Genomic DNA, 144,179 nt, shown 5'->3' with positions numbered 1-144,179 from the left:
GAAAAGACTCAGGCCCAAACAAGAGTCTCCACACAACCCAGGTGTATCAGACCTCACAAGACCCAGAAGTGCTTACAAGGTCAACAATTAAAACCTGAGCTGCAGAAAAAGCCTTCCCCAGAAAGTCAGCAGGAAAGCAGCAATTCAGCTCAACCATAGGGTTCAAATGCTGGTTCCCACAGGAAATTCCCCCATTTTAGAAGTTAGCAAAGGACAACAAATTAGTTCCAGTGCAGAGTTTAAGTGGTGGGAACAGTGAATAATCCAACATAGAACTGAAAGAAAACACAAAAAACTTACAGATCAGAAACAAAGTTCTGATATTAACCAGTAAAGGTCTAACACCACCAAAGAACACCTATAAAACCTAGAAGGACTGGAAGCCCCTCGGGTTCCCAAACTATGGTGGGAGGAGGGCTGAGGGCCTCAGCCACAGCCCGCTGAAGTCCACACCCAGCCAAGCCACGACCGAACCACTGCCAGAAGTCCCCTGGGCTCGCCTGTCAGAATGAAGGGGTGCCATGGGCCTTGACCACCCCCCTTTCCTTTTCCTTCCACCTTATCCCCCTCCCTTTACCCCTCTCCCCCTCCCCCCAACTGCTCCACAACACATCTTAGAATGTAAAAAAAAAATTATAATAATTTTTTTTAAATAAAATAAAATTGATGTAGACTTATTGGGAAGCTATAGCTTAAACAGCAATTCCATCAGTAGTCAAAATTTCCAATATTGCTGTCAACAATCATTTTTATTGCTAAAACTTTACAATGCAAATATAAGAAAGAATTTTATCACCAAGGGAGCTGTCTGAATAACTTAGGGCTATCAGTGACGAATATGGATAATATTTCACTGAATCATCTCCACTCTAGGAGGTGGGAAGGGATGGGAGGATGTGTAAAACAAGGACTTGAAATGCTTTGATTGAAAATGGTTTCTTGATTTCATTTTTAAATTATTATGACAAATAGTTATCATGTAACAAATTATAGTTATCATTTACAAAAAAATAGGCAAATTGATTTAAAGGGTAAGCTAAACGTTTTGTAGTCTTTGCAATATCTGAAAATCCTAACACTCACCCAATCAGCTTATGTACCTAGAATGACTAGAAACCCCCTTAACAATCTTCTTGGCCTTATCAGTCAAAGAAATAGAAAACAGATTTTCTTCTGTCATGTTTACTCTGGGCCTCTGAGTCTCTTTTGACTCTGTCAAAAGTAAAATTAAGGATAAAGTAATTAGGAAAAAATAACATAAAATTTTTTCCCTTTGTGATTTTCTAACAAGTGACATGGAGCTCCCTGGAGTTTAGACACTATGGGCAGTAGATTCTGTGCCTAACAGATTCTTTATGCCATGAATACAGGCAATGAAGATGGAAGATTTGCTTCTTTTATAACTGAGAAAGAAGTAAAGAGTCTTTTTCTCCCTTCTTTAAATACCTAACTTTTCCTCCCAACTATTCTCCAGATTATGACTACATTTCACTCACTGAACTTACAAGTCAATAAACTTAGAAAATGGATTAATTTATTATGACACAACCCAATTATGTTAATCATAAAATAGCAAAATTTCCCATAAGAAACCCAATGTTTTTCTCACATCTACTTCTGTAGACTACTAAAAATCTCCTTTTTTTACCCAACTATAAAATTGGTTTGAAAATCTGAAAAACTAAATTTTTTTTTCTTTTTTAAAGATGACAGGTAAGGGGATCTCAACCCCTGACTTGGTGTTGTCAGCACCACACTCACCCAGTGAGCGAACCGGCCATCCCTATATGGGATCCGAACCCGTGGCCTTGGTGTTATCAGCACCGCACTCTCCCGAGTGAGCCACAGGCCGGCCTGAAAAACTAAATTTTGCTAAGTACAGATGTTGCTTATTTCTATTTCCTGGGTATTACCCAGAAAGTGTATAAAAGAATAGTTCTAGTTCTTCAGGAAATTCTAGAATACATGCCGGCAAGTCTGCAATCATATAAAGTATGTAGCTTCACTGGCAAAGAAAAATATCCCTTCTTAAAAATGAGTTTTTTAAAAAAAGAGTTCTTTTACAATACACTGTGATTCTACCAAAAAAAAAACACGTTTTTTTCTTTAAAAGAGATAATGTATAGGTATTTCAATTTTCACTATCAAATGCCACAGCTTATGAGATAGTTCAAAATGCTACACAATTACCTGACTTCCACAAATGCTCCCTTGAAATGGAATAAATGCGAGTTGACAGTATTTCCTACTGAGGTGGGATTCTCAGTACCAGAGACAGCAACTGTCAAGTGTGTTTGAGAAGGCAGAGGTGAAATCTGGGGACATGCTGCACTGTGAGAAAATCTTTTTTACTGATGTTGGTAGCCCTGTTTGCTGCTGTGACTTATGAAGCACATACACACTAGAGAAGTGTTACAATTTGTGTGCCATCACAACTACAACAGCACACATGCCTGGCACCGTTCTGAGTGCTTTATGTGTAAGAATTTCTCTCATTTAATCCTAACAAGCCAATGAAGTAGGTATTTGTAAAACTAGGCCTCACAGACCCCTCGAGTCTGTGGCACAGACTGGGTCACAAACCCTCCACACGCAGGTCTCTGAGCTAGGTAATAGGGAAAAAAAGGTCTTGGGAGCCGTGGGTAAAAAATGAATGGGTTTTATTCAGATCTAGGAGCAACTGTCCTAGTAGCTTCTCTGGGAGTTCTGAGAAGCACTGTGGATCAGAGCAGAGCTGTTAGTCTTTTATACTCAAGTCCATAACCGAGGACACCTGGGTGCCCACGCACAATTACATTAAGTAGTAACAAGGAACACCTGAGGATATTTACAGCACATGCTTGGCAAGATTCTGAACATCCGAGGGGCCCTTGACCATTTTCCTATTTTTTCCCAACAATCCACCCCTTCAGGGTCCCTCGCCATACAATCTACATGTTCAGAATCTTCTGCAATGTTCCCCTAGCGAGGATAAATGACCCTTACATTCACATAACCTATTGTCTGTCTGATACGCCTTAAGTCTTGTCCTGTAGTTTTGTTCTTTCAACTATTAGCCACACATGTCCGGTTAGTAGTCATCACTGGTGTGAAGTTCAGTGTATATTCAATAAGTATATTCAATAAGCCAACACATTGGTCACACTAATGTATGTATGTGTCCAGTTGACTCTGGTGCCCGCAGCCAGAACACTATGGGCAAAAAGACAGAAGGGTTATTGGTACCAATAGGAGGAGTTCTTGCCCCTCTGGTAAGATACGTGCCAGTTTGCCATCCTGAGAATGGATGGTTGCAGGAATGGGTATCTCACCTGGCTTATGATACCATACTCTGTCTGCTAACGCCGTTGGATCTGTAGTTCTACATGTAACAGTATAGGGGAACTCGTCATTGTCCATAATGATAATACAAATGTGCCCTTTGGAATAGAGTGTTCATCTGTTCCAGGCCATGTTACCTTTACTCAGGGAGGCTGAGTACTTGTCACCCAAGGTGAAACTTGCAAGTCTTCCTCTAATCCTTTTCCCCAAGGCCCTATTAAACCTACCCAGCGTATATGGGGGGCTTTTATTCTCCAAGGCCATTCCCATTGTATTGTCTGTCCCTCTTGTAAACAGGTTGGGGCTGGTAAGAGGATATGTCCATTCTTGCCATATCCTGGCTTCAAAAGCTTACCTTTACTAGTGATTTGCAGCTGTATAGGTGCTGCAGCCCTATGCAACAGATCTTCCACTGGAGAGGGTCTGCCCTTGCAGGGTCTCTCATTTAGAATTCTGACTGTCGGCCATAATCGTCGTGTCCACCCCTTCAGGGACGGGGGTTGGGCAGATAGACTTAGTCCCTTTTTAAAAAGGCTATTGTACCGTTCAATCATTCCCACTGCCTGGGGATGATGTGGCACATGTAACTCCCACTGACTGGACAACTGGGAGGCCCACCTCTCAACCCCATGTCCAGTAAAGTGGGTTCCACTGTTACTCTCTATAACTACAGGCTGACCGTACATATCTGTAAGGCTATTCAATGCCTTCACAGTGTTTACCTGGTCTGGGGCCTTACAAGGCCATACAAACAGAAGACCCATAGCCATATCAACAGCAGTGAAGATGTATCTGAAATTCTCTGACCTTGGCAGTGGTCTGACAAAGTCCACTTGCCACCGAGTCAGGGGCACCCTTCCTCGAGTTATTTGCCCATCTGCATGGGGCACCTGCCAGGGGTGTGGACTCTCTTGAGCACATACTAGACAAGCATGACAGGCATTCACTACATCGTCCTATTTTATAGGCAGGGCCCATCTTTGAGCTGCCATCCACATGGTTTTGCTGCCAGCATGCTGCATCTGTCGGTGTAACCATTGGGCTACATCACTAGCTGGGGCTCTCTCCAGCCATCTTACCTTAACTAAGGCATCAAGGTTTCATCATTTCCTAGACTGGCTAGGGGGAAATGTCCTGTGACATGAAAAAGGGTTACTTCTTTTTCATGCCCCAATTCCCATAACTCTTGCCACATGGCTTGTCCCCACAGGGGTTGGTGGCCTACCACCCACCGTTGATATTTTCAAGTAGAGATCCAAAGGGTTAAACCTTTGTACACAGCCCAGCTGTCATTACAGATGGTTAATGGGCCAGGCTCATTTTTTATTACCATCCAAACAGCTCTCAATTCAGCCCATTGACTACTTTGCTCTGTGCCATTTTCATACCACATAGTATCTGTTAAGGGCTGGACAGCAACAGCTGCCCACAATGCTGAGAGTCCCATGCTAGAGCCATCTGTATACCAAGCTTGCTCTGATAGGTCCCTGTCCCTCATGAAAAAGTGTAGCCTCCACCTCCATGGGTAAGGGTTGTGTCAAAGTTTCCTCCACAACCTCTACTGGGCCTAGCACAACTTGTAACTCTTTGCACAGAGGATTTATTGACACAGTGCTTCTTTGTTCTATATATGCTCCACATTTAGACAGAGTGAGAGTCTGAGCTATACCTGTTTTAGGGTTGGTTGCTCATGTGTGCAGCCAACATAGTATGGGATATGTTGTCATTACTAGGACTTTGGCAGTTCCACTGATAGCTTCAGTGGCCATCAAGGCAGAATATACAGCTACTAGCTGTTTTTCTATTAGAGAATAGTGTACTTCAGCACCCTTCCAGAGCTGAGACCAGAATCCTACAGGTGTGCAGAATCAGCCTTATCTCTGCCACAAACCCCATCCTCACCCCTCTTGGGTGATATTTACCTCTAATTCAAAAGGCTTAATGGGATCAGCCACTTGTAAAGCCTGTACTTGCTGTATTGCCCTTTTTGTAGCCCAGTAAGCCTGTTCTACTTCCTCAGTACAATCCCAGGGGGCTCCTTTCTTTGTTAATGCATACAGTGGGTGTGCCATTTGAGCCATATGGGGTACAAAAGTTCTTCAATACCCCAAAAGTCCCAAATATGTCTGTAGCTGAGCGAGAGTTGTGGGTCAAAAGTATGCCTGTATCTTATCTATAAGAGCTTCTGGGATGACCCCTGTCTTACCCAACCAGACCACTCCCAGGAATCTGACTGACTGCCCAGGTCCTTGCACTTTGGCTGTGTTCACAACCCTCCCACATTGTTCCAAATGGCTTAACAGCGTTGGAGCTGCCTGGGTTAAACCTGTAAGAGGATCAGAGGCTAACAACCCATCACCAATGTAGTGAAACATTGTAACCATGTTGGGCTTTGTCCACTTGGCTAGGTCCACAGCCACTAAACCATGACAGATGGTTGGGCTATGCAGATAACCTTGGGGGGGGATACTTGAAAGGTCCACTGCCTCCCTTCCCAGGTGAAGGAAAACTGATCTTGGCTATCAGCCAAGACTGGAATAGAGACGAAAGCATTTGCAAGGTCCAATACATTATGATAAGATCCATCAAGTCGTGAACCAAAGGCATGGCTGCATGCAAAGGAGGTACTACTTTGTTTAGTTCTTGATAGTCTACAGTCATTCTTCAGGTACCATCAGGTTTTTTCACTGGCCATACTGGAGCATTAAATGCGCTATGAGCTGGATGAATAATGCCAACTTTTTCTAACTCCAATATAGTGGCACCTATCTCTGCATGTCCTCCGGCTAGGTGATATTGCTTTACATTAACTATATGTCTTGGCTGAGGTAACACTGGTGGGTCATGTTTAGCATATCCCCATAACACAGGCTTTATTGTCCATATTCATAGCCAAAACTCTCCAGCTATTGTTTACAGGAGCAAGACATAAAGTACATCCATACCCAAGATGTACTCAGCTACTGGGGATATATATACAGTATACACATGAGAGGGCAATTGTCCTGTGCTTAATGGCAGTGACACAGCTTTGACTTCAATAGTATGTCCTCCATATCCACCTATATGAACTGTTGTCCCTGGAAACTTATCCGGATTGCCATATGTCAGGCTACATTCTGCGCCTGTATCTACCAATGCCAAAACATGCTGCACATTAGTCCTTGACCAATGTATTGCCAATTCATTGTGAGGCCTCTGGTCCTTGCCTGCTCTCAAAAGATGAGGACCTTGGCCTGCTCCCTAATCAAACTAGAACATTTCATCTGCCTCCTTGGGAGCAATCAAAAAAATCCTTTAAATCCACTGAGCGCACTTTGCTACCTGTTTCCGGACATTTAGTAAAATGCTGTTCAGGGCATAATTGCTGCCACAAGGCAAACAGGACTGCATTTGGCTGCCAGTCAGTTTTCTTGCTATCAACCCCTGCTGCAAGCAAGTCAAGCCACATCTGCTTATGGCTAGTCTTGCTTGGTCCCCTCAGGATAAAATCCTGATCGTTTCTTGGGGGTTGGGTCTTAGCCACCTTCTGGACCTCTTTTGCTTATCTCCTCTCCTTCAACCAGGCTGACTATCATGGTCGTTACCTCATGTATAGGATGACCAATGCATGGGGCCAGTATGGCCATCAGTGACCTAAAGGACATTGATAGGGCATTTTGCAGCACTATGTCTCTCATGCTGCCCGTAAAACTTTCATCATCCAGGCCAGGGGTGTTCACATTAAATATGGACTGCCACATCCCTAGATCCCGAATTATTTGAACCAACTCAGTATATGTCTGCCATTGACTCAATCTTGGGCAGTTCTCCAGCATTTGCCCACATGGTTCGGGCAGCTGCATTCACCCATTCCATTAAGGAGTGATTACCTGGCCCTTGTGCATATCTGTGGCTATTCTGTAGCTGCTGCCTCAGGGATAGGTGCATTGTAATGGAGGCCAATTTTCCCCTCTCCTCATCAGAGCACCTCACAATACCCACCCCTAGGTTCCATAACTGCAGCAGCAAAGCAGCTAGGGGTTCCCCATGTTTCTGCTGGAACTGTCTCCCTAAATCAACTAATTCACCCTGGGTATATGGGACATAGGTAGTGAATTTGGTCACCTGTAGACCTGCTGGTTGTCCACCTGGTCCTATAGGCTGCACGTGTTTCAGTTTCTGCTGCACAACAGGTTGTGCCTGGAGATGCACAGTCTCCAACTCACCACTGGGTTTGTCATTCTTCCTGCTGTGAGAGGCAGGGGTGCCCAGTCGCAGCACATCATTCTCCAAACAAATTATCTGTGCTTCCAACAACTCTGCTTTCTTCTTTAAATCTCGATTAGTTTGTAGCATATTGAGCAGTAGCCAGGCTCCAGTCAGCAGAAAAGTGGCCACTGGGCACCACATACTCAAGGACATCCACATTTCCTCCCCATCCCAAGGGGTTCTCCGAGGCTGCACTGCTTCATGGAATGCCTGGTCTATGCTGACTTGCAGTATAGTAAGTAGCAACAAGATCCCAGTCAACAGGAAAGTGGTCATAGGACACAACATATTCAGGAGTAGCCACATTTCCTCCCTCTCCAAGGGGCTTTTGGCTCCTGTACCTGCTCAAAAATCCTGCCAATTATGCCAGTTGTAAAGCTCGGGCTTACAGACCCCTTGAGTCTGTGGCACAGACTGGGTCACAAACCCTCCACATGGAGGCCTGTGAGCTAGGTAATAGAAAAGAAAGATCCTGGGAGCTGTGGGTAAAAAATAAATGGGTTTTATTCAGATCTAGAAGCAGCTGTCCTAGTGGCTTCTCTGAGAGTTCTGAGAAGCACCGTGGATCAGAGCTGTTAGTCCTTTATACTCAAGTCCATAACCCAGGACACCTGGGTGCCCACGCACAATTACATTAAGTAGTAACAAGGGACACCTGAGGATATTTACAGCACATGCTCAGCAAGGTTCTGAACATCCGAGGGGCCCTTGACCATTTTCCTATTTTTTTTCCCAACAGTACTACTATCATCTGCATTTTACAGATGAGGAAACAGGTTTATGCAAGACAATTGCCCAAGGTCACAAGTGAGTAAAAGGCATACTCAGGGCATCAATTCCAGGTTTGCTTCTCTGATACCCAGATTCCTTACTACTGTGCAGCCCCACATTCTCGAAAACTCAGGTGCAGTGACCTCTGTTACTTCCAAATGCTGGCCTGGAGTGGACCTTTACTCAGGCAGAGCTCATTCCACCCTGCTCCTCTTTCTAGAGACGTGGGATGCAGAAGAGTGAAGTGATGGAGCTGGGACTACATCTCCTGCTTTCTTCTCTGTCAACATTTGCTTGATACCATGTTTCTCTCAGCCTTTTACAAACTTGCTGATTTTATTGGCAGCCACTCTAACTATTGGCAAACTATTGTAACGGGCACTTTACTATTAGGTCAAGGTTGCAAACTAAGGACTTCCTAAGTTCAAGTTCCCTTAAGTCAAGCATTAGTTATCATAGGCATCAGCATCACACCATGACTAAGTAGCTGGCAGACCTTCTGTCTTGGAGAGTGAGACTGCATTATCGACCAGTTTCTCTGTCACTGATATTATTGGATGTAAGATGAATCTAATTATTTGCTATGATGGTCCAAAGCATCTCACAATTTGCTATCACAATTTGGTCATTTTGCTCATCTGAACATGACTTACACAGAAGAAAATATCTTGCCCACACAGCTGTTTCTCTTCTCTCTTTGTGACACAGAAAGTTTCTGGAAATAGGTGCTAAGCCAAACCCACCCTCCTTTCCTGCATTCACTCAACAAATGGCGATAGCCTCTCTGTTGGACTTCAGGCAAGTGCTGGCTTTTTCATAGCTGTAGTTCTCTGCATGGGATTAAATCTTTCAAGGGAGAGAGAGACCGTCAAACAAGCAAGTACAATGAAGTATAACAATGAGAAGGGAAAATTGAAGAGTTTATGTAGAAACAGAAGAGGGGCACCCAGTTCAGAACTGGCGGGCAGGGTGTTGATGAAATCTCCTGAGAGGAAAGATCTGAAACCTGAAGGAAGAATTAGAAATTACTCACAGTAAATGGCCCGAGGAAAAGAGAGGGGACTAGCAGGTAGAGGGAATAGCATGGCAAAGGCTCAGAGGTGAGAGAGAGTGTGATACCTCCTTGGAGCTGGGAGAGGTACCCAGAGCTATTTATATCTGCTGATTAACACAGGGCTGAGGAACCTCCTGTGCAAAAGAATGTATCAATGTCCAACTGGGATTTGAAAATATAGAGAAATAGTAAAAACCAAATTGCAGGAAATGTGGTGGGAGCTCCCAAGAAAATCTATCGCCCCCTCACCAGCTGGGGAAGGCTGAGAAATGTGGGTTACATACGGAAGACATCAGTAGCATGGTTAAATGCGGTAAACCCCTGGCGCACAGAGGGGGTGTGCGCTTGAATCCTACTGCATGTCCCCCGCAGAATAAAGTTCTATAAATAGTTGACCATTCAGTGACTGACTGCATGTCTTTCTATTTAATCTTTCTGGAAGGAAAACCTCCAACCATGAAGGCATGAGAATTATTGCGGCACAGAATGAGGCGTATGTACCTCCAGACGTACTGGAAGAGAAATGTGGTGAACCTTCCTGGGACATCAGTTTTTCTTAAAGGTCTTTTGGACAAAATGAAACATTTGAACTGGTACGTAATTTAAAACATTTTATACTTAGAACAAGGCTGGCCAGTTAGCTCCCTTAGCAGAGTGTGGTGACACCAGTGTTACAGGTTCAGATCGCCATACCGGCCAGCTGCCAGAAAACAAAACAGACATGACTGTACTAAGGAATAACATACTCAAAAGCACATCGAATCTATTCATAGTACATAAGTGATATGTGAAACTTAATATAAAACAAAGATAAAATAAGTGATTTCAAAGAAATTTCAGGATTGCACCAGGACACTTAGAGCCTCTCCTCCCTTCTATCCCGGGGTCTGCATATTCACTGCCTTCAGTCAATAGAGTTATTTGAGTAGAAAAGCCTGAAAAGCATTGGGGGTGGGTATAGTCAGGAGATACAAGTTCCAGTTTTCTACTTAAAAATAACAACCATTTTCTACTTATTAATAATAACAATAGCAAACCAAAATTTGTCAAATGCTCACCAAATACTAAATACTTTTAATGCCTTTTCATTTAAACTCCCTCCCCCGCCGACACATACACACATCTTTTGAAGCCTATATTACTAATGTGTCAATTTACAAATGAGAAACTGAGGCTCATGAGGTGGAGCTGGCTTTCAAACCCAGGCAATCCGGCTTCGAACCCCACGTTGAGCAATAAAAGCACGAGATGTCCGCGAACTATGCTGCCCCCTGCTGGGGAAAATGAGCAGTTGGCCTAACCCCAAGCACCTTTGGACGGCGCCAGTCGAACGGGCAGCCTGGCAAGAAAACTCCGCTCCGAAAGGATGACTTGTATTGGCAATATTTAATGATCCTGGTCGTATTTTCTTAAGGAAAGTGTCAATGTAATACAACCAGAAAGAGGGGAGCAGAGGCAACAAGAAAACAGTTTCAGGGGAAAGCAAAGAAGGAAGAAAAAGGCAGAGACCAATGCAGTCAGAAGAAAGCTGAGTCCTCAGTGCCACTGAGCCCTGGTGTAGATGACATAGTGACCAACTCCCCAGAGCTGCCCCTGAGACCTCACATCTGCTGTTGAATCTGCACGATGAGAAAGAGATCTGCTTCTCCTTTAGGCCTGGCCGGGAGACTCCTGAGATGGTTTCCTGGGTTTTCTCACCCCCCATGTACACTTTCAGCAATCCCCCAGCATCCGAGGTGGTCCGAGGCTCTTTTTCCTCTTCAGCCTGAAAGCCCAACACAATACCAATTTGGTGTAGGACCTTGGGCACATCCCTACCGCCCTTCTTTCTAGGTCTCGGGTTTCTTCTCAGTAAGTCAGGCAGTTGTGGTTCTCAAGCAAGGATGCTACGGCCCCACTGAGGGCAGTTGGAGTGGGGGGTGGAGACAGCATTTTGGATTGTCACAAAGACTTGAAGGAGGGTACTACTGACACCCAGCACCCAGGAGCCAGCGATGCTAAACATTCTGCCGATGCCATTAGTAGCTCTGTTGAGAAACGCTGAATGATAAAGAGTCTATGTGGTATTTCTCCTGAAAAAATTTAAATAAGTCCACCTTAAGTTTTGAAGTTCTGTTAAATGGCTTTCTTGGAGTAAAATGTTAGAATGCTAAAGGGAAGCAATAAATAGCTCATGATTTGTATGGAGCTTTCAGAGAAGGTTTTCAATTCTGGATGATTTTCTAAAGAAGCAGATTTGCTGTGACTGGAGGATTTCTGGCATGTTTCTAATGACTGCGAGCTCTGAAGATCTAAAGCCATGATCACATTAAACACAGATGTCCTGTGAGCCAGAAAGTGTTCTGTTGATAAAATTGTACAGCAGAATTTTTTTGAGTTGTAGAAAAATCAATTTTTTTCTTAAGCCATTGGTACCTGTTTTTATTTGTCTGCTAATTAGTGCCAATGGAATGTTTGGCAAGGTCATATTGGAGCCTCGTAGGCTAAGGGGCCTTTCTGTAAGGCCACCTGCAGTTGCATTTTTTATCCCCTTGGATCATACGAGGGTACTTCAAAAATTCATGGAAATATTCATATTATTTTCTAATTCTATTTTTCCACAAACTTTTTGGAGTACCCTCGTATATGAATCTACAACTTAAATATAGAAATTTCTTACCACTTATGTTATTTTTGTCATATTTGAATACCATGCGTATTATAATTAACTTTATATTTTTATCAACTCACCTTTTAGAAACTTGTTTGCATCCTAAGTAATTTCTGTGAAATGGTTTCATAAACTATTTTTTTTAAAAAAATTTAACTTTCTCTCATATACTTACTACCTTAAATCATCTTCAGTGAGTATAACCATAACCAATAACCTGTAACAATGATACAAAATATTTTTAAAAATCAGTGTCCATATAAATAACAGAAGGATTAAAAGAGATAACAAAAACCCATATTTGTAATATGGGTGCATGCAAGTTTGTGATAGAGTTGACTTAAGCATGAGTACGAATGTGAGTTTGTGTGTATGTGTGTGTGTGTGAAAGAGAGAGCGAGCAATCCACCACATCTAATATTCTTTGTGGCCTTATGTGGCATTCTGGCATTACCTTCCAAATACTCCTTAATAAGTAACTGGTGAAACACCTAGCCACTATACCACAATGAGTTACTATTGCTGTAGCCAAAAGCAAAGAAATTTGACATGTAGGTTAGTATATTCTGGTTTACTTAAGGTTGATACACAATTTCTTTTAGGCTTTGGAAATCACTGAAACATAGCTCTTGGATCCTTTGGCAGAGACAAGGGATAATTATAATGCGTGGCCATGGAACTGAAGCTGGGTAGGAGGGAAGTGAGGACATGATGGGGTTGAAGGAGAGTTAAAGGCGGTGGGGTTAATAAATATACTCCCCAGTAAAGTTGAGTACCAGAGGCCTTGCATTTTCCATCCGACCTAAGGGCATGGAGACAGGAAGTCCATGTTCCTTAACACCTCATAGTCAAACTCCTTCATCCACAGATCCACATTACTGGAGACTGGTGTGCATGTGGCCAAAGCCCCGTCCACCAGATAAGTTCATATAAAGGAATGAAAACCTTCTTCTTTGTTCTTTCAAACATATAGGCTTCTCCATCAGCTATGCCTTTTTCTTTGAAATTACTGAGTAATCACAATGATAGCTTCACATGTATAGAGGACCCTCAGTGTGTCAGAATTCTCATTAAGTCTAAAGGAAGGATTCCATTTATAGGAAACTAGTGCCAGTCCGTTGTCAGGTCAACACTGCCCATAGATTTTATCCGTTTACTCTGCATGAGTAGAGAGTCTTACCTGTTTTGTTCAGAGTCCAAGGACCTGAGCTTAGCACATAAAAGACTCTTAATAATCATTTGGTGAATGGATAAATGAACCCTGGCCCTTCCCAGCTTCAGTGAAAAGCTCTCTATGGTAATTGAGGAGACAATAAGGACGTCTTTCTCGAGGAGAGGAAGAGGGACGGGGAGAGGAGGCTTTCCCATGGACTCTGCCACACGGCGGCAGCCAGAGCCAGCCGCACGACATGCAGCGACGACCCCGTGTGGTCAACCTTGCAGCCCATTTCAGAGAACGTGAAAGCGCACCTCTCCTTGGACAGTCTCCCTTGACTGAGAGATAAGCTGCCTGCTGTGGAGTTTGGCCTGACCGTTTTAACGGCCTTTGCAGCTTGAAAGTCATAGTAACGTGTGGTTCGGTCGGTCCTCAGGCCTCTCAGCTCCCCTCCTTCTTGCCGCACTCGCACTCCAGGCTGAGGCTGGCGGCCTGGCTCCTCGGCCTTGTCTTCCAGGAAGCTTCCCTGACTGCTACGGTGCTGTCCAATTTCATCGGTTTTGTTAAATGGACACAGAAGTCCTTTACGTCGATGCTCAGTGCCGTTCAGGGCAGTAGTGCGGGCTGTAGCGATAGAAATAGGTTAAAATGCATCTCTAAACGCGGCTTAACCTCTCCAGCTTTGTAAGATTTCTCCCCTCTGAAAAGTCCCCAAATCACGTCGGACGGATGTCTTGGCGTGACATGAGGTTTAGAAAGCAGGTTTAGCACGTGGAAATCATGGCTATGACCCATTTCGCACAAAACCAACGCTTAGATCTGGTTTGGCATCATCGTGCGGCGTGTGCGCGGCGGGTCCTTACCCAGCCGGACTTCGGCCTCGGAAGGCGCCTGAGGGGACACCGTGTCGCGCCCTCCCTGGCGGGCACCGGGTGAACACCGGCATCATGCACGAACGTCTCCCCGGGGGGGCTTAGCGCTGGGGCCCGGCGGCACGTCCGAGGGGACCCAAACCTGCGGAGACCACCCCCACCCCACGGGCTAAGCCCCGGCCCCGGGAACCACAGACCATCGCGCTGGCCCGGAGCCGGGTGCGCGGGCGCGAGGCGACCCCGGGGTCCCGCGGGGGGCCGTCCTGTCCGCGGCCCGTCCTGCAGGGGGCGCCCTCCCAGGCGGGCGGGCGCTGCGCCCACACCCCGCAGCCCAGCAGCGGCCGTCCAGGGGGATTTGTCAGTGCGCCCTAGATAGGCGCAGGCAGCTGCCATCTGTTATGCGTAGTAACACCACCGCGCCGCTCCCCCTGCCCCGTGAATAAGCCCGCTCTGGTCAGGAAGCTAGGAAGGGATTTTTTTTTTTTTTTTTTTTAATGACTCCCACTCCTTCTTGCAAGCCGGCTTCTCCCATCAGGCATCGGCTGAGTCTTGAGCGCGGAATCCTCCTTCCTCCCCGCCTCCCGAGGGCTCCCGCTGCGGGACGCCCGGTCCACGGTGGGCCTGGCCTGCAGGCAGGTGCTACGGGAAAGCGCGGAGAGAGCTCCTCCTTCCACGGGTTCAGTGGAGAGAAAAATCCTTGATGCGTGCTCCATTTTAATGCATCGCATTTCAGTTCTGCAAATGCGAAGTGTAAATTGGGCAAGAATCTGATTGTGAATCAGACCAGACGTCAGGATTAATTTATCACCATGCTCCAGATACATCAGCTAAAATAATATGAACTTAAAGTAACGGTTCCTCCTGCCTTTATGTTTGCTGGTGATCTGTAAAGAACACATCACTAGAGAAATAAAGGAACTAACATTCCACTCTCTTCTTGTATTGGCAGAGCATGAACATAATTAAACATTCTCAACCAAGTCTCTTCCACCGTTTGAGACTGAATTTGCCCGCTCACATTTTGTATCTGCCTGTGTTGCTGATGAACACTGGAATCGAGAGGAGCTTTTTCATATTTCAGGCATGTGAGATGCCTAAAGTTCTGGTTCCCAAACTGACTGATTATCAGAGTTTTCTAGGGCTTTGCCACTCATGTGGTCCATGGAGTAGCAGTACAAACATCACTTTTGAGATCATTAGAACTGCAGAATCTCAGGCCTCATCCAGATCTATTGAATGGGAATTCAAATTTTTAACAAGATCCTCACATTAAAGTTTGAGAAGAACTGACCTGGTTGTTTAAAACAACAAATACCTTTGCGCAGACACCTGTATGTTTGGTAAGCAGCCCGGGTGATTCTTATAAATTGAGGTAGTCAGATTTGGAGGTCACTGATCTCTAAGCTCTAAGGTTCAGATGACTTTTATGCTCATGACATCGGCCAAATTTATTGAATCAGTTGAACTGTCTTAAAATTTGGAACAGGTGAGTTTATCTGTTTAGTCATCTATGAATTACAGATGCTAGAAAGCTTATTAATTATTCAGTTAAATAACAATACATTTAGTGCTTTGACTAGGGAAGCTCAAAACTAGGAAGGAGGATTTTCTCCTTCTGTAACTGGTTCATTCACTCCCAGACTGAGCATAGGCATGAGAAAATCTTTTGCTTGGCCATCAAAGCCACCCCCCACCCCATTCAAATTGTCTGACTTTATGAATAACAGTACCTTTCATTCAGAAGAATACAAAAGTCCTTTATGTTGATTTTCAGTGCTGTTTAGGGCAGTACTGGAGGACTGTATCCAGTGCTGGACTTCACGATAGAAGAGATCTTGGCAGAGGTTCAAAAGAAATTCATAAAAGTTATTTTATAAATTCAAAGTGAATCTTCAGATTGTGTGACAGTATCTGGAAAATGGTCATCTGTCATAATGTAAACAACATGAGCTGGCTGGTTAGCTCAGTTGATTAGAGGGCGGTGTTATACCACCAGGGTCAGGGGTTTGGATCTCCATAGTGGCCAGCCACCAAAAATAAATAAACAAACAACATGAAATGTGCCTCAATTGCAGCTTGACAGATTTTTACTTGGAGAGAAAAAAACATCGTAGTAATAAGTGAAGGAAGAAGAAAGAGCCTGTCTGGAGCACAGGTTCTCACACTGGTCACACATTACAACCACATGGGGAGATTTTAAAAGTCCCAGTGCCCATTAAGTAGGAGTCTTTGTAGGAGGCACCTAGGTGCCAGTATTTTTTCGAGCGCACCCCAGGAGATTCCAATGCGCAGCTTCAGAGCAGTGTTAAAGTCATTGGCACCATCTGGGGAATATGTTAAAATGCAGATTATGATTCAGCAGGTCTGGGGCGGGGCCAAAGTTTCTGCAATTCTAAGCAGCACCCAGGGCGTGTCAAAGCTCTGGTGCATGGACCAGGCTTTGAGTAGCAAGCGGCTAAACTCGCTTGAGAGAAGAGTTCATGGTCTTATTTTCAGGCCATCTCAAAGTCCCTATGGATTTAAAACATTTGTCAACATGCAGAAGAGATAACTTCAATTGTCACATAAATCAATGAAATTTGTTGAAAGAATGCTTTGGATGAAAACATGTAAAAACAAACTATCTCCTTGAATTGAAAAGTACTTACAGGAGAATTTAAAGGGCAGATAGGTTTGGCTGGTTACTCAATTGGTTAGAACACTGTGATGTAACACCAAGGTCAAGGGTTCGGATCCCTGTACAGGCCAGTTGCAATAAAAAATAAAGGGCACTTTTCTGCTCAATATTGTCATTCCTATTGTCATGTTAGCTTTTCTCAAGATGGCTTTAGTAGGGACAGAGTTGTCATGATTTGTATCTGGAGCAGATGGTCAAGTACAGGGGCAGCTGGGGTGCTGGCACTACTGCATCTATGCAAGTGACATTTGGTCCAAAGCTGAGCCACCTCAGAACCTAGAGTTTCTCTGAGTTCTGGGTATAATGAGAACCAGCCATTTGTCAAGAGATCCCATTCAGCTGTCGACATGATGGGGCAAGTAGGTTGTATCAGTCTGTTTCTATTGCTTATAACAAAATACTCAGGACTGGATAGTTTATAAAGAAAATGAAATTTATTGCTCAGTTTCAGAGGCTGGGAAGTCCAAAGTCCAAGGAATACCTTCGGTGAAGGCTTTTGTCATGGCAACAGTGACCCAGGGGACTCACCTGGCAGAAAATGGCAGAGCAGAGAGAGAGAGACTCTCATGTGCTCTCCTTTTAAAGTTCTCAGAATCACACCCCTGACCAACATTATTAATCTACTCACGACAGCATGGTCCTACAATTTAATCACCTCTTCAAGGCTCCACCTTTCAATTACCATAATAGGATTTCCCACCCTCTTAACACTGCCACAATGGGGATTAAGTTTTGGGGGGACATCAATCCACAGCATAGGTAAAGCAAAATTAAAAATTTTTTAAATGTAAAAATGTCCACAGTAATATTTATAGTTAGCCTAAATGACAGGGCTTTACATGTGCTATCTCATTTAAACCTCCCAACAACCTTATGAGTAATTACTATTAATATCCCTATTTTACAAATAAGACAACAGGGATCAGGGAAGGCAAAACACTTGCTCAAGGCCACACAACCAGAAAATAGCAGAGCCAGGACTGGAACCCATTTCTGTTTGGTTTCAGAATCCCCACACTAGACTCAACCATGTGATAACAAATCTAGCTTGCCATTTGAAATTTTCAATGGACATTTCTGCTGCTATATGCAGTGGTTCATGTTCTCCTTAGGCTTTGGTCTAAATATTTTTCAAAAGCAGCCTTTTAATTTTTTAATTAGCTTGGTTCCCCAAAGATAAAGCTCTTTAAAGGTCAGATGTTAACTTAATCCTCTTTGGGTTATCGTTGAAAAAGATCAGCCGAATTGACCTTGAGGAAACTGCCTCGGAGGCTTAGGGACAGACCGTCTCTTTGATATCAGTGAACACAGACAACTGCTGTCATGGGAAGGGGCATTTTTTTATGCCTTTGATAGCAGGCAGATTTGTTTTTCTTGACAAGACCTGGAGTAAAAAGATTTAATATCCATCTTCAATGTGAATCCAATCGTGCCCCACTGACATTAGATACTCAGCCCCGGGGAGCACCAGGCTGGCCGCCGAGGGGCTGCATTAGGCCGACTCAGTGGCCACGGGAAGAAACAGAGCGTGACAGGAGCCGAATGACAGCCCCAGGAAGGGCGGGCTCCTGAGCCCGAGCCCACTCGCCGAAAGAAGACAGCAAAGGCCCTACGATTCACATAACCCTTTCCTGAGGACAGTCAGGATTTCCAGACTAGAACATTGAGTTTGCCTGAAAAGAACAATAATCTATCAGCTTTGAATCAACATGCTAACAAACAACTTTATACAAGACAAACATAAAAAGGCATTGCGGTCTTGGGCCTGTGCTAGGATAAAGGTGTGGGCATGCTGAAGGCTCCCAGGCAAAATCTAGACGTGAAGGACACTCAGCGCAGTGTCAGCGCCTGACGCCTCCCCATCCACCACTGTTGGCGGTGGAGGACAGCTGTGACCTGCTCCCAGCCAGCCTCCCGTTGGCTGGGCAGATACATGACCCCAGCAGGGCCAATCAAAGTCCTTCCCTGGAATTTTAGAACCTGTAAGGGAACAAAGGAATCTCTGTCTCCCCAGTGGCGGCGGTGGAGGGATTGAGGCTTGCGAGCTGTCAGCAGCCATTTTTCTTGCCATATGGAGGATGCTCACCTGACCAGGGTAGAGATAAGAAAGGACAGGGAGAGGGTGTGGAGAGCACTCAGATGCCTGGCTCCAGATGTTCCTGAAGCCCAGCTGCATTCCTGACCAGCCACAATTTAGTTGTTCAACCTTAGGTATAAATTCCCCCTTTGCCTAACCTAATTTGAATTGAGTTTCTATCACTCAGTGATAGAAAGTTTTGTTGATACACAGCCACACCCATTTGGTTATATATTGTCTATAGCTACTTTTGCACTTAGAACAGCAGAGTTAAGTAGTTGCAACAGACTGTATGGCCTGCAAAGCCTAAAATATTTGCTATTTGGCCCTTTTCAGAAAGTTTGCTGACCCCTGCATAAACCACTGAAAGGAGGAAGAACACAAGAAGAGGAGAGAGATGTTTTCTCCCCTAAAAGGAGATAAAGGCTTGACATACAGCAGGAAGGAAGAAATTTAAGGACTGGTGACTAGAGGTCAGAGCTTTCTGGGCCCTGGAGAAGGGGCACAGAGCCCAGCATCCTGAGATAAGTCCACAGAGGGTGAGAAATAGAAAGCTCAGATCAAGTGGCGGGAATTAGAGAACAGAAGGGACCAGACAGAAGGGTCTGAGAGTAACCTCAATGCAGCGTAGACAGCAGGGGTGCCAGAAGTTTCCTTTCTTCCCTACAAAGGGCTGAAGGTGACCAAAAAGTCTGGCAGACTGGATGAAGTCTGTTACTTATGACATGTCAATGCAATCAACAAATGGGCTGGAACATACATGTCAGAGACCTCAGCTGGACCAAGGATATCAGCAGCAACAGAGCCAACATCCAAATGCCAAAAAGGACAGAGGATGTCACATGTTTCAGATGCCCCACCTTCAATGCCAGGATAATTTTTGGAGTCCCTATTTCACCCTCAGAAGTTGGATTGAGCTGGCTGGTTAGCTCAGTTGGTTAGAGTGCAGCCTTATAACACCAAGGTCATGGGTTTGGACCCCCATACAGGCCAGTGCCCCTCTCCCTTTCCCACTGAAGAAAAAAAGAACTTGGATTACCCCTAGAGACAAGGAAGGGGGAGGTAGGATCATTGACTAAATGGTTTCCAAAAAGTGTAGAGGGGGCTGCTTGAAGGGTTTATGTCCATCTCACTCTTAACTGTATCTTTGGCTTATCCTTTAGAAGTTTTGCCCTAACAAAGAGTCATCAGCAACAAGAACAATAAAAATGACAATACTGGCATCTAATAATTATGCTATTGTCCACACAACTTTCTGCTATAATGGAGATGTTCTATACCTGCACTGACCCACATGGTAGCCACTAGCCACGTGTGGCTACTGAGCACTTGAAGTATGGCCCATAAACTGGGAAATTGAATTTTCAATTTTATCTGATATTCATTAGTTTAAATTATAATTTAAATAGCTACAGTGTGGGTCTGAGGTTAGATTATTTTCCAGGTACAAAATATACTAACAGCACTTCAAACTTAAAAGGAGTCACTGAAGAAGTCTAGTTTAAGGGATACTGGACCTCATGACCTCTGTTTTCTGGCCCCCTCTGTACTGTTTCTGGAGTAAATTCTTGGAGTTCTCGGGCAGGTTCTTGGACATAATACAGATCAGAAAACTTAAGGGATGAAGCAAAACACAGATCATTTGACATGAGGGTCCCTCACAATCTTGTATTTTGATCCTCATAGGCCACCTGGTGCTGCTGTGGGAAGAGAGACATAGATCTGAGATGAAGAAAAACAGATCAAAAAAAGAAACCCAAGGTCAGAAGCAGAAGATGGAGGTGCAAGGTTGGTGTGGAGATTAAAAAGGACATCCTCAGCTGCAGGCTTTTCGGCGGCCCAGCCCTCTCAAATCCCCGCAGCGCCGGCCCCACACGCAGCTGTATTTGGCCCGCCTGCATCCCTTCCCTCCTCCCCTGTTCAAGGCTGTAATTATGGACACCAGGTGCATGGCTTCCACTCCTCTCCTGTGACTTGATCATTCACAGAGCTGCGAATGGTAATTTGCCAACCTCCATCGAAGTTTCTTTTTAAAAGCAGGATATGCTGGGTGTAATGTTACATCACTAAGAAGCCTGAGACAATAGAAAAGGAAATGGAATTTACCCATGGAACAAAAGAGTCTGCAGCTCACTTCTCTTTAGCCCTAGAAAAGAGTGTAGAATTGACTGCAGGACTCTAGGCGGACAGAGGCTGTGCCCGGAACAGGGAAGGGGCTCGCTGCAGGATAAGCCCACGGGGCAGGTGCTTAATAGCTGTAAGTGGGGCATTTGCTCTAATGCCAAATTGAGATTAAGGCAATGAAGCAAAAGGCTGGAGTTTATCCACTCGACAGATTGTAAGTGGGGACCACAGAGTGGTTAAGAGCCTGTACTTAAAGGCAGACTTCCTGGGTTCAAACCCTGGCTTCACCAGTTAGTAATGGCACACCCTTGGGTGGGTCACGTAGCTCAGTTTTTCATCTGGGTAATGGTGGTGAGGATTACCATGCCGACGTTTGAAGATTTAAATGACAGGCTGCATGGGGAGCACTTGGTGTAGTGCCTGGCACAGGGTCAACACACAGTAAATGTCAACCATGTGGTGGCGTTAGTTTTATTTGCTTTACCCAGCCCTGTGTGAAGTGGCTGTGGGAGAGTAGCCATGTTCTTTTGGGCATATCCGTCCAAGCCTGGTATGTTCTATATCGTGAAGAGTTTTACGGGTCTCCTGCTTCTGTGGGCTTCCATGCAAGTCTTTCCTTAGGAAGGTGCACTCAAAAAGACTGCTCTCTCCTTTCATGTCTTTCCCAAGGTCAGGAGACCTCCCATTCTGGATTCAGAGGTCGCAAAGTCCCCTTCAGTGAATTAAAAGAGATAAGGGAGTAATCAGTAAATAACTTTCATCTTGGAAGACAGAGGGCTGAACAAATTACATGTCATGATGCAAGGAGAGGGGGCTCTAAGCTCTGTGTGCCCAGTATGTCTCCTCAGCTTTGGGGTTTCTCAAGGGTGGGATAAGGAGGTGCTGAAGTCAGCCGACGCTGCAAGTCTGAAGGGTCCCTGACCCCTTTGAGACCAATGCATTTTCTAAAGAGCCAATTCCGGAGGATTTAGCAATTCTATTCCAGAAACCAAGCTTCCTTGCCACCCTTCCCCAGCAGTCCCTCTGTGGCCTACATTGCCTCTGAGGGGTTGGTGGGAATACTGGTTTCCTGGCAATATTCCCTTTTCTCTCAGAGAAAGGGCCCCAGTCAAAGTTTTAGGAATGAAGTGGAGTGGTGATGTGGGGCACCTGGGAAGGAGACCTGCAGGAAGATCAGATACCTTCCCTCGGATGACAAGTGTGATGTTCAGGTATAGCTCTCTTCCCTAACTAGCCTATCGGACTTTGGCTTAGCCCATGCAACAGCTGAAAACACCCACCCTCCGTCCATTTTAAAAACAATCACTCATGGTTTACAAACTAGAAATTAAGCCAGATGTAGTCATAGGGACACAATTCATATTCATGTCCCTTGAACTCAACTCTCCTGGCCAGGAGTGAGCAGTTACTGAGCACTGTTGCCTTGAGCTCCTGGTTCCATCAGGGCTGTTGCAGTGTCTCTGGTGGGCCTGCGGATCACGGTGCTAGCTTCTGTGCTCACAAAAGGTGGAGATCCTACCTAAATAGGTGCTTTCTGAGAAGTCACGCCTACATGGTGATTTTGGGGGGTTAAAAGATTAATTGGCCAGTTTGAAATTAAGACCCAAATAAACTTTAGAAGCAGTGTCTGCTATGCTACATAAAATATTCCTTGCTATTCATTCAACTTGACTTACCATGATCTGAGAAGAACCACATGTCTGAGGACAGGGGGTCACCCTGCCTGCAACGCAGTGGGTCGGGCTCCCATGTGAGCCTTCCTCCTGCCCATGGTGATCACGAGGCTGGCTCTATAGGGGCTGAGGACACCCTAGGAAACAAAGCCACCTGCTGTTCAGGAGGAACCACAAGCCAACCATTGCGGTTTATGGCTCTGAAGAAGTTGAAGGTGCCACACTCAGCAAGAGTTCATGTGGATCCACGAGCATCTGAGTGGCGCACCATGAAAGGATGGTGTTGGCTGGCCTGTGGACAAGCCAAAGGATTGGGGGGACTGGAGAACTGAATCCACTCAAAGCTTCCTCAAGTGCTTGCTTCCCAGGAAGAGAGGAGGGGCCCCAGGTGTGCCGCTCACATTAGGCTGGGCAAAATGCTCATCTGGGCTCAGGCAGGCTTGAGGAATAGTTAGGAACTCTTTGGAATGACAATGGCAGCCCCTGTGAACTTTTCGCCCCACCCTGCTCTCTCTCATTTTGCAAAAGCAGCTGCATCACCACAGACTGGCTGTGTCATTCTCCAACCCTTCTTGGTTCAGTATAACTGGGTGGGACATAAGAACATGCCTGGGGGGCTCTGGAATGGGGCTTTATATGTTATCTCCATAGTAACAACTATCACTTATTAAATTCTCATTATGGAGCAGCCCAGAGTTAAGCAATTGATCTGCATGCTTAACTCAGGGCAGGACTAACATTGCGCATGAGCTGGCTCTGCCATTCTCCCACTCCCCTGCTCATTCACTGGCTTGTCTCATAACTGTATAACAACACCTACCATCATTCTTAAGTGACAGGAATTAAGTCTTTTCCATATCTTTATCTCCTACAAAGATTAGCTCAGGAGCATAAAGGCACTGATGAAAATGTTAAAATCCGCCATTTACATAGTGGGTGTAGGATACAGAGCATCCACCACACTCACAGCCTCTTTTGGTGGCCTGGATAGATGATCTTGCTTTATCCCACATGACCTTGCTGCCCCACACCAGAGCTTGTCAGAGGAGTCTAAGGCAGCCGTCTTACAGCTGGCCTGTGGCCTAAGAGGTGGCCGAGAGAGGGAGCTCAGCCCAGCAAGGACTCTTGATAATGATGTTGACTAGTACTATGGTTTGAATGTGTCCCCCTAACGTTCATGTACTGGAAAATGGACCACTGTTGTAACAGTGCTAAGAAGGTGGGAAATCTGATTGTGGTATTTGGAGGGTGGGGCATTTAAGATGTGAGTAAGTTGTAAGGACTGTGCCCTTGTGAACAGACTGGTCCACTCATGGAGTAAATGGCTGTGGTTCTGATGGCTTTACAAGGACAAGTGAGAAGTTTAGCTCCCTCTTGCTCATGCCATTTCTCTCTTGATGTGATACCTTGAGTCACTGTAGCGAGTCACCACAGAAAGAAGAAAGCCCTCATCAGATGTGTGCACTGGACTTCAGACTTCCCAGCCTCCAAAATTTTAAGAAATAGATTTCATTTCTTTATAAATTACCCAGTTTCAGGTATTCTGTTAAAAGCAACAGAATTGGACTAATAGAACTAGCTAGCCAATCAGACCCTCACTCTTGGGAAATTTGGGTTAAAGATCTGTGAAAGGAGCCCATCAGCTTGTGGCAGCAAAGGTAGTAAAAACCTGTTGAGTCACAAATGTGGAATCTTGAAAGTGATCAGCAACGGATGCCCACATGTGAGGGCTGGAGCAATTATATCCTTGAATGACAAGACCTTGGGACTTTGTCTAGCTAAAATTACATGCAATATTTAGAAACATGTTTACTCTCCTACAACCATCATCCAAATGTGTAAATACTATAAAATAGTTTGGAAACATAAACTAAAATGAAAAACAGCCAAACTGCTAGTTCTTAGCTAAGCCCATTGTTCTGAAATTCAAGACAAGACCAGGCTTTCTCCATTGTCTGAAACGTCCTTCTCTGCTCCTCCCCTGCCCCGCACCTTCTTATGATCCCCATTGCTGACTGAGGAATGGGATCTCTGACCACTGTATCTAGACTATAGGCCCCTGCCTTGTTCTCCAGAGGAATGTGGGTGGAAAAATCAAGCTCTATTTGGATAAGTTGTATCTCTAGCTGGACATGGAAGAGCAGTCCCTGGTGGCAGTAATCAGCAAGTGGCCTACTATTAATATGTAGTGTCAGGTAACAGATGCCTTTGAATGTGTTGGTCCTTTTTGTTGATTACCACTGATTTTAATTTTTTCCCAAAGTGCATTGCCTTTTTCTATTCTCACTATATCCACATATATCCGTACAATATGCAAACAGGTTTACATGACAATCATTGTCAACAAATGTGCCATGGTCAATAATAGTGATTTCATTCTAGAAAATAAGTCTTGGTTCAGTTAGTAACATGACCAGCCTGTACAAAATTTCCTTTTCCAAATCACTGCAGATTTTGGCACATCCATCCTAGATGAACTCAAGTGAGGAGAAATAAAATATTTTTATATAAATGTTGCTTGGAAGACACAGTGGTTCCTAAAAGTTCCTGATCACAGGTTGGTGCCTTCTAGAAGGTAGGCTTCAGTAATCCCTGATGGTCCCAGGTGGGCTAGGACTTAAAGGTGTGGTGCTGTCAAGAAACAAGAGGCTTCCGATTCCAGTCAAGATGGAGTATCAGGGACCAGATTTATCCTTCCACATGAAGCAACTAAGAAAACAGACAAAATATTTTAGACAAAGATTCTCAAAAGATTAGACAATCAAGCAGCAGCAAGGCACAGGGATCCCCGAAAGGAAACAGAAGCCTGATGAATGGCCTCTTCCTGTCTGAGGAGAGGCTCCAGGGGATGGCACAGGGAGGGCGACCTAATGGAGCCCAGCGGTTTGTTCAGCAGACAGGATTGGGAGTCCAGGGAAGCCAAGGCATCTAGAAATCTCCAAACAGCATCCCTGAGAGAGCTGGAGAGGAAAAGAGCGTCTCCCTGAGAGGTGGAGATCTGCAGAGGTTCCAGCAAGTCTTCACTGGAGTTTTAATCAGCGTGGGAGGAAACTTCTCAAGGTTCAGATAGAACCACCCAGATAGAATTACCCAGCACTGGATAATATAAATATGCCACAAACTCAGTAGCAAACTTTAAGTGACTTCAGTTTAACTGGGGAATTAAAAAAAAATACCACCCTCTGGTGAATAAAGACCAGTTAATGATAAAACTCTATTTCATGCTGGCTGCCGGGATGACCAAAACCAAAGCCCATATGACATGTATTTTATTTTTTGGTGGCTGGCTGGTATGGGGATCCGAATCCTCGACCTTGGTGTTGCTCTAACTGAGCTAACTGGCCAGCCTGACATGCATTTTATTTACTAGCCTTACTCCAGGCTTAATCTTACTTTTGCTGTCTTTGTCTTCCCTTAATCCAAATTTTCTCTCAAAAAAAAAAAAAAAAAAAAATCACTGGGATTGTATATTTTGAAAACTACCTTTTAGGATCAGGTATAAACAAATAGTAAAATAAGGACTCATGTTTTTAGAAGAAAAATTCTACTGTTGACTATTGGAAAAGCCAGTGAGACAATGATTAGGAATGGAAGTTTGTCTAAACCTTGAAGGATTGATGAAAAATACTAAATTCTATAAGATGTAAAAGAGGGGATATAGTACTTACAGGCAGGGGAAGGCTGATGTAATGTTCTCTCAGACTTAAAGTGCTTTCAACAGTACGTTATCATCGTCCACTCTACACTCTAGGGCACATTGTCCAGACTCTAGGCCAAAGATGGGGTCGGGGAGAGGGAGCCAGGAAACTTGGAATAGATGAAGCTCAAATATGGAGGAGTCAGGATGGGAAGACAGTCTCGAACAAGGAGGGGGGACAAACAGTGGGTTGAGGCTGGCTCAGGCTAGGGCAAGTCAGGGATGGGGTGAGAATATGTTAGGCACATTTGTTAATTTCCAAAAATGTTAAAAATTGGAGAGAAAAGGGAAAGCCCTTCCTTATAGTAGAATATGGAAGGGAATTAGAAAATCAATTGATGCCAAAATTGGTGGGTGAGAGTTTAAAGAGGAATAGGCTATTCACACAGTCTTGAATAATCTCCCCACTAATTACATACTAACTGCAAAGGGAAAAACAATGACTTCCCAGTGGAGAAAACCAGCAGGCATCACCTTAACTGGATGAGCAAAGATAACATCACTAGTAATGGGACAAATAGATATTATGTGCCTCCTAATGTGAGGCACTAAGAAGGACAGGACGTCAGTTCTATGTGGTTCCTGCCAACACTGCATAATCTGAAACTAATAATGAGAAACCACGGGACAGACCCCAATTAAAGGATATTCTTAGAAGAACTGGCCCCTACTCTTCAGAAGTGGCAAAGTCCATAAAGACAAAAAAGGCAGGCTAAGGAACTGTTCCAGAATAAGGAAACTAAAGAGACATACTGATCTGGATTGAACATGATCCTGGGTTGAAACCTGGAGTGGGAAAGAATTGCTGTTATAGACATTTTGAGGTAATTGATGAAATTTCAATATGGACTCTGGATTAGGTAACAGTATTTTATCAATGTTATATTTCCTGATTGTGATAATTATACTGATTATGTAAGAAAACATCCTTGTTCTCAGGAAACATATACTGAAGTATTTACAGGTAAGAAAGCATGTTTCCATCTTTCTCTCAAACGGTTCAGAAAATTATACACACAGACATACACAAACACACACACAAGGGTACTACAAAACGTTCATGGAAAGATTCATATTATCTTTAATTCTATTTTTTCACAAAATCTTTGAAGTACTCACATTTGGAGAGAAGGAGGAAAATAAAACAAACAACAAAATTGGTAATTCAGGTAAATGGTATAGGGACTTCATTTTACTATTCTTTCTTGGGTTTTTTTTTTTTTATATATATATAATATAATGTTACTAAAGTTAAAAGCTGAATGGCCTTTTTACAGTCACAAAATAAGTGTAAATATAAGAAGGTTTACAGTGTCAAGATGGCCACACCAAAAATCATGTACCCTTTAAAAACCACTGAGTGCTGTCCATTGACCTAGCTCAGTTTTTCGCTTGCCCAAGGAAGACTACATGCACCTACAAGTCTTCACTCAAAATACTGAGGTAATCATTTGTGTGTTCTGCTATGACACAGACTATTTTCACAGGGAGAAACAGAGGCAAGGAAGTGTGGATGACCTTCTGTAGAGCACCAGGTCTGGAGGGACCCCCAATTCAGTAAAATTGAAGAATTAAGATTAGAGACACAGCCTTGTCCACCTCATTTAGGCTTTTTTTCAAGCCATTTACTGAGAACCCCCCAAAACTAGCTTTGAGTGGGGCCCAGGAAAAGAGAACACATCCCAAATAGTCCAAACTGAAGTGGCGAACCTTGCCACCTGGACTCAGGACTCAGCAGGCTGATGGGTTTGGGGTATCTTGAGATCCTCAGGGTTTTGAAGCAAGACCAAGCCCTGTTTGACAAATATCTGCTCTCACTTTAAAGCACAAGGAAGGAGATGGGCTAATGCTCTTGGGCTCACCGGTTCTATCATGTATCCATGACCCAGAAACATTTAGCCTTATAGAACAGCAGATTGGCCTATTGAAGATCAGTCCCAGGACCAGCTGGGAGGTAGCACTTTAAGAATATGGGGTCCTACCTTGTAGGATTTTTTTATGTTCTGAACCAGTGATTGAATATGGTGGTCTTTTTTTCCAAAGCCAGATATGAGGGCAAGAAATGGGAGAAATTGGAACCCTCATGTATTGCTGGTAGGAATGTGAAATGGTGCAGTCATTGTGGCAAACAGTGTGGCAGTTTCTCAGTAAGGTGAACACAGAATTACCATATGACCCAGCAATTCCACTCCTAGATATATAGAATTAAAAACAGGAACTCAAACTTATACACCAATGTTCACAGCAACATTATTCAAAATAGCCAAAAGGTGAAAGAAACCCAAATGTGTATTAACAGATAAATGGATAAACAAAATGTAGTAAGAACATACAATGGAATATTATTCTGGCATAGAAAGTAATGAAATTAAGACACATTATGCTAAGTGAAATAAGCCATCCACAAAAGGTCAGCATATGACTCCATTGATACGGAATATTTTGAATAGGCAAAATCACAGAGACAGAAAGTAGAACAGAGACTACCAAGTTCTGAGGGGAGGAGAAAATGGGGAGTTATTGCTTAATGGGCACAGAGTTTCTGCTTGGGATGATGAAAAAGCTCTGTTTAGTGGTGCAGGTTACACAACATTGTAAGTGTACTTACTGGCACTGAATTGTACACTTAAAAATTATTAAAATGATAAATTTTGTTACGTATATTTTACCACAATAAAAGAAAATTGTCAAAAATAAATAAATAAATAAATAAACAAACAAACAAACAAACAAACAAATAAATAAATAAAGCTGGCGAGATCTTCCTTGAGAAGCTAATTTGGGTGGCTACTGTTGATCAAAGATGTTTGGAAAAAGTGTTTTTTCCAGCTTTGACTTTTTTTTTTTTCTGTACAGTTTATTTTAAATTATGGTGGGAGATAAATCTAGTATATTTTAATTAATATTTTTAAACTTTACAATAATCCATGCTACTTACCGATTTTTGTCTTTTCCCTGCATCACAGGAAAACAAGTAGAAAGATGGTCAGCAAATTTGGAGGTTTAAGGTAGTCTAACTTAAAATATAGGCTCTGTGGCAAACATAAAATTCACGTTGGTGGTCCCAGAAGCACCTCAGAAATAAGAAGTCATTATCCAGAGAAGATGAAGCTGAGGTCCATGCATCTGCTGATGCACAGCAGGATGCAGGAAACGGTTTTTAATATGAACTGCCTAAAGTCTCAGAGGCAGGAACTCAAAATCTCAGGTGTAGAGGGCAATGAGAGACCCCTGACAGGACATTTCAGGGCTACTGACAGGAGTTTAATGTTGGTTAATAATTCCAGCCAGCAACACTGGGTAGGACAGCTGAAGCAGCAGTAACATGAAGTATCCAGTAAGTGAGCAGAGCCCACATTATTAGGTTGTGTGTGTGTGTGTGTGTGTGTGGTTTTTTTTCCCCCTCTTGCGGATTATATTCAGAGAATTTCTACTCTAAGAATTACATTCACCTAGAATACAATATTGTTTTTTCTCTCCTGTTCTAGACACAACTGGTGTAGGTTACTGCTTTAGAATGGGAGGAAGGCAAGCACTGTGGGTAGAGGGAAGCTTTCTGATAAAACGAGGGGTCTTGCAATGCTTATGTCCAAACTACCATATTCAGAATGAATGTACTTGTATAATAGCTTTAGCAGCTCAAAAATATGCACATAATAATTATACATTTTAGAAGTCACATCAGAGGGCCGAGCCTGTGGCGCACTCGGGAGGGTGCTGCGCTGGGAGCGTGGCGACGCTCCCAGCGGCCGCGGGTTCGGATCCTATATAGGAATGGCCGGTACACTCACTGGCTGAGTGCCGGTTACGGAAAAAAAAAAAAAAAAAAAAAAAAGTCACATCAGAAATAAATTGTTGATAAGTTGGAGGCTCTGCTTTATAAAGTTTTTTTTTTTTTAGATTATAAAACATATGTTATCCATTGTGAAAAATTTGAAAAATGCGCAAACTGACAACCTACCTACCACTTAAAATGCTTTTAGCTCTACTTCCCCCTTCTGCATTGTTATCTAGCTTTGGCTTGGAGGGTGGTGGTAGAGGGCTGCGGGGACAGCGCTGGAGTGAGAGCAAACAGGAAACCTCAGATAGTGTTTCATGTGGGCCCAGCCTCTCTGCCCCCATGCACTTGTCTGGCAGTGCACAGTTCAAATTAAAACACGTCTCCTGTCACGTGCTGGCCACACGTTAGCCAGGCCAGCTAAATGGTGCTCAGCTATGGTTATAAAGAGCATTTTCTACTGTGGAACCCTTGGGCTGCCAGAACTACAGCGAATCTCTTTACAGTCTATATCTCTTCCACTCCACTCTGGTGGAATCGTTAACAGGTGACTTTTCCTGACTGGGCAATCAGCCAAAATTAAAGACTGCTAGGTCCGGGGTGGCATTGCACTGGGTGGTATATGAGAGGAGGAAAACTCTTCCATGTGTCATTAATATGCTACTGGATTTCAGAGTAAAGCTAATTTGAGATAAGCAATGTCTATTCATAATTGGGGGTGTCTATAAACTTAATGAAAGCACTTTCAAGAAGCAAAGGACATAAAAAGCAGGCTTTTGCTTAGGGATTTACTTTTACCTGAACCTATCTCTCAGACCCCTTGGGGTCTGAGCATAGAAAAGTTTCTAGTAAGAACAACATCCTCACTGGCCTCGTTTTTTTTCCCCTTTGCTCACATTTCCTCCACTTGGAAAACTCTTCCTACTTAGCTCTGCCTATGCAAATCCAACCTCACCTTCAAAGCTGGGTGTCCCACTTCTTCCTCATAGATGCAGGAACACCAGCCTTTTTCTAATAATTATGAACACTCACAAAATGAAACCACTTCATGTGGTCCCAGCCTCTCTGCTACCAGCACTCATCTCAAATAGCACAATTCAAATAAAAGCATGTCCCCTAGCACACTCACATAGCGCCAATCTCATTTTCTGCAGATACGCACACATACAGTCTTCAGTCATCAAATAAATCCTGGGCCCCATAGTAATTAGGGCTGTTCACAAATATTCTGGTTTGTTCTTTCAGGTCCCCTTAAACTAGCATATGACTTACTTTGGCCAATGAAACAATCTGCGTAGGGGGAACAGAGCAAGTGCTTGTAAGACCCTAGGGTTTGAGGCAGGCATATTCTGGGGACAGCCAGAAGACTGGTGTGGCTAAAGCAGAGCGAGGGAGATAAGTCCAAGAGGTCACAGGGACCAGATCATGAGGGGCCTTGTTGACCACTGAAAGGACTTTGGCTTTCTCTGAGTGAAATGGGAGCGATCACAGGAATTTGAACAGAGGAATGGCATGAGGGGGGGCAAGGGTGGATGCAGGGGTTCACTTTGGGGGGGGCACTTCAGTGTGAACCTTCCAACTTAACCTGCACTGCTGAAGGATTTTTAATGCTTCCCAAGTCACACTATCTTGCTGGCAGGCTGAGAACCACTGCTTCAGAGAAGCCAGGGAATGGGTAACAGAAGGAATGTCTGCAATCCTTATCTTAAACCTTATTTTAATTGCTTTCCTAAAGGTGACAGTTGACAATCGCAGTTGCATCATTCCCTCCTTCCTCTCATTCGGCCCTTTTGGAGAAGCTAGTAAAAACATAATGGAGGGAGAAAAAAAGATATGACTAATCTACCAACTAATGATGCATTAGCAACCAATGATTGCTATAAAACATAATTTCCAGTGCCTAAATTATTTCCTTTTGAATTTCATAAAAATAGAATTTTCTGAATTTTTAAAAACTATAATACCTTTTCACTTTAAAACTACCCTCTTTCCCTTAGTTTTTATATCCTTTTCTTCCCCTCCTCCACATTCTTTTCCTTTTCCTCCCTTGCCAAATAGAAAAATACCAACTTCATTAAATGACTTGAGTTAGTCTAAGAAAATTGCAGATTCTAAGGTTAACAAGTACAATCATTTTCACATAAAGTATTTAAATGCTTATAACTGAATAAATGATTTTCAAACAAAAGTGACATTCAGTCCAAGAAACTAAAATATCAAGAAAATTCCAACAGATTTAGAGAACCGACTGTGTGATCTTCAAAAATTACTACTGCGTTCTTCCTTATCCCAAATTATAGAGACTTGCCCTCCAGGAAGTTTCCTTCTTGGAACCCTGCTGCTCTTGGGATGAAGCTTTTACTGAAACTGAGGTCCTGTAAGATGCCAAGTCCATCTGGTCGTGAAGCAGGCAAACCTCTGTGAAGGTGAAGATGAACCAGTAACACTATTGACAAGACACTGTAGAGTTGATCTTGAACGAGGATATTTATACATGTATAAGTAATACACTTAAAAACATATTGTCATTCAATAGTCCTGCCTACATGATACGTTGCCAAAAATCAGGACAGAGCACATGGCAAACACACACTTATAATATGCAAGGATGCAGAATACAATGATTTCAGACTTTTCTAAAAAGTATTTACAGAAGCCCTAAAGCAGAATGTAGTGTGGGAACTACTTGTGCATGTGTATATTTGATGACCTACATATTTAAAATAAAGCCAAAGCGGGGCGCGGGGGGGGGGGGGGGGGGAAGCAAGCCTGATTTCAGATATAAAAGTAAATACTAAGGAAGGATACCAAGTCAACTTCCTTTCTGTGATCTAGGCAGAGAAGCAGTTTCATTGCCCATGTTAAATGCTAAGACCTCTTTTATTAAGGATCACTGCAGCAGAGTGTCTGCTGAAATATATCAAAAAAGGCGGATGGTTATAAAAGTCGAATTTACATCAATTACATGAAGACTTATTTGCTATGCCTAATGACAAGTTTAAAAAGTCACTTCCATATGTGCCTACTATATCCACTCACTAGAAAATTTGTGTTATATTATTAGAAATGTTCTGGAAACTTTTGGTTAAAAAACCTTTTCAGAGATGTTAGCGAGCAGTTAAAAGTTCAATGGCTAAACTAATTGAGAATAACTCTGCTGTTATAAACACACTGTACAGTGAGTGAATCTTTGCAAAAATGTTTGCTTCATTAAGTAGAATCAAATACACACTTGAGATTGTTATATTGAGAATTAAAAAACACCAAACAGTCCCCGAATGGTTTCAGTATGCTAATGTAAGGTGTACACGTAACCCCTTTGACCCAGAACAGTCAGACTCTTCTATCAAACCCTTTGATTTGTAAATAACAGACAATTTTAGTCAGTTGTTAACCAAGACAAAAACAGATAGCAAAATATAACACAAAAAAGATCTTTAGAAAGGGTAGCATGGCCACAGCCTAAGTCAGAGTTCGACTGACACCTAGAACAAAGTTAGAGCTCTCAGACACCTTTAACAAAGACTGCACTTCAAAGAACAATTATTTCCAGAGAATTCTTCAGTGATGTCTCATGGTCATAGACTGAGTTGGATTTATACATCACAACACCCTAATAAAATATCAGAAAAGAACTCTCTACTCACCTCACATAATTATGTAATTCAAAATAAATCCTTAAAATCATTGCACTATCTTATCTTTACTCTTTATTATAATCTTGCTCTAAACATTTAAATTCAATGTCATTTCCTTTCCCGGTAATTGCTTAAATAACATTCCTCATACTGATGTCTAAGCAGCATGATGATCTAAAACTGGAGCATCTGTATAAATTTGACATTATATATTATCAGACTTCACATTTGCAAAATTGTTCAAATATATATAGCTTTTCTATATCCAGTTCTAAGAAGACATGTCTAAAATATGACAGAAGTACCTAACACTGTCTTGCAATCTGATCATTTAACAAACTAATTTCATAAACTATGAACTTGAACTAAAAAGACCCTGCCATTTTGGTAGATCAAAAATGATCAAATATTGGAAATTTCACTGGTTCAAGTTAATTTCTGGAAAAACTTTTGTGTAGCTATAAGGAAAGCCATAGAGGCAGTGCTTTGGTTTGGAAGACCCAAGCCTGTACCTAAACTATGGCAGAGAATGACACACATATAGTATGTTTAGCTAATCCACTATTTAGGTAACAATATTGACATGAAACACACAATTTTATAAAAAGCTTTTAATATACTCTGAATCAGCATATACAGGATATCAGAACAAGTAAATATGAATCTCATGTAACAAGTAAATATGAATCTCATGTAGGCTACAGGCAGCCAGCAGAGGAAAATCTTTTACCAGTATCTGGTAAGTGGTTGGTATTGTTACAATTAAACAAAGTTCTATAGAGGGCATGCAAACCAAATTTTCTAGTGTAGTTCATCAAAGAATATACTTTTCAACTAGAATCCTGTTTGATTTGATGGGATGTTCAGTCTGAGCTGTTAAATGATACACGGAAAAAGAGAAGATTACTCCAACATTAGTTTCTCAGTAATTAAAGGAAAAAATAACCGAAATAAACAATTTAAAAAAAACTAGCTTCAACGTTCAAAAGAACAACTCCAAAAACAAACAAACAAACAAAAAAACCCATAAACAAAACTGCAGGATACACTTTGACAAGTGAAGAGGTACCAGTTATACATAAATCAAGTAAATCTTTATTTGCCTCAAACTTAGTTCTAAGACTTGCTACCTTTAGGTATGATGCCTCAATATTGTTTTCATTATACATTTTACAATAAACAAAATGAGCTCTTGCATTTATATCACCAGTTCAATTCTAAAATCCCTTTAACTTAATTATGGAAGTTAAGACTAGACTTACTTGAACCTGTAAAGTAAGTCACTTTCAGAAATGAATGAATACAAGATAGATGTAATATAACCAATTATCAGAATTAGCCGAGGAAGTAAACATCTCCCTCCCTTCTGCATCCTAAACACACACATGTACTATTAAGTGCTATTATGAAGCAGGCACAACACCACAGACACTAGGTGAGGAAGTCCTTTCCCAGACCACTGCCAGTCCCCAATCTGAACTTTTCAAGGGAAGAAAAATTTTATCATCTATTAGACAGACAAGTGGAGATGCCCTTGCCAAAGAGTAACAACTTCTGGCTTTATTTCTGGAATGTTTTCTTGACAATAACTATCAACCCAAACTTTCTGGCTTTCAGTAATCTTAAAATTAGGAAGGAACAGGTCTAGTTTAAATTGTAACTATCAGATATATCTTAAGCAAATTAACCAAGTTCAGTTGAAAAAAAAATTCTCTTAAGGTCTCCCAATAACTAATTTCAAAAGTTTCAGGTTTTCTGGCAGAACAAAAATGCTGCTTGCAATATCAAACAATCATAAATACACACGCATTATGCAATTGCCTGTTTATTTAGTGGCACCAGTTTTGCAAACTAGAAATTACTTCTACTTTTCATCTCACATATGATCTGAAACCATTCACAGGCAGAATGCAATTTCTTCGATGAACTTGAAAACAAAAAGTACGTTCTTTAAGTTATAACTGAATTCACATATTTTCTTCGGACCAGGAAAGGGTACATAATACAAAATATACATTTATGGAATTTCTTTAAAAGTTTCAATCACACAAACTGCAAAGTGGATGAGTTACTGTGGAGAATTTTGTTACACATTGTGTTTAAGAAAAATATTTCTGCAGTTGTATTAGTCTTACATTTAAAGATTTAAAAAATGAATCTATATATAATGCAACAATGAATCTATATAATGCAACATGCTTTTAACATCTACATGTCTCTCCACTCATGACATTTATACAAATTAAGTGAAATAAATAATTTCAAGAATGAAACCAATCAGCATTGGGGCACATCATTACAAACAAGATATTTTCCTGCAGATATGCTGTTGACTTAGTCAAGGGCTTACCCAGGTAAGACTATGATTTCTATGTTTCAAAATTCTCACAAATGGAAATTAAATGAGCAGTAATTGAACATCCAACTTTGGCAACAAATGCAACAACTTAATACATTTTTTTTCATTGTAGTTATATTTTAGTATAAATCTCATTAATCCTGTACATCGGTGGCTGTCTGTGTTAGATCCTATTTTAACATTCTGTATTAGTAAGTAAATACCTAATTCCTTAGAATCTGAAATGAATTAAACATTTAATGAACTCTAATACCAGGACACTCAAAACCTTAAAACCTGAGTGGGATATGACAGTTAAACATGTTGTTTGTTGACGTTATATCCGCACTGTGGAGGTCAGAAACGTTCCAGACACATTCAATTTCCGTTTTACCTTTTTTATGTTGAATTTCAAAAGTAGTAAATCTTAAACACATTATCCTCCAAAACTAGTCTGAATACCATGTTTTTCACCTTTAATCACTCTTTCCCCCCCAAATACAATCTTTTTTAAAAAAAGATATTTTAAAATCAGATTCTAGCCAGGCCCCTTCCACCTCTAGTTTTTCAAAAGTGTAACAATTCCTTAAAATAGACTCAAGTTATTTTCATGCCCTTGAAATGTTTTTATGGGCTTTGCAGGAAAAGGATGCTGCTGCTGTATTATGCTGTAGTATGGGCTCTTAGCTAAGGGTCCATGAATCACTGCAATACTGTAAACTTTAGGGAGTTATGTACATTATATTCATTTTCCTGGGTGAGGAAGTCCCTAGGATTCATCAGGTCTCAAAGGGCCTGTGACTCCAAAAGGTTAAGAATCATCGCTAAAATGAATTTGTGCCATTCACTGTACCTAATTATTATATTACTAATTTTGTTCTGTAGCTACCCATTCTCTTACACAAATCTAACTTACTTCAGATAGTACCGTACAAATGCAAATGTTACCAAATAGTCTTTTACTGGATCAGGAAGACTATGTAAAAGGAAAGGAAAAACACTAAACAATTTTTCTAAACGTTTAGTTTAATGAGAAAGCCTTTAGGGGCCGGCCCGTGGCTCACTCGGGAGAGTGCGGTGCTGAGAACACCAAGGCCCCGGGTTCGGATCCCATATACGGATGGCCGGTTCGCTCACTGGCTGAGCGTGGTGCTCACAACACCAAGTCAAGGGTTAAGATCCCCTTACCGGTCATCTTTTAAAAAAAAAAAAAAAAGAAAGCCTTTAGTAAAAAAACTGCATTTTGGAGCAATGAGAAGAACTGAAGGGTTGGGCTTTATGGTTAAAAAACACTGCATTTATTTTTCTTAGTTGTTTTTATATTGAAGAATCAGTAACTTTTATCTTTATCTTTCTTGCTGGAAAAATCAGATTATCTGAAGCAGCGAAGGTTGGTTCTTGCTAGTTTACGTGACACAACAGTTCTTAAAAATTTATAGCCAGGTCTAAAATAGACCTTCCTATGGCTTTTAAAAGAATTAAAAGCAATTCTCCCCCGCCCCTCTCACCAGCATTTCCCCACTCCATCTCCCAAATTTTCTTACTGTATTTTCACCCCAGTTTAACATAGTATTGGCCTTGATGAGGTAATGCACTAAGATTTCTTGCTCAAGAAAATGAAATAGGCCTATTTCAGTTTAAAAGAAGAAAGAGAGAACACCAAGAGGGAAGTAGAGAAAATGGGGGCAACATTTCATGTAGGATAAGGAAGAAAAAAATGTCACTTAGTTGTTACATCAACTTAAACAACTTTGTCCCCATCTCACAAAAACTGCAATTTCAATACCATCTGATTTTTTCTAATTAGCATTCCTATCTGCTGGTAATATAAATATACGAACAGTGAGAGCAGAGGCCATCAGCTTAATATATAAAACAGGTAAGAAGAAAAGAATCTGTGTTGAGGTGAACAAAATTAGAAAATGTTCATTTGATGATGAGGTGGAACCAATGTCTCTCATCATTTCTGTAAAGCATTCTGACTACCAGTAATGGCTAACATTTAACTGACACACATTATTTTGACCAACAAAATACAGTATTATACATTTAGAAAATGTATTCTTAAATATTTCAAGCATAATCTGAAGTAATATACAATTTAAAAAATACAAACCAAATCACATGGCACATTATTGAAAGAAATAAAGTAAAATGAGGCTTCTAAAATTTCAAACTATAAAGATGACATCCTAATGCCTAAAGAAAAACTAATTAGAAGATTAGATCACTCAATTAAAAAATGGTGTCATCTCACTAGCTGTATCTATAAGCAAAAGTATAAGAAATTCTTTAAGGTCTCATCAAAGAAAAACCTCCAACGAGAAACATTTATAAACTGAAATATTTACATATCTTTTCTAATACCAAATCCTAATACAATAACTGTATGAGTTTGAACTACAAGTATACACCACGAAATTGAAACAAACTCCACCCCCCCCCAAATTCAACAGTTCTTTCAGAAATCACAAGTTGAATTCCCATATGAATTATCTGTCCAGTAAAGATGGGCAGTGAAATTATTTTCAAATATTAAAACACATAGTAATCATTTGGCTAAAACTGGATATTAACACTGGCAGTGTTATAAGAAAAAAACAAGTTTTACTAAATTAGATAAATTTAGCTAAAGATATTTCACACATATTTAAATGCCTTAAACTCAAACCCTGTATGTATTTGCAGGGTTGTAGAATTCTAAGAAATCCATTACCTATTAATCTGACTTGCTGCTGTGTCAGCAGGAAGAGTAAAGGCCATACTGAATAGACTTAAGCATCAACAATCCAATTTTATTCTTATGCAGAATGAAATATTCTTTTAAATCAGAGTTTTAACTCTGGGGAGAAGAAAAGAAACAGAAGACTGTTTTCAGGTGAATAAAGGAAGTACAAATGAGCTCTTTAGGGTAGGGGCCTGCCTTTTTCAGGAAAGCACCTGGCAGAGAGAAGGTGGGCAATAACTTTTTTTTGATGAGTGATCCAGTTATAATATTAACATACACTAGATTATATATTCTGCCCAAATGTAAACTCCTTGAGGGCAAGGACCTATTCATCTCTTTACAGTCTCAAGGTGCTTAGCCTAGAACAGTGTTTTACAGATAACATTCAAACCATTTTGTGGAAAAGCTGAGTTATTAGCAGGATTAATATATGGCCAAATGGATGATCACTAAAAGTACTGCTATAATTCAGATTATTTAAATTACATAACTGATTTATCCTTTAATCCAAATTTCTTTATTTATAAAGTCAGTATGAAAAATTAAGTGGCTGGAACAGTTGCATAGTACACTAGAAGCGAGTTAATGAAATAACACTAAAAATGTGTTTGACATAGTTATAAAGCTGAATAAGAAAAGTACCTTAGATTTTCTAAACTAAATGCTAATATTGAGAACTGCTTCAGTTATCTGTAAAAGCATATCCCCCTACAAAATAAAAATTAGGAGATCTTGTTAAAACAATGAGAGAGATCAGTAAGCTTTTTTAATGTTAGGGTAACAAGAGCCTGCTATACAAAACTGAATTTCCTATTAAAAGCAGCAAATTGGGTTCATCCTAATAATACATTTAAATGAAAGTATATTTTGAATACTATATTATCATCACACAAAACTTTTTCCTTCCAAAGAAAAAAACACAGAACACATCAAAAGATTTGAAGCATTGCCCTGAGATGCTAATTAACACAAAAAAAGGGAGTAGGGGAGCCGAGAATTTCAGTGGTACAAAAATGAAGTGCACAACAGAGGTGCAAAAGTGCCTTTTTAAAAGTGTGGTTGGTTCCCCACCACCACCATTACCCCCAGGCATCAGTAACGCACAGTCTGCTGTTATAACGTATACTTCCTTCCTGTATTTTTATAATGAAAAATTAATACTAGTTTGGCAGTGCTGACTCATGTGGAAAAGATTTAGTCTTCTTAGCTCACACTTACATATAGCTTTCTCTTACTTCCAAGCCTAATTTCAGTACTAATAATTTTTAACAGAGGAATATTTTAATTTCCTCTTTTTTATTTAGAGACTCTCAAATACAAAAAGGCTCTAAATATGCTGTTTGCGTTTGAAATATAGCTTTTTATCACATATTTACTTGTGATTTAAGTTTTCCATCTCAAAAGATTCCACAGTCCAGTTCAAGGTTTTGAAATTTCTATAACTAAAAACTTCAGTCTACTGAAAAAAATTGAAGAACTGACTTGCTGTAATAGGGATCTAACCTTCAGTGCTAGTATGTCTGGTCATCAATCTACACTAGAAGCACTGGTTTTCATTAAACGCACATTTAGATGCCTGCAAAGCCATAACTTAGAACATTATCATACTTCGCACTTTACCACAGATTTAAACATTAAGCATTTATTGTAAGTTAGGTTTGGAATCGGTTCTGTAATTCCAACTGTTGTAAATTTCTAAATATAAATAGTACTTCAGTTTGTCTTCGTTCATGCTGATTAAGATATAAATTAAATACAATTAAGTTACATTTAATCACCTCACAAATAAGAGGGATAATGAAGAGATTTTGCTGGTATGTTAACTACTTAAATCTGAGACATTTCACATTACTTTTCCCACTACTTCCCTAACTTTACATTAGTTTTAAGGCTATATATACAAATATGTGTATTTCCAATTTAAGGAAAAAACAAATACAACAAAATGGAGCATACTAGCTCTTATATACAAAGTTTGATTTTGTATTCAATGCTGCATTTTAATCTTACATTTTAATAGTTTTCTAGTGGGGAATCTGCCTACTGAATGATTAAATTACATGGTAAAAATACAATATTCAACCTAGAGAGACAAAAACACAGAAGGGCACAGAACAGTAGTCTTTTCAATGTGACAGATTTTAAAACTTACTTTCACATGCTTAATCAGAGGATTTTAAGCCTAAATTAAATTAGATTATTTTTATATCTACAATTCCTTAAGCTTTGAAAGTTATTTTTAAAGACCAACAGCTAAATATTATCGACATGCTATATTTCAAATCACAAATACATCTTAACCACTTGGATTCTAAAGACATGGGCCAATTAAAAATCACAGGCAAACACATACTCACAAACACACATACACCTACCATAGAGTGTTAGATTGTCAAACTTTTGACAATTATTTTAAACAGTAGGCAAATTCAAGCTGATGCACATCTTAATGAAAAATAAGCAGCCCAAAAGAAACCTACTTAAAAAAATAGATTAAGGAATGACAGTGACTTAAATCTTTTAGTCTTTCGAATGGAAGGGAAACAGTTCCATCTATGCCTTGAGTAACAAATAGTATTGTCCAATTAAGAGACTAACATCTTTCCCTATGAGAAACATCTCATTAACAATGGCATGGTGTTTTAAAAGGCCGGGGAAAAAGAGGAATTACACATACATGATTACATTTCTTGTTTGTTAAATCAAGCTTTATTGATAAAATGGAATTCAGAATATCTTACTAGGAACAGCAGCAGGCCCAGCCAATCATGATAGCAAAAATGTGGCAGTCTCCTACTATATGTAGGAAGCTGCTGCTTATCAATTAGTAATTAAATGTAAGGACTTGTAAAAGAGGTGCAAAGAATAAAGGCATTTTAGCCCCAAGACTGATATTCTTATGAATATACTGTATTACCTACAATACTCATGGCAACAAGGAGAGAACATCCTGAAAATTAAATGAAGGGACCAACCAGCTTTATCAATAATGCCAACCCCCTGCCAAGTACATTAAGATAGTTTTCCGTTAAGTCCTCCGATGTTCAGCTTTGTAAGATTTTGAAATTATTCTCCATAGTCATTTACATGTTTCAAAGTTTAGCTGATGTGGCTGCTGCTCTCCCTGTCGCAACCCCAAGTCCAAACACAATGTGACTTGAAAGGGCTGTAGATCTGTTGCATCACACAAGCCAAACATTTCTTGTAACTTTGATAGTGATTTAAAGCAGTTCATAATTAAATATGAGCATTTTGTACAAGGACAATTACACTTTACAAAAAAACAAAATCATACAACAAAAATTGCTGGAGTCTGATTTACAACATGAATTATGGTTTCAAATCACGCTTACATAAATCTCAATTTACAAAAAAAAAAAAAAGATTCAGTTCTGGGCTAGCTGTTGTACTGCTGAAGTTCTCTGGTGTAATCATTCTCACCCATGTCATATCCCCTTCCTTACAGTTGAAAATGGATGTTACAAGGTTCAACAAAGTTGAGCTGTACTCTCCTTTGGAGGTGAAGGTAAACTCCATGGCTAGATGAGCAGTTTTACCACATATCATCAGTTGATGTAGAGTCCTTCATAAAAGGGAACAAATAAAACAAGGAACTAAATTAAAGCTTAGAGGAGCCAAAATATTTTACTTTCTGGATAATGCAGAAAGATAAGATTTTATAAAGTTGAATTTTAGAATATAAATGTTTTTTAAAGTATATAAGAATGTATGTGAGTATAAAATATATCAATATTTAACCTATTCAAAAGTTGTTAATCCTTTGTTTTGTTTTTTGGAAAATATTGAAAATATGGTTCTACTGTGAGGTTGATAAAACTACTAAAAAGAGTTTTTTTCTTTGATAAAATCCAATCTGTCTTTAGAACACCACTTTTATAAACTTTTATTGCATCAGAAGACATTAAGACCTCAAGTAATAGGAGATTTGAGGAAGCTTCATAATGCAATACATAAAATATTTCAAGAGCTGTGCCCAAATGATTTAAATTACCATGTTTTAATAAACATCATACTACAATAGAATTACAACAGGAAACTTAATTGGAGAATATGGTATTCTAATGTCTATTTATATAAACAGAATTGTCTACTTTATTCATGATTGACAAAAGTATTTCCAACCATTAAAACTATTTAATAAACACGGACATTCTGAAGTTCTGTTGCAGCTGCTTACAAAACTCAGAATAATTCAAGATTCTGGTAGTAAGATCTGTACTACCAATTTCAAAAAAAAAAAACACTGAGTGGAGGCAAACCTTCTGAAGTTGATTGCTTGTAGAGGCTTTTTAAAAAACCAGAATAATTCAAAGGGACTTTCTTCTTTTTTGAGAGAGGTGGCCACTCACCATGATTATGTCCTCAATCACTAGAACTGTGGTGCAGGCAGAGATCAGAGCAAGCAGAATTCAGAGCAATCAATCAGGGGTGTGTGTAAGAGAATGGGTGCAGTGAACAGCTCTGCAAAAACAGGTAGGAAGGATATGCATTTAGAGTGGAGGGGAAGGGAAAGCAGAGGGAGCTAAAATGCTACTTACAGTGTCATCATTTTTGTAAGGATTCAGTCTATTGTAAACGGCTTCAATTACATTCCGCCTAAATTTAAAAAAATGCAGAAAATTAATTCTTCAGAAGGCACAACACTGCTTAATAACTCATAGCCAGGTGTTCATTAAAATTTCAAAAAACAGTTCTATTTCTTGCTGTCAATAAGTGAGGCTCACTTTAAGATATCTGGGCCCTAATGTTAAAGTAGAGGTGAATTTTCTCTAAAATGTGACATTCCACCAACACAGTTAATAGAAGACTAAAAGTTAACGGTTTAAAAAAAACACTGGTCTACATGGTCTACTTCTATTTGAACTAGCTTAAGTAGTTATGAGTCAGTGATGGCAATGCCATTCTTAAGATATAATACTTATAAACTAATTAAGAGTTGCACCTTAGTTTTGAAGAAGTAACTTCAACATCTGTTATAGTAAAATAATTCAGATATACTTTAAGTTTCTGCTTTTCTTAATGTCCCCTTTAAAAAACTCTATTAAAACTGAAATGTCAAATGTGACATTTTCATGACAAGTCTAAGAACTAGTTTTAAAAAAATATTTGATTAAAAAATCTGTAGTGGTATTTACTCCCTACTTCTAAAATGGATTTGAATCAACTTTATAGACAGTCATTTCATAGACAGTCATATGGAAGAAAAATTTTCCAAAAAAAAAAAAAAAAGGCTTCAAACAGGAACTTTTACAATCACTACTTAGTGAAATGATTACAAAGAACACAGGTACACTTCAAAACACTGCAAAGAATCAAGAAAATTAGTCAATAATATATCTTCGTAGGTTATTTATATGGATATTGAAGTAAACATGTTTTAAGCCTGGAATTATAAAATTGTTTGAATTCTCCACTTTAGTTTATTAAGAAAAGATGTAAGCTTAACATTTAACACAAATTAGTCCAGGTCTATGAACTAAAGTGTAAAGGAAAAAAGGCAAAAAATGTATCCTCCCATCTTCCCTGACACCCAAAACCAACTAACCAGCAATCAACAACCAAAAACATGGCCCTGATGGAGAAAGAGAATCTTTGGGGTTTAAAGTTATCCAGGGACTGACATCAAATTGTAATATTACTACTAATAATAACACCTAGAATCTTTTAGTGCCATGTAATTTAGTTTAAAAAATTCTTTCACTCTATTATATCATTTCTCCTCTATGAAGAAATCAATGCCACCCAAGCTTTCACTAAAGACAACCCTCAGTGTAATTAGTCACATACAATGATATTCTGTTATCTACTTTAAACATGCGCCGTATATACTAATACTAAAAATCACTGAAATCATAGGTTAAATATTTTGAAACACAGATAAATGCATCACTTTAGAAATCAGGTAAATACACATTTGATCAATGAAAACCTAACATTTTCATATACTGACATAAAGCACAAGAGTGCACAGAATGTTAACTTACTTGCTTGCCAATTCACCCCCTGGCGGGAGGCTGGGGATGTTCTCACTCGCTAATGTGCGCATCACATGGACTAAGTCAGGAACGCCTTCCCCCTGCTTCTTTATGATTTCTGGGAATCAGAAGTACTTTTTTTGTAAGTGTTATCCAAATTTAATTTTTTAAAAAAAGCTGAAACAAAGATAACTTAGGTTTTTAAAGATGAAATGTATCTCATCTGAGATTTTCTAAACTGGTATCATGTAAACAAGATCAGATTAACCTTTGAAAATTTATGACAAAAGGATGCACAAAATCACATAAAAGATTAGCTTCAAAGAATAAAAATAATCAAGACAACTGTAAGAAGAAAAAATATTTCACATTATATTAATGTATTACATAATCAGGGATATGTGTATACAAATGGGAATGTCCTTTCTTAAGATGACAACTAGTTACACTTTTGAGGAGATTAACTCCTCTCTTTGGACTGGAAACATGTTTCCTGAACTTTGCCCTGTAAAATACATTGCACAAATTAAGAAATAAACAATTTCAAGATTTGAAAAAAATAATCTTTAAGTATAGGGAAATTTATTGATTATATACTAAGCCAAACCATTTTTACATATACTTATATTTGCAAAATGATAACTTAAGTAGCATGCACAGATTAGGTTATGTACTTGAACACCACTCAGCTTAATTCTTCTCTAAAGTATCTTGAAACAATATATAGATACATAATACCATTTCCTTTGTTGATCACTTGAACAAAGTCTTAAATGGAAAAGGTCTAAATTTAACGACAAAATTTTTAAAAAGAGAAAGATTTAATAAAGCATACAACTTCATTTAAAATAATTAATTTCAAAACATTCAGTTATTAAATAGGTATAGCGATATGCTTTGCAGTGTTGTCATGCAGATACATATTGTTATTCATATCACAGGTTATAAAAAATTATGAACCTTACAAAGAACTCTAAAACTATTCACTTTAAGTACAAGAAGTCTTCACTTGAAGTTTTAAGCATACTTACTCTATATGGAAATTCAAGCCAAAGGTATTTTAAGTTACATGTTCAAGTTTTGTTCAGTTTTTGTTTTTCAATGTTTATAATAAGAAATGGTATTTTCCTTGTCACCACTGGGGCAAGAAATTATCACTTAGTTCTCAATTTGTAAAAACCTTTGAAAATAACAATGTATATAAAGATCTTCATCCTTTGATCAAGCCTCAAAATATTAATTCATCATTAAAGGCACATATTAAAAGATAGACATTGCTACTCATAATATTTCTTTAAATGGCTCAAATTGTCCTTTCAGAATAAAGGCCAAATTTTCCCATCTATTATTTGTTGCCTTAAAAAATTTTTTTTAAAACCAGTCTTAAATCTGAACAAAAAGCAAGGATCTCAGATTTGGTTTGCCAAGTTCCTTTATTGCCAAGTTCCTTTATAAACATCTAGTATATTTACTCTACATGGTTCTAATGCTGCAAAACTGTTGTACAAAAATAAAGGGATTTGATGTTTACCTAAACTGCACAATTTCACAATCTAGAACTGTAATACACTTAACATACAGTTTCTGCTAAGTCAATACAATTATTTGGATAGATAACTAGATACAATAAAAACGAACACTGATGATAAATTCAATCAATGATGCTTCAGGTCTAAAAAACATTACCTTGAATCATCGGTATTTGATGTATCTTACATCTCCTTTGTTAAAATATAAATTAGGATATTTTAACTGTGAAGAAAATTACAGGAAAACAAATTCTTCTTAAAAAATAATGAAGGCTTTAAAAACAGTTAATATGTCCTATTCCACGTGAGACAACCTCCCTGACCATTAATATACTAGGTCTTGCTTCTTTCTGCTTTTAAAAAAGAAAAAAAAAATTCCTTTAATTGCTCTTAACTATACGTCTTAATTAGAATTGTAAAAAGACTAAATGCTTTCATAAAGAATATATATGTATAGACAACCCGTGTTTCACATACACATTACACACACATTCTGCTCCTCCCCACCATCCTCTACCAAAGTTGGAAGATTCTGTCAGTTATCTCCAAATCAGCAACTTTAAAGCTCAGGTAGTATGTAGCAAAGATTTTAAAAATATATACACATAAATATAATCTTAAATTGGCTTAGAAGGACCACAAACTTAATAGCAGTACAGTTTAAATTGGGAGCTGAATCATCATACCCCCAGAGAGTCAAGTAGAAGGGCACAGATAATAAGAGAAAGGAGAGCTGAAAAGCCTTGGTCCTTTGCTGTGGTGTGGACAGAGAAGCCAAAAATGTTCAAAGCAAATAAGATGAGATTTAGTAGGTCACACAATTTAGTGAAGGCATATATTTAAATAAAGAAAATAAGAAATGGGTACTTGCTACTTGCTTTTGGAAAGTGAATGCAGTATTTTTCATTTATGACGAACAACTTTTACAATGCAAACAGTTACATTCTATGTTTTTAAATAGCAGCAATTTTAGTTAATATAATATTTATTGTCTAGTTGCAGTCTCATTAAAGCTATCTGAATAACGAATACCATATTTAATTTATGACACATAATCTCCAATTGAATGGTACAAGTATAATAGCACTTCAACATATCAAAAATACTGAGTTTTAATGTAAACTTTGTCCAGGTGGCAACTCTCGTTTGATAATAAGTAATATAAAACTTAATGCTGTAACAAAATTATGTAAAGTGGATATTCCATAATTTCAGCAAAAACTTCCTTTAAGGAGTGCACACTAAAGAAAAAAGTAGCAATTCATTTCTAAAAGCTGATCCCATTTCATAGTAAAAATACTAAAGTGCTTGTTCTTATTACTTTAAACCAATAAGAAAACATGTATGCCCAAGTTACTTTAACCTGCCAATACATTAAATATCAACTTATCCCTATACATATTATCTTACGGTTTCATATTTTTCTACTAATCAGCAGGTGGAAACAATGGCTTTGTAGCATTCTAATTTTTTAAAATTTCGTATTATCTATTAATAACTTATATTGAAATGATTAATAAAATATAAAATTCCACAACCCTTGGTAATAGTGAGGAAACAGACTCATTGAATAGTATGTCCAATGAATCAAATACTAAATGGTACAAATACATACTAGATGTATCACTATCAAGTGGGGGAAGGCAATGAAAACAAAACAGCAGCACTCAGTACTAAAATCAAAACCAATCATGATTCTGATATTAGACAATTACTAATATCATACAGTAAAAAGGGAGAAACAAAATTAAAGTGCATATTAGTCTTAATGCAGGCATAGTGAGATGTAATAGTGGTAGCTCATTGCTTGCATGCTATTAGAGGTTTTTTAACGTGCAAATTAATGGCATTACCAGCCCAAAATGCATTTTAACACTATTAAAGTCATGTCAAATTTTTCCGCTTTCAAGAAACTGCATAATCTACTTGCTTACTACATATATGCAGTAAATTGGAATTCTCTGGATACGAAGTAGCAGCTGCATCAAAGATCATTTAAATTTTTTTCAAATATTTAAAGGCATTACACTTGAGAGGTATAAACACCTTTCTAATTGTTTCAAAGTAATATGCAGAATTATGAGAAATATACTCCTGGAATTCCCAACTTATTTTTTTTACCTTATTCAGCAGTTACATTTCTGCCAGGTAGAGAACTGTTATGTCTCTTATTCAGGTCTGTCTTGTTTAGGTTGGACAGTTTAAGACTTAGGCAAGAAGGCTTGAAACAGTTTAAAGCAAATTTTTTAAAACTGTGGCATATGAAAGTTGTTAATAACCAGGCTGTGACCTTCAAGTTATCAAAAAAAATCCCTAGAGATTTTAAATTAATATAACACAGCTTTTCACAGAAAGATGGTATTCAAATTATCACCACCACAAATAATGTCTTTGTAATTAAATAAACCACAAATCAGATTTTCCTGGCATAAAATTACTCAGGCCAGTGAATTCACCAAGAATTTTAGAGCACACATTTTAGTCTTTTAAAACAAAAGTATCCCAAACAGAATGTACAGGGCCATACTAGTTATTATTTCTAACATAACTGGGATAGGACAACTGCATACATCTAAACAGCTACTACAGAAATACCCTTTCCCACTTTTGTACACTAAACATCTAAATGTCAAAGGCATATAAGGATCTAAAAGCTAAAATGTTAAAGTTTGATTGTGCTGAAGGGTTTTCTTTAATAAAACTACTTATTTTTTGTTAAATGATCCACCTTCTACTCTGCATTCCAGGTACTTGTCCAACTCTGCCTCCTTCTTCACTGCTTCTGGAGATACTTTGGGTGCATTTGGAAAACAGATCAAAATCACACTCATGTTGTCTCGACTTCCCTGGGAAGAAAAAAGTTTGAGAAAATATTTTGGTTTTCTTTTTGCTCTTCAAAGCCTTGAGAACCTTTATAGCCATGTCAATTGTAGTTACACTGTTCTAGTGAAAATATATTATTTTTAAGGAGAAAAAAATATATATTCATATATGTGTTTTGTGTGTGTGTGTGGGGGCAACTGCTTCTCTCACCCCCCCATACAGCATATAGAATATATAGTATAACCAACACTCCAGAAGACAGGAAAGAAACATTATAAGTTAAATCCTACTTTAATAATCATTTTAAAAAGTTGTATAAAACAGAAACTATTTCTAAACAGTTACTGGTGGCCAACTTAACTTGAAGTAATACCTAACACAAGTATACATATGCACATGTATTCATTCCATACAAAAGAAAACACTAGCGGTATTCTTTACAAGATTCGGCCTGTAGTTGCATACATACTTGAAAATTTTAGACTTAAAATAAATTAAGGCTGGCTGGTTAGCTCACTTGATTAGAGCATGGAGCTGATAACACTGAGTGAGGTCAAGGGTTCAGATCCCCTTACCAGCCAGCCGTAAGTAACTAAGTAAGTAAGTAAATAAATAAATAAATAGTGGGGCTAATACATTTGCCTCATAAATAGAAGAAGTAGGAATCAGAAGTAAAACTACATATAAAGTTTATAAACAAGCTTTTAACTTTCATAATTTAAAAAACCTGACCACTTTTAGGAAGTATATTCATTTTTAAGACACCTAAGTATTCAAGATGCTGTAATTAAAACAACTGAAATGATGTGGGCCTTCCCTATTAATTACTGGAGTTAACTTTTATATTTCAGGTATTTAATTCAGCTGTATGGAAAAACTGACTATATCATTAACTTAAATAACAAATAATACAAAAAACTTAATATTAAATAGAATCTTGGAGGAAATTTGTATAAAACGTGGCAAATGTTAAGGTATTAGGTAATTTTTAAAAGAGTAAAAAAATAGTTGAATGCAGAAGAGACAAAATGGAATCTGATTCATAATTTACTAATATCTGAATCAGACAATTCTCTCAAGAAAAGTTTTACTTTAGCAAACAAGTATTTAATTCTCAAGTGCCACAGAATAAGCTCAACAAATAGATGCTACTTTCATGCATACTGACACATAACATACTCACCTTAAATTATTGTTCAGTTCTCCCAAAATTTAGAAAGTGACAGTGTGCATTATCAAGTGGTTACCCTATTCATTTTTTTTTAACATATGTGTTGGATGTTACATAAACCTGATTTCTAAGTATGATCAGATTTTAACTAAGATTTTAATTACAGCTGGTAGCATGCATATAAAAGTACAAAGAATACGTTGACTTTCTATTCCTGTGTGTTAAAAGAAAATCAAATATGTACTCTCAGAATAGTTTTATAAAAATCAACATTAGTTTAAAAAAAAATCAAAGAATGAATTAATGTGTTATCACTGACAAAACAGAACAGAGTACGATAGAAAGAACACTGAACCTAAGACAAGGATACATGTCTATGCTTAACTAGGTACTTTATGTACACACACACACACACACACACACACACACACACACTAGCTCATTAATTTAATACTCAAGAGTCCTGTGAATTAGATACTATCATCTCTTTTTTATAGCTGAAAGAGGTTGTTCAAGACTGTATAGTACAAAAGTAACAGAGGTAAGCCTTGATCCAAGGTCTGTCTGAGTCTTAAGTCCACAGAGCCTTGTCTAGCTTTAGCTTTTTCATCTGTAAAATAAAGTGGCTGCGCTAACTCATCTGTTTACACAATCCCATTTGATCTTCCCAACAACCCCATGAGAAAGAGTAGTAATAGTATGTCTTACTCTTTCTACAATTAAAGAAACTGATTTTCCAGAGCGTTTAAATAAGCTTACCTGAAGTCATACACAGTCTCATACCATGTTCTTACTCCATGTCCAATGCTATTTCTATTACATCACACCAAATGACCACTAAAGTCCCTTTGTTAGTGCTACAGATTCATTAAACCATAGACTCAAAGTGCTCCCATTAAATGTACTGAGCTACCACACAGTAAATATTAAAATTCTAAAGTGCTTTTTTCATTTATAGACATCAAAGCCTAACCCTCCCCACACTCTTTTTTAAAACAGCACTCTGATATAATCTTTTTACCTTTGATAATCTTCCACATTATTAAAAAGCTCAAGTAGTCATGTTTACTAAAAGACTAATATTTCAGATTATAAATCTTGCATAGATGGTAACGGGGTAATTTATTTCTAAAAAGTGTTCCTATGATATATTTTCATAATTGGTGAAGAGTATCCTGCAACTGTACCAAAAACTTATTTTTGAGAACTGCAGGTTCTAAGATGATTAAATACTATAGTAATTAATACAACATAGAATTGTTTTATGCTTTAAAAAAAAGTCTAGCTACCTTATACAAACAGGTGTCGACTACTTCATTGCAAACTTTCTCAAGGTCATCAGTGACTTCAAGTCTGGATCTTACAAAATCACAGAGCTCTTCATTTCCCATAACATCCCAGATACCATCACATGCAAGGATAATGAACTGATCATCTTCTTCAGATCTTTCAATATCATGGACTTCAGGCTCTGGTGAGACAAGCTGCTCTGTAGGACCTTTCCCATGGACACATTTGTAATCAAAATCCCCAAGGGCCCTCGATACAGCCAGAGAGCCATTCACACGTTGAATCATTACAGAGCCACCTGCATTCTGAATTCGTTCTTTTTCCAGCGGATTGCTTGGTTTGTGGTCTTGTGTGAAGAAGTGAACTTTCCTGTTCCTACAAAGTAAACCTCTTGAGTCTCCACAGTTAATGAAATAAGTATGTTGGGGAGAAATTAAGACACCCACAGCTGTTGACCCACTTCTATCTGCACCATGTTTCTTCTCTGACATAACTCTCATGTGTTCATCAATCTCCAGAAAACCTGTTCTGATTCCATTCTTTACATTTTCCACAGAAGGTGCTCCTGCAGACCCTTTAAAATCCTGGTTACTGGTGATGTGATCTAACAAATGCTCACAGCAGTATTTGGCAACCTGAGAACCAGCATGCCCATCATACACAGCAAAGAATGACCATGTTTCAAGTCCACTTGGTAAACCAATCACAGCCGTATGTGCATCCTCCATTTCAACGCGCCAACCTTGCATGCTGCTTAGCCCATATCGCAACCCATTACCCTGCCCCTGGGCATTATGCTTTTCCATCTTTGGCTTGTCTAAAAATGCTCCCATTATGTCTTGATCCTCTAGGTCTGCAAAGAAAGAGAAACAAGAAAGTCAATAACCATCTTATAAACAAAATGCACAACCAACAATCTTTTTAAGAGGAAGGAGATACACAGGAAGCTTTAAATAAGAACTCACAACTCATCTGATAAGCAGACACTCATTGTGCTACTGACATGGAATCTGAAGATTTATAAAGAATTAGGGGGAAAGGCTGCACAGCTCAGAATGGACAGCAAGCAGAGAGAACTAAAGCACTGGGATAAAGAAAAGCTGATCTGACACTCTCCCTACCACTTGAGATAGAAAGGAGACCTGGCAGTGGCCATCAACTTACATGAAAAAGGCCAAGCGTTTAAGGGTACTATGAACATGCACAATCTCTTAGGGAATCTCCAATTAAATTTTACGTATATAAATCAAGAAAAGCAAAATGAATTCATAAAACATAAAGCCTATTAATACAAACATCTCAGCTGAACATCCAGGAATTTCCAAAGTTTGATTTCAAACTACCTAATTTTATTCCCACTACTTGAACCCTCTGAAAAAGTAAAAATGGTCTACTTGTAATGCTTCAAATGTGCATGCCCTTTCCTATAAGCCTTTTGCTCGTGTCAGTGTCCTTAACTGAAATCCCTTGTCTCTCCTCTCTAGTAACAGAAAAAAGTATACCTATCCTTCAAAGCCTAGCTCAAATTCTCTCTTCCATGAAGTTTTTCAGTCTCTGATAAAGCCAATCAGTTTTTAGTTACTATAAATGACCCAGCCTCAGTTTTCAAGTTGTAAGCAATTATACATACAAACAGCAAAGCTTATTACATACAAATAGAACAAAAGTAATCTACTGGAATCTATTAATCTAATGGTAATAACATGTACCATTATTATTATATTCTACAACCATTAGGTATAAACAGTAAAGGAGATCAAAGGTTGAGTGACAGCCCTGCTTAAAGATTGAAAACTCAGCTAATCTAATCCTTTCCCAATATTCAAAAGTTAAAATCCCCTAGTCTGAAATGGGCCCACACAAGGCAGGTAGACAGTTGGTCAGGATTTAGGTTGGCCCTTACTTGGGTAACAGCTTAGGAATGTAGAGACTTGAAATCCAATTAATCAAATGGGTCACAACTGAACTAAGGGCAATCTGAAAGGAGGATAGAATGATGAACAGAAATTTAATGGAGGTGAAGAGGAGATGGGTAGTAAGGGGACAAAGGTTGGGAAAAGTACCTAGGTAAATCAGTATGGAGTCTGACACCAGGGGACTGATGATGCTAGTGATGCTAAGCTCAGAGAGGAAACTGGGAGAGAAAGAGGAAGGAAAAAGAACCCCTCAGGAAGGAAATAAAAACATTTGGTTTCCCAGTAACCTTTTCCCCCTTCTTTTTCTTCCTAGGGCCAAACGAATACACAGGCAGAGAAGACTAGCTGATTGGTGTGATATAACAATCTGCTACTCCCCTGCCCCCTATTACAGTTCCACTAATGGAAGGTCAATAATGAAAACTAGCCATCATTCATCCCTTACAATGGTATTGACCAGAATACTTTTCTAACATCAAGCTGATACTCATTAATGCCATGAGTGAGTGTTTTGACTGGAGAAAGGACAATGTAATGAATGACATCTTATTAGCAGGCAATCTTTAATAATTCTAAGTCACTCTGGTGTTTTACAAGCACCACCTCACTTAATCTTCTCGACAATCCTCTAAGGTGGATAATAATATGATCTCCAATTTACAGATGAAGAATCTTAGTCAAGATTAAAGAACCTGGCCGAGGTCACTCAACTGATAAGTTTAAGGAAATCAGGATTCTAATTCAAGTCTGCCCGACTCTAAAGCACCATTAACACTAAGGCAATGGGTCTCAAACATTGTTGTGCAATAGAATTATCTGTGGACCTTTTAAAAAATAAAGATTTCCAAATCAAAATTTCCAGGGTACAGTTAGAACCTAGGCATCTGTATATTTAAAAAGTTTCACTTGTGATTCTGAGGCTCAGCAAGGTTGCAAGTCACTGGAAAACATGAGATGGAATGCCTAAGGTAGAAGATGGGAGAAAAGAGGCAGGTACATAAAGGGCCAAGGAGAAAAAATTAACTCAAGATGTGGTCAATCAAGACCACTATCCTAGACTTGAAGTAACAAGGAGACGATTTTACAGGAGAAAAGACTCCACAATCTTGAGAAAAGAAAAAAAAAAAAAAAAATGAGTGAAACTCACAAACTTAGAAAGAAGATAGCAGGAATGACATACTCTTCTAAGAATTCCCCAACAGCATAAAGTACTAAAGAACAGGAGTTATAGGGCTGGCCTGTTACCGCAGCTGGGAGAGTGTGGTGCTGGTAATGCCAAGGTCAAGAATTTGGATCCCAATACCAGCCAGCCACTAATACCAGCCAGCCACCAAAAGGAAGGGTGGGGGGTGGGTGGAAAAAGAACGTAAGTTCTGAAGTTAGACCATTCAGGGTTTAAAATCTGGCTCTACTACTTAATAACAGTGTGACCTTAATAACTCTCTGACTACTTAACCTTTCTCAGTCTCTTTCCATCTGTATAATAAGAAGGTACTGATCCTACAGGGTTCTTATGAGGATTAAATGAAATAATGTACACAATATACTTAGTATAGTACCTAGCACACTGCAAAGACAATATAATGTAGATATTATTATTAAATAATTATTACCTTATTTTTTCTGCTAGAGGGAGAAGTCAGTTATAATGTTTCCTCCTTGCTACCAGCTTTGATCCTTAAATAAAAAACTTCTGCATGATATACTTTAAAATACCTAATTCATAAATAGCAGAAGGCAAATTTAAAACAAAATGCCATTCCTCATTCATCTGGCAATATCAAGAGTTGGTAAGAATGTGAGGAAATAAGAACTCCCCAATACTGCTGCTGGGAGTATAAACTGGTTCAACCACTCTGAAATGCCACGGGCAACAACTAGTGAAGTTGAAGATGCACATAAGCAACGACTTGGCAATTACACTTCTAATTATATATCCCAGAGCAATGTTTTACAAACGGCGGACACAGGTGATGAAATCAATTTAGTGGGCTGTATGTGACCTGCATTTTAAAAAGATGAAACAGAGTGTGTCCCAGGTGCTAAAGGTAAGTAAATACTGTTTCTCGAAGTTTTTGTTCCAGATATATATTACTGTGGTCACAGTCAAAAAGCTTGAAACACACTGTCTTAAAGAAACTCTCCTATCTGCCCAATGTGAAATATACAACAACCTTTTTAGAGAACTGTAACAGTAAACGCTAGAAACAACCTATATGCTCATTAAAAAGTAGAATGGATTAAAAAATGGAATGCTATTTAGCAAAACAGACCTAATTATATGAACACAGGTATTTCTCAAAAACAACAAAAGGCTATATGATGAATAAATGCAGCAAAACAATCCTAAATACATATTTGGCAAAAGAATACAAACAAGGATAGAATACGTGCCAACTTCAGGGTAAGCTCCATGAGAGCTGGGACTCTTCTTTTATTCACGGGTGTCTGCTCAGCACTTAGAACAGAGCCTAACACATAGCAAAAACCCAATATTTGTTGAATGACTAGTTTCTCTTTGGGGAAAAAAAGAGAGAAGAAAATGGCTTCAAGAAAAGGTCCACAAAAGGGACTCAAGTGAATCTGTAACTAGTATTTCTTGAACTTTGACTAAGTAACAGGGACTTTAGGAACATAATCTCTGCTTTACCTTTCAGTTTTCCTTTGGTTCATCTAAGATAAATCAAATGCCTTCAAAAGTTACTTTTATTAAGAAGTCAAAAGAAAACCAAACCAGTAATCAAAGAAAAGGAAACCAAGAAATTTTTAGAAAGCACACAGGATTGTCTTAAAACTTAACTAGGATTTACCTCTCAATTAGACAGATTAGGAACCTTACTTTCTCCCTCATTTTTGCTATGGCCCACATTCTCACCTCGGAACAACTAGATGAGGTTGGTTATAGGTACAACAATAACATCTAACATTTATGTAAGGATTACTACTAATCAAGCATTGTTATAAAGTTTTATACATGTATTAACTTCTTTAATCTTCACACTAATCCTAAAAGATAGATACTATTATTATCCCTGTTTTACTGATTAAGAAACTGAGCTGCAGTGAGGTTAAGTCATCTGCTGAAGGTCAACAGTAAACTGCCTCATCTCTGTCTCAATTCCCTTGGCTACCGTGGGGGAGAGAAGGGAGGTATTATGCTTACAGCATTTTACAGCTACTAATCTAGCATCCCCCAATTTCCTCATCTATACAATGGGCGTATTTACACTTACCTCTGAATGTCACTGCAAGGTTGCAATGAGGCTTCAAAGTAGCCATACAAAGCATGGCAAAAATGAGGCACTCAGCAGACGGAAACTATTTAACTATTACTATGTTCCTACATACACACCACATCTAGATTCTGACCTCATCTAACAGGGACCTTACTCTCCCTTTCATAAACAAGCCCAGTAGTTATTCTCCAGACATGCATATGAAAGCTGCCAAATAAATAATTCTCTGAAGATAAATAAGGTATACTTACTAAAAACAAATGCCAGGCTTTTGAAAAACATATATTAGAGTGTTAAAATGTAACAAACCACGTCAACCATCTGATAAAATTTTAGGTACAGCTCCATAGCAACTGTAAAAATATAGCCATGGGCAAATTAATAATTTTGTGTTTAGACTTTTACATACTGAAAATAGATGATTGAGAAATCTTACCTCCTTGGGTTCTAAGTAATTTGTAGAGTCCTGGTGAAGCAGACAACTATAAGCTACATAAATACAGCAGCTGGTGATGTAAATATAATACCAGAAAGTATTTACTTATTATAAATACTATGTTTACATAGTCATCTTACATAAGTGGACCACTAAAGAGTATTTTATCTAGTCAAATTATTGAATTGGCATATATTTATAAATAATAAACCCCAGGGGGATTCAAATTGCCCATGAAAGTGTTAGTTTCTGAGAGAAATTTTAGTTCTCCCCTACAGTCTAAAATCTACTATTGGGTCATGCTGGGTCTCATCACAATACTAGTATTACTAGTTTATCTGAACTTTTCAAAACAAAGTACTATGATAATCATAAGACTGAATTCACCTCTGATAAAATCAGAAAATTTGGTGAACATTTTTTGTGTGTTTTAAAACCAAACTAACCACTAAATTGAAAAATTCTAAGGTTGGGCCAGGAACTCGTTCATTAAAGTTCAGCCATTGCCTTTTATTAAACAAAGCTGATCTAATAATCATAGCAGAGTCTTGAACATGGTCATTTGGTTTAATCTGCTCAGAATTATACTGAATAATAATAACTTAAAAAAAAAAAACCTTTATATACTTTACTGATAAGATCCCTAAGCAACATATTAGCAACAAGAGTTACTCAATCACCAATCTGGGCAAAGTCCTTATAAAAATGAACAATAAAACCCTACAAGGTTATTTTTCTGTTTACCAACAGACACACAGTCTAATACAGAACTCTTCCAGCTCCATAAATAGACAAAATAGATACATGTAACAATGTGGAGAAAATTATATCCTCTTACTGATACCAGAATTATTCTTAGGGCAAGCCCTTCTTTTTCTGAGAATTACTACTTTGATCAGATACTTAAGGTAGGGGGTGGTAAGGCTCACAAGATACACTCAAATAGAGATCATTGCTAAATAGACATTCCAAGGAAGGTGGATGCTGGTAAGAAGAGGACCTTTTTTTGAGGAATTTCAAGATAGGTTTGGTTATAAAAATTTGGGAGGAAAATCTAGAGTACATCTGCATAAAAGATAAGAAATCTAAAGGCAGAAGGGAAATCCAGAGAGAAAAAAATACATATAGTAAGAGACACTAGAAGCTCCTTGGGGGAAGAGAGAAAAAAGGAACACTAACAGCACAGGCAATAGTGTATAACATGGCAACATTCAGGTTATTGTCAGTGGGATGTGTAATGTAAACTCTCTACTACTATTAAGTCTTTATATTCTTACATTGCTCACTAATGCTTATATATGAATGGACTTTGTCCTCAAACATTCCAGCTGACTTCTGGAATGCACACTTATTGAATGATAGAATATTAAGCAATATATTGCACAGCTGAGGTTCAGGGAACAAATGCATACTCCTTGCGGCCATACCTCTGTAATATGGATATTTTAGGCTATACAAACTACTTGTAACTTCCTCAACTATGTGACATAATAATAAATTACATTCTGTAACCCAAAGAAGTCATCTCAAAGTTAACTAAGGTAATAAGAAATAAGCACATAAACAAAACTACAGCAAATCTGAAAACAAAACAAAACAAGGCTAATCTTTGGGTAATTTTTCTCCCACCTGGAATGCGAAATTTTTCACTGATCACTGCTTTAAAAAATGATCATGCATATTTATATTTACAAATGATCCTGATTTTGGTACTTGTGAAATTAAGCAGAGTAGAAACAAAGAAATGATCTGTCTAAACCTATTTACAAATGAGAAGGTACAGTAAAACAGAATGATTTTCTCAAGGTTACAAAGCTGGTTCAGCAGTTAAGGCTGAGAAAAAGACCTAAGTTTCTGAATTCGCACTCCAATTCTCCTACACATTATATCCTGTATACTTGCAAATGAGGTAATGGAAATCTAAAAATGCAGGCTTTCTAAAGACAACATACAAAGTAGGGAAGATGGAACAAAGCTGCAACTTCCTTTGGTGCCACATCATCCTCTGCCTACAAGTCTATATAATTTCTTCTCTAAATCTCTAAACTGCCAAAGATAAATGACCTAAAAAAAAGTGTAGGGGGTGAAGTGGGGGAGAATAAGGAAAAAGAAGAAGAGAAAAGAAAGAAATCTAAACTTTTCCTTTCTGTCTGGGATTGAAAACAATAGTACACTAATTATAATTTCTGGCAAAGCCAATTTCAGGTACTTGAGCAGAGAAAAAGAGGATTTTTTCTTTCTTTTTCAAATTCAGAAGTTAAGAAGAAGGAGAATTCAGTATTCATTGGCTCCAAACTGGAAACTACCTGTGAAGATATGAGATGACAATGAATGAACAAAACAATTACAGGTTGTCAATTTTTTTAAAAAAGGCACTGTGAAAATAGGTTCATGGAAATAGAAAACAATTACTGAACTAAAAACTGCAATAGAGACAATGAATAGCAGATTGAATACCACAGAAAAAACAAATCAATAAATAAGTGGATATTTTGAGGAATTCTTTTAGAGCTCATCCTATCTCCATATCTTTCTGTTATAACAGACAACTCCTCCTCTCACTGATGATAAATCCCTCTATTAGAGCTTTGGAGCCCATGCCTCAAAAGAATCTTAGATGACTTACATGTTTTTTCAGGATCCTAACACTATTATCCTCTTTTTTTCCTTTATATCAATCTCTCTCTTTCAATTGGAGAGTGACTTTTAAAGGCACTCAGTGTTACCAATTAAAAATAAGTATTCATGTGACTCTTCCCCTTCTACCTATCTACCTGCCTCTCTCTTCCCTTTCGAGTAAAACTTCTTGAAAAAACTGGTGATACCCCAAAATATTGTCTGGCCATTCCACCAAATCAAGTTCTTCCAAATCACTTAACCCAATGGATATTATTAGACCTCATCTAATTGACTGCTCACAGCACCATTCAACACAACACACCCTGTTGAATCACTCTTGCCATTGGCTTGTCAAGATGCTTCCGGCTTTCCTCCCACCCCTAGCTTTTCCATCCCTGTCTCTTTTGCAGACTCATCCTCATTCCCCAAGCCATTAAATACCGGCATTCCTCAAGGCTTACACCTACGTCCTCTTCTCACTCTACGCTGTCCTCCACCCCAACAAGCACCCTCACATATCTGCAGCTTCTACTAGTGAATGGAACCATCATCCACCAAGGTGAACAGAAACCAAAGACATCTTTGACACCTCTCTCTACCTCATCTCCTATCCATCCGTCCATCATGGAGTCCCATGAATTATACTTCCTAAACATTCTCAATCTGTCCACTTTTTTCTATCATACCCTAGTCTCCAAGCTACCATCATTCTCACTGTAGAATATCAGCTTCCTATTTTGTCCCCTCACATGCATGCTGGCATCTCTTCAATTCATTATTCAAACGGCATCCTAAGTAAAACCTTTCAAAATACAAATTTCACTATAGTGTACTAAAAGTTTTTTAATGGCTTTCCAGTTTGGGGGGATAAAAACCTGTTTAATATGGCTCACACGAAGGCCGTGAGTGGTCAAGACCCTATCTACTTTCTCCAGCCTCATCTTACTTCACACTATCCATCCCCCCACATTCTCTGCTCTAAACATAAGGGCTTTCTTACATAGAACTCGTCATGTTTCCTTCCTCCAAATATATAAACAAATGCTACTTCCTCTACCTGAAAACCTACTCTTTCATCTCTTAGTGTACTTAATTACTACTCATTCTTCAGATCTCAACTCAAGCATCAGTTCTTCATGAGAGCCTCCTTTGAATTCCCTAGGTCAGCTCCTCTAGCACAGGGCATACAGGAGAACATCAATAAATATATGCTGAGTAATGAACTCAAAGAAAAATCAGATTCAAATAACAATTGGTAACAAAGAGAATGCACCCAGAGAGTAAAAATACATATTAAAAAATAAGACTTTCTGAAGGAAAAAACAAAGAAACAATAGAATGAAGTTTTCCTCAGTTGAAGTCTTTTCAAACTTAAAAAGCTCACTGGACAATTGCTAAAAACCCACTCCTAAAGTGGTGACAGTCACCTTTGTACCCCATGAATAGTCATTAAAAAAAACCCACTCCTAGTTACACACAACTAGAAAAATTCAACATAAAATATTCTATAATGTAAGATTCTAGATTCTAGATAGAAAACATGAGTAATCCTCAAAGGAAACTGTGTCAAATTAATATTAGCCATCTCAACTGCAAAAGTGAATCCTAAAAAACAAGAGAACAGAGTTCTAAGTAAGAGTAAAGGTTCATGAATACAGAGTTAAATAATCACCTAAGCTAGTATTCATGTGTGTATTGGGGGGACTGAATTAGACCTTTACATATGTTGTTAGCCCCTCTTCTCAGAACAATAGGCATTTTCCAGAGTCCCCCTTAGTAACCACATCCAGCCCATTTCATCCACTTTTCTGCCACAACATCTGTTTGTGCATTTGCTAAAGAGGACAACATCTGTGATTCTAAGAAACAGCATACAATTTGATACAAAATGATTTTTGTCTAATATGGCTGCCTTACCCCAAAGTAACAAAACAAAATGATACCTGTAATAGGCTGAATACTGTCTCCCAAAGATATCAGGTCCTAATCCTGTAAATACTACCTTATTTAGAAAAAAAGTCTCTACAGATGAGATTAAGAATCTTGAGATGGGGAGATAATCCTGGCTTATCCAGAGGCCTCTAAATGCAATTGCATGTCCTTAGAAGAAAGAGGCAGCGGAAGATTTGTCATATGCAGAGAAGGTGACGTGAAGATAGAGCAGAGATTTGAGACACTGGCCTTGAAGATTGTAGTGAAGTGGCTATAAGGCAAGGAATGCTGACAGCCACCAGAACGTGGAAAAAACAAGGAACAGATTCTCCTCTAATGCCTCCAGAGTGAGCACATTCCTGCTGACACCTGATTTCGGCCCTGTGAAAGTGATTTTGAACTTGTTGCCTCCAAAACTGTAAGAGAACAAACCTGTATTGTTTTAAGCCATGAAGTTTGTGGTAATTTGTTATAGTACCCATGGGAAGTAATACAATACCTAACAGTCAAGTCCACCTGCTGGTAAAAAAAATCCCCCAAACTGGTGAAGATGGAAATATATAGCAATTTCAACAAGCATCAAGAGGAAAATCAATGCAGACAAAGTTTCTTACCTATAACAGGCTAACAGGTCCAGCTCCCTATCACCTCTCTAAAAACTGAACATTCTAACTAAAATGATAATTCCATATAATTCAGCCTGTCAATTTAAATTCTAAGGGGAAGATATAAACGATACATAGATAACCTGGGAGGAGAGCCAAGGAGTATCTAGTCACACTATTTTTGGGCAAACAAAAGAGAGAACTGCCACCCTTTAAACAGAAAACAGAAATAACTAAGGAACCCACACAAAAATTCTGAAATACAAAATATTAATTTTTAAAAAAGTACTCAAGAGCATGATGTTACAGAATCTGAAAGATTTACCCTAGAAAACCAAACTAAATAACAACTTACATATAAGAAAATTAAAGCAGACCTGGTTTGAGAAACAAGAGATAAAAAATAAGAAACCAGAGTTTAAAAGTACTAACAGAGCTAAGAAATTTAATAGATAAAAATCATTGCAATATTTTAAATGGCATGAGAAGCAATAATGAGGAGTAGAGACCCTCCAGCAAACTATCTGCAAGAGATGAAAACCCAAACAAGAGAAAAATCATCCAGTATGCAAACAGTATAAAGAGATAAAAATGAGAGTGAGAAAAAAGATATAAACAATGCAGATCCAACAGTTTAATTTGCACCCTGTAAAAAGAAAATCAAATAAAGGAAGAGAAATTAAATTTTGAAGAAAGAAAAAATTAATCCTAAACTAAAGGAAAATTTTTATTTGATGACTGACATGGTCATCAAATACTAGATAAATTTAGTAGAAACTGACCAACACCAAAGCATAATTTGGTGAACATAATGAATTTCAAGAATTTAATACAATAATTTAGACAAACTAAATGTTCCAAAATAAATACATAAAAATAGAAACAAATCAAGCTGGCATCAGACTTCTTTGCAACATCAGATGACAGGCAATAATGAAGTAATGCCTATAAATGCTGAGGGTAAAGAAATATATTCCAAGAATTCCAAACCCAGCAAAATTATTGTTTATGTGAAGACAATAGAAAGACATTATAAAATATGCGAGCACTAAAGATGAGTAATCATCCATGTTCCATTTCTAAAAAACTTATTTAAAGACAGATTCATGCAATCAAGAGATTAATCAAAACAAGAAACTCAAAAATGGAGATGTCATAATAAAGAAGTTCTTTGGGGTGGGCAAAAACATAGTTGGCAAATGTAACCAAAAAGAAATCAAGAACTGCAATTTTAATTTTGGACAAAGGAAATCACAAGAAATAAAGCAATAAACAGGACAAGAGCCAATTTTTAATTGGTGAAAGATGCTGTCCAAAACTGTAATCGAACTGTTATAAATTTTTATGTGCCAAATATTTTTATACCAGATAATTCATAGCAGGCCTATCAAAAATACTACATGCTGAAATCAAGACTATATATTCTGTTCAAACACATTTAAAACATGTCTATTTCTACAATTACAGAGTATTTAGAAACAACAATAATGAGAAAAACCTCATATCAAATTTTATGAGATATGACCAAACCTTATTCAGGAATATTCACACTTGGTAAAGAAAAAAAAAAAAAAAAAAGAGAGAGAAAAAGAAAATCAGTATACTAAATATCCAACTCAAAAAGAAAAAAAGACCACACAAACACAAGAAAGCTGAAGGAATATATCCTTGAATCCATGAAAGATGAAGGTAAAACATAAGTTACATGAGAGAAAAATTAATAGAACAGGTGTACACCTTTGGTCAGCCTAACTGAAAAAAAGTTATTTAAAATTAGAAACCAAACAAGCTATACTCACCTTAAAGACAGAAATTTATTTATTTATTTTTTAAAAACACACTGTACAATTCCCTGCTAATGAATTTGAAAATATAAAGGAAACTGACAGTTCTTGGAAAACAAATTACCAATTTTTTTTTCCCCCAAGAAGTACTGGAATTAAAAACTGGTAACTGGAACACAATGAGAAAGGTATCAAAAAACTATACTCGAAAAACTCCAGAGCTCATAAATAATAGAAAAACAAACCATTCCAGGTTAAAGGAGACCAAAGAGATGTGACGACAAAGTGTAATGTGTGACTGTCGACAGGCTTGGATGGGGGTAAGACATGGATGGGTGGGGTGGAGAGGAATGCTGAAAGGACATCCCTGGGACAACTCATAAAATCTGATTACAGGTTATATATTAGATAACAATATTTTATGAATATTAAATTTCCTAAATTTGATAACTGAATTATGGTAATGTAAGAGAATGTCCTAGTTCTTGTTTTAAGGAAATACACACTTAAATAAGGGTAAAGAGTCATGATGTCCACACTGAGTCTTAAATTGTTAGGCAAAACTAAAAAATAAAATGCATGTGTGCATGCCAAGAGAATATGCACACACAGAGGGGAAAAAAGAAAGTTTATAAAAATATGGCAAAATGTTAATAACTGGTCATTTAGGTAAACATGGAAGTTCACTGGACTCTTTTTTGGAAATTTTCTTTAAGTTTGGATTGTTTTCAAAATGAAGCTATTAAAAATAGAAGTGCATCAGGCAAGACAATTTGAAAACCAAGATCTTTCAAGCCCTAAAGGAACATATAAACTCCCAAACTGCCTACATTACCTAGAGATGAGAGAAAAAAAATCTTTCCACTTTTTTCTATAATATGACCATAAACCTGATATAAAATTTGACAAAGACAGCACTAAAAAATAAAACTACAGTTTAAATACTCATAAATACAGAGGCAAAAAACCCTAAGTAAAACATACATTACAAATCACCAAGTAGGGTACATTTTAGGAATGTAACTATGAACCAGCATTACACAGCCTATAAATCAGCTTTTTAAAAGTTCAAAGGAAAAAAAAGTACAATCACCTCATCATATGCTAAAAATAATTTGATAAAATTCATTCCTTAGTATGATACTATATGTTTCAAGACAAAGAGGAAACACTGTAATTACAACAATTCCCAGAAAATAAACAAAAATGAGGATACCTACGGATACCTACTCTTATCCCTAAAACTTAGCAATGTCTAGAAATAGTGGTTAATGCACTAAGACAAACAAAAAGAGGCATAAAATCATGACAGGATCAAATTATAATTTGCACCTAATAACTTTAACGGCAAATGCAAAACCTAAAACATGAGGAAAAAAGCTTAATAAGGTTATCCGACTATAAAAAATCATATATAAGAAAGCTATTAACAATAATCATTTAGAAAATTAAAGGAAATTGCAATAAGAGTATAACTATATAAATAAGAAATATTCAGGACCTTTAAGAAGAGGGCTTCAGAATAAAAGACACTCCTTTTTCTTAGAAAGGAAGATTTAATATTGTAAAGATAATTATCCTCCCTTCATTAATCTATAAATTCAATATAGATCACAACTGGGTCTTTTTGCTCCTTGATGAAATGATTGCAAAATATGTATGAAAGAACAAATGGAGGCTGGCTGGTTAGGTCAGTTGGTTGGAGTATGGCTTTGTAACACCAAGGTCAAGGGTTTTGATCCCCATACTGGCCAGCCGCAAAAAAAAAAAAAAAAAAGATACCATCTGTAGTTGATCAAAAAAAAAAAAAAAGAACAAATGTAGATAAATAGCCAAAACATTCTTAAAAACATGAGAATTTCCAATACCTGATATTAAGCTTGATTTTAAATTATGGTTAAGAGGTATACTGATGCAGGAATGAATTGATCAGTGGAATAGAATTGAGACTTCAGAAAGACAGTTGTAGGGGCCGAGCCCGTGGCACACTCAGTAGAGGGGTTCGGATCCTATCTAGGAATGACCGGTGCACTCACTGGCTGAGTGCCGGTCACGAAAACGACAAAAAAAAAAAGACAGTTGTAGGAACAGATTCAATAAATGGTGTTAGAACAGCTGACCTGGTTCTATTCCTGCCCTCCTGGGGTGGGTGGTTAAATTCCTACCTCATATCTTAAAATAAATACCACGAGATTTAAGTTTGAAATGCTAATAATAAAACCATAGCAGTACATCTAAGCAAATATTTCTATAGTCTTATGGCAGAGAAGGATTTAAGGATGACAGTAATGGCACAAAGAAAAAGAATAACCCCAAAGGAATAAAAAAGTGACTCAGAGGAATAAAACTTCTACACTAAAACAAAGTTCATAAACCTGAAAGGCAAACATCTTTAAGTATATGCAATATATATGATAAGAAGTTAATATGCCTACAATAGATACAGGCCTCTAATAGGACAACAAAAACGAACACTTTAAAAGAAAAGAAATGGCTAAAGAATACGAACAGGCAATTCAATGAACTAAGCAATTCGAGTGACTAAAATATAGCGATGACTAACCTCACTAAACATTAAACACAAATGATATCACCTTCTCAAAGATTAAAAACTTATAATGCCCTTTTGGCAAAGGAGTAAAAAACATACTTCTCATAGGTAGAAGAGTAAACTGACATCTTTCTGAAGGACATGTAGTATATACACTAATTTCAATTGCTGACTTTCATTCAAATGGTTTTCTATGTGTACCTATATTGAAGTGTACCTATATTCCAAACATATTTTAAAAACAGGTTAACTATAAAAACAGCAAATTAAAAAGACCAAGCCCCCTGCAAAAGATAAACTCGAAATACAAAGCAATTTGTGAAGCTGAAAATGTGGGTCTTCTGTGCTCAAATAACATTCTGTAGGGATGGTAACGGGGACTAAAGAGGCTCCCATGTGAGGCTGGGACAGAACCAGGCTCACTGCCTGAAACCAGTGTACGGGGTGAAGGGGCTCTCCATCCTGTAAAAGGAGCCTGAAAAAGCTACTACTAACCAACGCCTGAGGCTACAGTTTAGATGAAGTTATGTGCCCAATGAGAAGAAATATGGATCTTCTTAATCTGTGTCTTCTCAGAGTGATAATCCTGATCCTGATGTTATCAAGAACCAAGGAAACCAAGCCGCCAATATAAGACATGGTTTCAGATGACAGTCCTGGGGCCAAGATGTAGATGCATGCAAAAACACTGGATCAGAAGAGTGAAAAGAAAGAAAACAAAATAAAGAATTTCCATTCCATATGCAACTACAAAACCAAACTCCAAAACACATGACAAAAACTAAACTAAGTTGGACAGCCAACAAAATGAACAACTGTAGGAATTCAATCCAGAAAAAGAATAACAACCTGAAAATAACTTCAAATTTAAAAAGGAGGAACAACAGCCATGAAAGGGGGGACGAGGGGGGGGGAGAGGCAGAAATCAAACCAGAATAGGTGACTTTTAGAGGGAGAGAGAAAGCCTGAATGAGAAAAAACGTTCACTGGAAAATAAAAACTGAGGCTACATACACTCCAGCTGGGCAAAGTCAAGGTGTAAATCAGTAAATTGGAAAATGATACTGAGGAACTGTCTAGAACATGAGACTGAGACTAAGAAGGAATACTGGAAAAGCAATATTCAAAGATACAAAGACTAAGAAAATTTCTAGAACTGAAGAAAGATTCAGATCTTCAGATCGATAGTACATTTCTATGAGTAGCTCCGGATAACACAACACACTCACCTAGAGATATCATATGTATATGTTCGGAACAAATATGGTAAAACAAAATGAAACAAATACTAACATTTATCATTAACTTAAAATATGCAGGACTCTTAGTGCCTTATACATATTTATAATGCTCATTACAATCCTATGATTCACATACTATTTTATTCCAACTTTGAACTAGCTCAAGTTCACACAGTAAATAGCAGTGATAAGACACAGAAAAGGAGTCTTTTTAAAAATTACTAGAGTGGGGTTCCGGTCAAGATGGCAGAATAAACAGTTCCCAGCATCACTCTCTCCCACAAATCAACCAATTTACAACTATAAAAATGTAACATCAGCCAAGCTGGGGCCACTGGAGCTCAGGGGAAGAGGAGGAGAGACCTACGGAGTTCACGAAGGTGGGAGAAACTACGATCAGAGAAAGAAAAAGCTGCTCTGAGCGTTTCGGGCCATGACTGCTTTAAGGCTCGAGCTGATGAGCACATGGAGCAGGAGCCGGCAGAAGCCACAGCTGTGCCATTCAGATGGCGTTACTTGGAGGCAGGAGGGGAGAGGAGGGCCTTGGCGGCCCCCAGGACAACAAGACCACTAATAGGGTTCCCATGGACCCACACAGAAGTGAGGAGCCAGAACAACCAGAAAAAGGGAGCCACTCAGAGGCCGGTGAGTCATTGCAAGGGACAGCACCAGACCGATGCCATGGGAAGTGTTTGGAGCATGGGCTGTGGGGGAGATGGGAACACCAGGAGAACACTGGGACACAGCAAGGACAGATATCCTCCCCCCAATCAACACAGGACCACTCAGAGGAGACTGGTCAGGAATACAGAATTGCATGGGGTGCAGTTTGATGAAAGAACTCAGGCCCAGATCAGAGGTTCTACAGAACACTGATCCACTGGGTCTCTGGAGAACCGGAAGTACTTATGAGATCAACCATTAAACCCTGAGCTGCACAAAAAGCCTTCCCTAGGGAAACAGCAGCAAAGCAGCAATTTAAACAACCACACACTCAAGTACTGGTTCCCACAGGAAGTTCCTCCATGTTAGAAGCAAAGGACAAAAAATTAGTTCCAGCCCAGGCACACCACCAGCACCTTGGGGCCTTCCTGGGAACCAGAGGCTTGGATCTGGGGACCGGACCCCACTCCCACTTCCAGGCAAACCGTGCCAGTGCCTTGGGGCCAGCATAGGGACCTGAGGCACAGAGAAGGGGACTGGACCCTCCTCCCACAACCAGACACACCACGACAGTACCTTGGGTCCTGCCCAGTGACCTGAGGTATGGAGCCGGGGACCAGACCCTCCTCCCACAACCAGGCACACCATGCCAGCACCTCAAGGCCTGCCCAGGGACCCAGGGCATGGAGAAGGGGATGAGACCTCTCTCCCACAACCAGGCACACCCTGCCAGCGCCTCGGGGTCCACCTAGCAACCGGGGGCATGGAGAAGGGGACCAGACCACCCTCCCACAACCAGGCACACCATGCCAGCACCTCGGGGCCTGCCCAGGGACCCAGGTCATGGAGAAGGGGACCAGACCTCTCTCCCACAACCAGGCACAGCACTCCAGTGCCTCGGGGCCTGCCCAGGGACCCAGAGCATGGAGAAGGGGACGAGACCTCTCTCCCACAACCAGGCACACCCTGCCAGCATCTCGGGGCCCACCTAGCAACCGGGGGCATGGAGAAGGGGACCAGACCACCCTCCCACAACCAGGCACACCATGCCAGCACCTCGGGGCCTGCCCAGGGACCCAGGTCATGGAGAAGGGGACCAGACCTCTCTTCCACAACCCGGCACACCACTCCAGTACCTCGGGGCCTGGACTGGACCACCCTCCCACAACCAGGCACACCATGCCAGTGCCTCAGGGCCTACCTGGGGCATGGGGATGGGGATTGGACCCTCCTCCCACAACCAAGCATGCCACGCCAGTGCCTTGGGGCCCACCCAGAGACTGGACCCCCCTCCCCCAGCCAGGCACAACAAGCCAGCTCCTTGGGTCTCACCTGGTGACCTGAGGCATGGAGGAGACTGGACACACCTCCCGCAACCTGGCACATGGCACCAGAGACCTGGGGCCTGCCCACGGACCAGAGACATGCAGAAGGGAACCAGACACACCCCACAACCAAGCATACCGCCAGTGCCAAGGCGCATACCAGAAACAGCACCTCCATGTAGGTGGCCCACTGCAGCCTCCACAACCATGGCTGTGACTAGACACCACAAGCACCACGCAAACGGACCACCAACCACTGGAGTGCATTCACACAAGGAGAGTCACCAGCAGAGTCAAAGAAAAGAAGAGGATGTCTCTTTCCAAAAAGCCCATTTCAGAGTGCCAGAAGAAGCATCTGCTCTATAACATTGGGGGACCCGATCACATCTCTCAGCATTGGACAGATCATCTAGGCAACAAATTAACATTGTTCTTTCAGAAGGAGAGAAGAAATCTAGGGTAATTAGAGGAGGGAGTGGGGGAAGGGGAGAGATTGGATGGGGGCATAAAGAATTACGATTTGTAGCAATACATATGCTAGTAATATTGATTTGATCAACATATCTCAATGTTCAACCCCCAAAATATGTATAACTGATTTTGATTCAATAAAATAAACAAACAAACAAATAAAGGCAAAAAAATACTAGAGAGAAAAATACTATATACAACAATTAGGCAGAGACCAGGCATTTTAGACATCCAAGTTTGCCAAGTTTCATAAGACAATGAAATAACGAGGGTGCAGATGGGAAGGGAAAAGAAACCTATCAACCAAGAATTCTGTATCTAGCTTAAAAAAAAAGTAATGCATAAAATATACTTTCAGCCAAAAACTAAAGACATTTACAAGACACACTGTCTTACCAAAAGGATTACTAAAAGACACACTTTAGCATGAAGAAAAACGAACCCAGAGGAGTAAAAAGGAAGGAAAAGTACAGAAACTTGCAAAACATATTGGCTAATTAAGAAGGTATTAAACTTAAAAAATAAATGAAAATTTTTTATGCCACAAAAAGAAGAAATTAAATTGTAGACAATTATAAAGATGATGGAGAAATGTTTACTGTTTAGTTAACCAAATAGGAGCTTATAAAAAAAAACACCACCACCAAATACACAAGAAAACAAACTATCATGATAGGAGTTAACATATCACACATAGAACTCCCTAAAGACTTCAGCTATTAGCAAATATAAGATACAAAATAACTACGTATAAAATGTTTGATGAGATTTAAAAAAAACAATAAAAAATAAGCAATTATCAAAAATTACCAGTAAGACTGGGAAAGAACTAAATAGGACTTTCAAAAAAATAATATTGTTAATATTAAAAACTCAAAGGATGAGTTAAACAACATATTAGACACAAACACAGTAAATCAGATGATGAGTTGATAAATTTAAAAATATATAATTATGTTTGCTTCAAGAAACCTATAACCAAAGGACAAAGGAAAAAAGACAAAAAAGAAAACCAAATTCTCCAACAACAGTAACACAATTATTCCATAGATGAAGGCTCTAAGAAATTTAAGACCTGAATATCGTAGTGCCCCTGACGCCCAAGAATTACTAACTTATCTCTCTGTTCATGTCAACTCCCTGGAACATGGCTAAGGTAGTAGTAGAATTCTCTATTATCAATATTTATTGCACTGAGAGAATCAGAAAATACCAGCAATGTAATGCCTTATTCTATACAGTAGAGCTTAATCTAGTTTAACAAACATTCTTCTGGTATTTCATGTTCTCTAAATGTACTTAAATCACAGCAGTCTCTAAGTTCCCATATCTCACTTTAGTTAGAGGTAGAAGTTTTCTTATAGGGTCTATTAGTTGGCAGTTCACAGAGCCAGGGTCTCTAGAATGTACCTCCAATCTCCCTCAGAACTAAAAATATTTTCACAGATTTCTCTGGTTAAATATCCTTTTAACAAAACTCAGTTCTGCAGGTTAGCCAGTTAGGTCAACAAATACTCTTAAGTTTCTCCTTCTATAATACAGATGATCTATAAAACAGCTATGAAGACTTGTGTAGAGGACGTCTTTTGTAAAGAAATGAATCCTTGTTATTAAAACAAATTATACACACACATTTTGGAAACTTTGGTTCCATTACTATAAACATTCATTTAAATCAGATAACACATTTTATCTGTTAAATAATGAATTACTCTAAAGAAAATATAACCTATTTTCATCACCTGCTCCTTAAAATAATTATATACAAAATACCGAAGGCAAAATTTCTGATAAGGAACTGAATATACGGTTTAAAATATATCTAAGTGGGCCGACCCTGTGGCGCACTCGGGAGCGTGCAGCGCTGGGAGCGCGGGGATGCTACCACCGCAGGTTCGGATCCTATATAGGAATGGCCGGTGCACTCACTGGCTGAGTACCGGTCACAAAAAAGACAAAAATAAATAAATAAAAAATAAAATTTCAAATACCAGTTCCTTTAAATAAAATAAAATAAAATAGAATAAAATAAAATAAATCTAAGTGGTCAAATAGAGTACTGGTGCTAACTCAGTTCCCAATAGTTCGCACTCCCCTTCCCCCAAATTTCCAGTTTGCTTACAACAGGATTTTACTGATTTCACAGGTATATGTGGGTTTCTGACTCTTGGGGTTCTTTTACTGACTGCTCCTAAAATCTCACTAACAATTCTGATCAAATCAGAAAGTCCCTGATCTATCAAATGAAGATAAGAATTTCTTTGGCTATTGCAATTTCTCAATTTGCTCCCTTTTTTGGCTAATGATAGACTTCTAAAGCAGCCCACTGAGTCTGGGGCACCCAGAATAGGATTTTGCCTCTCCAACTTAGAAAACCGCAGGCAGATGGTGCCACTTAATCAATCCTACGGGAGACGTTTCTGAAAAATAATTCCAAGGTGATATGGGTTTCTAACTGTACTGGTTCCAACCTCAAGATCTTGGAACGACTGAGAGAACACATGATTATGGTTCAGTTTCAAAATTCCTATACAAAGTTCTAGAAAGGAAAATATCAAGGGTTATTAACTCTCATCAGTAAAGGGAGCTATCTTTGATATATGGCTAAAATTCAAAATTCAGAACTGAAAAAATAATTTCACCTATCTTCTTATTTTCTATCACATTATAACATCCTTGTCTTGTTTTTTCCATCTAGGTCTTATTCTCTCCTAAAAGGTCTCCAAGTTTTATTCTGCTGCCCACAAATTCAGTATCCTTAAAATTTTAATACCCCTTGCTAATCCTGCTCTTACCACTTTGCCCTTTCCCAGCCTGAGCAATCTTTTCTTCTGTCTTCCCAATCTTGCTTTTAATTCTTCTTCCTTCTTGAACTTGGTAGGAAAGTAAGAAGGTATTGTCTAGGCAAGCCTGCTGCAAAGGAAACATATTTCAGTGAACTCATGCAACTCTGACTTTGAGAGGTAGAAGAAAAATGGCCACTAAACTGGCATTTTAGGGAAAGCTGAGGGGCTATCAAGCAACCCACAGTGAAAATCACTACTAGAGGTGAGGACTGATGGTACATATTTTTTTGAGTTTTAATACTAGTAAAGAGCCTGATCCTTCATTTAAATTTGGATATAGTCTCCCAATTGTTGAGTAAGTTTTCTTAGACAAGAAGAAAACAGTTGTTATTTAAGTTATAAAAGAAGGCTAACTTATTCATAGCTGGCTATCTCATGGGACATGCAAGGCAATTAAAATCACTGATCACAAATTTACCTGTATTCCACTTATATGAAATATCCAAAATAGGCAAATCATACAGACAGAAAGTAGATTAGTGGTTAATAAGGGCTGGGAGAGAGGACGAGAATGGGCAGTGACTGCTAATGAGTACAGGGTTTCTTTTGGGGGTGATGAAAATATTCTAAAATCACATTTTGGTAATGGTTGCGTAATTTTGTAAATATACCAAAAACTACTGAACTGTAAATTTTAAACGGGTGAATTGTACGCTATGTGAGTTATAAGCGGCTTAAAAAGATTACTAAGGTTTTATGTGTTTTCCCGTGTCTATGTTTTATTTTACATAAAAAGTTTTTTTTTAAAGATGACTATAGATTATAAACAGTGATATGGAAATACTTATGTTATATTAAATTTTTTTCAAAGGTTAAAAGTTACCTGAAAACTTCTCAGCCACCAAATACTTCTTCATCTTATAGCATCAACTACTTACTTCACTTTTTTCAAACATTTACATAACCTCCTCCAACAAACTAAATTTCACCCAAATGAATTCTAATACAAACGAACTGTTATTAAATTAAATGTACCCAAAATTAAAATAAAAACAAAATTTCAAAAAGTAAACCAAAATCAACCAAACAAACCAAAATAAGTTAGATAAAGCTCTTCTATGCTAAAGACCATGTTTTCTACCAAAACATTATTAAAAAAAAAAAATTGGTCTTTGCCAAATGAGGTAAAAATTCGCAAGTAATTAAACCAAAGTCAGTTTGCACACATATTGGCAGCAGTTTCAATTTCACAAAGTACACATTAGACAGAGACTGCCACTTTTGATGTTTCCTTCATGTTATATGTTTTTTAACCTATCAACATCTTCTAGACATGTGCTGTGATCTGAATTACACAGTCCATAATAGTCTTCTTGAAATCCTACAAAGGTGTGTACTACACAATTTTTAAAAAGTAAATTTTATGAGTATATAATTGCCTGAAAAATATCTAAGATAAATCTAGTTGGAGGGCTCTAGTGAATATAAAAATTAGATACTGACCTATTTTCACTAACAATTATAGTACAAGCAAAATACTGAAAAGATTTAGATGGCATAGAACGATTTAGTTTTTGAAGTTTTCTGAGAATGTTCTAGTACTATATGTACAATCTCAATTCACCTCATCTGTTAACTAATCCAAATCTATCAGTTTTGGGTAACTTGTGTACAGATTCAGAAGTGGATTCAGTTCCTAGTTTGCTATTTTTTAATCCCTGTGTATTTGAGAAATGAGACTCAGACTGACCCAGAAAACAATGACTGACTTCCTGAGCCAATCCATCCCTTTCTCTTTTGCTTAAAACAAGCAAAACCCCTCACACAAAGCATTTATAAGTGTTTGTTGATAACCTTGTCTATTTAAGTTGAAAGAAGGGAAAAATATAACTTATTAAACATTTAAGATGACAAAGAGTTCGTTCACACACAAAATACATAGTTTCTAAATATTTTACACATATGAAATGCCTCTGCTGGAAAAAAATGCCCAAAAACATTTCTCTGTGACAGACTTCTGTCAATACAATCTCACATTCTTCAAAACAGAATCATTCACTGAGTCCATAAAGTATTATATGAGATGCCTTGTGTGGAGGGAGATGAGTGCTGGGGAAAGAAAGAGGAAAAAAAATTTTTTTAAGTAAAAATTCTTCCTATTTAATGGCTTAAAAATGTATATCCAACTACCTCTTATACTTAAATAGCCAATCCTCAGGCTCATGACATGGCTCAAAATGAACTTCTCTACTCCCTGCCACTGGTACTCAGTTCCTTGTCTCAGGAACCAGAGCCATAATTAGTCATAAGCTCAGAGAATCCTTTATTTCCCTTATAATAGCACTTACCCTGTGAACTATCTCTCACTTTAGATTTTAAGATCCATGAGGGAAAAGATCATGCATACTTTTGTTCATAGCATTTAGCACATGACACTTGATGAATATGTAGGATGAATGAATGACAGTCATCATCTTTACTTCTCTCCTGTTAACAGAGTTAGTGATTCTTTTCTAAGTAGGAAAAGATATTCCCATAGAAGAACAAACCATACCCTACCATTTCAATCTTTTTTATTCTATAGAATACATAGTTCTATTTTTTTATCCCTAGAGAAATATCGTAATGGATTTCTAATAAGAAAATATTGGACCCTAAAGCAAATCTGCAGCTTACCAGTCAAAAAGTTGATTTTCAGATTACTGTTCATCAATAACTTTAAAAGGTTTCTCAACATCATTAGATTCTCTACATCATTAGATAAAATGTTGAGAATAAAAAAAAAAAGCCACATAACATATATTAGAGGGGACAAAAAAAAAAAAAAGCCACATAAGGTGTAGTAGAGTGGACAAAAGAGAAAAGATGTAGTTATGACTACGGGTTAGAGCCCATTCATTTCCTTCCCCTGAGCTATTCATCTGCTCATTCATTTCACATTAGTGGCTGAGTTAATTTTTTAAAAAATCTTTTCTACATAAGAAGCAAAGTATAAGGTAATTTAGACAAAAAGAGGAATAATTTCTAGGAGCTGGGAAACCCACTAGCGTATTTCAGACAAAATTATCTTTTTCTTAGTCTTGGAATTTTACTATGGAAAAAAATTGTCTCATTTGCACTTAAGAAGCTCCTTATTCTACTGACCATGGCAAACCAATATAAGATTACACTACATGGCTGACTATCTGTTGAAGGACTTGCTTATATTTTCAGGAAGCATTTATGCAGACAGAGAAAAATGATGATGACAGATATGGAGTAATATAGTGTAAAGCTGTGGGCTGACCACAGAACAAAAGTTGCCACTTCTAAGATGGCAACTTGACACCCAAAATAGCCTTGCAGACTCTCAGTAAGGATAATATTCTACTGCTTTATAAAAAGTGAAAATTTTATTTACTATCTATTTAACATTCCTAAGCATAATGGCAGACTGCAAAGATGTTTTTCTAAAGCCTGGTTAAGTTTTGAAATTCTGTTTGGAAAACAAAAGCAACAAAACAAAGAGTATACTGCCATGCCTTGTTTATCTTTTATTATTAAATTTTCACTTCTGAATATTGGTGACAAAGGTAAGCAAGTTGCATCTTCTATAGACATAATACCAAATTTGATGCAATTTTCTACCACTCTTGCTAAAGAAAAAGGAAGTCGTGTTAAGAATCCAAAACATAGGGCCAGCCCGTGGCTCACTTGGGAGAGTGTGGTGCTGATAACACCAAGGCCATGGGTTCGGATCCCCATATAGGGATGGCCGGTTAGCTCACCTGGGAGAGCCTGGTGCTGACAACACCAGGTTAAGATCCCCTTATTGGTCTTTAAAATAAAAAAAAGAAAAAGAAAAAAAAAAAGAATCCAAGACATTGAAAGTTAGTAATGAATTACACTCATTCTCTGAAATAGTACAACAGACAGTTCTTGAATAACATATTCTTTAACTAAAATAAAGCCACATGAACTTTTTTTTTTTTTTAAGTCATGCTATATCTATGTCCTTTCCTAAGACAGTCATATCGCAGGTGAATACAAAGCACCAGCCTAAATTTAAACTGGATTATACAAGACCTACGCTTTCTCACAGTCTGATATATTTCTGGCTCACAGTCACTCTTCTTTGTCATGTGTTCATCATAAATGAGCAGGGAGACTACAAAGATTAAACAGTCATACATTGAAAATCTATTTAAAATGAATGAAACAAGGTCCCTGTTTTCAAGGAACTTATTTTCAATAAATTTAACACTGAAATTTCAATTTATAGCATAATTTCTATTGTAAGCTCTATTAGGTAGCTTGTGTTTAAGACTATCTTCTTAAACTCACTAAGAATTTCATTTGAATAAAGGACAGATGGAATAATTTATGTCAGTGGGTTGCAAAGCGGTGAACATAAATAAAATAAGCCATAAGACAAAGAGTGTCCAGCTGTGGAACTAATTATATTATAGCCATATCTTATATGCTTTCTTTGTGTTAAAAAATGTAATAGCTCTTCTTGGTGAAAATGATCACTTTTCAAATTCAGTGTACAATGCCACCACAAATCCCAACTCAATCTCAAGATTCACTATCTGGGTAAAATGGAACTATAGTCATTACCTTCATGTACAAAAATTTTCTGACCCATCACAACTGCCAACAGACATTCTTTCAGCAATAGCAATAAAACTGCAGACCCACATATATAATTATTTTGAAAAGTCCAAGGACGTATATTTGGCTTCTGTTACTAGCTATGAAACTCTGGGCAAATAACCACTCTGTCTCAATTTCCTTATATGTTAAGATATAGGTAATAATAGTATCTATCTTATAGGAGTGTTGTGAACAGTTAATAAGATAATAATTGAAAATTTCTTCTAATTGTCCTTGGCACATAATGCTCAGTAATGTTATCTATCATTGTTATTAGCCAATGACAAGGCAAATAAAACACAATAGGTACACAAAGAATCAAATTTATGATTCTGGTCTCATTGACACCTTACTCTAGTCTTCTATACCAATGTAAGGACTCTAACACACTTCAGATTTGTATAATCTTCACACTGAAATGTCTAAGTTCAGCCAAAATAACATATAGGAAAAGAGTCAGAAATACCAGCTACCAGAATGCTTGCAACTACCTTCACCACCTCATCCTACAGCAATCACACCCACTTCCAGGTAGATTTTGCTTAATACTTACCAAATATCTGAATGTTTACAATCCACAAAACACTATGCAAGGCTTTGTGTATGATAAAAACTTGTTGTATTTTTCTCTTCAGAATTAATTGAAACACATTTATAATTAAATACCTAGAAGTAAAATATACGATTGAAGCCACACAAATAATACATACGTATTGCTATAGAAGTACAGAGAAAAGAGAGATGAAACACTCTGGTGGTCAAGGAAGGCTTTGTGGAGGAGGAAATATTAAAAACGAGCTTTGATAAAAGAGAAAACGAGAGCTGGAAAAGGTAAAGAATTCCAGACTGTAAATTAGCACAAGCAACGATCCACAGAGAGAAAAGTAAAGGGTGTGTTTTAGAGATGGCAACTGTACCAGTTTGGTTGAAAGAGATCAGTCCTGAGGTTCAATTATGGGAAGTGTCAAAAGCCAAACCAAGATTCTGAACTTTATTCTAGAGGCAAAGGGAGTCATTAAAGTATATTTAGAAGAGAAACAATAAGATGAAAAACAGTTTTTTAGGAAGAATTTTGTGATGGTTTATGGAATGGGGAAGGGAATGCAGTACAAGATGCTAGTGGGAAAGAGACCAGTTGGAGTGCAAATATCTTGGTGTGGGTATAAGGTAATAAGATCTGAAGTGTTCCAAGACAATTTTTCAATCTTAAATAACCCAAGACTCACATATAAAGCCTTAATCCCTTTTATGAATACTCCTTTTTTAAAAAAACAGTAAGAACTTAGTTAACAAGAATAATTTAGTTTCCTTATTCTCTTGTATCTTTTCCTGTAGCAATATATTCTTGCTCGTTTCTAACCAGTAACTGTAACTCCTCTCCAAAATACCAACTCTTGTCCTTCCTTACTTACTGATCATTCTAGTCTAGTCTGAACATTTACCTTTGCTTTATTACTGTTACTCTTCATCCACAACTTAACCATCTACTCCTACCTAATCATTAACTCCAAACCCATGACTTCATTCCAGCTTCATACAGCCAAATAAATCTACTCAACTTTCTCTTTCTTCTATTGCTTCTTTAGTCTATTCATATGCAAGCTCTATATACCCACAGCCTTTACAATCTCTTCTAAATTCTCTACTCAATCTCTTTTAGTTTGGCTTCCAGGCTCACTGCTAAATCTATACTCAAAGATCTCTCTCTCACACCCAGTAAATCTATTCTCCTACGTAACTCAAGATTTCATATACTCAATAATAACAGCAGCTACCATTTATGTGGAACTTTCTTCAAGGCAGAAAAATATCAAACACTTTACACAATTATTTCATTGATTCTTCAAGATAACCTCATGATAAAGATATTTCCATTTTACAGATAAACTGAGGCTTAGCGGAGTCAAGCAGCTTACCCAAAAATATCCCAAGAGGAAGTGGGAGAGCAGGGACTCAATCCCAGTTCTATATGACTTTTAAGGGCTAGTTTTACCACCTTCTCGTCTATGGGAACTTTGATGTGACTCAGTAGATAATATCTGCTCTGAAACATTTCTATAGGTCCTTAATTAAGAATATCAATCATTTGAGAATAAATATTGATTCCATTCCTCTATCTGAACAATGATAGTTAAAGACAAAATTTTTGGATCTGTTAACTTCTGAAACTTTGAAAATGAAAAACTGAACTTAACTTCTTAAATCTTTTCTGAATGTCTTAGAAGGGATTCTTGTACTGGAAGACTGAACTACAAACTTTTTAAGGGCTCCTTTAACTCTAGAAATCTATGAATCAGAAATGTTAACTTTCAGCTTTTAAAATTCTGGTTCTTAGGAACAGGAAGGCTCCTCTAATTGGAAAAAATCCATTCAGGAATATTTTGAAAATACTTTTATATCTACACAGATCTGATCCTGGCATATTACTTAGGTTCTCTGAGCCTGTATTTCGCTACTTGTAAAATGGAGATAACATTGTATATTTTAGGGGGTTGTGGAGAAAAATTAAAGGCTGACACAAATAAATGGTCAATAAAGTATGGCTTTTCTTATTTACTATCTTCTGTATCTAGCAGAAGTTTAGTCTCTTAAGAATTTAATTCAAATCATATCAGCCACAAAACTAACAACTTTCAATCCAGATCCTAAATATGAATACTACATAAACTTCGCCAATGGATTCCAAATAAACATATTAAGAATTATAAAAACTCAAGTTCCCTCCTTTTTTACACATTTACTCAAAGAATGCTTAAAACATTTTCAATATTATAAACACAGATCAACAGATTCTAATTTATTGATATACATTAATATACAGTAACTTTCCCTCAGTTTTTTTACAAAAATTCTAAAGTCTATAACACTTTAGATAAAAGTATATAGAAACTCACCTCTCTCAATCGTTTACTTTCACTAGCTCCTCCTACCTGCCTTAGCAAAAAAACAAAACAAAAAAAACACAACTATGTCAAGAGATTATCTAGGTAGTACATAGATAACTGGGACATGCCAAAGTCAAAATCATCAAGGAATATCCTCTGGAGACTGATAATGAAGTATAAAATTATTACTTGTATAATATGGAGCACATCAGACATTAGAAAGAGTGAAGGAAGAAATAACATAATCAATCTTTTGATTTTTATATATGTTGGCCCAAGCTTCTTTCATATAAGGATAGGTAATAATCTCAGCTCAGAGAATTCATGTTTCCTGGCTAAGGGCAAAATGATAATAAAGCAACTGAATTTCTTGTGACATAAATTACTACCCAAGTTATAAGAAGAGACAACTTTTTCCTAGTTGCCTCACATCACCTTCTCTACTCCCTAAAGATCCAATTTCACAGGGCCACGCCTTGTTTTGTCTTCTTGCTTAATTCTTACAAAACTCTGCTTGGGCTGATTTTCTTACATGTCTGACTACTTCTTTTGATTTGGTCAAGGATGAAATGCATTCAAGAGTACCACTCAGAGTCAAGCATCCAGGAAAGAGATAGGTAACTATTTGAGGGGATCAGCAAAATATCACTTTATAATTATTTCTACATGAGCACAGACTTACACCTTAAAATATTAATCCAGCTCTCATGGGTGAACAAGCTCCCTGTGGATGTATGTCAGTCTTTAGTTTAAAATTATAAAATAAATAAGCATGCACAGTTAAGCCAGAATTAACTATACACTCAATTAGTCATAAAATAAACAGTCCAGGCAAAATCTGAACAAATTCAAAGACTGCAGGTATTTAGTAAACTGCTCAGCAATATTTATCATGTGACCAAATGATATTGCTATAAATTTCCTGGGGAAAAAAATAAGGTATTAGGGAACACATTTTCAAACAAAGGTCTAACAAGACAAGATAATTAAGACCCAGCTTGAATTGACAGAAAAACCTTCACAATGTGCTGTCCCTAATAATGCCCTTCACATCAAACTACTAAGGGTCATGTGCTTGTTCAAACCTGTAGCCTCAACCACCCTTTGTCTGTTGTGGAATCTCCATCCTCCTTCCTCTCCAGAGCTTTTCTAGACTTCCCAAACCCAACAGAAAAATCAACAAAGGCTACAGGAATAGCTTTTCTAAGAACAATCAGCAACTTAAAATTCTTTTAAATAAAACAGAACCCAGAAAGAAAAATCATCTTTAGAATGCCGAAACATTTAAGTGTCTGGCACATACCAGACATTTACTTGGTAAAGGTGTGTTGAACAGACACACAATGTTGATAAGAAAATAAAAAAAATTAATAACTGGATAGTATGTGCGATGATATAATCTACTCCTGTGATTTTACTGATTTGGGAGCTGACACTTAAAAGGTTAAAGAATTTGTCCATAGACACATATTTTGGAGCACAGCCATCACTAAACAACTCTTGTCTCTCAGTGCACTGTTCCCTTCAACAGGTTATACTGTAATTATGGTCATCACTTCAGCCTTTCATACTGAAATATAAAATGATATAATCCGTGTAAAAAAATATTTTAAAAGATACAAGCCATGTAAAAAGCAATTTGATGACTCTAGTACTCAACCATATTATTTCTCAAATAACTTAGATATTATCAGTCTTAATATACCTCTCCCATGATATAATTAATTCACCGATGTAAAAACGTTTAATGATATCAAATAAAAATGTCATAAGCAACTTCCATGTGCAGTTCATTAATAATAATGTGGTATTGCTATAAACTTCCGGATTAAAAGTAATCATCCCTACACGATCGGATGTTTAATCAGATATACTCGTATGTATAAGAATAGAAAGAACAGAACTATATTATCAGGCAAGAAATGTTACTTTGTGCTTCAAATTATTTATTGGCAAAGGAAACATTAAGTCCACAAAGGTAACATCTAAGATAAGAAAATAGGGTTGGGTTGGGTCATTATCACTCTAATCTGTTTTCTCATATGTAAAATAAGGAGTTACAGAAATACAATCTTTGGAAAAGACCCAACATATAAAAAGATAAAAGCATAAAAGTGAAGTGTTCCAGTTAAAGGGAGTTGGGGACCAAGCCCTGCTGGATTCCTGGGAGCTCTGGAACCCCTAAGGCTCAGCAGAGTACTGTTTAAATAAATAAATCTTATGACTCTTCAGAGCGCTCTGCATCTAAAAAGTGGCTGCGTTTAAAATCCCAACGTGCAAGTTTGAAAAGATTACGCCGTTTTCCTCGGAACTACTTTTTTGGTTTCTATTTTTTTCAATAACATAGAAATCATTTACTCTGCAAAAATAATACGTATCTCGCACATTTTTCCAATCACTTCTTAAAACACATTCGGCTCATTATTCCAATTACAAGGAAACTTGGGGGGGGGCGGCACATAGATTCCTTGGTTTGGACAACTGAAGTATGACCTTAGTGGACTTGTAAGTACCATGCATGCGGTGCTTGAGGAAAAAAGAAAAATACCTCAGGTGATATTTGCAAAACGTATCTAAAACTGAGGTTGGTAGAAGGCTTTCCACAGCCAGCTGTCTTTCAAGAAAAGGCTCCAAGTTTATTTAAAATCTACAAGCAGAAGAAAACGATACCTCAACCAAACTCTAACATCAACAACTTTTACCCAATTTACACGGTTTAAAAGGATGAGAAATCAGTAGAATTTACTTCAATGGGTTTGTTCGATGCCTTAATAATGAATGAATTGGAGGCATCAATGACGAGTTCTGAAGGAGCCTCACTCTCATCCCCGTCCCCTGTAAAACCCGAAGCAAATTCTCCAGAATTTGGTGTTTCGAGCTCAGTCCCGTTAAAGGGAACCTCCCGCCTCTTTCTCCCCGCCTCCCTCACAGGGGTTGGAGCCCCGGACAGCCGGGGCGGCGCGCCGCAGCGGGTGGGGGCACGGGGCGCCGCGACGCCTCCTCCCCGCTCGGGAAAAGTTCCGCCGGCCGGTCTCAGGCCTGGCCGGCCCATGGCCCCCGCGCACGCATCGACGCCAAAAACACCCCACCCGGCCGCGGGGAGCCAGAGGGTCGTGCCCCCTCCCCGCACCGCCGCCACAAACACCCCGACCCCGCCTCCCCGCCGCCGCCCTCGCGGAGCGTTAACCCCTCGTCGCCCGCCGCCCGGCTCCGGGGAGGAGGCCGGGCCAGGGGGAGGAGTTGTCGCGTCTCCTCCCGGGAGCGCCCGGGCAGACGCCCGGCTTGTTTACAGGCCCTAGGCCTGTCCGCCGCCGCGCAGGCCCGCGCCGCCCGCCCTCGGTACGAACGCCGCACTTACCCAGAGCAGCCGCGGGCGGGCAGGTCCCTGGTCGGCCGAGGAGGCGGCAGCGGTGGTGGCGGCGGCCGGGGAGGGGACGGGGAGGGGGTCACCGCGGCGGCGGCGGGCCGGGTCAGGCCGGGGGGGTGGAGGAGGGGAGGAGCCGGGTTGCGTCCGGGCCCCCGGCTGTCGGCGCCCTCGCGGCTCAGATCATCCGGGCGTTGGAGCGGGAGGTAGAGAGCGGGTCCCGGAGGAGGAGGAGGAAGAGCCGAAGATTCATCGCTTTCGTGCCCCACCTGCCTGGCGTCCCCCCCACCCCCCTCCCCAACCACCCGTTCCCGAGCTGCAGCCGCCGGAGCACTAGAAGCTGCGGGTCGGGCCGGTGCCGAGACCACAGCTCGCTAGCTCCAGCGCGCGCTCCCGTCCCTAGCGCCGCCGCCGCCGTCTCTAGCGCGGCCCCGCGCAGGCGCGCTCACGACGGCTCTGCGCCGCCCCTCCCCCACTCCTCCGCCGCGCCGCCCCGCCCCGCCGCCGCTACAGCTGCGGCGCGGCGGGGCAGCTGGAGAGACCCGGATGTCGTTGGGCAGGAACTGCAGCGGGGGCTGGCGGGGGCCGGCGAGCGGGGGAAGGGCGGCTGCGGGTGACGTCACTGCCCTACCCAGCTTCTCTGGCAGCCACCGCCTCGCGGCCAGGGCCGAAGACCGAGGCCAAGGGACGCATCCGAATTCCGGATCGGAGTCCGGACTGGGGTCTCTACGCCGCAGCGCCGGGGGCTGGACAGAGTGTGCTCCTGTTCCGAGCCCCGTGGATCGAGAGCCTTTCCAATCCTAGCCGTTGGTAGAGCCGGGATTGGAAGCTCCTCCTAGGCGTCCGCGCCCCCTGCTCCGGCTCTTCCACTTGCCTGCAAGTACACAGCCCGCTCCCTGAAAAGACGCCGTCCACGCAGGAACGACTCCGAGTTTTCGACCTGTATCGGGCGCAGTTGCGGTCTGGCCGTTGCCCTTTCAACGCGCGATCGGTCCCAGGCAGCCGGAAGACCTCCATCCCCAAGGCCCCACGCCTCCGGAGCCGTACTCCCTCAGTGACCCCAGGAGACCCAGTCAGGTGCAGCGTCTATACACCTCGCGTCCTGAGGGGCAGACACACACGCACCCGGCCACCACCCACCCACATGCGAGTGCAACTGAGTCACGCACGTGGCACATGCTCTGAGTTTCTAGCAGGTTTTCCGTCTGTAGCTCATGGGTTTCCACATTGTATTTATTTGCACGTTAGACAGTCACGTGATTCTGTCACAGAGAACCTCCGACGACCTCCAATGAGGTTAAAGGAACCGAGGGTTTTTTGAAATCTGGAGGGTAATCAGAAACGTAACAGCTGCTTCTATTAAGAACTAGAGATGAGCTAAAGTTAATTGAAATTGCACGTGCAGGCGGCCAAAATTCCGTTTAGCTAGCTACACTACGGAAAACCCGACCCACGCTGCTTGCAGACGCCGGGGATAAAATGACAAACCTTAGGCAGCCAATGAATCAGAACTGTTGAGCAGTACATCACCAGCACGGGTTCCCATTGGCTGGGGTGCCTTTCCCTCTCCTGTAAAAGGCTTAACCTGTTCATGGATTTGACCTACACCACATTCGCAGGAATAGAAGTTTAAAAGAAAAATCCGTGTTTGTAAAAGATGCTCTGATATATGCAAAGAAAGACCAAATACTTCACTGTAGAAGGCAGGTACTTTAAAAAGAACACCTGAAAATAATAGCCAAATTGAGTTCTGGCCAGTAAAAAGGTAAATTTGTGATGGGGCCTCTTCATTTTATCTCAGGAGCTTACTGTAGCAATTTGCATCCTGCTACTTTGTATTTCCTAAGACCACTCTGTTGCCCCAAGTCTCAGATCAAAAACAACCTATTTATTCTGTCTTTCTGTCATTCAGCAAAATAATGTAGCTGCTTTTAAAGTTATAAAAACCATCTCCAGTTTTTTCCACATGACTTTTTTTGGGGATGGTTCTGTTCCCTTCAGTTCTAGACCTGAAACCTAACAGGATCAGATGTAATCGCCAGTTGCTAGCAGAGCAAATCTTCAAGGAACCCCCAAATCACTCTACCTAATATCCTTGGAGTTAAAATTTCTTAGAGTAAGATGAAGATGGATCAGTTCCAGGTATATAAAGTAAAAATAAAACTCACTATGCATTTGGTCCCAGTATCATCTGAGGACACATTTCCTAATTCTCCACACACCTGCCAAAAAAAATGAAATTAGATCAAAGATCTTTGAAGCTCTGCCTTATTGGAATGCTTAATACTTCAGACAAGTAACAGCATGATTAGCACATTAGCAGACTCTAACATTCTGAAATAGAAAAGACCATGTGGCAACCACCATTTGTAGTGCTCTTAAAAAACAAATTTTCTTATTCATAAGGCAGAAGCTGGATCAACAATGGCAGTAGTGAACCATAGAAAACTTAAAGGTCTTGCCTATCTTTCTGCTTCCTTCCTTTAGGTTTCCATATCTTTCTTCTCTGTTCTACACTTGTAGGAGAAGCTGGGTTCATTGTAGCAGAAGAGATAGAAAAATAGAATATATGAACATAAAGAGATTTTCAAGGAGTTTGCACAGTGTACCACAGGCTGCCAATAAAGTTGCACCTTCCTACTATTTCTTACTTCTGTATACAGCTTGCAGGGACATTTTGATATGAACTAGGAAACTCATGGGTTAAGGATTAACATTTTAAAACTTGGAACAAATATACCTTAATATTGTCTGATAAAATATGCTTGATATTATTATATCCCCTTTCCTGTTATTATTATACCAAGGGGGTGAAAAACTAAATATTTAGAAAGGGGGAAAGAACATTGGAAAAAGAGAGAGTTAAAAGCTTCTCTTTTGAAAGACAAAACTTTGCTTGGGCCTTCTACAGTTGGGCCTTCTATAGTTGGAATGTTCATATTAAGTTCATATCAGTGGGAATATATTTCCATGACTGTATTTTAGTAATTTTTATAGGCATATTATAAAACTATTGTACTCTACTTTGTAAATCTATATTTCAATTAACAAAGAGGAAGAAGGTTATCCGAAAGATTGTCTTTACTGTCCTGCATCTACTGGAGTCTAAAGCTCACTCTATTCAGCAATACTCTTTCCCCCTTTCTTCCCAAATCATGATTTAAAATGTTTACATTCTTTGTTCCCAAATTACTCCTGTGAATGCATCCAAGAGAGTTACCCTTGAGACAGCCTTGCCTGGGCCTCTGAAAATATATTGTAGCAATTTCAGTGACCTCTCAGGGGGATACCTGAGGACCCTCTTCACCCAAGTCATCTATCCCTTCACACTGAAGCCTTCACACTCTTTGTACCCAAGAGTTATGAAGCCCAGCAGAAGCCCTTCTTTCCTCCTCCTCCTTCACTACCTGATTCATGTTTTTCTCTCTCACATATCCTCTTCATTTGTCCTTCTTTTCTGCTTCTCATCTCTTCTTCCTTTCTTCTGTTCTCTTTTTACCTCCTTTGCCCTTCTTTTCCCCATTCTTCTCTTCTCTCTTCATTAGCTTAATCCAAATTGCAGTTTTTGCTACTCATTTTCTCCTAAAGCCAAAAATATTAGCGGATAGTGCCCCTAAAGTAATTTTGTTCAGGTCGGCAGGGTGGCATACTCACCACCCCTGTCCTCCCCTCTTCCTCCCCCACCCCCCACCATATCATGTTATGAAAAACTTAGCTGTTTAGAGGAGAGGACTGTTACGGAATGAAAAGGATTAGAGAATCCCGTCCTGTGTGACATCACTGGAGCAGCCCAGTTAGGGTGGGACAGAGGGGAGCCAGGAGTCTTGTGTTGCCACTGTGGCTCTTCCTGGGCCCTGAGAGAAATGTGGGAAACCGTGAGCATCACAGGCCAAGTTCTGGAAGGTCTCTAGGGTAAGCTGTCACCTCAAGATAACTGTATGAGGTCACAGCCTTACAACACTGGTGTGGATCTTGTCAGGCAAGTTCATCTGTTCAACAGATAGCTATTGTGTGCCAGGCACTGTGCTAGATTATGGGGGTAGGTAATGACATCAATGGACAAGGTCCCCTGCCCCCAAGGAGCCGACATTATAATAAGGGGCACAGACAAAGAAGTAAACAAACAGGAAATTGCAGATTTTAATCACTGCTGTGAAGGAAGTAAATAAGGAAATAGACCAAGGACATCACTTGAAACAGGTGTTCAGGGGAGACCTCTCTAAGAAGGTAGCATTTGAGCTGAAAGATGAGAAGCAGTCAGCTTTGCAAAGAATCAGGGGAGAGCTTTCCAGGCAGAGGGATCAGCATGGGCAAAGGGCCGAATATGGAAAAGAGCTTGGCAGAAAAGAGTTGTGGATAGCCCAGAGAGAGGTTCAGCAAACTCAAGGCAAGTATTCTATAATCACTCAAGTTTAGATAGTGTTTTAACTTGGATATTTGGGATATTTAATTTACAATTAAGAAACCACCATGAGCAAAGGGGTATAATCCATACAAAATAACTTGGTGAGTTGATGTGGCCCAAAAAATAAAGCAGCTTTGAAAAATCAGAATAAACAGACCTTTATTCAACTGTTGAAATGGAGAAGCATTCTGCAATGTTGAATGTCTAGACTTAAAAAAATTGTCAGAGAAAACATTCTATGCAGATTGAACTTAAAGGCATGTTGTGTCTATAACTGTTATATCGTGAATAGTGCAAAATCATCAGTTCAGCAACAGTCACTCACATTATTGACAAATAAGTTGACAAATATCTTTGTTGTTTTACTTTTATCTTGAATGAAAATATGCAGGTCAGAGCAACATTTGGAGAGCTGGTTGTTAATCATTTACCAGCATATCACTGAATCGGCATCTGCTGTGCCAGCTGAGCCACTTACTGATTCTGTGACCTTAAGAAAGTCACTTAAATTATTAGCCTCAGTTTCATCCTCCACAAAATACTTCCTCACAGGATGTATTGTGAGAATTAGAACAGATGAGGCTCTCTTGAAAATATGACTGACACTTGATTGCCCCACCACTGCCTACTTCTTTCTCTTCATTAACAGATCCTCCTCTCACTAGAGTTTGTATTGTATATAGATACATGTTTTCTCACTCTCCCAGGTAGCTTAGAGCAGAGTATGCCAATCTATGTGCTAGCTCACACTGGTATGTCTCAAATGGGTCATAGATTTGACAAGATATTGATCTCCTAAGCCCTTGGGGCATTTGAGTGAGGCTGAATTGTGAAGCTCTGAGATGGTCCCATCTAGCCACAAACAACCTCACCCAGGCATCCCTCTGTGTCATAAACGCATTATCTTTCTATTTGTGTCATTATGTGAAAAGGTTGGGAAGCACTGATTTAGGGCACAGACAGGTAACCCAGCTCTGTCCAATGTGACTTGAAGAGAAGTCTTGTGGTGATGGATCTGGGAAAGGTTTCCTACCCTAATGAAGAGAGTCACATGAGAGAAAATGCCTTTTTCAGCTATATGTTGTTATGTCCATATGTGCACTTGGACTTTCAGAGCCATCTTGCAAAGAACCCATGTAATGTAGAGCAGAGGAATGATAGCAATTGCCTACCTTGGAAACTTATTTTTAGGTGGTATAATAAATGTTCCTCATTGTAAAAACCATTTTTATTTTTATATTGGTTATTTGTAGCTAAAAGCACCCAAGTACATTAGAAGATCTGGTATATCCCTGACACCTAGTGAGTACTCAGTAAAGTTAGTTGATTACAAAATTAGATTCTTTGCCTTTAGAAAAGCTGCCATGGTCAGATGGTACTGACCTTATTCTTTAAACATTTGAGGAATTGTTCGGTAATTAGCTTTATGTTTAATCTTTATCTTGATTCTTTCCTAAAAGTATTCTTTATTGGATGGTAAAAGCAATAATCTAAAAACAAAGTCATTTTAAGCTTGAGAGTGATTAGATATAGAGATGTTAATACACATTTTCTCTTAATGGATCTAGACAAACTAGAGCACCATCACATCAAAAAGGTCACAGAATCAATGTTCTACAGAGTAGAAGTAGAATCAATTCATGGGAATTTCTGAGAAAATAATTTTAGTTCAATATAAGGTATGGAAAAAAACTTGGCCTAGAGTATGCCAAGCTTCATATCAGGCCCCTTATGGATATTACCTATTTTAGTTCTCACAACAAATTTGCAAAGATGATACTATTTTTTTCCATCCTACAAAGGAAGAAACTAAAGCTGTGAAAAAGAGCTCTTTTGCAAACCTAGGACAATCTGATTCCAAAATCTGCTTTTCTGTTGCAGAAACTGGCTGAGCCTTCTTGAGATGACTTCCTCTCTCCTTGAGCCCTATTCAGTGCATTGTCCCCTCACACACACACACACACAGACACACACGCACGCACGCACGCACGCACTCACATGTGCATGCACACACACACGCACACAAACAATCCCAACAGTTATACTTTTACTAAAGATGCCTGGAGGAGATGGGAGAGGAGTTATACTGCACATTACACAGCAAAATCTTTCATAAGCTACATGTAAAATTGTTGTCACTTTTCCTAGAATTGTGCATTCAGCTATCACCTCCTCCATTCTCCTGCTCTTTCTACACCAGGAAGACTTCTCTCCTGTTTTCTCCTGATACACTCTCCTTTCTTTTCTGCACACTCCTTAAAAATCCCACTTAATCAAAACAAAAGGTAACACAACACTCATCAACAAACCCACCTTCACCCATGGCCACAGAGAGCTTAAGTCATTCTGCCACTGGTACAAACATGGCAGAGGCCTCATTGTGGAGAAGAAGCAAGTAGTGGGAAGAATTCAGGTTAGCATCAGAAGCTAAAAACTCAAGTGCCTATGGTAGGGGCCAGGCTGGTAACATAGTGTTAGATCAGGCTGGGTGTAATACAATAGGGAGTGGTGGGAACCATGGGGAAGGAACTGTGAGGAGGTAGAGCATATTTATTCTATTTGAAGACATTCAAAACAATAATTTTAAAACATTTTAAACATGTTGGCGTCAAAGAAGACACTTGACCACTGCAATGGATTTGAGTTCAAAGCCCATATCTGCTCTGTCTAGGCTGTGAACTAGTTATTTAACCTCTCTCAGAACTGGTTTCCTCATCTGAAATGAGGAATATTCATCCACCATGCAGAAACAGATGAGATCCTGCTCATAACGCACATGCCACACTGCCTCACAAGATAGTGCATAGATACACAACAAAATGTAACTGTAACTTTTAAGCACATAGCATAATATTTTTAATAATAAGAATATATTGTACATTATTTGACACCATCTATTCAATGTTTTATACAGGCTTAGTCATTGGTTCACTCTAGAGTTGCTAGTTATAGGGCTCAAGTCATTCAAGGCTTGTTTTAACTTCTAGTACTTCAGTTTCGTGAGGGCCAGTGGGAATGTACGTATGACCTACAAAAGGGTCAAGGGAAGATGAGGATCTTCTGCTGGGAAGTTCTGCCTTCCGCATCTCCCCCTGACACTAACCCCTTTTTTGTGAGTTTTCTTCTTCATGCCATCTCCACCAAAGATGACTACTTGGTTCTGAATCTAGACTCTAGATTGTTCTTCCTATAGTGTTTCAAAAGAAGAACCCTAAGCCCTATTTCTATATTTTATATGTCATAGTATTTATAATTTTATACTAAAGAACTCAAGTCACTGTGCATTTTATTCAATCAATAAGTGGTGAGCCCCTAGAATATGCCAGGCATGCTGGAGATATTGTGCTGAAAAAGAGGTGGTTTTCATGGAGATTACCTGGTATCAACAGGAAACAAACAATGTCATTGCATAGAGAGATAAGTGCTGTAAAGGATGTAGAGCAAAGTATGACATGGGAAGGTAGGGTGGGAGAGGGAGTGAAAGAGAGATTAATTTAGATGGGTTGCTCAGAGACTTCCTGCTAGAGGAGTTGGCAGCTGGTCAGGCCTAAATGACAGGAGGGGGCTGCCACGAGAAGATCTGGGGGAAGAGTGCCCCAGTCAAGGGCAAAGGCCCTGGGGTGTAAGTGTCGGCTTTGCATGCCCAGGAACAGACAGAACTCTGGGATACTTGGAGCATGCTTAAAGAGAGAGAGAGTGTGATGTAGGCAGGGTGCCTATGGGCCACAGTAAGGATTTTTTGGATTTTATTGTAAGTGTGATGGAAAACCACTGGAGGTTTTTATGCAAGGGCATGATGTGATCTGATTTATGTTTTGCTCTTGTTGTGCTATAGAGAAGAGACTTTAGAAAAGCAAAAGTGGAAGCAGAAAAATCCTTTCATGTCAGTTTCATATATTCTTAAAGAGGAAGTGAAATTTGCTTTCAGTTTTAAATGACTTAAAGGGATTATGTTTTGGTGGTAGAAATGTGGTCTTTTAGGGAGCTCTTGTTACTGGGGTTCTTTTTTTCATTTTCTTGGAACTATATTTGTGCCAGTGACTCATCAAATAATCTTTCCTGGTAAATTTAGTAAAGTGTAGCAAGGAGTGCTTTGTGGGAAAGGTCAGGATAAGTGTAGGTAAAATAGAAGCCCACTTAACTGGTTCAATTTTAGGTAAAGATCTGTTGCCCTAAAAATATTTGGCAAGAACCTCATTACTCTTTCCCTCTTCACTCACTACTCTCCCGACATACATCTGAAGGCTGAAGACTAATAATCTACTAATTAATTTCTATCTTATGCTATCTAGTGAGGATGATAGTTAAGGTGAGGCAGACATTTACATCTTGATATGAAAGTTTTGAGATCTTTTGCAGAGACAAGTTTTAATACTTGGAAGCAAGTTGCGTTGACATGTGTTGGTGAAACAGGGTAAAACAAATTCAGAAGGGATTTTCAATAACACCAAAGATGAATTCTGCTTCTTCCACAACTGTGTTTAGGTTTGTTCTTGCTCACAGACCTGTGAAAGAAGTGAATATACTCCACGTGTTGTCTTCTTGTCGCTACTGGGTTTTCTTAATTTAGTTTAATGGTCTATAATGGTAGCCTTCAAAGTAAACCTAGAATAAGCCTGTGGAAAAGGACTATGACTAATTTTATATTAATCTTATAACTAGTACAATATATTCATCCAATAAATATTTCATAATAAAATTATTATGGCTATTATATTACAACTGTAGAGTATGTAGACTCTACATTGATAAACCAAAACAACAATTTCTACCTACAGAGTCAAATTCAGCCTACACATTAGATGGTGTAAATCATACGCACTCACCACTGGAAAGAATAAACCATTTTTTAAAACCAAGTATTGATTAAGAACCTACAATGTGTCAAACACCATTAAAAATGGAGGGGGGTTGCAAATAATATACTGCAAACTTCCTGTTTACCAGACTCATGTATGTCATATCAATGCTATTATAAATATCTGCTATCTAAATATTGAAATAATTTGTTCAAATTATACTTTATGAGAATTCAAAGTTCTTGAAAAAAATACTTAATAAAATCAGAACTTATAAAGAACCACATGTATATCTTGAAAAAAATAATAAAATCTGAACTTTTAAATGCCCATATGTACCTCTTTTGGGGGACAGTAAAAGTACTGACCTTTGTCCAAATAGGCAAGACACACAAAACCCTTCTGTGTTTTCAATCAAAATAAAATCATGAAAAGGTTAAAGGGAACAATGTGAGTACTTGAAACATGCGATGCCAAAAGAAAAATCTTGGCTTGATATAAAATACCAGTGATTTATATGGGCTGGTGAGTCATGTGTATCATATCTGGGTTATGTACCCATAAACACTGGCTTAAAGACAGTCAGACTATTTAGACTGTCATCAAGAAAATCATCATCACATGGCAGTCCTGCCTGGATTCAAAAGCGAAACTGAAATACAGTACCACATGGAATTGACGACATACAAAAATTCTGCTGTCCTACACTTAAATTCCCAAAGGCAATGTTATAAGAGGGTTTTAAAAAGCCCATGAAATGCTCCTTGCAATTTTATCTGGATAGATCTTTCCTGGTTATTTAACATATGTTTGAAGCACATTAAGGGCAAGAATTTTCACTGACTTCTCAAAAAAATTCTCTAGATGATGTAAATCATAACCCACCTCCTCTGAAAAGAATTGTTAGTCAAATACCACAGATGCCATAAAAACTTAGTATGTGTCAAATGTTACTGAACATGGCAAGAGATGTAAATAATAGCTACCATTTATTAACCACTTCCTACAATCTAGAATTTTTATTTCTACCATATCTAATTTTATCCTGACAATAACCCTTCAGAATAGGTATTGTATATATTTTATAGATAAGAAATGGAGGCTCAGAGATGTTAAGCCACTTGTCCAAATTTGTAGAGCAAGTGAGTAGATAGAATTTGAACCCTGTCTGATTCCAATTTCTTGCTGTTTTATATAACACAGAACTAAAGCTAAAATTTAAAATATAATCATGGTATTTATTAATACACCAGGCCATACAAAGAGTCTCTGGCCTGAGGAGTCAGAACATAGGGTTTAAGTCTTGGTTATAGGTTTAGACATTAGGCCTCTATGTATGACTTAGGAAATTTATTTCATCTTTTGAACTTCAAGTTTCCACATATGTAAAATAAAGGTATCGGATCAGTTAATTTTTATGGTCCCTTCCAGCTTCAATATTCCATTCTGGCGAGGAAAAAAAATCTGATTCTCACATTGGACATCTATTTTCTCTGTATTCTGGTAACAGTAATTCATATTCTTTTAGGGAAAACCACCCCTTACTCTCTCTCACTGTAATTCCTTCCTCTGACTCCAGAATCTGATGCAGGGATGGGCACCTGACCTAAGTGAACCAATTAGAGTAAATCCCAGGAATTGTTTGGGAGTCATAGAAAAATGACACCTGCTCCCCTAGGATTGCTAGCAGTAAGAATGATGAAGGTTTGGAGCTTCTGGGGGCATGCCCAAAGCCATTGAGTGTTTAGTTACCACAGGCAGCAAATTCTGTTTTGTTAAGTCAGTATAAGTTGGGGATTTCAGTCTACTAGTTCATAGATGTCAAGTTAGGGGGTAATCTTCAATGATTTGCATTAGGAGGGGACCTTATAGTACACAGAAGGACATGCACAGAATGACTCTCTTAACTGGATTGGAAGCAAAGTGTGAGGAGGCAATTAGATATAAGGAAGGGAAAGTAGTATGAGACCTAATTGTCAAAGATTTTGAAAGTCTCCACATAGACTTTAGACTTGATGGGTCTTTTCAAAAAAGACCTCCATGATATTTCCTGTTCTACCATTCCTCTTCTAAACCTTGACATTCTTTTATTAAGAGATAGAATCTATATCTTCTCCCACTGATCTCTGGTGAGCCTTTGGAACTGTCTCAACAAATATTATGTGATTGGAATGACACTGCATTACTTCCAAGGCTAGGTCATAACAGGCAATACAGTTTCTACCTACCTCTCTCTCTTTCAAAACATTTGTCCTTGAATCACACCACCACATTGTGAGAAGCCCAGGCAACATGGAGAGGCCATGTATAGATGTTCTGGTTGATAGCCTGTGTAAAAAGGAATCTGTCTGGCCTTTGTCCCCAGTTCCTGGGAGGTAACCTCTAGAACTTTGGAATTTCCTGAGTGTTAAGGGTGTCTTTGTTATTTATCACAGTCTCTGATAGTTTATGTTAATGAGATGACTAATAGAGGGCCCCTAGATCATTGAAACAAAGAGATGACTCAGGATGGAGGCTGACTATGCCAGAAAGACCAACCATGTGTTTAAACAAATGGTTAGGATTTTGAGTTGGGCGATATTAGCCCAATCTCTGGGGAGGGGAGGAGAGCTGGCGATTGAGTCACATAGGTAACGATTCAAGTACTCAAGCCTATGTAATGAAACCTTAATAAAAACTCTGGACATTGAAGCTTGGACATAGAGCTTCACTGCTTGGCAATACTCTGCATGTTGTCACATATCAGTGTGCTGGGACAGTGACACATTCTGTGGGGAGAAAACAATGGAAACTTTGCATCTGGAATGTTCCCAGTTCTATGCTATGTGTCTTTCCCTTTGGCTGGTTCTGATTTGTATCCTTTAATCATAATCATTAGTACAATCACGGATTGTTTAACAACAGGGGTATGTTCTGAGAAATGCATCATTAGGCAATTTCAACGTTGTGTGAACATCATAGAGTGTACTTACACAATCATAGATGGTATATAGCCTACTGCACACATAGGCTATATGGTATAGCTGATTGCTCCCAGGCTACAAACCTGTACAGCATGTTGCTGTACTGAATATTGTAGGCAATTGTAACACGATGGCAAGTATTTGTGCATCTAAACATATCTAAATATAGAAAAGGTACAGTAAAAATATAGTATAAAAGATACAAAATGGTACACCTATAGAGGGCACTTACCATGAATGGAGGAGCTTGCAGGATTAACATTGTTCTGGGTGAGTCAGTGAGTGAGTGGTGAGTGAATGTGAAGGCCTAGGACATTACTGTGCACTGCTATACTGCTTTATAAACACAGTACACTTAGGTTACACTAAATTTATATATATATATATAAAGTAATTACTCCACAACATTACAGCAGCTACAATCTCACTAGGTGATAATAATTTTTCAGCTCCATTTATAATCCTATGGGACCACTGTCATATTCATACACACAGTCCATAATTCCTGAAATGTTATGTGGTGTATAAATTTATAGCACTTTCCTGAGTTCTATGAGTCATACTAGTGAATTATCCAACCTGCGAGGGTAGTGTGAGCCCCTGAATTTGTAGCTCACTGGTGAAAAGTGAAAGGGACTACTTGGGGACTCCTGAACTTGTAGCTGGTGTCTGAGGGCAGTGTTATGAAGGACTGTGCCCTTAACCTGCAAAGTTTGGCTCAAAAATGGATAGTTGGTGTTAAAAGTCACCACACAGCCCTAGCTAAGGATCCAAGCTGACAAGCATCAACCATTAGACGTGAGAGTGAATAAGCCTTCAGCTAATTCCAATATCCAGCCATCAAGTTACCATTAGCATTTGGGTCTTTCAGCTGATGCCCTAGACAATATGGAATACAGAAAAATTATCCTCAATGCATCTTTCCCAAATTCCTGACCCACAGACTCAATTAACATACTGGATGATTGTTTTATGTCACTACATTTCAGGGAAATTTGTTATAGCAAAAGATAGCTGGAACATATTTTTGTACTTTTGTACATGTAAGTGGGATGCAGTTTAAACAAAACTTAAAACAAAACTTGGCTTTGAGACTAGGTGGCAGGCAGAAGGTGAAAGGACCTTGAGGAGAGTTAGTGAAAATCTAAAGGGTCTTAAAATGACATTTTAGTGGGAGCCTGTGACCCTCAAGAGACCTGTTGATAAGGGCTTAAATGAAAGTGAGAAAAATGTTATTTGAAGGTGAAGGAAAATAGATCTTGTCATGTAATGCAGAAAGAATATAGAAAATGTACTTAATTAAAACTGGATGATCAGGCTTAGTTTTAAATATGTCTTCTAGCTGCTTTAGTAAAATGTGAGAGAAGAGTAATAAGCAAAAGAAACACACATCAAATATAAAAGACCCAGGACTTGTTGGGGTCAAAATCCAAAGTGTTTCTCATTCATAATCTCTATAGATAGCAAATGATGGTAAAGTGAGAAATGTTTCCTGGAAGAGATCAGGTGGAGGGTTCTGTCAAGAAAATATAGTCTAAAAAGAGAAGTCAAAAGTTTAACTATAACCTTTTAATAAGAATTCATAAATATTTTAAACAATCCCTCATAGATCCTTTCAAACAACCAAAAGTTCCTCTGAAGATCTTATTGGCATGCCTCACATATCCTCTACATTAAACAACAGGGTTTCCAAGAATTTTAAGGGAGTTTCCCATAGCAGCCTTATAGGGACCACAAGTTATGGAAGGGCTTATCTCAATAAAATGGAGTAGAGTATGAACTGATACAAAAACCCCCCACAAAGTTTCAATGGAATTTTATCAACTTGCACCAAAAGAGAGAGAGACAGTACAAGATGAAAAGAGGCCCTTGTATCCCTGCACTTCTATGCAAGTTTTCTGAGAAAACTGTTAATCTGCAAACGCAAAATAATTTTGAAAAAGGAAGGTTAATTCAGAGGATGAAACCAAGGGCTTAGGGAATTAGAGCCAGAAATGTGGAGAATCATTCCTAGGTAAATGGACTAAGTCATAATGAAAGAACTGGCATCGTGTAGTCAGTGGAATTTAGAGTTGCTATGGGCCTGTGACCACATTGTGTCTTCCATTTTCTCCTTTTCTGAATGAAGTGTCTGCCTCAGTTATTATAATATTGTATTTTGAGTGTGAGGGCAGATAACCTGACTCTTTAGTTTGCTGGTCTTTAGAACCAAGGATCAAAGGCACTCAAAGAACTGTGCCCAAGGAACCATACCCAAGAAACCTCATCCATAACTGGATGTAATTTAGATGATGAAATTTGAGCTTAAGCTTGATCCTGGTACCTTATTGGGATAAGACTTTAGAGTCTCTTGAGGAAGAAGTTAGGGGATTTTGCATGTGGAAGAGTTTGAATTATTATGGTAAGAGAACAGACTATGGAAAATTGTATTTCACTAAAGTGGCCACACAATATCTCTAATCCTATATGCTCTTCTAGAACCTTACCATTCACCCATAAAGACTTGGGATCTATGTCCATTTCCATTGAAATTAGGTATGCTTTTGTAGCTGCCTTAATAATACAATATGGCAGAAATGACACTACAGTACATCTGAGGTTACATTTTAGTAGGTACTAACAGATGTCAGAGAAAATGATGGACGAAGGACCTCAGAAAGTCCTCTTCTCCATAAAAGCAGTGAGGACACTGGAAAAATTGTCAGAATCAATTTTTTTCAGAATTCTGGAAATTAAGTAGAAGTTTGTGTCAATATTAGGAGCTTTTATTCAAGAAAAATGATCCAATCTTGATAACAATAGTGAACTTTGTGGTGCTTTTACTTGCCCAATTCCCACACTTCCTTCCCCAGCTTTAAGGTAGCTTTGAAAACTAACAGTCTGCAATCATGGTGAAAACCAGCAGACTAACAATCACTGGAAGGGGCAGAATATGACTGGAGCTCCTTCAAAGTCCAATCCCCAGAGAATAATGTCCTGCCTGGTAGTACCCAGGAAGACTCCATTCAGGAAGACCCCATTAATATCTCAAGGATGATATTATTGACATAACTGAGAGCTTGCTCAGCACAAACAGCCTTTTCCCTGGAAATATTTGTCAAAAATAATCAATAACAATTGTTTAACATCATGCTAACCTAAAGTAGTGGATAATAGTTGGGGCAAATGATAAGCTAGCCAAAAAGCTTAAAAATTAAAGTTGGGAAATGAGGTCTTCATAGGAGACTTTGAAAAGTGCCAATGTATTCATGAGAATCTAAAGGGCCATGTGTATGTGTAAAGATGGATGCATGCCCAAGGATGTGTGCATGCCATGAAAAACCTGAGAAGGCCCTAAGCTGTCACCTCTGGCCAACTTTGAGTGTCCATACAAGCAGGCAATAAAATCTAAGGTAGAGTTACATACTACCTGTCTAAGTGTGCCCCAATATGCATATAGAACCTTTTGGCAAACACTGGGAGACTTCTTAGTTCCAGGCATTTAAAGAAATTTCTGTCCAATGATTAGCTGTCTTCTAAGCTAACTGAACAGAAACTTCAGTGGCCACACATGACAAAGAATTCAGACTTGTTCAGAGAAGTCATTAAACAAGCAAGAAAACAACAACAAACCCCTGTGAAGAGAGGAGAACCTAATTCCTAGAGTTGCCACGTTATATTATTTAAAATAAAGAAAAATTTTTGTTTTAACAAAAAATTATAAGACATGGTGTATTAGTCAGAGTTCCCCAGAGAAACAGAACAAATAGAATATATACATATTCTAAGGAATTGGCTCATGCTATTATGCAGGCTGGGAAATCCCACCATCTGCTGTCTGCAAGTCGGAGACACAGGAAAACTGGTAGTATAGTTCCAGTCTGAGTGCAAAAGCCTGAGAACCAGTAGCACTGATGGTGTAAGTCCTAGCCTGAAAGTAGGAGAAGACTGATGTCAGAGTTCAAGCAGTCAAGCAGAGAGCAAATTCTCTTTTCACCTATCTTTTTCTTCTAGTCAGGCCATCAATGGATTGGATAATGCCCACCCATTTCAAGGAGGTAATCTGCATTACTCAGTCTACTTACTCAAATGCTAATTTCATCCCAAAACACCCTCACAGATACATTCAGAAATAATGTTTAGCTAAATATCTGGGCACCCCATGATTCAGGCAATTTGACACACAAAAATAACCATCACACATGTAAAGAAACCAGAAAGTATGACCCATTCACCAGAAAAAAAAAGCAGTCAATAGAAACTATCCTTGAGGAAGCACAGGCATTAAACTTACTAGACAAAGGCTTTATATCAGCTATTTAAAATATCAGCTATTTATATCAGCTTTTATTCAGAGAATAAAAGGAAATCATGTCTAAAGAACTAAAGGAAAACATGAGAACAATAACTCACTGAATGAAGAATATTAACAAAGAGTGAGTAATTATAAAAAAGAACCAAATTAAGATCCTAGAGGTGAAAGGTATAATAGAAAAGAAAATTGACTAGAGACCTTCAACAGCAGATTTGAGCAGTCAAAAGAAAGAATCAGCAAACTCAAAGATAGATAAATTGATATTATTCAATTTAAGAAATAGGAAGAAAAAAGAACAAAGAAAAATTAACAAAGCCTCAGAGACCTAAAAGATACCATTAAGTGTACCAATATGTTCATAATGGGAGTCCTATAAAGAGATGAGAAAAAAGGCAGAAAGAATATTTGAAACAATAATGGCCTAAAACTTCTCAAATTTGATTTAAAAAACATTAAATGTATAATTAATAAGATTAACAAGCTGCAAATAAGAAAAACTTAAAGAAATCCACATCTAGACACAACATAATCAAGTTGCTGAAAGCCATAAACAGAGAGGAAATTTTGACAGCAGCCAGAGAAAAATGACTCATCACATGAAACAATCCTCAATAAAATTAACAGCCAATTTCTCATCAGAAAACATGGAAGCCAGAGGCAGTCGGATGGCATATTTAAAGTTTTGAATGAAAAAGACTCTAAAGCAAGAGTTCTAAAAGACTCTCAACCAAGAGTTTATTTTAAAAATAAAATCAAGGAAAAATTAAGACATTTTCAAATAAAAAAAATAAAAATGAGAATTTTCTGCTAGGAAACCTGCCCTACAAGAAATACAAAAGGGAGTTCTTCAGGCTGAAACAAAAGGATGCTAGAGAGTAACTTGAATCCACATGAAGGAATAAAGAGCAGCTGTAAAGGTAACTTCATAGGTTAATATAAAAAACAGTATAAATGTATTTTTTGTTGTAACTCTTTTTTCTCTCCTATCTTATTTAAGAGACAATTGCATAATACAATAATTATAAGCCTGTGTTAATGGGCATACAATGTATAAGAATATAATTTGTATGATAACAGTACAAAGGAGGGAGGAAGAAATAGAATTATACAGGAACAAAGTTTTTGTATACAATTGAAGGTGAGTTGGTATTAATCTGAATTCGTTTGTTATAAATTAAGTTTTTTTTGTTGTTGTTGCTGGTTGGTAAGTAGATCCTAACCCATGATATTGGTGTTATAAGGCTGCACTCTAACCAACTGAGCTAACCAGCCAGCCCCCAAATTAAGGTTTTAATTGTCAATCAATGACCCACTCTTTCACCTTAAGAATCTAAAACAAGGAGAGTAAACTAAGCCCAAAACAAGCAGACAGAAGAAAATAATAAAGATTAGAGTGAAAATAAGTGAAACAGAGAATAGAAGAGCAAAAGAAAGAATTTGAAAAGCCCCAAAGGTTGGTTCATTGAAAATATCAACAAAATTGACAACGTTTAGCTAGACTGACCAAGAAAAAAAGGGAGAAGGCTCAGATTACGAAAATCAGAAATGAAAGAGTAGACACCGTGGAATTATAAAGAAATACTATGAACAATTGGTTACCAACAAATGAGATAATTTAGGTGAAATGGGCAAATTCCTACAAAGGCACAAACTATTGAAACTGAGTTAAGAAGAAATAGAAAATCTGAATAGATCTAGATCAAGTAAAGAGATTGATTTAATAATCAAAAAACATCCTACAGAGAATAGCCCAGGAACAGATGGCTTCACTGTTAATAAGTAAAACCAAATATTTAGAGAAGAATTAACACCAGTCCTTCATGAACTCTTCCTAAAAATAGAATATTTGCGACACTTCCCAACTCATAGCTATGAGCCCAGTATTACCATAATACCAAAACTAGCAAATACATCACAAAGAAGAAAACTACGGATTTATATCCCTTATGAACATGGATGTAAAAATCCTCAACAAAATAGTAGCTAACCAAGCCTAGAACCTTGCAAAAAAGGGTTATAATTATCATTATAGTCATTTGGAATTCATCAGAGGAACACAAGTTTGTTTTAACATTTTAAACCAACCAATGTTATTACTCCATGTTAACAGATTAAAGGACCAAAATCATATTATCATTTCAATAGACATCAAAAAAAAAAAAAAGAATTTGAAAAAATTCAACACCCTTTTATGATGCAAACACTTAACACTTAACAAATTTGGGATAGAAGGGAGCTTCCTATATCTGATAAAGGGCATCTACAAAAAACCCATCGCTGACATATTTAATGGTAAAAAATGGAATGCTTTCTCCCTAAGATTGAGAACAAGACAAGGATATCCACTATTGCCACTTTCACTCAACGTTGTATGGGAGGTTCTAATCAGGAAAATTAGTCAAGGAAAAGAAATAAGCGTCCAGATAGGAAAGAAAGAAGTAAAACTTTCTCTATTCACAGATAACGTGATGCTATATATAGAAAATTAGAAGTATCCACAAGTAAGCTACTAGATCTAATAAATGATTTCAGGAAAGTTGGAAGATATAAGATCAACATGCAAAAATCAATTGTGTTCCTATACATCATCAATGAATAATGCAAAAGGAAATTAAGAAAATAATTCAGTTTACAATAGCATTTTCTTCCTAATAGCATTTGACTTCATATTTGGAGAGTCTTCGTCTTGTGTATTCTTGGTGGGAAGAAGTACGTGCCTCTTGTCACAGAGGCCAAAGAGGCCAGATCCTCTCTGGTAGCACAGTTGACATAGATTGGGTCAATTTGATGCACACTGAGCTCTAAAGTGCTCTAGGCACTTAAAAATAAATACCTCTGGTTAAAGGAAGGCTACATTTGCAATCTAATGCATGTGTCTTAGTCCATTCGGGCTACTATAACAAACAACTGGATAGAAATTTATTTCTCATAGTTTTGGAGGCTAGGAAGTCCAAGATCAAGGCACCAGCAGATTCAGTGTCTGGTGAGGGCCCACTTTCCAGTTCATAGGTGTTGTCTTCTCACTGTGACCTTACATGGTGGAAGGGGCAAGGCAGATTCCTGAGGCCTCTTTTACAAGGGCACTGATCCCATTCATGAGGCCTCTGTCCTTTGACATAATCACCTCTCAAGGACCCCACCTCCTAATACCATCACTTTGGGGGTTGGGATTTCAACAAACAAATTTGGGGGACATAATCATTTATTCCATTGTGTATTCTGACCAAATTCATTGTCTTTGCTTAGAGAAATCTGGCCCAAGAAGCTGTGCAAGCAGTGCTGGCATCACAGGCACGTGACCTGTGCAGTCACACGGGGCCCATGCTTAAAAAGGCCCTGGCTTAATGCTATCCTGTCACAGACATGGAGTTTTTAATAATTTTTTAACATGGGCCCCACATTTTCACTTTGCCCTGGACCTGGCAAATTACATAGCTGGTCCTGTGTGCAAGACGTATACATAATTTCTAAAATCATATTGGAATGCAAAATTCCAAAGCTAAATCTTTTGTATATGGTTTTTATTCATTTGTTTGTTTAGTCTGTTGGTCACAAATATTTATTGAACTCCTACCATATGCTAGGGCCAGGAAATAATCAAGAACAGGACAGACATGGTCCCAGCTCAGTGCTTACAATTTAGAGTAGCGTTTTTCAAACTTTTTTGACCATGACCTAGCACAAACAAATATGTGTGTGGGCGTGTGTGTGCGTGTGGAGAGAGAGAGAATTGTTTCATTTTACATTTAAATATATAAATATATAAAAATATAACATTTTTATGTATCCATTTGGATATTATATATAAATGGAAAAAATGAAACAGACACCCTCACTACATGGGATGCACTCTGCTGTTTTGTATTATTTTATTCTTTTAAAAACATTTGATTGCCATTTACTAATTCAATTTTACAACTCACTAGTGAGTCATAACCCATAGTTTGAAAAGCCCTGTTGTAGAGGAGAAACTGATGAGTAAACGAGCAATTACAATGCAGTGAGCTAACATGGGGAAGAACTGAGTGCTATGGGAGCACTGTAAAATAAATATGCAGACTCTTCTGAGATCAGAATAAGTCAAGCAGTCATATAAGCATGCAATTATTACATAGAGTCCCATGACAGAAATATGCACATATGACTATGAATTGAATCAACATCGACAGGGAGGAGAAAGTTGGTGGTGGTGTCAGGGGATAGATTTCAAGCAGAAATAGCATATTGTGCACAATATTGGGTAAGAAATTATAAAGTTCTGGAGCAACTGCAAATAATTCAACAGTGCCGGTTTTTTTCATATGGGATGGAAAGGTGGGCCTCGGCTTAGTAACTGAGGTCCTTGCTTGCCATGTCAAGGTTTTACTGAGGGACATTGAGGAGCTATCATAAGAATAAGCAGAGAAATGATAGGATTAGATAAGTATTTTGGACATATTACACTGATGGAAATGTGGAATTTGGACTGGAAGGCAGCGGTCATAGAGGTATAACATTAGGCATACTATGGGAAGTCACTGCACAATTTATTAGCATCCAAAAACATTGGAAATGACAGGCTCAGAAGGCTAGCTGGATCCATTCCTGTAGTGATAATGACAAATCCTGTGTGACTGACAGCCAGAATTTAAGAAAAAGGAAAAGGAATCATAAAGTAATAGAACAGGAGAGGCCCAAGAGGCTATGTGAAGTAAACCTCTGTCTTTATGTTTAACGTCTTTAGTAGACAACCTTCTAATATGGCCACAATGACCCCCATCTCCTGCTATTCAGACCCTTGAAATTCCCCTCCCTCCAAGGGTGGGTTGGACCTAATGACTCCTTTCTAACAAATAGAATACTGCAAAAGTAATGGGATGTTACTTCCAAGATTAGGTTGCAAATGACTGTGGTTTCCATCTTGCTGGAACTCTCTCTGCCCCCTAGATAGCTGTGTGGTGAAGCAAGAGCTGGCATGGTCCTATGGAGATGTCCACTTGGCAAGAAACTAAGGGTGACCTCCAGCCATCAGCCAGCAAAGAACTGAGGCCCTTGGTTTGACAGCCTGGGAGAAACTGATTCCTGACAACAACCATGTGCATGAACTTGGAAATGGATCCATCCTGCTATGGGCCAAATGTGTCCCCCAAAAGTTCATGTACGGGAAACTTAATCTCCATTATAACAGTGTTAAGTAGGTGGGAAATCCAATTATGGCATTTAAAAGGTGGGGCCTTTGAGGGGTGATTAGATTGTGAGGACTGTGCCCTTGCGAATGAATCGATCCATTCATGGAGTACAGGGCATGGTTCTGATGGCTTTCTAAGGAGAGTGAATGAACAGGTTAGTTCTCTTGCTCATGCCATCTCTCACCATGTGACATCCTGAGTTACTGTAGTGAGTCACCCCACCAGCAAGAAGGATCTCACCAGATGTGTTCCCTGGACTGTGGACTTCTCAGCCTCTAAAACTGTAAGAAATAAATTTTGTTTCTTTATAAACTATCCATTTCAGGTATTCTGTTACAAGCAACAGAAATGAGCTAATACAATTTCTAACCAAGCCTTGAGATGAGTGTAGCCATGACCAATACTTTGATTGCAGTCTCTTGAGAGCTCCAGAGCCAGAGGACTCAGCTAAGCCACACCCAGATTCCTGACCCACAGAAACTGTAAGGTAAGAAAAGTTTTATTGCTTTAAGCCACAGAGTTTTGACTGTAATTTAAAAGTAGCAATAGATAACTAATACAGCACACAAGTCTATGATTTCTACCTACTCACTCCCTACCCCTCTATCTGGCAATGTTAGAATGTATTGATGCTACCCCTAAAATATATAAATAAAAATGTTTCATCTTTATACATTTTTGAAAATTTAACAGCATCCTTTCAAATAGACAAATCCTATAGTGTTCCAAACCCAGGGTCTATAATTTTGAAAACAAAAATGGGCTAAAAGAGATTCTGTTCTCTTTTATAAAGATATCCAAATAATAATAAGTTTATTCCAAAACTGCTACTTGTAAAATGCTAGTTTTTAGTTGATGATCAGAAAGTGGAGAAGGTTGGCCCTATAAATCACCATAGGTCTAGAGTCCAGAATGGAAAATGGGGAGGGGATGGATCACTAGCATCTTAAAACACCAATAAAAATTCTTCCATAATAAAAAATAATCCAAAAATAATCTTCTTATACTATAGTAGACAGAATAATGGTCCCACCAAAATGTTCACATTCGAATCCCTGGAACCTGCAAATATGTTACCTTACATGGCAAAAGGACTTTTGTAGATGTCTTTTAGTTAGGGATATTAAGATGGGAAGATGACTCTGGATTATCTGGGTGGGCCCAATGTAATCACAAATGTTCTTATAAGAGGGAGGCAAGAGGGTCAGAATCAGAGATGGGGATGTGACAATGGAAGCAGAAGTGAGTGAGATGTGAGGAAGAGGTCCCAAGCCAAGGAATGCGGGTGGTCTCTAGAAACCGGAAAAAGCAAGGAAATTGATTCTTCCCCAGAGCTTCCAGAAGGAAAAGGGTGACGCAGACAGGTCTTACTATTTCTGGCCTCCAGAACTATAAGATAATAAATTTGTGTTGTTTTAAGCCACTGAATTTGTGGTAATTGTTACAGCAGCCATCAGAAACTAATCAATACACTTTATTTCCTTAGGATCTTGGTTTGCTTTTCATTGTGATCAGGTGATATTTCAAATGCAATTAAATAGTCATTTTATTCCAGAAAACCAACTGATCATGAAAAACACTTGGAAATCTTCCTAAAAATGCATTTTCCTGAGCTTCATTCCTTGAGATTCTAGGTTGGGGATTACTGAGTAAGCACAGGTTGAAGGGAGAGCCCATTTTAATAAGGTGGATGGTTAAAGCATAAATTATAAGTTTAAGCTCATTTATGGTTAAGGTATATTTTCAATTAGACCTTTACAATCAGACTGATTTATTTTTACGGGACTTCTCTAGCATTCACAGGTTTCCCTTTTGATAATCTCTCTGCTGAATAAACTTGGGTGAAAGAAAGGGCCATATGGGGCCACTGACTATGATCCACTGACAGTGAAACTTCAGTGTAATTGTGAGGCGGCACCAAGCAGCTGCACCAGTGCCACACTGGTTAGGGACTGTGTTAGTGTCCTAGGGCTACTATAACAAAGTACTGCAACTTAAATAACCAAAATTTATTGTCTCACAGTTCTGGAGGCCAGAGGTCCTAAATCAAGGGTTCAGAAGAGCCATACGTCCTCTGAAGTTCTCTAGAGCTTAATTTTCTTTCATTGTTACAATATATGGGGAAGTACTTCATAAACTAAAGCATCCTGGCACTGGAAGGAATGCTGTTAAGAAGAACATCAGCATAAGGCAAAGACAATCAACATGCTTAGTGGAGAATTATAATATTTTTGTGTTTCCTAGGTTTTTAAGGGTTTGTGTCCTTCCACCTTCCATGTGTGGGTCTCTCTCTTCCATGTGTGGAACCATTAGTTCATACACCTATCTTCTGACCTTTTCCTCAATTCAAACTTCCTGCCATGTATGGACAAATGAATTCCAGGATACTTTTTTTAAAAAAACCAAGTTTCCTAAGTTAAAATTATTGTTTTATTGAGACAGTTCTTTGGGTATCTGTGAAGAAAATACAGCAAATGGGGTATTGGATCTCTTCAGAAACTTGTTAAATCTTCACCTTTCCTTTGACAGTTGAAGATCTATTACCAAACTGCAAAAAGCTAACACACAACTAACAAAGAAACAATTTGTCCACTTGAAGGTTTCAGATAAATCTATTTTTTCTTTCTAATATAACTTTTGTTTACTTTTTTGATATAGGTTTTAAAATTCATGTTCATTATAGGTATTAAAAGGCACACAGTAAGTACCGAAAAAATAAAACTCACCAGTAGTATCATATCTAAGAGAAAGCAACTGTTATTTTGGTTATTTATGAAAAATTGGGTTTTAAACATTTTGCTTTTAAAGTTTAGTATAATATTATGAGTATTTTCAAATGTCTTTTAACATTCTTTAAGAACATGATTTTTCATTGCCATATAATATTTTATATTATTATCCATTTAATCAATTCCCTATGGTAGAACATTCAGATTGTTACCATGATTTTGCTACTCTCACCAGGGCTTAGAAGAATAACCTTTTGCTTAAATGTGGAGATTTCTAATTATTTATTTAGGATATGTCCCGAGAAGTGAAATTACTAGGTTGGAGAGCTTTCTCTATGTATTGCTATATCAAGCAAGCAACAACAACCACCAGGGGAATGTATTGCAAGGTGCTGGGAAGCCCACAGATTTGTTAGGACAGCTAAAGCCTCAGACTTAGAAAATGGGCAGGAATGCAGGAAGGCTGTGCAGATAGAGCCCCAACCAAGGACTCGCTAGATCTAGTCCACTGCTGGCACTGGGCCTGGACATTGGACACTGGACACCAGACACCACACTGGCAGCCCTGCCCTGGTGGCTCCTGGAAAGTGGAAGTTGCTGCTGCAGACAGAAAGGGTTCTGCTCTCTCCCAGCTTCTCGGCATGACTAGTAACAGATACACAATCTTAAGTTGTTACATCTGAGTGCCCAAGCCCTGGGGGTGAGAATGAGAGTATCTGGTGTCTGTACTTCTATAGAGGGAGATGAGCCCTGACATCCTCCAAGACTCACAAGTTGGGAACGTACACTCACTACCATTTTGATAGGCAAAAAATAGTAGTTTTGTACTTTAATTTGCATTTATTTGTTTGCTAGAGAGGATGGACATTTTGCATAGCCCTATTGGTAATTTGTGATTTTTCTTTTGTGAATTACTTCATCACAGTTTTGGGTGACTTTTCTATTGGAATAGTTAGCTTTCTCTGGGGGCATTTATCTTCATCTTTTCTGTAAGAGCTCTTTTAATAACAATACTGGGAATCCTTTGACAGCCATATGTTTCATCTTTTCCCCAATTTGACCCTTAACTTCATTTAGAAATTTTAAATTTTGGCCTGCAGAAGTTAACCTATTTTATAAAGTTCTCTATCACCTTTCTGCCTTATGTTTTCTTATTTTGCTTTTAGACTTAGGCATTCCCTAATCTGAAGTTAGATCGCAAATATTTTTTGACTATCCTAAATAAATCTAATTTACTAATCTTTGAGTGAACTGGTCAAATGGTCATAAAGTTGTAGAAGAAAGATCTACATCCTAAAATATGGGAGGAATCCACCACAATTCAGCAGAGGCAACAGGAGGGTGTTCTTTTCCTTTCATGCATCCTGAGGGCATATCAAGGTGATGCAGAAACTGAAGGTTAGAGGTAGATTGATCAGTTAATAATCGTGTTCTACCATGAGCACACTTTAATCAGCTTGAGTGTTGAAGAAAGTAAAAAAAATAAAGTGCTTCTCATTCAGAGTAGTGGATCTTTTTTTTAAAGGTATGCTACTACCTGACTATCTTTTTGACAGACATTTGAGACTTCATAGCAAAAACTCCCTTTACTCACAGAATATGTGTGACTGACCCTCAGAGCGCTGGGGTGGATATAGTAAAATATTCAAGAGGATTTGGAGAACATCAGTGTTGCTAGAGAAAGGAAGTGAAAAACTCACTTTCACTTTTCACTGATCTCGAAGTTGCTCCTGAACCTCACCCATGTTGTTGGTACTGTAAGAATGGGTAACTTGCTGAGCATGCAGAACCGGAGGAGGGAAAATGTGCACAATGTAGTGCATAGCACTCCAGAAAGGCAGAGAAGCAGTTAAAAATCTGCAGGGAACAGGTGCAGCTTAGGCGTGCTGAGAAAGGGGCACAAGAGCTAATACCTACAGGACTCACTCAGGAATGGTGTGGGCATGGCTGTTTTGATCGCCTCCTGTTCACCCTGTTGGTGAGGGAGGGATTCTTGCTCCAGGACTGTGGGGATGGATGAATACCCGACACCTGACACTGGACAGATGAGATCAACAGCAGTTCATTAGTCACATATACTTACAGCTGGGGGAGGAGGACACTGCATGCCGAGCAGGGCCACATGGCAGTTGCACTTGGGAACAGAGTGAATAAGCAGAGGCTGTGGGAGGCAGGCTTTGGAGTATCAAGAGGATATGGTGTCTTCTGGTTCCCCAGGGAGGATGTAATTGGCTTGTTAAGATGATTCTGTGGCTGGCTGGAAACTGAACCCCACTACTCAGGGATGCAGGAGCTATGTCTGGTCCCTTTGATAAGGAGGGTTGTTTGGCTGGGAGACCTTATCCACAAGAGCAGAATGGGAGGGGAACTTGGAGTTAAGCCGTTTTACAAGATGTCAAGGCAGCACACAATACTGGACCTTAGTTTCAGGCCTTACACCACAATAGCATTTAAGGGCATTGGTGGACACTGGGCTCCACTGGCTATAAGGAGAGAATATTCCAGGTGAGAAACTCAAGTCCTGGGCAGAAGTTACTTTATCTCAAAGTTTACTTTATCTCAGGTTATTTTATCTTAGGGATCTCAAGACAAAATGGCGGAAGCAAGATACATATCAAGACAGGTTGGGATTCAAAGGATTGAGCTGAGAAGGATGCCGTCCATGGAATCAGTCAGGAGACTGCTTGCTGCTGAACCTGTGTCCAGAGCATTGGGTAATGGAGACAGTGACCATCTGTAACTCAACTTGCCCTCTACAAAAAGTGTGTACCCTTCAGCCTATGCAGTACATGCTACACTGCTAGGAAAAGGGGGAGAGAAAGTGAATCCCATGGACCTGGTCTCTAGAGACCCACATATCCCGTCACCAGGTAATGGTATTGGAAGTTAGCTCAGTAAGCAGCAATAGAAAGCAACCAGAGAAACTTCTGGGGGTTTTCCACGGATGTTTTGTGATAGCCTGACAAAAAGTGCTGGGGTGGTACTTTCCAAACAAGGCAGCCCTATCTTGGATCCAGGTTTAGCAACATAAAGTACAAGGCCCTACATATTTTACAATATTTCATCAAGTATTTGATGAGCACCTACCAAACACCAGAATTCTGTATCAGGTTGCATAGGACAGATCTCTTCCCCTAATGAGCTCCTGATCTCCTTGGGGAAATAACATAATTTTATATGAAATGGCAGTCAAAAAAGTATATAAATATGTTCTAAGATGAACAGCATCTTAGAACATAGAAAACAGAATACTGCAATAGGCATCAGTATATTTCCTTTATAATTGCTTGTATTTTATACTGTAAATAATTTACTATACAAAACACATTATACAGTGAAACACTTTCTTGGCTTATGAGCTGAATCTCTTATGTATCCACAAACTAACTAGTGGTTAAAGTTTCTTATTGCTTTAAAACATGCCCACTTCAGTCCAATAGTTGCAGGTACCAGTCATGGGGGTGCAGTAGGGAGGTCTCCTCTCTATTTTCACTTTGCTCGGAGCCCGCTGTTTGACAGCCTGAGCCTGAGAGTTTACAATCTCTCCAACCCTTCAGCCAGACCTTCTGTTCCCTTCCCTTCTCTTGTTCCCTCCCAAGTCACTTCAGAGATACCTGGAGCAACAATTGGAGGAATAAAGTTTGGTCATTAGGAAGAAAAGTTAGATAAATCCAGAAGGTCTAAGCCAGTTGGAGACTTTCCTGATATATCTTTTCCCACTCTGAACAAACTCCTGTGAAAGGGTAGAGTTTGAATCAAACTGGACAGATTTCTGTGCTTGCCATAAGTAGAACCTGATCTTGTCAACGTTAGCCCTGGAGAGTTCTGCCCCGAATCCAGGGCATTCTTGGTCTGTAGGCGAGTGGTGGGCAGTGAACTGTGGGGGGTTTTAACTGTAGAAGCCCAGGTTCTGTTTCCAGAAATTCTGATTTAGGGAGTCTGGGCTCGTCTTATGAAATTCGTGTTAGGGTTGAGATGGAGAACAGAGACCCATATGATATAAAGAGAAAACTTTAAACAATTATAACTGATTAATAATGTCATCACCTTTGTGTGAACTCTTTGCTACTGAAAGTTTTCCAGCAGAGGCTAAATTTTTGAACAATCACTCCTCTTTCTCCATCATAAAACATAACTATACCCTAAAGCACCTTTTCTACATTATCTCATTAATGTGCACAAATGTCCTATAGGGGAGATATCATTATTATTCTCATTTTACAAATGAGAAAAGTGAGATGCAGGGTGTGTAAGTGATTTGCCTAAGATCAAACAGCTGAGAGAAGGTGAAGGCAGGACTACTGTGATGATAATTCCTGATCCTGCCCCATGTGGCCTCAATCCTGGAGGCATGCCCTGGCCCAGGGAGATGGCTGGGAGCCGAAACCCCTTGTCAGATTTGGTTGGAGATCACAGTGGGATAGGTGGGGTTGCCAGAGCCAGGATACACTGATACAGATTTTCCCGCCTTGTCCCTGGCTAGCTAGTCCCTCCTTACCCACCTTGGGCCCTTGGCTTCTGCTTGGCAATCACTGAGGAAATAATTGCTTCCATTTACTAAGGTTTTACTATGTGCCCAGCACTGTGTTTCCTTACAACACACATTAACAAACTACTTTCTCGTAAGAGCTCATTTAATTGTTACAACACCAGGAGGGAGGTATTAGATTTTCATTTTATAGATGCAGAAACCGAGATTGAATGTGTTGCTGAAGTCACATAGCAAGGCCATGGATCACACTCAGACATATGTGTGTTCAAAGTGTGTGCTCTTCAAAGGGGTTGTTTTGGGGGTAGTGATGTTCTGAAGGGCAGAGAAGGCCTACCAGGATTAGTTGTCTGCTTGGAGTCTCCTAGTATCTCCCTGAGTAGGCCAGTGGGTATTCACTTGGTTAGCCTGAGGGAATGCCCTGGGAGCTATTTCAGCCCCAAAGACGACATTCATTGTGGCATTTCCAACCCGAACCATTATCAGATATAAGAGACTCCATGATTCCTGGAACTCAAATTGCTGCTAGGGCCACAGCAGACACCAGATGCAGTATGTTATATGTGGAGAAAGAATAGTGTGTGTGTGTGTGTGTGTGTGTGTGTGTGTGTGTGTGTGTGTGTGTGTGTGTGTGTGTGTGTGTGTGTGTGTGTGAGAGAGAGAGAGAGAGAGGAGAGAGAGAGAGGAGAGAGAGAGAGAGTATGAGTGTATGGTGTAGAGGATGTCAGGAGAACAGGGTTCTAGCCCTGTCTGCCACTCCACATTCAAGAAAGTCCAGAGAGGAAGTAGGGCAGATCTAGAGCTTTTTGAGGACATGCTTTTACTCTAGATGAAACAGGCTGCCAGACTCTTAGATTGTTCTAAAAGGCCTTGAAACCAACTCTCCCTCTTCTCACCCTCCAGCCACAAGCACTCTTTGGCAGCTGTGACTCTTCTCAGGCCACATACATGTCAGCAACTCCTTTCCCCAAGGGTTCTGGAGCTTCCCAGTGGGGGGCTGGCGTCTGCAGTGGTGACATGGAGGCCCATGGGGGCCACAAACTTATTCTCTTGGGGTGTTTAAAAGCAACTGCCACTTTTGAGGGCTCAGAACCACAGGGATACCAAGACTTCCAAAGGCCACTCTGTCTTCCCTTCTGCATTTAAGACAACAGGCAAGCATGAAATGGATGATTATGCCCACTTTTGATACTCAGAATTGCACTGAGTCCTGCAGGGTGCCTTTTGGTGTCCTCCTCCTATACTTCTTAACACCAAATGTGACATCTGCATTCGTCATCCCCCTGCTGTGCCCTCCACCCAGAGTCTGGAATCCCACAGAAGCCTCAGGAACCAGGTGTCCTGGGGAGAGATTGGGTGTTGGCCCAGGACTTTTAAGCAGGTGGCAGTCTGCAAGAGGTTGTTAGTTTGGCACATGGCTTTGGACTCAGACAGACTTGAGTTTAAATCCTGACTCTGCCCCTGAGTTGCTGTATGCCCTCGGCAGGTCACATGCTTCCCTGGCCTTTGTTTCCTCCTCTGAAAAATGAAGGCACTAATGCCTGCCTGTGTGGTGACCCAACACAGCCTCTACTGGGGACCTGGCAAATGCTCAACAGACAGAGGTGGTGTGATTTCAGCAACCCTGAGAAGGACCCTCAGGCCAAAATAAATCTTTCCCCAACCAACTTCCTGACATGATCTGGCTTCTACCCACCTTCTCAAACAGGAAGAATGCCCTCACCTTCCCTCAACAGCACCATGCTGTTCATACCTGCCATTCTCTCTTCCTAGAATGTTTTTCCCCTCGTTCATCCTCCTAGTTCTCCTAGTTCGTCTGGTTAGCACCTGCTGCCAGGTCTCTTCAGTCTTTTGGAAGAGAAACTTCCAGGGCTGCCCTGGCTTGGCTATGTCCTCACTTGTGTGATTATTTTATTAATGTTTATTAATTAATTATACAACACACTATGGGTGAGACAAACATTAATTTTCAAAGCATAAGCTCTATGAAGGTGCCTGTTTTACTCACCCGTGCCTGGTAAATGCTAGGCCTCAGTAACTCTTTGCTGAAAAAATGAATGAATGAGAGATGCATTCATTCAACTTAAAGGAGTACTTTTCTCACAATTTAGTGCTTTCCCACAACATGAACAGTTATTCTGAGGGGAAAAAGAGATCCCTGGTCACATAAATTTAGACACTTTGGGTAAAACAAACTTAGGTTTCTTCTCTTCTCTGTGGTTCTCCTCAATGCCTTAATATGCTAATGTGCATTGTTAATTTCTGGTAGGAAAAGGATCAAAACCAAACAAGGAACTCATTTGTCATCTACACCTTACTGTGAATGAACTTAATCAAAACCTCTCCAGAGAGTGAGTGATGGAGAAATAGAAGTTGCTGTGACCTCTTCCTGCCTCCAGCCTGCCCCCAAATGCAGAGCCCTTGGGCTCCTAGGAGCAGAAGCAACCCAAGGCTTGGATACCTGAGGCAGGTGGCCTGTTCCCAACTTGCCCCCCACAACTGAGCCTTGGCCCAGCAATCTCAACCTGGATCTAAGTTCTCTTTACAGCTATTCTCAGCAAAAAAAACCTCTTACTTAAATCAACTGTGGAGGAATTTTATCTAATAAAAAATTCCTGTTTGTCTTCTTCAATAAAAAATGACTCTGACAATGTGGTGTAAGGTTGATGTGTCCCGAGAAACAGAACTGTTCTCTGTCTGGATTTGTTTTCTTTTATTGCTTTTTAAATCCAGCATTCCTCTTGTCATTGCTAGCTTAAGCTTCAGGGCAGTGCTGGTTTTGCTCAAGTGAAATATCTATTTAGAGTTGATTGAAAAAACAAAACCGGCTATAAGAAGGGTCAAACCAGTCCTAAAGAGAATTACAATAGAATTGAAAAGGTGACACATAAACCAGATGGGTTTCCAAACCTGGATGGTTTCTGTATTCCAAACATTGACTTCTGAGAAGCTGTGTTTGAATGCAAGCGTGGGGCAATGCCTGAGACCTCACAATGGATGAAGCATGTGAATGAGGTAGAATGTAATAGAGCTGAAACGTCGGCTGTGCTCCATGGTGCTTCCAGGATGGCTCCCCAGGAACAGGGATAGTATTTATGGGCAGGGCAAAACTGCCAAGTAGGGGGAATTTGTCTCTAGCCCTTCTTTCTCTACATCCAACAGGGAGACTCAGATTTCCCCTTCACTAAAGGTACTCTCTGCTGCCCCCCACTTCACCCTTCCCTACGATCTAAATTATTTCCATCCCATTCATTCAGGGTCTTGATCCTGCTTTTAAAACTAATCTAAATAAGCCAACTCACTGGCTAACGGATAATGGTTTTAAAATGTGACTTCCTCCTATGTAAGGTATTTGGATTTTAATAAGGGTCATTGGCTGATAGCAAACAAAACACACTAATGATAGAAGTCAGGTAGTAGGGTAGATGCTTCATGGTAGATTGCCATTCAATTCCCTTCAAGTTCTACATGGAGGCAGCTGTCTGCTCTGGCTTGGTAGGACTGGCTCAGTTCCAGGTCTTTGCTGTGGAGTAAAGGTAGGTTAAAGGGCAGCAGTGCACCGAATGGAACCGAGAATAGAAAACAGCACATGGAGATGGTATTTTGTCCATGGATTGGGGATTACTATCCTAAGCAGCCAGGATTTTTCCAGTAGAGTTTTATACAATAAAATAAATGTGTTCTGCACTTTTAGTGTTTAAATAAACATGGAGGATTTATTTCTAGCCATAATGTAAATTGGTGATGTGGAAAGTTATGAAAAGAGAATGCAAGCTAAAACTTCAGACCTCCTGGTTTCTGTCACTGCTCTGTGTGCTTAAACAACACTGATTTTTACATAAATAAGTCACCCCTTATAAAATACTTGTATTTTATGCTAAGAATTTTCCCCTTAAAAAAAAAGTACTGTTAATATGAACAAAAGTTTATGGAAACTACCATGAGTAAACCAAGGGCAAAGTGCAAAATGCATATATTTACATATATTTTCATTGGAGATTTTGGTTTAATATATTTGTGTTTAAAATTATAATTAAATGCTATGATCCAAGTTACCCATTCCTAAGATATACCTGGAATAGTGGCTTTCCAACCATTTTCTTTACTTTGACCTGCAGTGATAAATCTATTTTACCTTGTGATCCAACACACACACACATACACACACACGCACACCCTGAAATAAAAGTTTCATAAAACAAAACTTCCACTTGTTACTTGCAGTATACTTTTGTAGTTTTCATTCTATCTTCTATTTCTTTTTTTAAAAAATTTGATATTTCTATTTCACCAGTAGGTCGGGACCCACAATCTGGAAAACACTGCCTTAGAGAAACTCTTGCACACACATATAAAAATGTTTATAGCAGCACTGTTCAAAATAGTAAAGAAGTGAGAAAATTCATACAGCCAGTGATAAACATTATATATAACAATTGGGTATGACTTGGATTTGAGTATTAGGAAAGGACTTTCTGAGTAAATGACATTTAAATTTAGACTAGAAGGCAAAGCCTGACAAAGAATATTGTACACTGACACTTCCTGAGGAACTGAAGAAGGTTAATGTAATTGGTCATAGCGAGCCTAGGGGACAGACATGTGATGAAACTGGGATGGTCTGTGGAGGATAAATTATGCAGTGCTTTGCAGGCAATATTAAGGTGGGAGGATTTTTATTCAACTGCAATGAGTAGTCATTGAAGGGTTTTAAGCTGGGAAATGACATAGTCGAATTTATCTTTTTACATAGCTCCTACGTAAAGAGTGGATTAGAAAAAGAATGGAGGAAAACCATTTAAAAAGCTATTGGAAAAGTCCTAGGTGGCTTGGATTGTGGTAAGAGTGGGAACAAAGAGAAGTGGATTGACACAGAGAATATTTCAGAAGTATAATCTATAGGACTTGATGACTCACTTGAGATTGAGATTAGACTGGAGATACACATTGGAGAGTCAGCAGCCTATATAAACGAGATCATCTTGGGATAACAAAAGAAGTACGAGAAGAGGAGAGAGCTCAGCACAGAACTATGAGGAGCCCTGATATTCAGATGTGGCTTGAGAAGAAGTGATCAGAACAGGAGTCTGAAAAGCCATGGCCACAGGGATGGTAGAAAATGCAGAATGTGAGCCTCACAGGAGCCAAATGAAGAGGATGCTTTAAGAACTGGTTAGCAGTCAACAGTGCCAAATGCTGCTAAGAAGTTCAATACGATGAGACTATGTGTCTATTGGATTTAGCAACACTGATGTCACTGGTGACTTTAGCAAGAGCTGTTATTATAGATTGGTAGTTAAAATTGCATATCTTCATCTGAGAGGATGAAGTTAGCTTTGCATCTTAAGGTTTCATTTAGGGAACTTATTGTCCTACACTTGTACATAAATAGAAATCCTACCTTTTACAGTGCAGTTAAATCTACTTCGTGAAAATTTACAGAAAATAAAAGAGAGAAAGGGAGGAGGTGGTAAAGGGCTCTTGTAAGTTCAGGTTTAAGAAAGGATTATTAGTGATTGCTGTTAACAGAGTGTCCTAGAAATGGTGCTCCCTGGGTTGTACAAGGCTGTGGCACTAGTATATAAGTGCATTATTTATAGTATAATCAACTACATATTCCTGTTGGGATAGTGCAAAATATTTAAGAGGATAGTAGGTATAAATAAGCTAGCAGAAAAGTATTTGATGTTGACAGCCAGTAGGAGATGTTCACTTAAGGAAAAATGAATGTGGACTTACAATATCCAATAACCTTTTGTTTGGTGAAAATATTTTCCCACTAATATGAACAAATGAATAAAAGATTAACTCTGATCTATGTTCCTTTTACTCTAAGTTGTATTGTTTATCTGTCAGAAGTTAACATAGGACATTTTGCTTTTCTCCCCTTGAATCTAACAAAATATGCAACTGAGGCACAATTGTAGACACAGATAAGGGAAAGTAATTATTCAATGTTTTCTCATTATTGTGAGTGGTGAAAGTTCAGAGTCTAGCTTTGTTGCAGATTAGTGTTTCCCAGCATGCTTTTTACAATCGTGAATACATGAATTTCATGGTAGAGACACAGATAAGTCCTGGAGGCTTGCTGTGGAAGAAATAAGGTATCATCACCTCCAACATTTCTTGTAAGTCATTAAATGAAAATTGTCATCACTCCCACTGCCACACTATACAATGAATCTGAATTCAAACATCACAGTATAGCCAAATACCCTGTTTCTAAAACTATACTCAATGAAAACATGTTGTAACAGCATGAATCCCTTTCATGGGTTTATTGTGTCTTAATTAAAGAAAGCTTCTCTGATGCCAATATTTAAAAGTGTCTCTTGATTTGGTACACCAGAACTTTACATTACCGTACAAGGCACCACAGTAAGATTTAAGAAGGGTGAAATGCATGGATTTCTTCTGTAAAGTGGGAAAGGGTAAATGTGAAAGGGGGAGGGATGAGAACAGAAAACTGGTAGGGGCATTTTCAGATGAATCAGTTTAGAAAAATGTACAAAATTGCTTAAAATTTTGCCAAAGGTAGTTGTGCCCATATTCCCTTGGAAAATCTTTGTGTTGCCACAAAGGTTCACATAATACAGGTTAAAAACTACCGGCTTAGTCCAAATGAAATTCTCAAATAAAATTAAGATTCTGTAAACTAGGACAATTCTACAATGTCTGCAATAGGTAGTCTCCTGAGAGTGAGTCAGAGAAATAGTAGTTGCAGAGAAGGGGAGCTCAATCTTCCTAGAGAACAGAAAAGATTGCTGGGCTCTGTAGAACACCTGCTGATATCTATAATTAAGATTTTATTGCGATATCAATCTGGATTGGTTTTTTGATTTTTACAACAATATCCAGTTACTCAGGCATGACACAGCGGAGGTAGATGGTGGGGTTCATCCAGGACTGTCCTGTAGAAAGATGCTGTGAAAAAACCAATTAAGCCCAGTATATTTGCAATAAGATGGTTATAATGATGGGCCCAGGAATCTAAGGTGTTATGAGGGAAGGGATGGCAAAAGGGCATAATGAAGAAAAAGATGAAAGGGTAATAGATCAAAAAGTCTGATGAGGCCAAGCAGGAAAGCTGGAAGGAGAAAGTTATGGATGAGAAACGGGATGTGTAAATTTGTAATTTGTGAGGTGATGAATTTCTGAGGGTGAAAAGTACCAGGGTGTGACCATTGCCATGGGTGGTGGTAGGGGAACGGAGGAGCAGGAATTAGGAGGTTAGGGAGCTGAGATACAAGGCTATTGAATGGTCTTCAAGGATAATGTCAGGAGCCATGTGGAAAGCATGACTGTAACCAATCCCTTCAGTCAGTGTGAGCAGGAAGCAAAGGGGTGATTAGCAGACTGGTATTCCAAGGTAGGTGTGGTGTGGTATAGTCCTTACAGTGCGAACCTAAGAGAAGAGGTTTTTATGAATAGGTAGAATGAAGAGGACTGGCCTGTAATTGGCTTTGGAGAGCAAAAAATGTAACACTTTCACCTCTTAACCCTGAAGGTTATGGTGCTTATCAGATTTCATGAGCTCTGTGTACTAAAAAGAATCCCACTCTCTACAGAGGAAGTACACTGTGATTGTTTGTAGCTCTCATGAGTGGGTTGGGCTAACCCTGAAATTTTGCATACCCAAAACAGAAATAAAATCAAAATGGAAAAGATATTTAGAAAGTCATATTTTCCAAATGTTTAGAAATCTATGAATGCTTGTTTTCATAGAGACAACATGAAGACTTTCCCTACATTTTTCAATTTTCAGCCACCTCTTTGGTACCCATTTTTCCATGAATTTAAGCCTTCTCACTCTATGGAAAGATATTCAAATACAATTTATCTTTTTCAAATCCTGCCAACAGAATAATTTTGCATTCAGTGACCTATATCACTATTCATTTTCCTACTTCTTTCTGTATTTATATGAACACCTGGTGAACGCCAGGCACTATACTAGGCATGAATTCAGTGATTAACAAGACATATTTCCTCCTCTCAAGGAGCTTAATCTAATAGGGAAGATAATGTAGATTACCGTATTAGATGTCTCATTCATCTATTTATCCATGCATAAATTGATTTATCCATCTGTCCATCCATCCATCCAACCATCTATTCCTGAGCAAATACTTATTAGGCACCGAATTTGGGCATAATACTGCCTTAGCGACTTTGGCCATTGTACTTCTGTACAGATCCATAACCTGTAATTGTGGGTCTGACTAGTAAAAATAATTTCTGGAATTTTGTAGGGTAAAAAGCACATTTTGCTAATTCTTAACATTGGGTAAGGGGCATATGGATGACCACAAAAATACTCTAACAGACAGTATAATGTGGCTTAGAGCCTGGACTTTGAAGTCAGATGGAATTGGATTCAAATTCTGGTTCCATCACCTTTTAGCTATTTGCAATTTTAATCCCTATGCTCCTCAGTTTCCTCATCTGTAGAATGGAAATAATACCTATCTCATGAAGTTGTTGAACTTGAGTAAGATAATATCTATAAAGTGCCTAGCAAATAAGATCTTATTAAGGGACACGATACCACTGAAAAATCATTATTAAGGATGATAGAAACAGAAAAGACCATATGGCAGCATTCCATCAGCTCTTCTTTTCTTCCCTACCATCAAATTCAGTAACAACCACTTTGAAAAGAAAGGGCACGAAACACACACATACATGCACACATGCATGTACACACATACATACATACATGCACACATGCACATGTTTGCACACACACACAATTTGTGACACAAGAATCCACAGGCAGAGTGGAGAGCCCTGACAATCTCTGAGATTCAAGACCTTTTTCATTTTACCAATGAATGAACTGTTCACTGCACAGGTAGTAAAAAACAATTGTCTCACAGAATCGGGACTACACTAAGATGCTTTACTTGGGGCTGACAAAGCCACTGGTTCAGATCTGGCAACATCAGGATTTTGCTGTGATTCTGTTGGTGGATGCTTTGACACACACCGTCATTGCCTCCACCTGAAAATAATAACAATGAGTGGGAGGTTGTTCATTTCAGCAGGTTAACTAACACAAAACTTCTCCTGGAACAGAGGCTTTCAACTCTGCTGCACATTGGAATAGCTGTTAAAAAGAACTGATGACTGCTCACACCTTCAGAGATTCTGATTTAATTGATCTGGGTTGCAGCCTGGGCATGGGGATTTTTAAAAGCAGCCCAAGTGATTCTAATGAGCAACTAGGGTCGAGAACCCCTGCCCTAGAGCCCACGCTCCCACTTCAAGTCACAGGGGAGTTCCCATCTATATTGTATGAAGCAGATGGTGCCTGCACACACACACACACACACACACACACACACACACACACACACACACACTCTAGCCACCTTCTGTCCTTGAAACGTCACTGAGTAACCACAAAGTGATAGAGTGAAAGGACACTAAAGGAGTCTTGACTGGAACATAGTCGAAGGAAGAAATCCTTTAAAATGGGGAAGGCCTGAGACAGTTTATAGGCAAGGGAGAAGGCATTCATAGAGAGAAAGAAGCAACATAGGTCTCATCTGTCACCAAATTTTCAGTAACTAAGACAGGAAGAGTGAAAGAAGGAAAGGAAAGAAGCAAAAGAGAGAGAGGCACAAGAGCAGAATATGCACAGATTTGGGAAATGGAGGAGGTCTAGGAGAGCCCCCAACAGGAATTCCATGGGAAGTCCACAGGATATAATTACAAGGTCTGTCGGGGAAGAGAGAAGCTCAGCTGATGTTAGGCACATATTTTTGGGGTTCCCATCAGTGGAATTAGTGACTCTCTTCAGCAGCCATACCCCAATTTGTAATGGATGATCATGGTCCCAGTTTGGAAGATTTGGAAGATTCTCCTCCCCTGACTCAGCACATTTTCTCTTTCTTTCTTTCCCTTCCTTCCTTCCTTTGTTTCTTTCTTTCTTCCTTCTTCTCACATCGATCTTCCAGTAGGCACGATAGCCTAATTCTCAGTCCAACCAGCTCAGCCTGCAGTCCATGAACTAAGTGTAATACCTTCAAATTTGCTCTGATATTATGCTGCTTCCCTTTGAGTGGCACCAAAAGATCTGCCTTGATGACATCCACATGTTCTTGGTTGGGTTTCTCACAGTCTACAGCTCTCATATATTAAGTCTGGCAGGGTACAATATGTGCTGAGGAAGAAATGCGGCTAAGTGGCCCAGGAAGAGATTATACCCAAGACTTTGATCTTTTTATAATTGTTTGGTGCAAGGGGTAGTCATTGGTCTCAGCAACTCCTTCCCAGGTACTCGGGAAAGAGTACACATGTGGTCCTAGATAGTTAAGCCTAAAACAGTACACTTTTCTCCCTGACTCATTTTTACTAGAACAATCATAATGACAACTTAATTATATGACAATGAACACCGAAACATAGAGCTTCACTCCCTTGTTGTTATGGTGATCTTTTTATTTGCCAGTAGCTTGATGTCTGATGCTCCTAGAAAGTTTTCTCTAAGATCTAAAGCGTAAAAGATGCCTCAAATTTGAGAATCTTTGAACTCCCTATTACCCTATCTTCTAACAATTGTGAAATGGAACAAGGAGCAAATAGGACAAGATTGAAAGATTTCTAAAAAAAGATGGGCACCACCAAAAGACATGGCAAAAAAATATAAACAAACAGTGGAACTAGGAAAATGTAAAGTAAAATTTTATATATGTGTCATTTAGCTCTTCTTTTCATAGGAAATTAGTACTTTGGGAACAATTAGTACAAAGATAATGAATAATAGAAAAAAGTTGTTATGTCTTAAATGCCTATCAATTGGGTTTGCTGAATGAATTATGGTACAGCAAAAATAATGGAATACTATGAAGCCATTAATAGAGAAGATGGAGTGCTACATTTATTGACACAAAGAGGTGTCCACAATGTTAAGTAAAAATGCTGATTGCAGAAAAGTATGATTCCATTTTGAAAAAATCTGGAAGAGACACTCTACAATGTGGTAGGGTGATGGGAGAATTTAACTTTTTTCTTTTTCTAATTTTTTTTTACAATAAGCATTCACTGCTTTTATAATCATCAAAAACACCAAAAGTATTCCACTCACATCCCCATAAAACAAAAAGAAATAAAAGTATTTATGTGAGCAAGTATGAATTTACATAAAAGGTGATGCTATTGACACCCCCCAACACTCATACTCCTTTTGTCTCTGGTATTGAAATTCAAGATCAGCATCACTGTGGCAGTGGCAAATGAGGGAAGGTTTGCCAGAGATAGCATGTTCCTAGAAGTTTTTTGAAGAAATTCACAAGCGTGATGATTTGAGAAAAGTCTGAAAAGCTGTTGCCTTTAATGGTGGTGTGTGGGTATGTTTGCCTGCCCTTAGACACAGCTTCTCATGCATCTTTCCCAATGAACCTCAGAGACTCTGGTTGAATGTCAAGAGGGAAGATTCTTTTCATACTCTCTGTCTCCTTGATCCCCAGAGGAAGGCTTCCTTTTAGAATGCTCAGCTACACCCAGCACCAGCCTGGGAAACTTCAAGTGGAGGAGGCTCTCCCCACATCCCCTCCATGGGACCATCTTCCTCCTCCCAGCGTGCCCTCTCATCACCCTCTGTCACCCAAAATAACCAAACTACTCTCTGACTGCCTGTGTTTATCAGTTGTGGTCTCCCACCATGCATACCTTCCTTTCCTAGACCTCTTTCTCTCCAGGCTTCAGAGAAACACTGCCTCCTACTTTCATCTCCCTCTTGGACCATGACAACTCCTATTGGCAGGGCTAGTTGCTTGGTTGGGAGGAATTAAAACCACACAACAGTGTAGATAATTAATACTGTGACAGGTATTATGCCACCAGGGCTAGTCACATCTTAGAGAGTTAACCTGGAGGAATGAATCTGTAATAGTGAAATTTTAGCCAGGGTTATAGACTAACATGGACGATATTTTGGGTGGGAAAGATGCTAGTTACCAGCAAAACAAGGGCTAGAATTCTTGCTTCCTTATTGCCTAGTTCAGGGCCCTTGTGGTAATAGTTTGCAGACTCTTTTTTTCTTCTTTGTTGGGATTCAATACTCTTAGCACTATTTCATAGTTTGAAGAAAATTCCACCCTCCATTACTATTAAAGGAGAAAAGTATATTGCTGTTGAATGTGCATACAAAGTTGATTTGAACATTTTTAGTCATTATGATGTCTCAAAGGTTTATTACATTATAGTATTCTCAGCTTAAAGCAAAAAAATCAATTAGTATATCCCTATACTGTTTGAGAGAGAGTGAGCTCTGGAGTCCATTTCCTTTTCTATAAGACATAGACAATAGAGGTACCCACCTTATAGGGTTGCTGATAGCTTTAAATGAGTTGATGCATATAAAACATTTAGAACAGTGCCCGGCACAATGAAAGCACTTAATAGATGTTCCCTTTTATAATTAGCAGTTGGATAAATGGAAGTGATGCGAGAGGAGAGAGTCTAGGAAGCCTGATAACCAGCCTCAACCCACCTGTCCTCTTACCAGGTTCTGGATGCTGCCACAAGAAAGAATTCAACAGCAGAATCACAGTAGGAAGTGAGAACAAGTTTTATGTAACAAATAGGAGATACAGATTCCACAGAGACAGTGCAGCCTAGCTCCCAAAACTGAGCAGGGCCCACACCAAGTTTAACACAAAAATAAGAAACACACACTTAAAGTTTAGTATAGAGTGCACGCTGGCTCAAGAAAGTGAGCCGCTGCTTGCTGAAAGTAAGCTTGACACAAAAAGGAAGAAATACACACTCTACAGACAGACTGCAGGCTGGGCCTAGAGAGAGTGAGCAATAGCCCCACCTTCTGTTGGGATTCAGCTTTTATAAGTTTCAGTATCTAATACATATTCATGCTATCTAATGAATATTCAACTAAGGGGGTGGTTCCCTGATATGTAACATAGTCTTTCACATGGTCAGTTGGTCTCCTTTCAGCACATATTCATTGGTCAAATCCTATCACATGCATCAGACCTATTCAAGAATATTCTGTGCTCTTTAGCACCCCTAGTGGAATGTCACTGAAAGGACAAACTCCCTTCCTGCTTAGCACTCTTGGTCACTAGGGTCATATAAGCCTGTAAAAATTCCTTGTACTGAGCATGCTCAGCTACTGGATTTGCATGAATCAGCCCCTTGTGGTCTCGGCCTCCTCCTGTTGGTACCGAAAATAGGTCCAACAAGCAATAGTAAGTTTTCTCTAAGGGAGGCCGAGAGGAGGGTCTTGAGACCTTTGGGAGTGGCTTGAAACCCAGAACTGCGTGCTGAAACCCAAACCCAGGGAAACTGAGCTCCTCCTATCTCAGAAGTATGGGTCATGTCTACATATATATTTAGTTGAATACACAAGTCAGCAAAAAAGTATGTCAAATATATTGGTGAGAATAGTCAGGAAAACTTAAAAGAACAGTAATAAAATGGAGGCTTATATTTCCAGGCATTGCAATGTATAATACAATCAATACAACAAAATGAGACTATTGCAACAGTTAACAGAACAATGAAACAGAATAGAAATCTCTGAAAGCAACTCTCAAATATATAAGAATTTAGTATATAACAAGATCGACATATAAAATTTGGAAAGGGAGTTGAGCCACCCAATAAATAGTAGTGAGACAAATGGTGAACAATTAGGAAAAGTTGTCAGATCTACTTTTTATAATTTATACCAAAATAGATTACAAGTGAATAAAGGTTAAATGTAAAAATAAAGGATGAAAAATAAATATAGGTGATAAAGATAACCATTAATCAGCCATCATGGTGAGAAAGGACTTAATAAGGTGAAAATTAAATGAAGAAGGATTAAAAAATAGCTTAATAGACTTTGATACATAAAAAATGTGAAATTTCCATACATTAAGAAAATTAAAATAAGGAACAGAAAAAAAGTTGCATATGGGGTCAAGAGCCTTAACTGATAAAGATCATTTACAAATCCGTAAGAAAATATGGTGCCCATTGAAACAGAAAAATGGATAAAAGACAAGGAAAGCTAGTTCCCTAAAGAATAATATTAATGGCCCAAAATCACATTAAAAAATTTCAGTTGGATTAATATTCAAAAAAATACAAAGTTTAAAAATAAGATATTATATCTCTCATCAAATTTGCAACTTTTAATAAATTATAATCCCCAGTACTTGCAAGGGTTTGGGGAATGAATATTTTCAGTTACTGTTAATAAGAGTGTATTTTGCTAAACCTTTCTTCAGAGCATTTTAGTGATGTGGCAAAAGTCTTAAACATGCTTATTCTCTTTGAGCAGTAATTTCACTTCTTAAAGTTTATCTGAGGGAAATAATCAGGAATGTGGTCAAAGGTTCCCCTGTAAAGATATTCACTGGCCATTTCTCATAACAGACAAAAATAGAACAAAACAAGGGATTGGGTAAATAGACTGTGGTTTTTCCATATGAAGAAATAATATGCAGTCATTAAAAATAAGGTATTAGGAGACTATTTAATGACATGGAAAACTGCTCACATTATATTAAATTAAAAACTAGCTTAAGGGAGGGGTCAAGATGGCGGAGTAGTTGGTTCCTGGTGTCACCCTCTCCCACAGAGCAACCAATTTGCAGCATTTGAAGTGCAGCAACATAGGACCTTAAATCTGTGCTGGAACGGACAAGAGCCACCCACCGTAGGACCCCAGTTCAGGTTGCTCCCCATTTCGTAGAGAGACTTTAGAGCTTTTGGGCTCACATGCCCCAAGCCTGCTGGCCAGAGAAGACAGAGGCAGGACTTCTGGCTCAGCCTGTCCCATCTCCATGAGGAATCTGAGAGGCACGGGTTCCCAAGCCCTGAGCTGATAAGCCAGTGAAGGCTGATGGGCTGGGAATTTCGGCCCAGGCCGTCCCATCTCTGTGAGTGACCTGAGAGGCTCTGGGTTCCCCAGCCCCAAGCCAGACAAGCTAACTGGTGAACACAGGCAGGGCAGGACTTCCAGTCCAGGCCGTCTGTCTTCCTGAGTGACTTGAGAGGCTCTGGACTCTCACATCACCCGACCAGCCAGTGAAGGCAGATGGGGTGGGACTTGCAGCCCAGGCTAGTTTCTGCTGTCCAGAAGCAGCAGACCCTTCAGAATCCAAGCCAGATATCAGGGTGAAATGAGTGAACTGTGATACCCCCGGCCACAATGACAAAATACCAAAGGAAAGAAACCAGAAAAATGAAAAATCAAGAAAGTACATCGCCACCAAAGGAAATTAATAACTTACAAGTGCTAGATCCTATAGAACAGGAAGTCTTTGAAATGACAGACAAGGAACTTAGAGTAACTATTCTAAGGAGACTAAATGAGAAACAGGAAAACTCACTGAAACAACACAATGAAATGAGAAAAAACATACAGGATCTGAAAGAAGAAATGTACAAAGAAATCAATGCCTTGAAAAATAATGTAGCTGAGCTTGTGGAGCTGAAGGATTCATTCAATGAAATAAAAAATACAACAGAGCATTTAACCAGCAAACTTGTATAAGCAGAAGAGAGAATTTTTGACCTCGAAGATAGGCTGTTTGAATTATCACAGGCAGACCAGAAAAAAGAAAAAAGAATCAAAAAAATTGTAGAAAATTTAAGAGAGACAACTGACAACTTTAAGCGCTCAAATATCCAAATCATGTGTATTCCAGAAGGAGAGGGGAAAGGAAATGGCATTAAAAACATACTCAATGATAATAGCAGAAAATTTCCCAGGTATAGGGAAAGTAACAGATCCCCAGAATCAGGAAGCTCAAAGATTACCAAACACATTCAACCCAAAAATGTCCTCTCCAAGACATGTGATAATCAAACTCACAAAACTCAAAGACAAAGAAAGAATTTCAAAAGCTGCAAGAGAGAAGCAGCAAGTCACTTATAAGGGACCCCCAATCAGAATAACATCAAACTTTTCATCAGAAACTCTAAAAGCCAGAAAAGAATGGGATTATATATTCAAAACACTAAAGGACAAAAATTGCCAGCCAAGAATATTTTACCCAGCAAGGCTATCCATCCAAAATGAAGGACAAATAGTATATTTCTCAGACAAACAAAGACTGTAGGAGTTCACTACCACACGACCAGCCCTACAAGAAATTCTCAAGGATGTAGTGGGTTGGATACCACAAAAACAACCATCACTACCATGAATACACAAGAAAGAACAATGTCTACCAACAAAACAAAAATGCTAACAAAAGAGAAAAAAAATAGTTTATCTATATCACCCCAAGAAACCAACAAATACAGAACACAAACAGAAAATTTGAAAGAAAGGAACAAAAGATACTTAAGACATCTAAACAAAAATCAGTATAATGCTAGGAATAAATAACTCTGAATGTAAAGGGACTGAATTCCCCATTCAAAAGACACAGACTGACTGACTGGATTAAAAAGATGGACCCAACAATATGCTTTCTTCAAGAGACTCACTTGACCTGTAAAGACACACATAGACTAAGAGTGAGGATGGAAAAAGATATATCATACAGATAGAAATGAAAAACGAGCTGGAGTAGCTATTCTTATATCAAATAAAATAGACTCTAAAGCAAAAACCATTAAAATAGATAAAGACGGCCAATACATAATGATAAAAGGATCTATCCATCAAGAAGACATAATAATCATAAATATATATGCACCTAATGTCGGAGCAGCCAGATTTACAAAGCAAACACTATTAGATCTAAAAAAAGAAATAGACACTAACACCATAATAGTAGGGGACCTGAACACTCCACTCTCATCATTGGACAGATCATCTAGGCAAAAAATCAACAGAGAAACACAAGATCTAAACAATACTTTAGACCAATTGGATTTGGCAGATATCTGCAGAACATTCCACCCAACAACCTCAGAATATTCATTCTTCTCATCAACACATGGAACGTTCTCCAGGATAGACCACATGTTAGGTCACAAAGCAAGTCTTAACAAATTTTAAAAAAATGGAATTATTCCGTGTATTTTTTTTTATCACAATGGATTAAAATTAGAAATCAATAATAAGTGAAACTCTGAAAACTATACAAACTCATGGAAATTAAACAACATTTTACATAATGACATGAGGGTCCAAGAAGAAATTAAAGAGGAAATCAAAAAATTTCTTGAAACTAATGAAAATAATGACACATCATACCAAAACCTGTGGGATACCGCAAAAGCAGTTTTAAGGGGTAAATTTATTGCATTAAATGCTTACTTCAGAAGAATGGAAAGATGGCAAATAAATAACCTAACACTTCACCTTAAAGATCTTGAAAAACAAGAACAATCCAAACCTAAAGTTAGTAGACAGAAAGAAATAATTAAATCAGAGCAGAACTAAATGAAATGGAAACACGAAAAACAATACAAAAGATCAATGAAACAAAAAGTTGGTTCTTTGAAAAGATTAATAAAATCGACAAACCTTTAGCAAGACTAACTAAGAAAAGAAGAGAGAAGACTCAAATAACAAAAATTAGAAACAAAAAATGTGGTATTACAACTGACACCTCAGAAATACAAGGAATCATTAGAGACTATTATAAACATCAATATGCCAACAAATTTGAAAACCTGTAGGAAATGGATAAATTTCTGGATGCAAATTACCAAAACTAAGCCAAGAAGATACAGAAAATCTGAACAGACCAAAAACAATAAAAGAGATTGAAGCTGTTATCAAAAGGCTCCCAACAAAGAAAAGCCCAGAACCAGCAGAGTTCTACCAAATCTTCAAAGAGGAACTGATACCAATTCTCTACAAACTGTTCCAAAAGATTGAAACAGAGGCCATTCTCCCAAATTCATTCTATGAGGCAAATATCACCCTGATACCAAAACCAGACAAATATGCATCAAAAATAGAAAACTACAGGCCAATATCCTTGATGAATATAGATGCAAAAATCCTCAATAAAATACTACCTAACAGAATACAGCATCACATACAGAAAATTATACACCATGATCAAGTGGGATTCATCCCAGGGATGCAAGGTTGGTTCAACATTTGCAAACCAATAAATGTGATACACCATGTTAATAAAAGCAAAGACAAAAACCACATGATCATCTCTATTGATGCTGAAAAAGTATTTGACAAAATTTAACATCTTTTCATGATAAAGACTTTCTACAAGTTAGGCATAGACAGAAAGTATCTCAACATAATTAAAGCCATATATGATAAGCCCACTGCCAATATCATCCTGAATGTTCTTAAAAACAGGAACTAGACAGAGATGCACCCTCTCACCACTCCTATTCAACATAGTGTTGGAAGTACTAGCCAGATCAATCAGAAAAGAGAAGGAAATAAAATTCATCCAGATTGGAAAGGATGAAGTCAAGCTATCCCTTTTTGCAGATGATATGATCCTATGTATTGAACAGCCTAAAGCTTCTATAAAAAAACTCCTAGAGTTGATAAACGATTTCAGCAAAGTTGCAGGTTACAAAGTCAACACAAAAAATCAGTAGCATTTCTATACTCCACCAGTGAACATGCAGAAAAAGAAATCAAGAAAGCTAGCCCATTTACAATAGCCACCAAAAAAACAAAATACTTAGGAATAAAGCTGACCAAGGATGTGAAAAATCTCTGCAAAGAGAACTACAAACCACTGATGAGAGAAATTAAAGAGGGCACAAGAAGATGGAAAGATATCCCATGCTCTTGGATTGGGCGAATTAACATTGTGAAAATGTCCATATTACCCAAAGTGATCTACAAATTCAATGCAATCCCCATCAAAATTCCAATGACATTTTTCTCTGAGATGGAAAAAGCTATCCAGACATTTATATAGAATAACAAAAGACCGAACATAGCCAAAGCAATCCTGAGCAAAAAATAAATAAATAAATAAAAAATAAAGCTGGCGGCATAACACTACCTGACTTTAAACTATATTACAAAGCTATAGGAACCAAAACATCATGGTACTGGCATAAAAACAGACATACAGATCAATGGAACAGAACAGAGAACCCAGAAATTAACCCCCACACCTACAGCCATCTGATCTTTGACAAAGGCAGCAAGTCTATATACTGGGGAAGAGACTGCCTTTTCAACAAATGGTGCTGGGAAAACTGGATAATCATATGTAGGAGAATGAAACTAGACCTGTATCTTTCACCATATACCAAAATCAACTCAAAATGGATGAAAGAATTAAACATACACCCTAAAACAATAAAATTCCTTAAAGAAAACATAGGGGAAACACTCCAGGAAATGAGTGGGTACAGAATTCATGAATAGGACCCAAAAAGCACAGGCAACTAAAGGAAAAATAAACAAATGGGATTACATCAAACTAAAAAGCTTCTACACAGCAAAAGAAACAATCAACATCGTAAAAAACAACCAACAGAGTGGAAGAAAATATTTGCTAAATATACAGCTGACAAAGGATTAATATCCAGAATATACTAGGAACTCAAACAACTTTACAACAAAAAGCAAATAACCCAATTAAAAAATGGGCAAAGTTCAGCAAGTTCTGCTACATTTTTTTTCAGGACATTGATTTCCTTGTATATTTCCTCTTTCAGATCCTGTATACTTTTCCTCGTTTCATCATGATGTCTAGCTGAGTTTTCTTGTATCTCATTCAGTTTCCTTAGAATTATCACTCGAAATTCCTTGTCAGTTATTTCAAGGGCTTCTTGTTCTATAGGATCTAGAGTATGAGATTTATTAACTTTTGGTGGTGTAGTTTCTTGATTTTGTGTATTTCTGGTGTCTTTTTTTTGGTATTTATTCATTGTGGCAGGGGGTTTCACAGTCCACCGGTTTGAGACTAATGACTAACTAGGATGTTGCTGTGGTTGCCAATTTGGTATGGCTCCCGCCGTGACTGCTCAGTTGGCCTCTAGTGTCTTGTGTGTGTGGTTGCCTCGGGTCTTGGGCTTCTCCGGGGATCCACCTTTCTGGTCAGCTTGTACTCTGCTGGGCTGGTGGATCACGTACCACAGGGTGTGTGATCTCTGTTGAGCTTTCACTTTCTGTACAGGACTTCTCCCCGTTCCGTGTGCTCTGGCCCAGGCTGTTAGATCGTGCAGTGGCGACCCCACAGGGTGTGTGGTTTCTGTCGAGTCTCCGCCTCCCTGGCCGCACGTCTCCCCCCTCTGTGCACACTGTGCTGGGCTGGGGTGTGTCTTCTGCACCCCTCGTCTATCAGCTGGGCCTTCAAGACCCTGCTCAGCACCGCCTCGCCCAGGAAGTCTACCAGGTTTCTGCTAGGCACAGACGACCGGTCTCTCTGGGTGCCTTTGTAGCACTGTGTAGATCTTTCTCGGGTCTTGTTCACCTTTGTATCCCCCCGGTATAAACCGAGTATAGTGCCCGCCTGCAGCCTGCTCTCCAGCAGGTTCAAGCGGGCCTGGGAACTCTCCTACCACACTATTCCCAACCAGAAATTCGTTAGGCTTTTTTCCAAACTGGTGGTCGCAGAGATGGTATCTGCCTCCCAGTAACAGGAAGTTTACCGGGGCGGAGTCCAGGGTGTGGTGGAGTGACAGTCGGCCCGCCCGTACTTCCTTGCCCTCCCAACACTGGTCGGGATGCCCCACACCCCCAGCCCCGCCAGAGAACCGCGGAGGGAGTGGGAGAGGAGGCCGGCCCGCAGGGTCCGGAAAGCCCCGCGCCAGGCCAAGCAAATGGGCTCACTGATGGCCGAGCAGGGTGGAGCTGCCCGCACCTGGGAAAATGGAGGCAGCACCGGGGCAGTGAGTGGCCTGGTGGTGCAGGCGGGAGCCGCGTGGGCATCCACCCCCCGAACAGAGCTGTGCCAGGGATCACTCACAGTGCTGTGCCAGGTCGGGCGCCCGCTCTGTCTCTGGTTTGTTGCCTTCCGAGTTCTCGGCGCTGCCGCCTCGGGCTGTCGAAATAAAAAACACAACGGAGAGTTTAACCAAGAGGCTTGTCGAAGTTGAAGAGAGAACCTCTGAACTTGAAGATGGGCTGTTTGAAATAACACAAGCAGACAAAAAGAAAGAAAAAAGAATCAAGGACATGGAAGAAAATCTGAGAGAGATAGCAGACAACCTCAAGCGCTCAAATATCCGAGTCATGGGTATTCCAGAAGGGGAGGAAAATGGAGATTCCATTGAAAACATATTCAACAAAATAGTGGCAGAAAACTTCCCAGGTATAGGAAAAATCACAGATCTTCAGATCCAGGAAGCTCAACGATCTCCAAACGTATTCAACCCAAAAAGGCCTTCTCCAAGACATGTCATAGTCAAATTGGCAAAACTCAGAGACAAAGAGAGAATCTTAAAAGCTGCAAGAGAGAAGCATCAAATCACCTATAAGGGAGCCCCAATCAGGTTAACATCAGATTTTTCATCACAAACCCTAAAAGCTAGAAAGGAATGGGATGATATTTTCAAAATACTAAAAGACAAAGATTGCCAGCCAAGAATACTCTACCCGGCAAGGCTATCCTTCCGAAATGAGGGGCAAATAGTATATTTCTCACACAAACAAAAACTGCGGGAGTTCACTACCACAAGACCACCCTTACAAGAAATCCTCAAGGGAGTACTGGGTTTGGTTCCTGAAAAATAACTACCACTGCCATAAAAACCTAAGAAAAATCTAAACCCGCTAGTACAATAAAAATGGCATTCATGAAGAGAAAACAAGCTAACAAAAACACTATCTACAACCTAAGGAACCAACAAACAAAGAAACCAAACAGTAAATCAGAAAGCAAGGAACAAAAGACACCTAAGACAACCAAACAACCAATAAAATGCTAGGAATAAATCAACACCTTTCAATAACAACTCTTAATGTTAAAGGCTTAAATTCCCCAATTAAAAGACACAGACTGGCTGACTGGATCAAAAAGCAGGACCCAACTATATGCTGCCTACAAGAGACCCACCTCACCCATAAAGATTCACACAGACTAAGAGTGAAAGGATGGAAAAAGATTTACCATGCAAACAGAAAAGAAAAACGAGCTGGAGTGGCTATTCTTATATCTGACAAAATAGACTTTAAACTAAAAACCATAAAAAGAGACAATGAGGGACACTACTTAATGATAAAAGGACTGATCCATCAAGAAGACATAACAATCATAAATATGTACACACCCAATGTTGGAGCAGCCAGATTTATAAAACAAACTCTATTAGACCTAAAGAAGGAAATAGACACTAATACCATAATAGCAGGGGACCTGAACACTCCACTGTCAATATTAGACAGATCATCTAGGCAAAGAATCAGTAGAGAAACACAAGATCTAAACAAGACTCTAGACCAATTGGAATTGGCAGATATCTACAGAACATTCCACCCAACAACCTCAGAATATTCATTCTTCTCATCAGCACATGGATCATTCTCCAGGATAGATCACATATTAGGTCACAAATCAAGTCTCAATAAATTCAAAAAAATTGGAATTATCCCATGTATCTTCTCAGACCACAATGGATTAAAACTAGAAATTAATAACAAACAAAACTCTGGAAACTATACAAACTCATGGAAATTAAACAGCATTCTACTTAATGACATATGGGTCCAAGAAGAAATCAAGCAGGAAATCAAAAAGTTTATTGAAACTAATGAAAACAATGATACATCATACCAAAACCTGTGGGATACTGCAAAAGCAGTATTGAGGGGAAAATTTATTGCATTAAATGCTCACTTCAGAAGAATGGAAAGATGGCAAGTGAACAACCTAACACTTCACCTTAAAGAACTAGAAAAACATGAACAATCCAATCCTAAAGTTAGCAGACGGAAAGAAATCATTAAGATCAGAGCAGAACTGAATGAAATTGAAAACCAAAAAACAATTCAAAAGATCAACGAATCAAAAAGTTGGTTTTTTGAAAAGATAAATAAAATTGACAAACCATTAGCATGGCTAACAAAAAAAAGAAGAGAGAAGACTCAAATAACAAAAATTAGAAATTAGGCGATATTACAACTGATTCATCTGAAATACAAGGAATCATTCGAGACTACTATAAACAACTATACGCCAACAAATTTGAAAATCTGGAGGAAATGGATAAATTTCTGGACACACACAAGCTCCCAAAAATGAACCGTGAAGACGTAGAAAATTTGAACAGACCAATAACAATAAAGGAGATTGAAGCTGTTATCAGAAGGCTCCCAACAAAGAAAAGCCCAGGACCAGATGGATTCACAGCAGAATTTTACCAAACATTCAAAGAGGAATTGACACCGATTCTTTACAAACTATTCCAAAAGATTGAAACGGACACAAATCTCCCAAACTCATTCTATGAAGCAAACATCATCCTGATACCAAAACCAGGTAAAGATATAACCAAAAAAGAAAACTACACGCTGATATCCTTGATGAATATAGATGCAAAAATCCTCACTAAAATACTAGCAAACAGAATACAGCAACACATACGAAAAATTATTCATCACGATCAAGTGGGATTCATCCCAGGGATGCAAGGTTGGTTCAACATACGCAAATCAATAAATGTGATACACCATATTAATAAACTCAAACACAAGGACCATATGATCATCTCTATAGATGCTGAAAAAGCATTTGATAAAGTTCAGCACTCATTCATGACAAAGACCCTCTATAAGTTAGGTATAGAGGGAAAGTATCTCAACATAATTAAAGCCATATATGACAAACCCACTGCCAATATCATCCTGAATGGGGAAAAGCTGACAGCTTTTCCTTTAAGAACAGGCACTAGACAAGGATGCCCACTCTTACCACTCCTATTCAACATAGTGTTGGAAGTACTAGCCAGAGCAATCAGAGAAGAGAAGGAAATAAAGGGCATCCAGATTGGAAAAGATGAAGTCAAACTGTCCCTGTTTGCAGATGACATGATCCTATATATCGAACAGCCTAAAACCTCTACAAAAAAACTCTTGGAATTGATAAATGATTTCAGCACAGTAGCAGGATACAAAATCAACACACAAAAATCAGTAGCATTTCTTTTCTCCAATAGTGAGCATGCAGAAGGAGAAATCAAGAAAGCCTGCCCATTTACAATAGCCACCAAAAAAATAAAATACTTAGGAATTGAGTTAACCAAGGAGGTGAAAAATCTCTATAATGAGAACTACAAACCACTGCTGAGAGAAATTAGAGAGGATACAAGAAGATGGAAAGATATTCCATGCTCTTGGATTGGAAGAATCAACATAGTGAAAATGTCCATACTACCCAAAGTGATATACAAATTCAATGCAATCCCCATCAAAATTCCAAAGACATTTTTCTCAGAAATGGAAAAAACTATTCAGACATTTATATGGAACAATAAAAGACCACGAATAGCCAAAGCAATGCTCAGCAAAAAAAATAAAGCTGGAGGCATAACACTACCTGACTTTAAGCTATACTACAAAGCTATAATAACCAAAACAGTATGGTACTGGCATAAAAACAGACACACTGACCAATGGAATAGAATAGAGAATCCAGAAATCAACCCACACACTTACTGCCATCTGATCTTTGACAAAGGCACCAAGCCTATTCACTGGGGAAGGGACTGCCTCTTCAGCAAGTGGTGCTGGGATAACTGGATATCGATATGCAGGAGAATGAAACTAGATCCATACCTCTCACCATATACTAAAATCAACTCAAAATGGATTAAGGATTTAAATATACACCCTGAGACAATAAAAATTCTTAAAGAAAACATAGGAAAAACACTTCAGGAAATAGGACTGGGCACAGACTTCATGAATACGACCCCAAAAGCACGGGCAACCAAAGGAAAAATAAACAAATGGGATTATATCAAACTAAAAAGCTTCTGCACAGCAAAAGAAACAATTAAAAGAGTTAAAAGACAACCAACAGAGTGGGAGAAAATATTTGCAAAATATACATCTGACAAAGGATTAATATCCAGAATATATAAGGAACTCAAACAACTTTACAAGAAGAAAACAAGCAACCCAATTAAAAAATGGGCAAAAGAGCTAAGTAGGCATTTCTCTAAGGAAGATATCCAAATGGCCAACAGACATATGAAAAAATGCTCAGCATCACTCAGCATCCGGGAAATGCAAATCAAAACCACATTGAGATACCATCTAACCCCAGTTAGGATGGCTAAAATCCAAAAGACTATGAACGATAAATGCTGGCGAGGCTGCGGAGAAAAAGGAACTCTCATACATTGTTGGTGGGACTGCAAAATGGTGCAGCCTCTATGGAAAATGGTATGGAGGTTCCTTAAACAATTGCAAATAGATCTACCATACGACCCAGCCATCCCACTGTTGGGAATATACCCAGAGGAATGGAAATCATCAAGTCGAAGGTATACCTGTTCCCCAATGTTCATCGCAGCACTCTTTACAATAGCCAAGAGTTGGAACCAGCCCAAATGCCCATCATCAGATGAGTGGATACGGAAAATGTGGTACATCTACACAATGGAATACTACTCAGCTATAAAAACGAATGAAATACTGCCATTTGCAACAACATGGATGGACCTTGAGAGAATTATATTAAGTGAAACAAGTCAGGCACAGAAAGAGAAATACCACATGTTCTCACTTATTGGAGGGAGCTAAAAATTAATATATAAATTCACACACACACATACACACACACACACACAAACCGGGGGGGGGGGGGGAAGAAGATATAACAACCACAATTATTTGAAGTTGATACAACAAGCAAACAGAAAGGACATTGTTGGGGTGGAGGGGTGAGGGAGAAGGGAGGGAGGTTTTGGTGATGGGGAGCAATAATCAGCTACAATGTATATCGACAAAATAAAATTTAAAAAAAAATGGGCAAAGGAGCTGAACAGACATTTCTCAAAGGAAGATATACAAGTGGCCAACAGACACATGAAAAAGTGCTCAATATCACTCAGCATCTGGGAAATGCAAATCAAAACCACACTGAGATACCATCTCACTCCAGTTAGGATGGCTAGAATCCAAAAGACTGAGAATGACAAGTGCTGAAGAGGTTGCAGATAAAAAGGAACTCTTATCCACTGTTGGTGGGGCTGCAAAGTGGTGCAGCCTTTATGGAAAATGATATGGAGGTTCCTCAAACAATTACAGATAGATCTACCATATGACCCAGCTATCCCCCTGCTGGGAATATACCCAGAAGAACGGAAATCGTCAAGTCCAAGGGATACCTGTTCTCCAATGTTTATTGCAGCTCTATATACAATAGCCAAGACCTGGAACTAGCCCAAATGTCCATCATCTGATGAGTGGATAAGGAAACCATGGTACATCTAGACAATGGGATACTACTCTGCTATATAAAAGAAAGAAATACTACCATTCGCAACAACATGGATGGACTTAGAGAAATTATATTAAGTGAAATGAGTCAGGCACAGAAAGAGAAATACCACATGTTCTCACTTATTTGTGGGAGCTACAAATTAATAAATAAATAAACATACAAACAAATAAAGGGTGGGGGGAAGAAGACAGAATAACCACAAAAACTCCTTGAACTCTTTAAGCCAAGTGCACAGATATGATGTGGGGGGCGAGGGGAGGGGTGGGGATGGGGACGAGAGGGGGTGGAGAGGAATGGGTAAAGGGGCATGAAAATCAAGTACAGTGTATTTTGAGAAGTAAAATAAAATAAAATTAAATTTAAAAAAAGAAAGTATAACTGAATGAAAATGAAAATTTAAAAAAACTAGCTTATAAAACAGTGCAATACCAGTAGTATTTTTTAATGTGAATTTTTAAAAGGCTGAAAGAATATACTTCAAAATCTTAACAGTTGTTTATTTCTAACTAATAAAATTGAGGGTTATTTTAATTTTCTTTACACTTTTTCTTTATTTTTAATATTTTCTACAGAGTACATGTTATTATTTTAGTTGAAATTTTAATTGAGATAATTGTAGATTAACATGCAACTGTAAGAAATAATAGAGAGATCCATGTACACATTACCCAGTTTCTCCCAGTAATTATATTTTGGAAAACTGTAGTACTGTATCATAACCAGGATATTGAAATTGATACAATCCATTGATCTTATTCAGATTTCTTCAGTTTTACTTGTACTATCTGTGTGTGTGTGTATGTGTGTGTGTGTGTGTGTGTGTGTGTGTGTGTTTAGTTCTATACAATTTCATCACATTTGTAGATATAAAGTGTTAAATACAGGGAATGTTAAATGTTCAAAATGTTAAAACATATTAAATATTGGAATGTCAAATGTTAGCATTGAAATGTTAAATAAATAGAATCATACAGTGTGTAACTTTTTAGGATTTGCTTTTTTTTCCTACTCTGTATAGCTCCAAGTCATCCAAGTTGTTGCATGTGTCAATAGTTTGTTCCTTTTTATTGCTGAGTATTACTGAATAGTATTTCACGGCATGGCTATATCACAGTTTATGTAACCATTCATTTACTGAACAACCTCTGGGCTGTTTCTAGTTTTGAGATATTATGAATAAAGCTGCTATGAACATTCACATACAGTTTTAGTGTCGACATAAGTTCATTTCTCTGGGATAGATGCCCAAGTGAGCAATTGCTGGGTCATATGGTATTTGCATATTTAGTTTTTAAAGCAACTACCAAACTGTTTTCCAGAGTGTGTGTACCATCTTACATTCCCTCCAACAATATATGAGTGATTCAGTTTATCTGCTTTCTTCACCAGAATTTGGTAATATTACTATTTTTTATTCTCACCATTCTGATAGGTATATAGTGATATCTCATTGAGGTTTTAATTTTAATTTCCTTTTAACTTCATGTGCCTATTTACTATTTTCAGTGAAATGTCCATTTGAGCCTTTGGCCCATTCTCTAATTCAATTGTTCATTTTTATTAGTATCAGGTTTTGATTTTTTATTTGTTGGACATGTGGTTTGCAAATATTTTCTCCTAGTCTGTAGCTTGTCTGTTTATCCTCTTCACAGGGTCTTTCACAGAGGAAAGGCTTTTGTGTGTGTATGTGCCTGTGGATGTCCAGTTGATCTTAAAACCTATCCGAAGAACATTTGAGAAAATAGGTATTTTTGAAAGTGCTAGTATAAGATTGCTAGGCTATATACAAAACTTGTTAATGTCCAGCAGGATCATAACTATAACCTTTGAGGTTATCTGTTCCATCAGACAGAAATCATTTGCATCTCTGTCAGACAAGGATCTTTAAGTTCACCAACACAGCTAAAGAGTTGTAAAATAACCCAGTCAATTGAAAGTCAAGCTCAGCACCACACTGCAAGAGCACCAAGTAATTGCTTTTGCTTCTTTCCAAGTTTAATAGTGTGCCAAGAACACAATACTAAGCTTAAGCCAGTGAGAATCTTTAGGTCTTAAGCTTTAAATGATAGATTTCAAATGCACAGGTAATTGATACAATCTTTTGGTTCTTGGTAGAATGTTTAGTATGGAGCAGACCATCTGTGTTGATGAATCAATTGAACAATTGCAAGGTATTTTGCTTTCCAAGTCAGCTTGAGGAGGGCTCAATGAGGTTTAACTTAAAATCTTCCAGTTTATAAGCAGGAGAATGAGCCAGTGGCCTCATTGGCCATAGTACAACTTGTGAGAACTCTCCAGTCCTCACTTCTCTGCCATTCTAGGTTCCATTTAAAATTGTTGGAGTCCTGCCCCCCAGGCCAACAGTCACCAAAATGCTTTTTATTTCATCTCAGAGCCCTTTAATGGGCCACTAAGCTCTATGGGGATTGTCCAGTTAATAAACATGCCTATGTTCATGACTGTCCATGACAGCAATGGACAACCCTTATTCAGATTCAGTAACTGCAACCTTGATTTCTCTTGGGGGGGTCCATGCCTCCCTCCCTCTTGACTTTCTCAGAAGTCAAGATGAAGAGACAGAAGCAGGAGAGGGTTCAGACATAAATCAAGAGAAGACTCCTTCGCTGTGCACCAGCCGCTGGGACATGCAGAGCGTTCTCATCTGCACTGCCCTGGAGCCCTTCAAAGGCACAATTCCTGGTGGTCTGGACCTTGCGTGGAGGAAGTCAAAAGACCACATCTATTCATTAAGTAGTGCTTCTGAACCATGCTTCTCATTGGTCACCAAATCCCTGAGGTGGCCCCATTTCATGAATAAGGGTCTTAACTAAGTCCTTCAACTCCCTTCAGCTCCCACTTCCCTGATCCGAGAGTGGTTTCTGTTTCTATAAAAGGTGATTTCTCCACCACCTCATCTCTGACACACAGACCTTTGTGTTAGAGTCTCCTCTCTTGTTGTAAAATATGTAAACTATAACATACACACAGAAAGGAATGTAAAACACAAACGTAACACTGTTTAATGCAAAATGATGAAGTGAACATCTGCAAAAGCACCATCTAATCAAGAAAGAACACAGCCGGGCCAGAAACCCCAGCACGCCCCTTTCCAAACGCAGCTCGCTCTTCCCTTCCCTTCTCAGAGGTGCCCACTGTCTTAACATTTGTGATAATTTCCTTGTTTCACTTTATATTTCTGCCAATTTTTGTATGCATCCCTTATCAGCATAGCTTAAACTTTTTATGAATGGAATCATACCATGTATCGTGCTTTTTTCATTCATCATTATGCTTAGGAGCTTCATCCATTTCATTGAGCCTAAAGGTACTACTATTTTAGAATAGTAATGAAATACAATACTATTCATTATTGTACAGTATTACATGATTACACCATATATCTACCCATTTCTAATCCATTCTACTGTTGATGCACATTTAAGTTGTCTTTAGTTTTTGGTGAATGGAAATAGTGCTGTTATAAACATCCTCATACATATTTACTGGTGCACATGTGCCAATAGTTTCTCCAGGGTAAATACCTATGGGTGGAATTTCTGGGTCATAGGGTATGGATATCTCCTCCAACTTTATTAGAGAATGCCAAAGACGTTTGCCAATTTACTTTTTCCGTATGTTCCATGTGAACAGGTGCACGTTTACAGTTCTGGTGGAAAGGCCTATGCGGCTGGTGATTTCATATAGTGATGCCTTTTCCCTTCGGCCCTGTGGATCCATGAATACCAAAAGTAGCCAAGTCACCTAGAGCCCAGACAGAGTCTAATTCTGCCAAAAGACAATAGGTGTAAAAGACACCCTCACTGAGCAGGTGGCCGTATATCAACATAACATCACTGAGATATTGCTGAAGAGAAGATATAATTTTGAACACTTCAGATAATTTTGTAAAGCATGAAAATATTTGTTGCATCAAACAAAATTAGCAGAAAACAAGAACAAAATGTTTATCAACAATTCTGCCACTCAACAAATCATACTATTTTTCTGTTTTCTTTCAGACCTGGCTCAAATGACTATTTTAATTTTTACGGAACTGTAGTCCTCACAGCATAGATATAATTTTGTGTTCTGTTCTCTTCCCTTAACAGGATAGCATGAGTATTTTTCTTCATTGCTACATAAACTTCCTAAAAGTTATTTCATTCACTGTGCAATAGTTTTTCAATTGTGGCAGATCCAGGGGAGATAGTTGGGAAAGGTTTTAGTGCCCCTCAATCCCAATCTTCATTCCCTACAAGCAACCCCCCAAAAATATTCAATCTAAGTAAAAAGAGCATTCGCACTATCTAAAGGCAGCTTTAAGTCCGTGGGCCCCTCCTATGAAAGAGTGTACCCTAAAGCCCTACCAAGTAGAAATTCTGGTGTCCTATCTACTATCAAGGGAATGCCATAAATGACTAAACTATTCCCCTGTTGGTGAGCCTTCAGATTGTTTCCAATCCTCTGAAATTTTAAATCATGACCATTTATATCGCCATTTTCCTTCCTTTCTTTGGACTATTTCCTTAGTGTAAGTTCTTATTTTTGAGGGGTGGGGGTGGTGGCTGCTGGCCAGTACTGGGATCTGAACCCTTGACTATGGTGTTACAACTCAACCTCATCTTAGTGTAAATCTTAAAGAAGGTTTAATGAATCAAGGATTTTTTTTTTTTCTGGATCTTAATATACAATACTAAAGCACTTTACAAAAGTGGTGTTCCAGTTTACATTTACACCAAGGGTATACAAATGAACATATTGCATTAATCAGTGTCCTTAATTGCAACCTATGGAATTTATTGGTCCTTTCAGATGTCCAGAGAGCAAGTCTTGGAAGACACCACAGCCACAAAGGAGGTCCATATCACATTATGGGATTGCTCCAGAGGAGACTATGCTGTTTTCATCAGGAGACACCACCACAGCTCATCTGCTGAGTCTGGGCATTGGCTAATGC

At 38.9% G+C, this 144,179-nt stretch overlaps 1 protein-coding gene across 3 annotated transcripts; it reads right to left on the bottom strand.

The window, feature by feature from the left end:
- Window positions 1–39,558: 39,558 nt before the first annotated feature.
- On the bottom strand, window positions 39,559–84,246 carry PPM1A (protein phosphatase, Mg2+/Mn2+ dependent 1A). 3 transcript variants are annotated; one of them, XR_010022892.1, is made up of 8 exons: window positions 84,058–84,246; window positions 73,189–73,306; window positions 51,614–52,467; window positions 49,059–49,176; window positions 44,811–44,919; window positions 43,365–43,422; window positions 43,176–43,287; window positions 39,559–42,388 (listed from the first exon to the last, which is right to left on the bottom strand). XR_010022892.1 is itself a non-coding variant. In XM_063089150.1 (7 exons), the coding sequence occupies exons 3-7, from the start codon at window positions 52,445–52,447 to the stop codon at window positions 42,359–42,361; spliced, it is 1,149 nt and encodes a 382-aa protein (XP_062945220.1). In that variant the 5' UTR covers window positions 52,448–52,467; window positions 73,189–73,306; window positions 84,058–84,246; the 3' UTR covers window positions 39,559–42,358. The 3 variants fall into 3 exon arrangements, 1 of the variants encoding a protein (XP_062945220.1); XR_010022891.1 differs by lacking the exon at window positions 73,189–73,306 and having other exon boundaries at window positions 84,058–84,141; XM_063089150.1 differs by lacking the exon at window positions 43,176–43,287.
- Window positions 84,247–144,179: the final 59,933 nt, after the last annotated feature.

The sequence above is a fragment of the Cynocephalus volans genome, chromosome 3 (assembly GCF_027409185.1).
Source record: "Cynocephalus volans isolate mCynVol1 chromosome 3, mCynVol1.pri, whole genome shotgun sequence".
NCBI lineage: Eukaryota > Metazoa > Chordata > Mammalia > Dermoptera > Cynocephalidae > Cynocephalus > Cynocephalus volans.
The sequence above is the reverse complement of the archived record's forward strand: the minus strand, read 5'-3'. Positions and strand labels throughout refer to the sequence as shown.

Excerpts from the sequence above, each read along its gene's own strand:
- PPM1A (XM_063089150.1), bottom strand. The coding sequence starts at position 52,447 with ATGGGAGCATTTTTAGACAAGCCAAAGATGGAAAAGCATAATGCCCAG. Across the intron at positions 49,177-51,613 it reads TCGACACCTGTTTGTATAAG|GGAAGTCGAGACAACATGAG; the intron begins GTAGCTAGACTT and ends TTTTCTTCCCAG. Across the intron at positions 44,920-49,058 it reads CCTGGAATGCAGAGTAGAAG|AAATCATAAAGAAGCAGGGG; the intron begins GTGGATCATTTA and ends TCTGATTCCCAG.